Source organism: Lynx canadensis, chromosome A1, assembly GCF_007474595.2.
Source record: "Lynx canadensis isolate LIC74 chromosome A1, mLynCan4.pri.v2, whole genome shotgun sequence".
Lineage (NCBI taxonomy): Eukaryota > Metazoa > Chordata > Mammalia > Carnivora > Felidae > Lynx > Lynx canadensis.
This window is the reverse complement of record NC_044303.2, coordinates 235,173,738-235,315,504: the sequence shown is the minus strand read 5'-3', so window position 1 is coordinate 235,315,504 and position 141,767 is coordinate 235,173,738. Positions and strand designations below refer to the sequence as shown.

The 141,767-nt window shown below is 51.7% G+C and overlaps 3 protein-coding genes across 6 annotated transcripts; 2 read left to right on the top strand and 1 right to left on the bottom strand.

Annotated features, from left to right (window-relative positions):
* The first annotated feature begins 27,673 nt into the window (after positions 1-27,673).
* UBE2QL1 (ubiquitin conjugating enzyme E2 Q family like 1) lies at positions 27,674-66,942 on the top strand. The gene is made up of 2 exons (XM_030332840.1): positions 27,674-28,526; positions 65,578-66,942. The coding sequence occupies exons 1-2, from the start codon at positions 27,711-27,713 to the stop codon at positions 65,707-65,709; spliced, it is 948 nt and encodes a 315-aa protein (XP_030188700.1). The 5' UTR covers positions 27,674-27,710; the 3' UTR covers positions 65,710-66,942.
* A 16,972-nt stretch (positions 66,943-83,914) lies between these two features.
* NSUN2 (NOP2/Sun RNA methyltransferase 2) lies at positions 83,915-112,333 on the bottom strand. Its single transcript, XM_030332827.1, has 19 exons — positions 112,223-112,333; positions 111,948-112,105; positions 111,241-111,345; positions 106,045-106,150; positions 103,679-103,750; positions 102,854-102,938; positions 101,561-101,753; positions 99,382-99,456; positions 98,182-98,312; positions 96,033-96,106; positions 95,324-95,454; positions 94,355-94,451; positions 91,383-91,534; positions 91,037-91,129; positions 90,147-90,282; positions 89,386-89,466; positions 88,985-89,123; positions 87,847-87,886; positions 83,915-84,684 (listed from the first exon to the last, which is right to left on the bottom strand). Exons 1-19 carry the CDS (start codon positions 112,310-112,312, stop codon positions 84,393-84,395), a joined length of 2,250 nt encoding a protein of 749 aa, XP_030188687.1. The 5' UTR covers positions 112,313-112,333; the 3' UTR covers positions 83,915-84,392.
* A 359-nt stretch (positions 112,334-112,692) lies between these two features.
* SRD5A1 (steroid 5 alpha-reductase 1) lies at positions 112,693-137,493 on the top strand. 4 transcript variants are annotated; one of them, XM_032594700.1, is made up of 5 exons: positions 112,693-113,106; positions 124,302-124,357; positions 128,093-128,194; positions 129,664-129,814; positions 134,725-135,253. In XM_032594700.1, exons 1-5 carry the CDS (start codon positions 112,826-112,828, stop codon positions 134,834-134,836), a joined length of 702 nt encoding a protein of 233 aa, XP_032450591.1. In that variant the 5' UTR covers positions 112,693-112,825; the 3' UTR covers positions 134,837-135,253. The 4 variants fall into 4 exon arrangements, with proteins under 4 accessions (XP_032450591.1, XP_032450580.1, XP_032450589.1 ...); XM_032594689.1 differs by having other exon boundaries at positions 112,698-113,106; positions 124,302-124,468; XM_032594698.1 differs by lacking the exon at positions 134,725-135,253 and adding an exon at positions 133,074-133,260 and having other exon boundaries at positions 112,701-113,106; positions 124,302-124,468.
* Positions 137,494-141,767: the final 4,274 nt, after the last annotated feature.

Here is a 141,767-nt window from a genome sequence, read left to right as displayed (position 1 = left end):
AAACCCTTGGGAAGGAGCCAGTGGTCATGCGGAAGAAGGGCGAGTGTTTTCAGGTGGCGGAATCAATAAAATCCAGAGCACAGATTTCCCAGCCAGCTCGGCCCTGCACCCTCCCGCCCCCCCCCCCCCCCCCCCCCGGGCTGCTGCCTTTCTGCTCCGTCTCCCGGACAAAGGTCACGGTCACGGAGGTGGGAGGGAAGAAGGCTACACCCCCGCTCCCCCATAAAACGGGAAAAGAGAGTAATGAGGTCCCGAGGATGAAATAAGTAAGCCCCTCTGCCCCTGGACTCTAACCTCAGACATTGGGCAGATGCGTTTCTTCTCGCCATCAGGGTGGCCCCTTTGAGGGTTTCACGTGACCACATCCCAGTGGGACTTCTCTCAATATTCCAATTCCAGAGCAGGCTGACTTGAAAAAACAATATTAGCCCAGACTGGCAGTGTGGATCCAGCAGGAGGGAACAGACGCACCGTGTCGGTCTCTTTAGGGTTATATGATGACAGAATGTCCAAATGTCGCCAGCCCCCAAGGAGCATCGAGGCACAAACCCTCCCTCCTGACCTCAGGACATCACAGCCTTGCGACAAACAGGGACAAGAGCAAATGGCAGCTCAGTGCTGGGAGGACTCTCCCAAGAAAGTACCCGCCTTGCTTCCTTTTCCCCTGCGAGACGCCCCGCAGGACCCCGTAAAGGTACAAAGTGCTTCGTCTCCTCCCCAGAGGCTCAACAGGAAGTAAAGATCACAAGAAAAGGCCGCTCCATCAAGAGATCTTAAGTCAGAGTAACAAAGTCCTAAGCTCCCAGGGCAGAGCTCAGTTTATAACTTCTGGACCCTGGCCCGGGTTTTGATAGCACCGTCGATATTCCCGTGCGAAAACTTAACAGGAAAAAAATGCACTGAGAAGGTTGGGTTTTCGATGCAATTGCTCCCAACGTGCGTGACCGAAACAATTGATAAAGACGTCGAGTGAGTTTGGATGGTCACCCGCACGCACCCAGGACCTGGACAGCCCTTGAGAGACATAGGCTCTGTTCATAAAGAGCACTCAAGGGTTAAGACATAATAAACGATCTGCGCAAGCAGTCATTTGAAAGTGACAACCGAGACCTAAGAGGAGCTTAACAATATGTGTGTGACAGATAAGTTTGAATATGCAGGATTGGAAAGATAATGTTTCTCATGTGCTTCTTTAATTATAGCTTTGGAAGAGAAGGTTGTCAGTTACGCCTTCCTGGAGGAAACTGTCTTGCGATGTCTCCGTGAATTACGGCTGTCTGTGTATTGTTGAGAAGGTTCCCAGTCCCCCGGCCTTGTGGTAGGTAGGTCCCTGGCTGGGGCACTTTATCCACAGGTTGGTCAGTGCAGTTCTCCAAAAAGGGGTGACGTCAACAGGCCATCCACTTGGACTCACGAATCCCCTGCTAGCCTCCACGAGAAGCCCCATCAGCATAAGCGCCACGTCACCTCCACGGCACTGGCCCCCTGGACACCGATACCAAAGTCCATCGTGGTCATTAATCTTATTGATGGAGAGCTGTGTGAGTCACCGATGACTTTGTCATCTGTCGTTTGCAAAGGGGTAAGTTCAGGGAACAGTTGGACTCACATGTCAGAAAGGCCCTGACTAGGTAGAATTTCAAATGATATGCATAAATACTTCCCCCTCCAGCCGGTGAGCTTACCACCACCCTTATCCCCCTGGAGTGTGGGCTTGACCTCGTGACTCACTTCCAAAAGACAGAGGATAGAAAGGAGTGAGTAACGTGACATCGGACCCTCCACCGGAACCAAACGGTCAAAGTGATCGCACGCAGTGACGTCACGTGCGCATCGTGTGCCCCTGATACGACGCCATCCAAGGGAACTTCACCTTCCTGGTATTCTTTCCAAAAAGTCCCTGAGCCCCTGTGTCAACATGAGAAAAGTCTCAGAGAAGCCACATTGTGGGGCATTCTACAACACTGAATAACACTCCTCAAAACCATCAAAAATGACAAAGACTGAGAAACCATCACAGACCAGAGGAACCTGGGGAGGCAGGATGCTACGTGCAGTGTGCTTCCCGGGATAGGGTCCTGGACCACAAAAAGGTCACGCGTGGGGGAACTTGGGAAATCCAAACAAGGGCTGGTGTCCGGTCGACAGCAATGCAGTGCCGTGAATCTCCGACACACCACGGCCATGCAGGATGGCATCAGGGCGGACCGGGTGAGGAGGACACAGGAATGGGGCGGGGACCAGGCGCAGGTGAGAGAGGCATCTGGATGTAAATTTATGGAGGCGCTCGCTCTCAGGACGTTGCACTTGCTGGCCCTGCGTGACCCTGGGTGGGGACTCTGTGCTACATTTGCAGCTTTTCTGTGAATCTAAAATTATGCCAAAATCAAACATTTATGAAAGAGAAAGATTCTGGTTGGAATCTTGCAATATCCTCATTAGCGTACAGAACTTCGGTGTTCCTGGCAAGGAAAAGGGAGAGTCTGGCACGAGCAGGAAGGGGCCGTGACCATGGGGGTCAGCCTATCATACCTGCTCTCCAGGTGCGTGTGGATCTGCCACGTTAGGTGTAACACAGACAGACAGTGTCGTTAGGCAACCCCAGCAAACCAGCCGGGGTGTAATAGTCAAGCAGGAGCACCCCAGGTAAGGTCCCCATGTGTAACAAACCCAGAAGGACTCCTTAACTCGGGACCTTAGAAACCCAATCAAGGTACCTGTGAAGGATGTTGGCCCACATATCGATGGGCTATACTCACTGCTTACACCAAATGGGGATGATACAGAATGGATGCTGGTAAGACTCCCTAAAGCACCGGGATGCCCAGGTGGCTCAGTCAGTGAAGCGTCTGACTTCAGCTCAGGTCATGATCTCACCATTTGTGGGTTCGAGCCCCGTGTTGGGCTCTGTGCTGACAGCTCAGAACCTGAAGCCTGCTTCAGATTCTGTGTCTCCCACTCTCCCTGCCCCTCCCCCACCCACACACTGTCTCTGTCTCTCTCTCTCTCTCTCTCTCTCTGCCCCTCCCCTGCTCACACACACTCTCTCTCTCTTAAAAAAAATAAACATTAAAAAAAAAGAATCCTCAAAGCACTGACAAGAGCCCCCAAATCAAGGTGGATAGCGTCTCATTGGGTCTTGACGGGAGTGAGAACCGTATTACGTGGTCTGGACTGGTTGGAAGGACATTACTGCCCAGTAGCCCCACGCCTATTGGCCACGGAGGCTCTCAGCCTTCACTTGAGAACCTCAGGAAGGAGCCACGTGATGTTACAAATCTCTCTCCTACCCCGGGCATTCTATGTCTGCGGTCGCCTTGAAAGATGAACATTCCCACTGGCTATGCCCTTGACAGATTGCAACAAGACACGGGGCACAGGATGGAGGGAGGGCGCGAGGAGATTTCGGGAGAAGAGTCACCTCCTACTTGAATCGAGAGCTAAAATAAGTTTCCCCATTTGTGCAGCAGCACGTAACTTCCGGTGTAATGCCATGAAACACCCCCGCTCAGAACACTCAGATGCCTGTTCTTCCTCCACTGGCCGGTGCCTGGGCACAGCCGAGGGGAGCCAACTAGCCCTGGAAACAGCCAGTGCCGAGGGAGATGGGGACATAACAACGAACAAAGAGGCTTTTTTTTTTTTTTAATTGACAAGGTGAAAAAAAAGTTTTAAGATTGGGGACTCGTGCCTGAGGAACAGCTGAATGTCAGTGATGAAAAAGAACACGGAATAAACCCAAAATATGTTCTAAGGAAACCCCAAAATGTCTTCTGCATAATATTATCTCCCTGGGCTAGAATGCCAATTTTGAGTTTCTCACTATTTTTATTTTCTTGAGAAATAATCATTTTTATAAATAGCTTTTTAAATGTCAAACTAACCAGCTGAGTAATTTATCTCTACTTATCCTGAGTAACTTAACCCTTGCTTAATTTTCCCGGCATGTCTAAAGGGGTGGGGTGGGAGATGGGGAGTTGACATCAGCCATAAACATCCAGAGTAAGTCATACTGGCTTTGAAAGGCTTGACTTTCTCTCATACTGGCCGTGCCTGTTCCAATGGCTGGAAGGTGGTCGTCTGGCTGACATCCTGTTGGTTCTGGCCACTCATCAGTCACAGCCCACGGCTGATGTCAGATAAGACAGATTGAAACCACTGAGGAGCCACTAACCAGGGTCCAGAGGTGGCCATACATCCACCCAGTCTGAGGTACTGTGGACACCTGCCCACTTGGATGGTTATGGGCTCCTTGGTCGGGGCCAATCAGAACCAGCTCAAAGCCGGGCTGAAGAGACCAGGAGGTCTAGCTTGACCCAGAACTTAGTTCTCCAAGGTCATGCAACGGCATCCGAGGCATCTGGGGATTCACTAGAAATGCACATTCTTGCCCCTCCCCCAGACTCAGAGACCTGGAACTCAGGAGTGGGGACAGTGACAATGACCTGATCAAGTTCAAGAATCCCTAGTCTACAACCTTGGTCCTCAAATGGGCTGTCTGTTAAAAAACAAAAACAAAAACACATTTTACCACCAGAGGTTATAATTCCGTTAATATGGGATATGGCTCGGACACTGGGATTTTCAACACTCCTCCAGGTGACTGTGAAGGGTGACAACAATCCAGAAGCTCTGAGCCTCGGTCTTTCTTCGACTCCGTGCACTAGGGGAACACTCTGTCTTCCAGGTCCAAAACACTCGTTGGTCTCTGAGCATCAGTCTAGAGCAGGGTTCGCTGCTCTGCCTGCACACTGAATCATTTAGTGAGGTCTCCAAGATTCTTGCTAAATTGCTTTTTAATTTTACTATTATTATTATTATTATTATTACTATTATTATTATTATTATTTCTCAGGTAATTCTAATGTGCAACCCAAGTGAAGAATCAAGGGGTAAGAAGCCACACTCCATTCTCATTTGGGCAGGGCTGCTCTCCAACAAAGCATTGAATGATCTCACAGATGGGATTGGGGTGGGGTGATACTGTAATTTTTATAACAGGAAATAAGTTTTTGGTCTTTTCTCTTTTCCTGGCATAGAGCTCCTAAAACCCTTGGAATTTCCTGAAAGGCGGAGAGCAATTAAGGTGTCTTTTGTTATGTTAATGATGTGCCTTCTGGAAAGCACCAGAGGGATGGGGCCCCGGTGGTCAATAGAGCCAACCCTATGATTCTAGGGTTGGAACTTTCAGTCTCATCCCCTGACCTCTGGGGAGGGGAAAGAGGCTGGAGACCAAGTTCAATCACCAGCGGCCAATGATCTAATCAATCCTGCCTGTGCACTGAAGCCTCCGTAAAAACCCAAAAGGATGGGGTTCAGGGGGTTTCTGGATTGGTGAACACGTGGAGGTCTAGAGAGAGGGGAGCATCTGGAGAGGGCAGGGAAGCTCTCCGTCCTTTCCCTTCACCTGTCCTCTGCATCTCTTAAGCATAGCTGGCTGTTCCAGAGTTAGGTGTTTTTTATAATAAACCAGTCGTCTAGTAAGAAAAATGTTTCTCTGAGTTCTGCGAGCCTCTCTGGCAGGGGAACCCAAGGAGGCAGTCGTGGGAGTCTGCAATCCTCAGCGGGGCCATCAGAAGCCCAGGAGACAATTTCCCCTTGTGATTGGTGTCTCCAGGTCAACAGTGTCAGAACTGAGTTGCAGGACATCCAGCTGGTGTCCCAGATTGCTTGGTGGTGGGGAACCTTCACACATTGGAATTGGTGACCAGAATTGTCAGCTGGGAATTCAGTCCAGGGTTAAAGGTGAGTTCACTCTTCCCAGTACTTTGGGATGGCTTGGTTCTTTGCCGTGCACAGACCACCCTTCCAGAATGACCCTTCTTACACCTCTCCTGGGACTTTGGGTCACAGCAAACCAAAGACCCCTGTGAACAACGCCTTCCCGATGTCAGCCGCTGGCTCGACCTTTCTGCAAAGCTCATTCCGTGGTGGTATCGTGCTTCTATAAAGAGGAGAAGTATCATCTTTTCCCTTTTAATGTTCCCTGTTTGTATTCAGGGGCATTCATAATTAGGGCAATTTTATTAAATCTTTAAAATAAATAATCCCAAATTACATTTTACTGTAGCCTGTTTCACTGTAATTAAAATGGCCTGGTAAATATGAATCACCCAGAGGAAATCAAGGCCTCCATTTACATTTCTAAAGCAAGTGTGCAAAATCTTACTTAAAAGGATCTCAGCTCAACTGTGTCCCTTCCTCCAGGAAGCCCTCTGTGACCTCCCCCAAGGGAAACGAAACCCCTGGTCAAGGGCCTTCTGGCTCCATAGAACTTGTCTCCTTGTCACTCAAGAGTCTGCAGCCATTGACTCCTGAGCGATTTAGTTCCTCTCTGTCCGGTGAGGACTCAGCCAGCGAAGTGGCCCCCTCTTGTACCCCCAGGGCTTGGCCCAACGGCTGACAGAGGCCTCGAATGAGCAGTGATTTCCTCCTACTGCAAAGAGCAGAGCGTGTGTCCCTTCTCTGGCCTTCGCAGCCTTCTCCGGAAAGGTGGGCAATTCGACACCCACAGGCACTGGAAGGGGTGCTGCTTTTCAGGAGCGCTGGCTGCACAGCACGCGTGGGGCTAGTCGAGCCTGGTTTGTTCCATTTTGGATTCCTTTTGCTCCAGAGGGTCGAACACAAAGCAGGGAACGTGCCGCAGTTGAAGGGGTCGGAAATCCCCCAACGAGATCTTAATAAATGCTACCATGGTGGGGAGGGGGGTTAGAAGGAGCAGACCTTCTTTAAAGAGGGTGGGGCTCTTTCCCCTGATTGCCTGTGGTTGATTGCATCTCGGAAATTTTCTGGACAGAATTACAATCTTAGCATTTGGTATGGACTGAGTTGTGTCTCCCCAAATTCATATGTTGCCGCCCTAATCCCCAGCGTGACTGCATTTGGAGATGGGGCTTTCGCGGAGGTGATTAAGGTTACATGAGGTCGTAAGGGTGCGAGCCGAATCCAATAAGACTGGTGTCCTTACAGGAGGAGGAAGAGACCCCAGAGCTCTCTCCCCGCACACGGAGGCAAGGCCACGTGAGGACACAGCAGGACAGCGGCCGTCCGCAAGCTGAGGAAAGAGGGCTCTGCAGAAACCAGCCTGGACCTCAGACTTTCAGCCTCCAGAACAGCGAGAACATAAACCTTTGTGGCTGACCCTGGCCTTGTCTGTGAAACTGTTAGGGCGTCCTGAGCAGACCGACTCAGCATTCATATCTGCCTTATCAACAGCCATGTGTCTGATTTTATCCAGTAAACCTGGGACAATCAGCAAGAGGGCTGACTTGGGAGAGCGGGACTACCCAGGCACGTTGGTTTGCCTGGCCCTCTGGCTCTGGGTGTTAGGATTTCACTCACTCTGGACCTCAATGCCTTGTTTTTGTACAATCCTTTATCCCCTCCCTATAACCAGGGGTTCTCAACCGGGGGCAACCTTGTCCCCTACGAAGCAAGGGTCACTTGGCAATACCTGGTTGTCCCAACCAAGGGCACGTCGCTGCTGGCTTCCGGTGGATGGGGACAGGGATGCCGCTAGACACACAGGACAGTCCCCTCAGCCCAGGTCCACGCACAGTGACTCTGCCCCCAAGAATAGGCCGAGAAACCGGCTCTCATTCCACAGGTTCAGGTTCTGCATAGTCACAATGTTTTCAAACCCCAGATTCGCTCAACTAAACCCATCATTAGCTGAAGCCTGTGAATAATTATATTACAGACACCAGAAGAGAGTCATGGAAGAAAATGGGAAGGAAGGAAGGAATCATTAAGTTTCCAGTGAGCTTTATTAAAACCAAACAATTAATCTTACCACATCCTAATGCAAATAAAACATTAGCTACCAGATAAGATGATGTTCTTTTCGATGCCAGCTTGTCACCTAGGCATGTTTCCCGACGGGTCTCACATTACGGTGATGGCAGGAGAGAGCCCCCGCGACATTCTGTCTGTAAACACAGTGTCAGTCATCGGAGAGGCTTGTGGTTACGGCCGCAGGAGACCAAGCTTCCCAAGCCCATGCTTTTCCTGCTCCGCCTTTTACAATTTAATAATATCTCGTATAATTATACACTGTTACAGGCTGTGATGTCAGAGATGCGTTCAGAACGCTTCTTTGGGGGGTGGGGCCCCTTGGCTAAGCTGCACCCAGACGCTTTCCCAATCTTCAAGATGTTCTAGTCTTTTTATAGATCTAATAGAGAAATAACAAGGCAGCTGCGAAAAAGCGCCCCTTTGCGTGGACCGCCCCTGCCTTCAGTGGGGCTCGAGGACCGTGGCGTTCAGGGAAGTGACGCTTGGCTTGCGCGGGGCACCATGTGGCTCCAGCCGGGGAAACAGCCCGCGTCTTCATAACGGGGGCCAAATCCGCGCCCCCTTCCCTGCTTTCTCCGGCCCCTGTGCGTTCGTCTCCTGGGGCTGCCACCGCAGAGTGTCAGCAACTGGGAAGCTGAGACGGCAGAAACACACTGCTCCCGCCTCTGCAGGTCATTAGTCCGAGGTCAAGGTGTCGGCAGGGCCATGCTCCCATCGGAGGCGCTAGGGAAGAGTCTGGTCCAGGCTTCTCCCCATGGCGTGTCCCTCTGTGCCTGACCAGGTGTCCACGTTTCCCCCTTTTATGAGGACAAGTGTACTGGATCAGAGCCTGCCCCCTCCCACAAACTCCTAGGTTACAGACGAAACCCTCACCGATGATGTGAGGAGGTGAGGCCTCCGGAGATGCTTCAGTCATGAGGCTGCGGCACAGTTGTTTGTACACACACTCCGACGTAATCTCTCCGCAGCCAAATAACAGGCTGAATTTCCTCCCACTTGGAGGAAGTAGCGGACAGGACATTTAAACCAGCGGCTCACACAGCGGGGTGCTGGGGGTCTGACCCGGTCCCAAGGCCACACACTTTCCCAGGCCGGCCTGCGGCCTCCAGTGGCCTCTCCTTATCCTTGTAATTAAAGTAAATGGGCGTTCATTTAGCTCTTCTATCTAAGAGCCCTACCGCTACGCCAGAGGAAACCAGAAAGCCCTGGCATGTCACAAACGTGTCATTGGGAAACTGGCTTCCACGATTTTGTGTTGTCGACTTAGGGGACAAGCGCGGCCCGTCGGCTCCGTAGTGATTTTTCTGAGTCTCGTTAATTATGCTCTTGGAGATCCTGTATCTGATTGCTTTCCTTTTTTTTTTCTAAATAAGGGACTTCTTGCCTTTGAAGCGAGCAGTGACTCTGCACAACTCCTGCGGGCAAACTCACTCTGTCATCTCGGTGATGACAACTGTCAGGGCAAGAGCAACGTCACACGAACCTCAGGGGAACGGGCTTCCGCAGGACCGCACGCGGCCCAGACTCTGACTCGGGAGCATGTGGCTGAGTCAGAACTCCAGATGAAGTCATCTCTCTTTCTCTCTCTCTCATCATTTTGGCTTGCTCACCTTGACCCTTTCCCACTTCCCAGTCTCGCCAAAACTCCACTTGGAAGACGGACTGTGTGCTTTGCCCCACAAATCAGGACACGCATATTCTGTCCATTTTAATTATGTCCATGACTTCATGGCATACTGACAAGTGGAAAACCACTCTCATGGGAATCGGACTGTATTTCATGGGACAGAAATGGCACACGGGGAGGCTGGTGATTGCCAGCGAGTTAACAGAACAGAGGCCCCTCGTGGTCGCCCAAGACCGTGCTCACCATCAGTACCATCCTCTCTTACGGTTTCATTCAGGGTTTGACACCTTCCATACAAGCGTGCCATTTTTATTCTCTCACCTGTTACAGGTTGAATTGTGCCCCCAAAAGATACACTAAAACCTTGGTTTGCGAGCATAATTCATTCCGGAAGCATGCTTGTAATCCAAAGCATTTGTATATCAAAGTGAATTTCCCCATAAGAAATAATGGAAACTCAGATAATCCATTCCACAACCCCAAACTAGTCACATAAAAATGACTACAATGCTGTCATATAATACAAAATAAACAAAATACAAAATATAAAGAAAAACGTTTTGACCGGCACTTACCTTTGAGAACCGTCGTGAGTGCTGTGCGGGAGACAAGAGAGAGGAGGGTTACTGTGTAGGACGACTTTCACTATCACTGGGGCACCTGGGTGGCTCAGTCGGTTGAGCATCCAACTTCAGCTCAGGTCACGATCTTACAGTCTACGGGTTCGAGCCCTGTGTTGGGCTTTGTGCTGACAGCTCAGGGCCTGGAGCCTGCTTCGGATTCTGTGTCTCCCTCTCTCTCTGCCCCTCCCCTGCTCACGGTCTGTCACTCTCACTCTTAAAAGTAAATAAACATTTAAAAAAATGTTAAATATCCTTGAGAACAGGAATTATGTTTTCCTTCTTCCTAACATGTGCCGGTGCTGTGCCTAATGCCCTTCTACTGCGGAACATATGCCTAGAACATCTTATGCTAATTGTGTCACTTGCGACAACATATTCATGTATGGATGTATGTGATATATAAATTATATTGTGTGATATACATCATATTTTCATATTATAACTGCACTAAAATGGAATTTTTTATTCTAATTATTATATTATATAATCAATTGTATTTATAACCACATAAATATAAATCTTTAAAAGCATATTATAGGGGCGCCTAGGTGGCTCAGTCGGTTAAGCGTCCGAATTTGGCTCAGGTCTTGTGGTTCGTGAGTTCAGGCCCCGCGTCGGACTCTGTGCTGACAGCTCGGAGTCTGGAGCCTGCTTCGGATTCTGTGTCTCCCTCTCTCTCTGCCCCTCCCCTGCTCTCTCTCTCTCTCATAAATAAATAAATAAACATTAAAAAAATTTTATATATTATATTGGAGACCCTAAAATCTCTCTGAACCTAAGACACAATTAGCCTTTTGTCTTTTTAGATAGCTTGCCCCTAAAGGTCCTTGACAGACAGACGAATGCATGGATGGAGGGAGGGATTTATTGATATACAGGCCTCTATCTTGAATCAAATGACATTTTAATATAGAAGTTTTTGCCCCCAGGGGACATCTGGCAACATCCAGAGACCTTTCTCATTCTCACAACCGAGTCATGAGGATGCCACGAGCAGCTGGTGGGCAGAGGCCAGGGATGCCGCTCGACTCCCCAGAACGCACAGGATGACCCCCTGATGAAGAGTGATTTGACCCAGAAAGTTAATCGTATCACAGTTGAAAAACCCTGGGTTGAATCAATGACGCCTGAGACACCCGAAATGAAAATAAAGCTAACGGGGAACTTTACCAATGTCCTTCGGATCACTCCGGGAGGGCCACAGATACTTACTGTGTGCCTGATACGTGCCAGCCGTTTGGGAAAATTTGTTACATCTAATACCCATGGCAGTCACTGGGGGGCAGGGAGCTGCCCTGATTCTATTGAAGAGGAAAGTTAAGTTTCACAGAAGTTAAATAATGTGCCCTAAATTATGATGGTGCCCATAGATCCAACCCAACAGATGACCCACCAAAACACTTCTGCTTATCAAACCAAAAGGCCTTCCCAAAGCATGAAAGATGCAAGTTTAAGGCCGAAAGGAGGGATGGCCTCACACGGTCAGAAGTAAATATACAGAATTCAATACTCACAAAATTTAGTACAAGCTAAGAGTAAATATAGCTCCAGAAGATGCTGTACAAATGCATTCATAACATTATTAATGGCATTCTTTTTGTTAATATAATTTATTATCAAATAAGCTTATATAACACCCAGTGCTCACCCCAACAAGTGCCCTCATGGGAAAGCAGGCTGTTGGTGGTTTCTGAAACTGACATTAGAAAGGACATTCCTGGGGCACCTGGGTGGCTTAGTCAGTTAAACTTCTGACTTTGGCCCAGGTCATGATCTCACAGTTTGTGGGTTCGAGCCCCGCGTCGGGCTCTGGGCTGACAGCTCAGAGCCTGGAGCCTGCTTCAGATTCTGTGTCTCCCTCTTTCTCTGCCCCTCTCCTGCTTGTGCTCTCTTTCTCACTCAAAGATAAATAAGCATTAAAAAAATTATTTTAAAAAGAAAGGAGAGTACTATCTTTCTAGAAACAACCTTAAGACTAGGCCTAATCCTGTGTCTCTTGCTCAATAATCACTTGTCAAATTAATCTGAAATCCTTGTTGCTCTGGTCAAAGACAAAATTCAACCGAATGGGTCAAAATTACAATTTGTAAATTTAGATGTTCTTAGCTAAGAGAAAGAAAGAGAGGAAGGAGGGAGGAAGGGAGGCAAGAGAGGGTAGGGGCAAGGGGGGGAGATAGGAAGGGGTGGGGGAAGGAGGGGGGAAGGAAGGAAGGAGAGGGAGAGGAGAGAGGGGAGGGAGAAGGAGAGAGGGGGGAGGGAGAAGGAGAGAGGGGAGGGAGAAGGAGAGGAGAAGGAGGGGGGGAGGGAGAAGGAGAGAGGGGGGGGGGAGAAGGAGAGAGGGGGAGGGGAGGAGAGGGGGGGGGAGAGGAGAGAGGGGCGGAAAGAGAGGGGGGGAGGAAAGGAAAGGGGAGGAGAAGGAGAGGGGGGGGAGCCTGCAGAAGGGCGAGGGGAGTCCCCGCGGGGAGGAGAAGGAGAGAGGGGAGGAGAAGGAGAGAGAGGGGAGGGAGAAGGAGAGAGGGGGGAGGGAGAAGGAGAGAGGGGGGAGGGAGAAGGAGAGAGGGGGGAGGGAGAAGGAGAGAGGGGGGAGGGGGATGGATTGAACCCATAGTAGATGAAGCTAGCTCAGGAAGGGACAGGACTTTGGGTGGTTACATTAAGAACACATCAACACACCTATTAAAAAAAAATGGGGCGCCTGGGTGGCTCAGTCGGTTGAGTGTCCGACTTCGGCTCAGGTCAGGATCTCAGTTTGTGAGTTCGAGCCCCACATCGGGCTCTGTGCTTACAGCCTGGAGCCTGGAGCCTGGAGCCTGTTTCGGATTCTGTGTCTCCTTCTCTCTCTGCCCGCACCCCCCCCCCCACTTGTGCTCTGTCTCTCTCTACCAAAAATAAATAGAATATAAAAAAAAAATTTAAGAACACATCAACACACCTCAACCACCAGTTCAGGGAAATCTCCTTGAAGATGGGATAATGTATTCAGGCATAGTTTCCAGATTTCTCCACTCCTGTATTTCTATTTTAACGCAATTTTCAAATCTGGATGTATTAATACTAGTTCCAAATCTGAATATTTTTAAATTTTGCTCTTTTACAAAATTCGGCAGATCTTCGACCTTTAAATAAGTAGCTTTCACGCGTCTTCCTGACCTCAGACTTTGTGACGTCCGCGTATCGTCAGGAGACGGGTCACATTTTCCGCTTTGCACGCGGACTAGTTCTATGTCACAGGCACAGCTTTTGTGTATTACTTTTAAAAATAGCCCCCTCTGGTCGCGTGCCAGCGCTGGCTCCTCGTTTCCTTCTGCATTGGCTTGGAGAGGTTCCCAGGCTGGAGGGTCTGCGGAGATGTGTGGAAGCCGGGGCGGGGGGGGGGGGGGGGACGGCGGGGGGGGGGGGCGCAGCTAACCAGAGGCCCACCGGATGGCTTTTGTTCCCACCTCCAAAGCCTTTCCAAGAGGCCTTGCCATTTAGGAGGCTGTCTCTGAAATCGGGGGTTGGACTAGATGTGTCTCCGGGGCTCATCCAGCAAGGAGCCCCATACATGCCAGCCTGTCCACCCTGACAGGTGCCCGCAGGCTCAGCTGGGCCACGTCCTCCCCACTTCCTTCCCTGACAGAGCCCTCGGGGCCTGGCCCTTGCACCTCTCAACAGCAGTGTGAAGGGACAAGGGAGAAACAAAAATTCTTTGATCTCACTGGATGCATTGCCTGTATTCGGGAGAGAAGGGAGGGAGGGCAAAGGAGGGGCATGGAGGGAAGGGCAGGGAAGGGAGGGGAAGGAAGGTCTCTGCCCCTCACACTTTCCACTAAGGACACAGCCTCTCCCAGCACAATCCCGAGGTCCTTCGTGAGCCGCTATGGTTCCGGGTGCTCTGCTGGGTGTTGAGGGCTATAGAAGAGGTGGGGTCCCCGCTCCCGGGCACTTCTTAACCCAGTTGGAGAAAAGAATAAGCAAATCCACCTATTAAAATGATGTGCTTTCAAACAGAGCGATGAAGGACTCGGCTCCCCTCTCCTGCCCCTTCTGTCCCAGGTCCCTTGGAGTCTCACCCAGAACTCCAGCACCACGTCCTGCGTGGGACAAGCGAAGGGGAAGTTACCCGTGGTACCAGCAGAACAAACAGCAAGCAAGCCCTCTGGGGGTGGAGGTTAAGTGCGTGTGTGCATGCGTGCGAGCGTGTGTCTGCCTGAGGGATCCTGAGATACAGCCCAGAATGAGTGGCCAGGAAATCACTCCATATGCACACGTCTCAAAGGCCGCTGGGCACCTACTCGCTGTGCATGATAGTGTTTTAAGGACAGCTCCAGTCTGTGCTCTAGCCGACTGAAAAGCAAGCCTTGACGACACAGCGCTTCCCAAACTGGCCGGAGACGAAGGTGGAAAGTAGAAGGCAGAGCCACGCAGACTAGACAAGGGACCCGTACGCAACGATGCCTCCCCGTGCACCGCACAGACGCGGGCTCATCCGGGTGGGCTCCTTCAGCAGGCCGTGCTGGTTCACTAGACCTGCCGTAACAAAGTGCCGTCTTCTCACAGTTCCAGAGGATAGAAGTCCAAGATGGAGATGTCAGCAGGGTTGATTTCTTCTGAGGCTTCTCTCTTCGGCTTGTAGACGGCCGTAGTCTTCTCTTTTGTCTTCCCGGGGTCTTCCCTCGGTGGGTGGGGTCTGAGTCCTAATCTCCTCTTCTGGTAAGGGCACCGTTGTGCTGGATGAGGACCCACCCGAATGACCTCATTTTACCTTAATTCCCTCTATAAAGGCCCCAGCTCCAAATACAGTCACCTTCTGAGGTCCTGGGGGTTCGTTAGCGCTTCAACCTGTGAATTTGGGAGGGGAGGACACGGTTTATTTATCCAAGTACAGGGGAAATCTGTGAATGTGTGTCTCGGGGTGAGGAGGGACATGGCCTTCGCTCTCCGCCGACCCACACTCACGTACACGTGGCTGAGTAATTCAAATAACTAGCACTCCTACGGGGCCACAGGTAACTGAGGAAGGGGAGCTAAGGGCATCTCAGGGAGGAACGAGCCTCTCGGAGAGAAGGGGAGGTCATTTTCCAGCATAGAGAACATAAGTGGGCGGTGGGGGGTGAGTTAGAGAGGAGCAGGGGGTGATGGGGAGACGGACGAAGGCGAGTACGTAGAGGAATTCTGCAGGAGGGCGGGGGCGCTGGGGGCCACAGGTGGACGCCGGGGCTGGCCCCCGCCTGCCTCTCCGTTAGCCCAGGACTGGCCCCGTGGTCGTCGGACGAGGCAGGTAGTTCACCACGTACATCTGACGTGAATAAAATGATACCCGTGGAACAGGGTCCACACCTCAGCTTGAGCGCTTCCTCAGAAAATACAAGTATATTCACAGAAATGCCCTGCCCTTCAAGACAACATTCTACATTCTTCTGTCCCCAAACCACAATGTTGTTTACATAATGAGTTTGAAAACAAAAGGGAAATATTAGACGGCGTCCTTCATGAATTCTGATAAGGGTATTATTCTGTTCAGAGGCATCCTAATTATAAAGCAACACAATAAGCCTCCATTCCAACAGAGTTATTCTTCTCTATCAGGCAGATGGTAATTGCTTTTTAAAATAATACATATATATGTGTACAACTCGTGGCTTATCTGTTTAAGTTATCTGTTTGGGGGAAGTAATATCTATCTTCTTAAATTGCCTAATTTTTTATTCTGCAGAGGCTAACTCTGACTAAAATCTCTTTTCGAGAAACATATTAGCGCTTAATGAAAAAGCAGCGCTAGGAGAACAGGATATAGTCTCAGAAATGATGAGATTGCAGAGCGATGGCTTCGGAGGGAGGGGGTGCAGGTCTCTGCCCGCCGCCACCTGTGAACGCAGAGGGCAGCAGTGATTGTTTTGGCTCTTCTGCCCAAGGCACGCCAGGCAGGTTGGGAAGGAGGTGGCCTCCAGGCTCGGCCTCGTCCCAGGAGGAGGCAGGGAGGCAGGGGAGACTTCCAGCCATCTTCGGGATAGCCAAGTATTGGTTACGCCCAAGGACTTCCAGAATCATTCCCTTTCTTTAAAAGATGGCTTCACATCGAGGGCCCCAGCCATAGCCCAGAATAATGCTTTCCTGCCAATGAAACGTTCCGTGGAGACAAATATTGTGGTGGAGAGCGGGGGTTGCCTTTCGTTAGCGGAGGACGATGTAGGGCAGAATTTTAACACTGTAGGTCAAAGCTGATTAGATAGAAGTGAAGTCAATTTAGCATTTGCTGAAAAATGAAAAGGAGAGACTAGATTAGACCAGATGCACGTAGGGCTTGTACCGAGGGCAAGCGCTATTTGGTAAGCCTTTAACGCTTCCAGAGTTAAATGCCAATTCCATCTGGGTGTACCCTCACCGGTCACCCACCCTCTGGGCACGAAGGGTTAGCTGTCCCGGAGCCATCCAGGCCCAAACCAAAGGCGTTGGAAGGCATGGAAGGCCACTTAGACGCGGCGCCCACGCTCACGCGGAAAAGCCCGGCTACCTGGGCTTGCTCGCTCGCCTGTCCCCAGAACACTGAACGGGCTGGTCTTGCCTTGTCTGTTGACTCAGGAGCTGGTTTAGTCTGAGGCGAAGAGAACAGGGTCGTCCCAAGATCATCGTGCGCTGAAATCCACCACCCTCCTTCCAAACACGAACATGGGACATTGTAGACATTTCTTAACAGGGTCCACCTGCTTCTAACGGATTCCTATAGATTTGTCTGTCAGTGTGCCCGGCTACGTTACAGCCCACCCACGTATCCCCTGTGTCCAAAACACATGCATTTCCTGCAGAAATGTTTATAATTAAAATTTCCATTTTTAACAAGATGAAGGACAAAAGGAAATCCAAACACGGGTTTAGCCGCGTAGAGGCAGCTCAGAGTCAGCAGCAGAAATCCAAAATTATCATTTGCTCCCGAAATAAATGTACGAAGTCTCGAACCACCAGCACCATCCCCCCGGATGTCTTGCTTTCATCCGGCTAAAAACACTCTTGCACTTTGGGATCGTAGTGGGATCAGGATTCTAGAATCACGATGGGACAGCAATCGCCACATGCCTTAGTCACAGCCTCTTGTCTTCCACCAAAGCCGCCTTGACGCTGGACGCTGGCTTTTCCCGTCTCTTTGTCCCTCGTTCACACTTGGTCTGAATTAAGTTAGAACCTAGTGTGTTGCTCTCCACCCTCAGCCCTTTCCCCGAGGTGGAAAGACTTCCCTGCCAGGGCCGTCAGTCAGCCGATGTGTCTGTCACCGGCTCTTGTCACACACTACAGATACAACCATTCCCCTAAACCTGCCAGGGATTCCGGGAGCAGATCTGAGCCCGGTGATCCCGTGGCCTTGCCTTGGTCTTGGCTGTTCAACAGCAATCGCGACGATGCATTCCAGCAACAAGGCGTTCCAGTGCGGTGGAATCAGGTGACAGTTTGTGAAGTCACACCCCTCCAAGCAAGGTGAGGGCTCTCAGAGGCTGGCCGCCCACGGAACCCCACTGAAAATCAATCCCCTTGCTTTTAAAAAGCAAATACAACGGACAGTGGGGGGGGGGCATGTATCATTATGACAACAACCATTAAAAGGCATCTCAAGGGGGACCCTCACCCCTCCCTGCCCCTAGGGCCTGGGTTTCTATACAAGGAAAGCTGCAAAAATACGTTTCCGGTGAGGCAGCGTCACCTGTGGGGATTGCTGTGATCCGGACACAGGCTTTTCTCTTTAAATACTCATTCCTGGATTAATTCGTCCACACACATACCAGTCATTGAGCAAGAGTGCATTCAGAAAGGCTACCCACTGAAAGAGAGCACACTAAATTTTATCTCACACTGCTTTTGAGGATACTCGTTGCATATATTAAAATCTCCGGGTTTGCTCTTTGAGCATTGTTTCAGATGTCCGTTCTTTGTTTAGGGTTGCTTTCTCTCAAACCTTTGGTGGTGTTCTATTCACTGTGAATATGCGTCTGCTCAGGAATTCCTGCCCGAGCCCTGGGGGAGGCTGACTCTGCATTTCTTGTCTGCCATGACTGAGGGTGAGGAGTAACCTCCAGAAGGAGTGAACTGGTCCTGGTCGTCCAGGTGAGCAGTTTCCCACCAGTCGTGGGGTCTCTAGCTATATCCACACTTTGTCCTACGTTTGCACACATCTTCCAACGTCGCCTGCTGGTGACACAGCCGGGATCAGCTTGGTGACTACCAGAATCCGCTTCCTGTCCTGTGTCTCCGCTCACTCGGAAACAGCTCCGGCCTTGGTGGAAGGGTTTCTGTGCTGTGGATTCTCTGCTCTATTTTCTCCCACAATCTGCTCCAATCCGCTGTCGTCTTTCAAGGGCTCCCCCAAATGTCACGTCCACAGATGAGCCTCTTTCTTGTTTTCTGGCAGTTACACAGGCGGGAGTGTTAAGTGGTACAGTCATCTTGGGAAAACGTTCAGAGGATTCTTGTGAAGTTAAACACATGCCTAGCCTTTGACGCGGCCATTCCGTTCTTGTCACAGTCCGGGAAGAAGTGAAAATACGTGCCCCAAAAGACGTGTACGTGAGTGTGCTTGGAAGCTATACGCACCATACTCAAAACTGGAAACAACCGAAATGTCCTTCCACAGGAAGACAGACAGAGAGACTGTGGTATATTCACACAATGAGTATCAATAAAACAAACTATCACTACCCACCAATAAAAAGAGACTACCAACCCCAGCAATGGCACTACTAGGTATTTATCCAAGGGATACAAGTGTGCTGTTTCGAAGGGGCACATGCACCCCCATGTTCATAGCAGCACCATCAACAATACCAAATTATGGAAAGAGCCCAGATGTTCATCGATGGATGAATGGATAAAGAAGATGTGGAATATATATACAATGGAGTATTACTCGGCAATCAAAAAGAATGAGATCTTGCCATTTGTAACCCCATGGATGCAACCAGAGGGTATTATGCTAAGTGAAATTAGTCAGAGAAAGACAAATATCGTATGACTTCACTCACATGAGGTCTGTAAGACACAGAACAGATGAACACAAGGGAAGGGAAGCAGAAATAATATAAAAACAGGGAGGGGGACAGAACATAAGAGACTCTTCAATATGGAAAGCAAACAGAGGGTTCCTGGAGGGGTTGTGGGAGGGGGGATGGGCTAAAAGGGGAAGGGGCATTAAGGAATCTACTCCTGAAATCATTGTGGCACTAGATGCTACCTAACTTGGATGTAAATTAAAAAAAAAAAAAAAAAAAGAATCTGGGAAAAAAAAAAAACCAACAGACTACCAACACACACACACCACATGGACGAATCTCACCATGAGATCATATATTGATTTTACATTCATTTACAGAAGCCAGATATAAAGGGTGCATACTGTATAATTCCATTTATGTGAAGTTAAAAAGCAAGTAAAACTGCTTTATGGTGATTAAAAAAAAAACAAGCACAAGAGAGGGTGCCTCTGGTGGAGGGGTGGGGTGGACTTGACCAGAAAGGAACTTTCTGGAGGGACGGAATGATTCCAGGTCTTGACTGGCGTGTAAGTTACACAGGTGCATACGTTTTTCAAAACCTGCCGAGTTGTGCGGTTAAGATCCGTGCCCTTCACTGTATGTAAATCAATCTTCCATTTAAAATAATTTTCAGGGGCGCCTGGGTGGCTCAGTTGGTTAATCGTCTGACTTTGGCTCAGGTCATGATCTCACGGTCCGTGAGTTCGAGCCCCACATCAGGCTCTGTGCTGACAGCTCGGGGCCTGGAACCTCCTTCGGATTCTGTGTCTCCCTCTCTCTCTGTTCCTCCCCCGCTCATGCTCTGTCTCTCTCTCTCTCTCTCTCTCCTTCAAAAATAAATTAAAACATTTAAACAAATTTAAAAGAATAAAGAAAAAATAAAATAAAATAATTTTCAAAATAAGACGCTATTTTCGAGCATGAAACATGCAAGGTTTATTTTTAATCGTATTTTTTTAAAGCTGACAGGAGGCAAGAAGACATTTACTTGCTGTCTCACACCGCCGGTAAGATAAACAGTAAAGAGGTTCAAAAGATCCCATTACATCCTATTGCTTCGAAAACGCATAAGATAAATATAATACATGTTCTCCGTTTCAGCTAATTATAATATTTCACTCCCCACCCCTCAGCTGTGCCAGGAAACAGCACTGACTTTCCTTTCTGAGAATACTATATTCGGACCTATATTTAGACCTAATATTTAAGGTAACATTGAATAGAGACGCCACCTTGACACGCAACACCAGCTGCCATCTCACGCGTGCACACAGCCAGAAAGTAACTGCCTTTGCCTCGAGTGAAGATGAAAAGGACGGGAGAAATGAGATTATTATCTCTGGAAATCTCTTCACCACGAAGCCGCTTCCTCTTCAGAAAAGAGTGCGTGGCTCATGTCGCCACTCAAGCATTCCTTCAAGGGCCAGGGAGAGGAATCTACATTTGGTAATTACAAACCCTCCCTCGGACCCTCCCTCCCCTGCCCAGGAAGCCGAGCACAGCCCGGGAGGAGCCCTGCAGAGATCGGCACGGTGATGGCACTGACGGGTCCTCCAGGTGATGCGCCCACTGACCGCCTTTGGGCCAGACCACCTGATGTTGGGAGATCCCGAATTAACCCAGGGGTTGGGGTGTTGCGCTAGCCCCCCACCCCTCTGCAGTGACAGCAGAGGCCGAGCAGCTGTGGCCCGAGAGCCCTGGTTGGGGGCGAGGTGGGGGGGCGCCTCTGTACCAGCAGAGGCTTCACTCGGGGCCCCTGCGTTCCTGCTCCGGGAGGCGAGCGGCTGACACCTTAGGGTAATCCCCCTGTCTCTTTTGGCTCCTTCGGCACCCCCTTTCTTCTTTTGTTTCCCAAACACTTCAGCACCCCTGTCACTGATTGTCTAGATTGACCCTCTTGCATGGAAACACACAGTGTGGCTCTGTGTTCCTGATCAAAGCCCGATTAGTACACGGCTGAGGACCAGAAGCAGGTTCGAAGACTGGGCAGACCATCAGCGGCTTTGGGCTTGAGCACAGGGACGGGCTCGACGCCGTGGAAATTGGCAAACTGGTCGCTATGCAGAGAGGCGGGATCACAGTTCTGTAATCGCACCCCGCGTGGCCTGGGACGAAGGGCACGCTGAGAAGGAAGCCAGCAAGCTGGTGTGCGCTTGGCCATCGGGGCAGGAACGCAGACGTGGTGGGGGCGCGGGACGGCTGCGCCTGACTGCCTGGGAAAGGTCCTACAAGGAAAACAGCAAGCTCGGGGATCGGAACTCTGAGGTCGAGAAGAGTCAGAGCGGGCAGGACACTCCACGATGGCCCTCGAGGGCTACCGGAAGTCTCACGGCCGCAAGACTGGTACCAAAAATCAATCCCCAAATTTCTTCGGGGAGTTGCAGAGTTACCTAGTACTTTGAACCCACAGCCTTGCCAGTCCTCTGATGTGAGAGTTAGGGCATCGACTGGGGGGTGACGAGCACCCCGAGCACTGAAATGTGCCCACTGGGGTTGACTCGGAAAGCTTCGAGAAGCTCCAGGTCTTGAGGACGCCTTGCCAGACGTGGTGTCTCCTCACCTGGTTGAGAACATCAGCTTCCCTTGGCCCAAAGACCCATTATAGTCTTGCCCCAGGAAGTTGCCTTATGAGAGAGTTTGTCCTCAACACTCACCCCCCACTTCCTGCTGCTACCAAACCGAGCCCGGCTCACGCCAAGGGGACAGATACCATGTCGGATCCAAGAGGGTTGCAGGCACGTGTGATCCGAAATCTCCATTCTACAGTTTCACTCTCCAAAAACTGAGCTGTTAAAAATCCAACTAGGAAGGTGCCTGTGGTTCAAGACTTCGAAGTGGCTCCCAGAGTTCAGACCTCCCCGTCTCCTTCCAGTGCGTGGAAGTCAGGTGGCAGGTGGGCTACGCGTGAGGGCGGTGTATCTAACCTCCAGGACCTTTAATGACAGTCACTTCCAGAGCCAGGGAAAGGCAGCAACTGAAGCCACCAAGGAAGCCGCGTCCCATTGCATGCAAAAGAAATAAGCTTCTTATTTGAGCCTCTGGATTACTTTTTGTCACAGCAACTTCAACCAGTGTTCTAATGCAAGACATATTCTTTTAAAATATAAATACTCTTAGGGAACTATACGTGACTTAACATTTCACATGAATGCGTTTAACCAAGGTGTTTTCTTCCAGAGCCCTTGTAGTTGAGTCTGACAGCCTGGTACTTGGAATACCGCCCGCCCGGCACTTAACGGCAGACGACCTCTATTGATGACCGTGCTCTCTGAGCCCAACTCGAGTCCTCACCATAGCACTGCTGGCAGCTTCTACCAACTGATCCAAGTTGGCGAGGACATAAAACCCACTCGCCGTCCTGACTTAGGTTTGGATGGGAAACAGCAGACTGGGTTGGTCATTGAAGAGAGGCCCCATGAGTCTAGGACAGTAAATCGTAAAGAATGCTCACGGAACATGTGCTCTGTGGGGACACACCCCCAAGCAAGGGCGGTCACCGTCGGATACAAGCGCGCAAGTCAGAGTCCTTGCTTAGCAACAGGAGAGTTGATCAACCAGAAAGGAGTGTGCAGATGTCACGCGAAGAGTCTCCAGGATGGTCAGGAATTTGTTTTGGAGGCTACAGAGCCTGAGTGACCCCCAACTTAAATCACTGAACCATCCCAAGGGGGACCCTTCTCCTCCAGCCAACGTACAACCATGAAAATGGAGCCATCGATTCTGAGCTCCGAAGCCCCCCAGGAGTGGCTGCTGCCCTCTCTGAAGGTTGGACGGCTCCCCACCCCTCCCCGAGATGAACCCTCCTCGGTCTCCACCTTCTAACCCCCAGTTCTGCTGTTATGTCAGATGGGCTGACATCTTCATTCGTCTATGCCTCAGGTTACTCATCTATAGTGAAGATAATTGTAGCACCTACTTAGGAGGTACCAACTTAATGAAAATTAAGTAAATGTATATAGTGCTTGGGTGGCACCTGAGACGTGGCAAGTGCCATCAAAGTGTTAGCTTTGACGCTCAATAAATGAACTGCATAACTTGTCGCATGACGTGGTGACATCAGAGGTCCCCGCTATGCCGACTTAGGGTGAATTCGTCTGGCAGGAAATTGTTTTGAATTTTGATAGTAATCTTAACAGCTTCACTCGAGAGAATGAATAACATGTATGAGTTGGGGGCAGGTACTTTGAGGTGGTCTGGTTGAAACCTTGGTGACTGCAAGATTGGAGCTCCTGAAGAAATTGGACCAACTAGAAAAACTGGGATGTAGTCATCTGAGGCAGAGGATAAACGAGCAAACCCCACTTCCGCATCTTTATAAAATCTGCGACTGGAGACCGCTGGCCTCTAGGACCGTTGATTCCAATGCTCATGGGAGAGTCGATGGCAGGTCGAGTGCAGTTCCCAGACGATCGAGGACTATGATAACCAGCTTCCCTCCCTCCCTCCCCTTCCTTTCAGGGTAGATTGGCAAGGCTCTCTCTGCAGACATTCCCTAACCAGCCGCCTCCCCACCCCATCACTACTTGAGGACAGAGGACCAAGACACCATGTTTTCCTTAGTTTTTTTTTTTTTTTTTAATTCCTAGAGAGAGAAAAAGAGAGAGAGCAGGGGAGAAGTACAGAGGGAGGGAGAGAGAGAATCTTATGCAGGCTCCACGCGCAGTGTGGAGCCTGATGTGGGGCTCGATCCCATGACACTGGGATCGTGACCTGAGCTGAAATCAAGAGTCAGATGCTCAACAGACTGAGCCACCTGGGCGCTCCTGTCCTTAGAGATTATTTTATTTCACCAAATGCTCTCAATGCAACTGTCCCAATGTAAACTTAATCTTTAATCAGCTAATTTTTAAATTTGCTGACCATTTATTTTCACTATAGCTGCAATAGAGTCCTTTTCAGAATATTCGAAAATCAAATTTAAAAAAAGAAAAACTATGTCAATGAAAGGTAACCTCTCTATATTGCGGGGCTCGGTAGGTATCCATTTGTTTCTCTGGGGACGTAGAACTTTCTAGAATCTTCTGGGATGAAAGAATGAGGGAGGTTTACAGACCACACGGGTCTTTCTTCTCACTTCTGCCCCTACCTTCCTGTCGCCGACGTGAATGTTTGGATCCATGGACTGGAGGACCCAGGATACAAGAAGTTGAGAATACCTACCTCTGCTAACATCATAATTGTTACCATTAAAATTATTTTTCTCCGTCGTGTCTTTTTTCCTACACATAGTTTTACGTAGTTGTAGCTACAGCGTGGATATAATTTTGGATTCTGCTTTCTCGCTTACAACTATTACGTAGATCACAAGTATTTTCATTTTGCTATATAATCCGCATAGCAAGTGTTATCGCTGCCCAATACACCCTCAAGTGGATTAGGTATAACTTACTTACCAAGTCCCCTCTTATTGTAAATCTAAATTGCTTCCATTTTTTCACCAACATTTGACTTTAGCGCTTTCAAGAGTGGATCAGAGGGGCGCCTGGGTGGCGCAGTCGGTTAAGCGTCCGACTTCAGCCAGGTCACGATCTCGCGGACCGTGAGTTCGAGCCCCGCGTCGGGCTCTGGGCTGACGGCTCGGAGCCTGGAGCCTGTTTCCGATTCTGTGTCTCCCTCTCTCTCTGCCCCTCGCCCGTTCATGCTCTGTCTCTCTCTGTCCCAAAAATAAATAAACGTTGAAAAAAAAAATTAAAAAAAAAAAAAGAGTGGATCAGAGACGTGGTAAGTCTGTGGGAGAGGTCATAAGTAAGATGACTTCCACCTTGCGTGTCTCTGGGTTCTTCACGGGCCCTCTTGTCCCAGCAACACACTCTCAAAAAGTATCTGCAGCCAGACAATAAGTCATGTGACCACCCCAGTAATAATTCCACCTGAAAACAGTTTTACAATAGGTACCTGGGATTTCAGCTACATCATTCCCAAATCACACTGGATGACCTCCTTGCTTCAGGGAGAACTGGTCACTATTGCTGCCACCGAGATTTCTCCGAGGCCACACCCAAGGCCAGGTGGCTGTGGCACTGACGGTCACACCCCTCCTGGTGGGGGTTGGGGCTGATACCGAACCCAGAGTCCTGACAGTGCACTGTGCTGTCAGGGGCAGCTGGTCAACCCACAGCTTGGGGCTGGGAGGCACAGGACCCGGGGGTAGGTCAGAGCACAGGACTGAGCCTCTTTGAAAGTCCGTTTCTTCAGCAGCACCAGGGGTCAGGTAAAACCTGAGAGGGCTCAGAAGCCACAAAACGATAAAACCTGTAATGCCTGCCCATCCCCACCAACGTTACCACCCAGCGTGTACCCCTCGAGTGTAGATGAAGTGAACACACGGTACTTTACAAACAGACGTCGTCATCCTGCTTTTCGGCCTATCCTTACAAAACACAGCTGGACAAAACGAGGTCAGCAGAAAAGCCCATGAGACCCGGACCAACGGACCCTCCATCAGCTCTGGCTGACGTTTGGTCACCATCACTGGTCTCGCCTGGGCCACACTGCACTGTCCTCAGTTCCACCCACCTGAACACAGCCTCCCGGAAATGCACTTTCGTATCGTCACCTCTCCGGGGTGGGGGTCTGTGCCCCAGGGAGCAGGTGTCCACTGCTCACTGCCACAAACTGGTGAGGACCACGCTAACACCTCCCTTTCCCCGGAGAAGACCCCGGAAAGCCCAACCCCACACCCATTCAGTCTCAACTAGTCTCCGCAGGTGGCCTGAGGCCTGAAGAGTTCTTTCATGCCATGAAAACCTTTAATGATTTGGAAATGAAAAAATGAAATGAGAATGATAAAGATGCTTTAAAAAACAAAACAATACTGTGGCACCAGAATGAACGCGCCCTGCTGATGAACTTAGAGACGCCCCAAGTTGAAAGTCACGTCGGGAAAAGAGGTGAGGTTTAGAGTTCTTGGCCACTGATTGAGGTTTAGGGGGTAATTTCTCCCCCATTGCAAGGAGATGGGCGCGCCTCTCACCACTGCGCAGTCCGGCCGCACACCCTGGAACGCGAGCGGCAGCGCGCTCCCTGCAAATCTCCAGGCTTCCCGGGCTCTCGGGCTCTTCCAGCTTCTGGAGCACCGAACAAGCTTTTTGCTTGAAATTTCACCCGATAAAAATTATAAGTTTCAGTGGGTGAAAGGCAGAAAGGGAAAAGAGGGATGGAGGTGTCCAGGTTGAAGGAGGATCCCCTTCCCTTCCGCGGGCGGACCTGAGGTCCGCGGCGGGTACCAGGGACTCCGGGGCGGCGGAGCGGAGAGGGGCGCGCCGTGCGTCTCCAGCACCCGCGGGCGCGGCGCTGGATGCCTCCCCCACCCCCGCCCAGTTTGGGGGACGACTCGAAAGGCAGTGCTCGGCAGTCCCCTCCTCCTCCTTTCTGAACTCAGAACCCTCTGGAGTGGCGGACAGGAGGGAGGCCAGGCCGGCCGGTGGGGGTGACTCTGCGAAACGTTCACCCTTTAAAGTCGTGACTCGGGGCGCGGGGGAGGGGAGGGGCTAGTCTTTAGGGGGGTTGCGGCGGGCACGCTTCCCGCATCGTCCCCGCCAGGCCCCGATCCTTCATTCGGTCAGTCTTCATGAAAGCGTCCCCGCCGCCTGTCCCCCAGTCTCCGCCTCCGCCGGCCGGGGACTGCTGTGTGGGACACTGGGCTCCATCTGGTCCGAGGCGACCAAGAAAACAGGTTGCTTTCTACCCTTCCCCGACACCCCTTCCCCTCCGGACTGCGCTAACGAGGTTAAGCGAGGTCGGAGGCTCGCGCCCGGGGGGCGGCGGCGAGCCCGCATCCCGGGCCGAAGGCCCCTGAGCCCCCGCCCCCGCGACCCCCGCGACCCCCGCGGGCGCGCGCGCGCCCCCTCTCCCGCCGCTGTCCGCCGTCGCCCGGCTTCCGCGGGCCGCTCGGCCCCGCGCCGCTGCCCCGTCCGCCCGGCGCCCGGCCATCCCGTCCGCGCGCCGCTGTCTCCCCCCAGCGGCCGTGGCGTGTCGCCGCGGGAGCCGGGCGGCGGGCGGGCGGGCGGCGGGGGCGGCTCGGCGCAGGCAAGCCCGCGGCTCCGCCCCGCGCGCCCCCCCCCCCCCGGCCGGCAGGGCCGCCCCCTCCGCGCCGCGCTCGGCTCAGACGGAGCAGCCGCCTCTGCAATGTCAGCAGCCGCAGCGGCGGCGGCGACGCGAGCGGCAGCGGCCGGGGCCCCGCGGTAGCCGCCAGCGCGGCACGGTCCGGCGGGCGCGCACGGCGCGAGCCCGCGGCCACCTAGCTGCCTCCGGGGCGCTGCGGACGGCTCTGCGCGCCCCGGCGCGGCGCTCGGACTCCAGGCCGGTCCGGCCGCGGCCGCGCACAAAGGACCGCGGACGCCGGGCTCCCGGGGGCTGCGCCCAGGGACCGGCCGGGGAAGGGGGCGGGGGGGACGACCAGCCGCTGCCGCGTCCCCTCCACGCCTCCCCTCGCCTGGCGGCCGGAGCCCGAGCCGGAGCGGGCCCCGTCATATGACAGCGGCGACACCGCGGCCGGCGAGCGCGCGTGCTGCCCACTCGGCTGCGCCACGGCCGCCGGCGCCGGGGGTGGCCCGCGCCGCGCCCCGCTGAGCGCTCGTCCGTCGCCGCCGCCCCGCGCCCCCCGCGCCCCGACTCTCGGGCCCCGGGGGCAGGAGCCGAGGGGAGCCCCCCGCCGGCGCCGAGCCTAAAATGGCCACGCTGCTCCGCAAAATCGGGCTCATCCGCCTGCACAACCGGGACACCGAGGACCCCAAGCACCACCACAACCACCGCGGCGGCGGCGGCGGCCAGCAGAGCGCGTCGCTGCGCGGCAAGGGCGGCGCCAAGAGCGGCGGCCACAAGCAGCAGCAGCAGCAGCAGCAGCAGCAGCAGCAGCAGCCCGGGGGCGCGGGCGACGCGAGCCCCGGGCCCGGCAAGGGCAAGGGCAAGCGCGCGGCGGAGCCGGCCCCGCGCGACAAGCCGCCGCAGCCGGCCGCGGGGGCGGCGGGGGCGGCGGGCGCCGGGGGCCCCCGGGAGCGGGCGGCGGGCGCCAGGGCGGGGCCGGGCCCGGCGGCGGCGGCGGCGGCGGCGGCGGCGGCGACGACGGCGGGCGGCAGCCTGGTGCCCGCGGCGCGCCAGCAGCACTGCACGCAGGTGCGCAGCCGGCGGCTCATGAAGGAGCTGCAGGACATCGCGCGCCTCAGCGACCGCTTCATCTCGGTGGAGCTGGTGGACGAGAGCCTCTTCGACTGGAACGTGAAGCTGCACCAGGTGGACAAGGACTCGGTGCTGTGGCAGGACATGAAGGAGACCAACACCGAGTTCATCCTGCTCAACCTCACCTTCCCCGACAACTTCCCCTTCTCGCCGCCCTTCATGCGGGTGCTCAGCCCGCGCCTGGAGAACGGCTACGTGCTGGACGGCGGCGCCATCTGCATGGAGCTGCTCACGCCGCGCGGCTGGTCCAGCGCCTACACCGTGGAGGCCGTCATGCGCCAGTTCGCCGCCAGCCTGGTCAAGGGCCAGGTAAGTCGGGCGGGCCGGCGGGGAGGGCGGGGGCGCGGGGCGCCGGGCGGCCGCTTCCAGACCCGCCTCCGACGGGGCGACGCTGCGGGGGCCCCAGCGCCGTCCCTCCGGGTCTCCGGTCTCCGCGGGCGCTCGCGCGCGCTCGCTCGCTCGCTCGCTCTGCGCCTCTCGCCACCACCGTTCGTCCTGTGTCCCGCTTCCCCACCCCCGCCCCCGTGCCCGGGGCTCGGCTCCCTTTCTTCCTCCACCCCCCACCCCGTTCCTGCTGCGCCTCACCCCTCCCCGTCTCCCCTCGCGCCCCACCCCTCCACCCCCTGCCCTCGGTGGCCTTCTCCACTCCGCATCCACCTCTCTCCTGCCCCCTTTGCCCCGGGGCAGATGCATAGGCCGCATCTCCTACTCCTTCTCCCCCTTTCCTCCTTCCCAGCCCCCCTCCATCTCCCTGACCCCTCTCATTCCCTCCCCCCGATCCGTTTCTCCCCTTCTCGGAAACCCCATAATCTCCTGAAGGTGGAACTTTAGGGGTACCTCACGACCCGAACGCCCTGCTCTGCCCCCAACACACACACACACACACACACACACACACACACACACACACACACAAGGATCTTCTCAGCAACATCTCAGGTGGGTGCCCCGCAGGGGTGTGGGGTGCCCTGCGGAGGGCTGGCCTGCTGGTGAACCTATAGCCCTGCTCTGCCGGCTGCTTCTGACAGGCATCTAGAGCAGAGGTGAAAATACTGCTCTTGAGAAATTTCACTGGAGCAGCCGAGGTGTGGTTTGAGTGGTTCCTTAAGTGTCAAGGCCAGACTCTGTCAAGGAAATGCCTGGCGCCTACCTGCCCCCTTCCGGAACCATCACCTCTGGGGCGGGTGTTCAAGGTCCGGGTCTCTCCGAGACCTGTTTCTTCCCTGGGTTTCCTCGTGCCTCTGCAAGTTAAATCCTTTCTCAGGGCTAAAGATTTTTAACTGAGTAGTGAACTCCCCCAGGGGGTATAGGGGCGGGCAGCTCCACGCCTGAGGACCCCAGAGCAAAGAATGAATGCGTCTTCTCTGAACTGTGTTCCCACCTGGCTCCAGACAGGGGCATGATGGTTTTATCTTGCCACACTGCATGCTCTTGATGATGCTCGAGTTGATTGATATTTTCCCGAATCAATATGAAGCAGTTGATAAGACCGTATTTTTGTATGGGCAGTTGTAGATTATGGAGAATCGTTGTTTCGTTTAGAAGACCCTGAATGACCTCGATTTGCTCATTCTACAGCCAGCATATCAGAAACCATCAGTCCTCTGTCACCTGCCTCTGTCCCTTTCACGGCAGGATCTTTTCACACTAATCAAATAATGCTTGTTCACTGCCAAGTTCACCAGAGGTAGAGCCCCTGGGATTCTACTCAAATAGCGTCCTGGCTCCAGTGGAGGAGCACTTCCTGCTTGCCCCTAGTCTGTTGTTACAAAGTAACCATCCTGCCGGTCTGTCTTTTCTGGGATTCGTTCGGTTCCACTTATTTCTTGAGTTAGGAAAAGGATGCATATGACAGCTCTGGAGAGACATCTTTAACTGAGAGAGGTGTAATGCTTTTGTGTCAGAGGTTCATGCTGACTCCTTTCCGTTCAGTGCTGGCTCTGATGTAAGGTGCCTGAGATTTAAATACAAGCCACAGGAGTGGGGCGGGTGGGGGGAGGGGTCACCTTAGTTTATTTTTCCAACAGGATTTGTACAAATGATGTGGAAGAATATTCTGCAAAAAAAAAAAAAAAAAGGCCTTTGTTATCTGTTTCTTAAATCATTGTGAATCAGAACTTTCTGGAAGTCTTTACTTTCATTCTCCACGGTGAGATGACTTTGGGGATCAGGGGAAGAGGAACGTCATCTTATAGAGCCACAGAATCATGACATTTTAGGTTTGGAAGAGATCCTAGAGGTCCCTTGGGCCACAGCCTGCATTTTGAAAGGTGCAGGAAAATAAAGATTTCAAATGGGAAGTGAGGACGTTTCTTAAAAAGAGATACATCTTTGTAAATTAAGTGGTTTCCACGTTTAAATTAATGTTGTGCATAATAATTGCATCGATGCCCGTGCACTTCTCTTAAAGTTCCTTGGGTATACGTTCCTTCCCTTCGTGACCAAATTGAGCCTTACACACAGTTTGCAAGTTGCAAGATTATTGCTTTCATTGTTGAAAATAATTGTCAACATTTTTACTGATTAATTTCAAACCTCACTTAATTGAACTCAGGGCCCTCCACCAAACCTGTTGTATTCCTATCCGTTCTAAATTCTAGTGTGTAAAATACCTGAACTAAAGGCAAGAACAGGGCAATGTATCAAATCACCAGCTCAACACCTTTGCCTTGTCAGTGCTGGCTTCAACACCCGAAAGGACACCAAAGGGGGATTCAACGTCAACTATTCAGAATGCAACATACAAATAGGAGAAATGAAGCCATGATGTTTCAAGATCCTGTGCGCAAAAGGATTCTAACAGTGTTTCAGGGACCTGAACATTAGTGTGCCTTTCCGTTTCGAGGTCCCTGCTTACAGACTGCTCGGTGCAAATACTCTTTTCGTGGTGAAAGGTAACAGGCTTTGGCAAAGCCATCAAAACACCTGATGAGGTATTCGAAGACAGTCGGGACGGCCGAACCAATAATTAGTTTAGAGGAAAGAACCGTTCTACTCTAGTTAAATTCCCCTCTCTGTTGCCGTTCCTTTTTTGGATTCGTGTGTCTTAAGAGACAAAGTTAAGAAAGGCTTTTTTCCCACTTGCATAACTGCTCAGCTTAACTTTCCAAATCGAGGGTGTACTAAGTTGACTTTGTTTCTGCACCTTCGGAGAAACCGTAAGACACTTTTAAAGGTTCCATCGGGAGTGTGAAGAAAAGGTTTGCTGAACAGTTTTGTGCATAAAATAAAAAGCTCGGGGTTATCGCAGGATACGATAAATTGAGTCGTGTCACGAGACCTCTACCTAGTGGGCCCGCGTTATCCGATGTCTTGCGTGCTGCTTTATGGATTCTGGTGGTTTTAAGGGAAATCGATGTGCATTTCTTGTAGGATGTGTTCTTTGTAGACACAGTGAGACACATGCCCTGCTTGCTTATTGTGTATAACTAAGCCTTGTTCTGACCAAATGGAGACATTCTCAGTAATTCTTTTGGTTTTCCGCAATGAAGTGGAAAATTTCCAAACTTTTAAAGTGAACGGATGAAAATGTTGGATCGTAATTTATACCCTTTATCATTTACCGAACCAAAAGACACGCTCCCTGGCTCCAGGGTAGGATTTGCGACCTTCAGAAGCTGTAAGACGGTCCGGAAGTTCATTGCAGCGTGAGACCTAGCAGGTGGCCTCACACACAAGACTCCCCTTGCCAAGCTTTCCGAGTACAGACTCTGGAGACCTAGGCTCACTAGCACCAGCGTTGGAGGGCCCTGGTCGGGAAGCGACTCGCAGTTCCCTGGCTCACACACCAGGTTTGGAGCCTGGGATCACTGAATGATCGATAGAGACCCTCTCCTGGCAGTCCTTGGAGCAGAAGGGTCCCCAAAAGCCGTTTGAGGAAGCTCCAACTCAGCTTTCTGCTTGCACATCACTTTGCCTCCCGAGTGTCCCCTTTTCCAATCACTTAGACATTGCCAGGGGCAGGGAACCAGATGGCACTTGAAAGACTGTTCCTTACTCCTCCTCTGTTTTCCCAGAGCCAACCACACAGCTCAGCCCAACGTGCAGGCGATGTTCAGGATAATAGCAGCAGCTAACCTCACGGGGTGCTCTGTGCTAAGCCCCGGGCCAGCTCACACTTAGGCTGCGTCACCTCAGTTGGCACTAGTGTTTCCATGGTCCCCGTACAGGTGAGGAGACCATGGCTCAGCACAGTCGGGGGAAGTCGGTACCTCCTGTTCCAGTTCTCGCGATGACTGGCAAAGCTCTGGAAACCGAGGATCCTCGGTAGTGAAGGCTGTCACGACTGGCAGAGTCCGACCGGGGGCCGTCTAAGCACCTGGCCGTCTCCTCCAGGCAGCGGTCTGCTGGGTGTGACCCGCGTGATAATCGTTTGTGGCCGCAGAGAACAGAATACCCAGGCAGGCGTCCGCAGAAGAACGAGAACAGCGGGACTGACACGGCCTCAGATCTTCGTGTTTGAACCACAAGCTGGGAAGCGATTCCAGGACAGTGATGTTTTGCCTAACAGAGTTAGTTTCTGGGCTCTTTGAACAAAGGAAGCTGGCAGGTGTCTCCACTTGTCGCAACGTGGTGAAAAAAGTAAAGCGCCCTGCAATTCAGCGGTTTGATAATCCAGGGCATCTCTGAGCTCGACCTTAGGACTTAAAGCTCTCTGCATCGTGCCACTGCGAATTGTGTGTGCGCACGCACACACGCGCACAAATACAGCCTTCTTCAGAACTTCTTCTGAAGTGCGAAGTCTTGGAATAGCATTTGACGTATGGCCGCAAAATCTCCAGGTCTTCTCAGAAAGAGCGATGAAGATCAACCACCGTTTCTTTGGGTCCTAAAGTGCTGTGGTTTCTAAGCTGGTGTAATCAACACACGGGGTTTGAAGCCCTATACCGTTGGCCAGGCAGCTGTCAGGAAGCACCGTGGACTGCGGGGGGCGGGGGGGGGGGGCGGGGTGGGGCTGAACAACAGACATTGGCCGTTCTGGAAGGCAGACATCTGAAATCAGGTGTCAGCAGGGTGGGGTTCTCCTGGGGCTGCGTGGGAGAATTTCCAGGCTGCTCTCTGTGGCTCTCGGACTTCTCCCTATGTCTTCACGTGCTCCTCCCACCGTGCACATCTGTGTCCTCGTTTCGTAAGGACACCGATCACATTGGCTGAGAGCCCACCCTAACGACATCAGATGGACTTGATTGCCTCCAAACACAGTCACATTCCGAGGTGCCGGGGATTAGGACTCAGTATGGGAATTGTGTAGGGTCACGGTAGCAAACCAGAACAAGCTCAAATGGGGATTTTATAACCCGTTCAACCTCGTGTGTCTAGAGGCTTTTACTGGTTTGCAGAGTAATGTAGGTGAGGCCGATTCCTGTGAACGCAAGGCCACACTGAGGAGGGCCCGGGAGGGCCACCTTGGGATAGAGCCAGTAGCCCTTATAGGGGGAAGTAGTGGGGGCTGGAGGGGGGTATGTATGTAGAGTATAAACAGTGATAACCAGGGGGCGGGTAAAGCCACGGGTTCACGAGCAGCATGGATTGGTGGGGAGTGCTAATGAGTCACTCTGTCTTTTTGTCCTGTGCCGAGTGTAGGTGACGGAGATAATTGCCCACCCAGGATGACTCTGCAGCTTGAGGTAGCCATGTGCTTGGCCGTTTGAAGAAAAAATAGCTTGTTCCGATATCAAGTAGGACGGGCAGGAGGACACAGACGGGACTCTGTATCCTAAAAATAGCCCTATGCCAAGTTGGCGGGCTCCCATAGCTGGATCCCTGGCGAGTGCGCAGCGCCGTGGCTGATGGTGCAGTTAAGAATAGTAGTGACTCACTTTACCCTGAGTTGTGGACTTTTGAGAATCTGAATTTGCAGGAAGAGAATGTAAATGCGTTTCTGTGCATGCTTCTGACTTGTGGAAAGGGATGTGACAGGTCTGTGTTTCTCGTTAAGGGATAGGGTAATTTTGGGGGGTTTCGTTCGTTGATGGAAAATGCCAACAAGTAACAACAATTCGAAGTTTGTTTTGAAGCCGGAGGCCCACAACCCAGAGCTCTGCCCTTTTTCATCCCTAGGGACAGGCGTGTGAGAGTCCACGCTTAGACTCTCTGTGAGAGAGTCTTACGCTTAGAAATAAGACGGCCTCGATAGCAGTATGTTGGGGACAGCTAACAAACCCTCCGAGAGGGCTTCCATGTTTTGTTTGGTTTTTAAAGCAGCCACTAGGAGTGGGTCCTTTGAGCCACATTTCCGATCTCGTGAACCTGAGATCTTTGCCAGGTTGATAAGGTAATGGGGAGGCGAGAAGGAGGGAGGGGGGCAGGTGGGGCTTCATTCTTCTCTGCCAGTGGTTCTCAGCTCCCTTGGTAAATTGGATGCCCTGGGAGGCTTTCAAGGATTCTGGTGCCGGAGACCTCCCCTCAGGATCAGGCCCTGGGGACGGCTTGGAAAAACTCCAAGGTGATTCTAATGTGTGGCCAGGATTGAAAAAGCCACCCTGGGCCACGAGTTGCTCACCTTGTCCACGTGCATTTCCTCACCAGTGGCCACAGCAGGAGTGTCCGTGGCCGTGGAGGTAACTGTCTTACCTTCTCCCCTCCTGCCTTGTTGGACTCACTGTCCTGTGTCCGCCCTGGCTGAGCCCCCTGGGAGCCCTCCTCCTGTAGAGGAGGTCGTCATAAAACCACGTCCTTCCTCCCTAAACCGAGGGGAGCATGGCCCCTGGAAAAGGGAGTGTGCTCGAGAGAGTTCACTGACCCATTAGACGCAGCCGTGAGGGCTCAGGCACTCAGACTACCCAGAAGTAACTAGTAGGAATCAACCAGTTCCCATGACACAGGTATTGAGTGTCTACTATGTACTAGACAGTTACCGGGCATACAGTGGTGCCTAAGACACGCGTCGAGTGCCTGCCACGGAGAAGTACCCAGTGGGGACAATGGCAAACCCGTCCACGTTGGCCTTTGGTGTGTCAGGCAGCCCCACAGTCATACCTTGGTTGCTGTTTGGATAAGCGCCCCTTTGTTGGGTATCCGTGGGCCTGACCTCTGGCAGTGGCCCATGTGTGCCCTGGGGATGTGGGAGAGGTGGGGTCCTGGGGTCAGTGGGATCTTCGAACCTTCTGTGTGATGTTCTCAGAAGGAGCATTGTCCCCTACAGGTGGGTGGGACTCTAACGCTCAGGCTCGCTGCTTTCCCGAATGCTGTTTCATTGCCCGTAAATGGGACAATCAGGCATTCCCAAAACACACAAAGGAGTCGTTGTAACGGCAGAAATGTTTCCAGTAACATCTACGCTTCCCTACCCAGTAAGTCAGCAAACTAAAAGGATTGTTTGCTCATTTTTCATCATCATACGTCATTCATTTGTTCACTCAGCACCCACCTACTGAGGGTCTACCTTGACTTGGCCATGGCAGCTATGTCACTCTTGGTGTCCCCAAGGCTTCCCTTCCCCATTCTTCATGCCATCCCTGGTCCTCCTCCTGGCCGGCCACTTTGGTGAGTCTGGGAGGGAGAAAGCAGTGTCGGGGGACCCAGGACCCCAGATTGAGAAAGTCGGGGGAAGAAACAGATTTGGGACCTGACAGGTGGCAAAGGATGGGAAATGGAGAGCAGGGCGTGGCTGTGGGAGCCGAGAAGTCACCTGACGAGCCCCTTCCCCAGCCGGCAGGCTTGGGCGTGGGCGGGGAGGAGAGAGCTGGGACTCCGCCTTTCGTGTTTTGCCGCCCGCCTTTTCTTCTCCGCCCTGCGCTCCTGCCTCATTAGATGCTTATCATCTCCTGCTTGGACCCCTGCAATGCCCCGTCCAGCCTCTCTGTCCCCGTCCTTCCTCCCTGCTGCCGCCTCCCTGGCTCCCCCGAGACGTAGGCCTGGCTCCCACACCTTTCATGACGCCCCTTATGGAATACCCCTCAAACCCTCCCCACCTGCTGTGGCCTCCTAGAGGTCCGTCCTCCACCAGTCTCTCCCAGCCCCAGCTGCTGGTCCTATACATCCTTGCTTGGCTCCCGGGCCGGCCCCCCCCCCGGCCCCCGACATTCACCAGGTGAGGTCCAGCCGACCCCGATGCTCCAATTCCTCTGCAAAAAACCCTCTTCCGAAGCACTCACACTTTCTGGAAGGCACTCATTTCTGTTCTTATCCTGCTAGACTGCATTTATGTATTACTCCCATCGCACAATACCAGACACATCGTGCGCACCAAATAAATCGTTCGTCACGCAACGTGCTTATCTCAGCAGACACCACAGTCCTTTTGCTTTGCCCCTGTTTGCAACACAACAGGAGGTGAACGTGTGTTGGCTGCTTACCATGGACAGGCTGCCGTGCAGATGCCTTATGTTGGCCATTGGATTAAATCCTTGCAACAGCCTATGAGTCAGGTGCTATTTGTTCTTCCCATTTTACAGAGGAGGAGACTGAGGCTCGCTGAGGTTGAACCTGTGCCTAAGGCAGATGGCGAGTGAAGGGGAAAGCCGAGTTGGCATCAGGTAGTCCAGTGCCAGAACGGTTTCAGTGAGCTGTTGAGTTGGCAAGTGGAAGCCATCCCGGCCAAGTGACATGTGCAGTTTGGTCGTCCCCCACGGGTCCCTGTGCACCTTTTAGAGACGCTTCTGCAATGATGCCAAGCTTCGTTTTGCTACAACGCTCAGAATTGATCCACGAGGGAGGGATAACGTATCCAATCTACTGAATTACCAGCAAAGTTGGTCCAAATACGCTCATGGTACGAATTGTCTGAAATAGGAGAATGTTTTACATCTTTCAAAACTGTAGGAGAAAGACCATCATTGTTGCCTTCCTTCTACACAGAAAAAGGAAAGGCATTTTAAGATTTCTGAAAAACCCGAGAAAGAAATGCTTTTGGAACATAATTGCTACTCCGGTTTAAAAAATTACCACTTTAAAAATAAGTTCTGGAAAACACCATTTCTCCATCACAATATTTGGCAAGCAGTCCCAAGATGTTTTTTTAATTAAAAGTTCTTTGATGAGAGAGGTAAGGAAATACTATCTTATAATGGATTCGACTGCACTTTGGATTGAAATGTGTTCAACTTACTTGGAAATCGAAGCAAACATTTCCAGAAAAATATCAAGGTGGCGCTTTCTGTCTTTTGATCTTGAAGATCATACATTTCCAGAAATCAGAATGTGGAGTAACAGAATTGATTATTTGTGGGTTATAATAAAAAGCAGCCTTTACCATTTTACAAATTGGGACATTTTGCGCACGTAATTATTAAAACAATTATTTTTACCTTGTTGACACATATGAATTAGGGTGAATTTTGAGTGTCAGGCTGGGTGCCCATTTTGCTCCCCAGGAGACACCAGTCAGGAATTGGATGTAAATGTACAAAATAAATATTAATTGCTGCAAGGAGTGATCTGGGTTGAGGTCTTTCACAATAATGACATCCACTAATTCACTCTGTTTCCAGGCCAGGGAAAAGGAGAAATATTATGGAAGAAACTGGGAACTGAATCTTGTTACAAGCTTAAATTAATTGTAACTAGTGGAATATTACAAGCCTTTAAAATGTAAAACTTTTTAAAAAGTTATCAAACTACTAAATTAATCATTTCTTTAATCTCACTTTGTGCAAGGGGGCTGTTTCTCGGGGAAGCTTCTTCGCATGCAGAGAACATGTCCCTGGGCTGAGAGCCCCCTCCAGTCCTCCCGGGGGAGGGGTGGGGGTGGGGGGTGGGAAGCATATCACACAGGTTAGGGTCCTGGGGAAGTGGCCTCCACCAGCCCAGAAGGAAGCCGCCCAGAGTGGCCGCAGAGATCCCCCGGCTCACAGATCTGCTCGTTTATTCTCTGATCACGTGTGCAGTGTATATTAGGAAACATCATAATCTGAGCTCTTCGAAAACAGTTTGTCCAACTGTAGGATCAACCAGTAAAATTATTTAAAGCTTAAAGGAAATTATTATAATTCATAAATCAAACTAGTCTAAAAAAAAAACGTGAGTTTGAACTCTGCTGGATTGAATTAGGATAATTTTTTATTAAGTTATTTTATTTAAAGGGGGATCCTGGCATCTGCCTTTCTGTGGTTAGGAGAGATTGGTTATTCTCCCAGATCCATCGGAGAAGAACTGGAGCCCCCAGGAGCCCTTTCTGCCACCTCTGACCCTGACAAGGCCACCTTGAGGACTGCACGGTCCCTTGGCATCTGGGGAGGCCTGTGGACCCCTCCTCCGGGCAATTTTTTTAATGCACAAAAGAAAATTCCTAGGATTTCAAAGGAAATCAATTACATTTAAGTACAATTACCACATTTTTAAAAGTGATGGACTAAAATAGAAATTAAGAAGCACCTCTTTATGAACATGTTTAATATGGAAATCTAAAGACAGATCTGATGACTCCTCTAATTGGAGGTAGTAAGTAACAGCATTTCAAGATATCTATTCCAAAGGTAACGTGATTTTGTTTTTTTATCTCAATTTCTGTTGGTGACAGAGTCAAGGCTGTGGTTTGTTACCTCCCATCCTAATTAAACGATGTCCTGAATTGCAGTTAGGAGGTAGTGAAAATAAAGGCGTGTTTTCCATCCAAGCTTCTGTACCCTTGTACCCTCAGGGATACGTGGCCCCAGTTAAGAACTCCAGGTAGTTCGTGGCTGTCAATGTTGACGGCTGTCTTGGGAAAGCTCTACAAACGTATCATGCAGCTCGTGGCCAGAACCACTGGGAATGAGGCTTAGAAGTCCCAACATATAGTCAGCTCTCCCATCGTCCTGTTGGGATAGAGCCGTGGACATCAAGGTGAAGGAAAGGCTCTGATACCATCCTTCCCTGCTGGGCAGGTGGCCACCTCCTTGGGCCTCAGGGACCTCACCTGAAGATGGAAAGTGTAATCCCATTCCACAGGTGAATCGTGACGCCCAAAGGAAGTGATGTTCCAAGTGCCACGCACAGAGGGGGCCATCAGTAGATGTTCCTTCTTTTGAGGAAGTAGAGTGGGCAGTGAAATAAACACACAAGGAAACTGTCACCAAAGACCCAGAACTGACTCACGTTTAAATCCATTATACGAAGGGATAAGCTTTCACAGCTGTTAGCATTTCAGGGCTATGTTGACATCCAGCTGGCTCGAATTTTTTCATATCTCACCACGATTTTACAAATACTCACAAAAGTCTCAGGGTAGCCTGTCTTTTTTCCCCTCTCGGAGCCGCTGCCTCTTACTGTGTCACTGCCTCTGTTGGCTTTGCGTTGTCAAGTGCTTGTACTTTGCCAGGATCTGGTTTCTGACAGTAACCGTGACTGTGTATAGTCCAGCCACAGATCAGAGGCTATTTTTCACCTTTACAACTTTGCTCTCTCAGGAATCCTATTTGTTAGCGTATCTTTACATTAGCTTAATTTTCTTTGCTGCTGCTAAGTCAGAAAATTACGTGTGAGAATATTGTTACTGAATACGTTTGCTTTTATCCTATCTCCGCGCACGCCAAATGGCTTTGTTAGCCATTAACTATGGCTGAGATGCTTTGATTCGTTATGGAATATGATAACTGGGACACTTTGGGGTTACCATTTTCTTTCAAGATGAAGACCTGGCTTAGAAACCAAATAATCACCCGGATTGCCTCAGTCCAGTGTCAAGAGAATTTCACTGTGGTCGGGTATTGCCTTTCTAGTACCTCCAGGAAAGTCCTTTCCTTGAGCGGAATTCAAGGGAGATCTAGTTGAAAGCTCCAACCTGTAGGACTTCCTGCATTGTCTCAGGAACACCTGGGAGCTGACACGTGACGTTGTGACAGTTGGAGGTTAATCAGAGTGAACACCAGCGCCTGCCTCACATTTCCATTAGGACCCTGAGCTCAGGCCCCGCGCCTAGGGCCGGTCTTCCTGCGTTCGCTTGGAGAGTGCCTGGATGCCTCCAGGATCCGTGCAAATCCTAAGACTCGGGTGGGTAGGAGCAACATTCCCACGAGGAGAGGGGGTGGTCTAAAGTTCACTGATCTTCCGGGGTGTATAGGCTGAATGGTGATTTTCCCACAGTTGAGCCATACTGAAATCTGAAACTCAAGCTCTGAGGTCACGAGAGGCTCAAGCATCCTCTGTCCTCGTGTTTCTCAGCCCGTTGGGCCCAGCAGCCTAGGGAGGGGTGTTCTCTTGTACGTGAAGTTGGAGTCTGTAACATCTAAATCGGTTGACGGGCCTCAGTGGCTGGGGCCATAGCTGCGTCTTCCAGTGGGTGATGTTTTCAGCATCATAGCCAGCAAATGGAAACCGTTCTGGGGCGTCTGGGTGGCTCAGTTGGTTAAGCGTCCGACTTCAGCTCAGGTCATGATCTCACCGTTTGTGGGTTCGAGCTCTGCATGGGGCTCTGTGCTGACAGCTCAGAGCCTGGAGCCTGCTTTGGATTCTGTGTCTCCCTCTCTCTCTGCCCCTCCCTCACTCTCTCTCTGTCTCTCAAAAATATACAAAAATATTAGAAAAGAAACAGTTCTACTCACCGTTGCTCAGACTGAGTTTTCACATTTGAGTCTCTTTTTCTCTCCTGCAGACTATCTAGCTGTCATCAGATCTTTTGGTTGACATCATTTCAGTCACCCTAGCCTAAGAAAAATATTAAAGGACTTCAGTCTGCACCTTGACCCTGACCGCACAGCCCTGAGTCTCTGGGGCTTGCTGGTCCCCTGTTAAGATAAGCCTTGGGCTCTGCAGGCTTCGCTGGGAAGGTCGAGCCCAGCGGGCTGTGCACCTGCTGTCAGGCAGCCTTCGACGTCATCGCCCTTGACGAGGCCATAAACGGCACAAGGGCAGGCCACACTGTTGAACTTTTAAGGCCTGTGGACGAAGGGATCCATGGTGCCACCTCAGAAGTGGGTGTGCGTCAGCACCCAATCAGGAGAGACCCTCAAACCCAGACGCGGGAGGAGGTACACGAAGGGTGCAGCCGTCTCTACGAGGCACGAGTGCAGGAGGAGGGCGGGAGGGCACCAGCAGGTGCCGGCCAATGCAGGGTGGGCCGGTGGGGGCCAGGCACCCCCAGCCCAGAGCGTGGTTTGCACGTGGCTTTGCCACGTCAGAGCACATTCACGTGCGTGCTTTTCGGAGGTCCAAGACAGGCAGGGCTTCGGGCGCGAGGAGCACAATGGGCTCGGCTGGCAGCCAGCAGAGGCGAGGCGGGTGTCTGTTTTCTGGGGCGCCCGTCCGTGACGGGATTGAACCAGACCGCTGCTTCTCCAGCGGGAACTAGGGACTTCAAATTCCTAGGTGCATCTTCTTCCCTCCGTGTGGTCTCATTTTGTAGCATCATCATGTAGGACTTGTCAAAGATCCGGGTGTGAGAGGCCACTAATTAGAGAGAAGACGGTCCGGCACAAAGCAGTGGCTGTAGGACTTGAGGGACAAAGGACTGTGCCCTCACTCAGCATGCACTCAGGACACAATGGGCCTCCTCCCGGTGGGCCCGGCCCCGTAGATTCAGTGGAAACTTCCATACTGGACTATTAAATTAAGTTGCCCAAAGGGTTGAGGAAAATTCGGGCTCCTACATCTACCTGGAAAGGCTATTATTTTCTAATGCGTTTGGTCTTAAGAAAAATAATTCAGTAATGCTACCTGGTCTGATAAGGCAGGTATAGTTTGAGTGAGTGATAAGAAAGGAGAATTTTTCTTCTTTAAAATTTTTTTAAAGTTATGTATTTATTTATTTTGAGAGACAGAGAGCATGAGCAGGGGTGGGGCAGAGAGAGAAAGAACGAGAGAGAGGGAATCCCAAGCAGGCTCCACACTGTCATTGCAGAGCCCGCTGACGTGGGGCTCGAACTCACAAACCATGAGATCATGACCAGAGCTGAAATCAACAGACACTTAACTGACTAAGCCACCCAGGTGCCCCGAAGGGATAATTTTTCGTAAGCGATCTTTGCTTTCAGACATAGGATTCTCTGAATCAGCCGGTCAGTCGTCGGCCAGTGAGTATCTTCCTTTCCTGTTCCCCGTTATGTTGTCCCCATGAATATCGCTACTTTGTATCCCATCTTCTTCTCTCCCATCTCCTGCCAGACCACCTGCATCTCGCTAGTTTCTGCGGTTCTTCGAAGCCAGTAAGTCACAACACTTGCGGGTAGGTAGCATCGTAGAAAATATTTCAGAATATTCTAGAAGGCATCGCTGAGGTTGGAGGAGTAAAACCTTTTAAAACCCATTTCTTGCAAACCTGACGCACGTACCATATGTTAAATTTATCACACGGTAATGTGAAGAAAGTCTGGGCAAAGAATGCGGGTTTGGGAATGACTGCAGAGAAAAGAAAGCCACTTGGATGAAGAGGAGTGTGGGGTTTGCTCGGCGCGGGGCCCCGTCCCTATCTCCTTGCTGGTGCACGTTGTAAAGCTTGTGGGCTTGTGGTGTGGCCACTACCCCCTCCCACAGTCCGTGGGCTTCAGGCCTTAGGCCACAAGGGGCCAGGAGCTGGGCCTTGATCCACAGGTTTCCCAAAGCCCAGGCTTACGCATAGCATTTGTGCTGTGATTTTACACTGACTCTCTTTCCAGAATAGTCTAAGGTATTTTTTTTTCTATTCGTTGAGTCACATAATTAAGCAGGGTTGGGAAAAGTAGACGTAGTGAATGAGCCCACCAAGAGGTCAGTGACGTTTCTTGAGCTTTGATAACATTGGCATTTCTTTGCCATTTAAAGCAAATTCTCTTCGCATGTATTATGGTTTTAAATTCCTCGGTGGGAACAACAAAGCTACAGGAGATTGAAAATCCTGCACCAGACAAAATTCCAAAAGTCCAAGGTCAGAGGCGTGAGTTGTTTTCCCGTCAATGGAAAAAGATGAGAAATAGCTTCCAGCCCATTCCCATAGAACTTTCCAGCACACGTACTCGCTGTCTGTCTGTCTGTTCGTAGAGTCCTCATTGGAAGCACCCGATTTCACTGTTGCATCCGCAAACGTGTGGTTCTCGCCACCCTTCTCGGGTAGAGCTGGGCCAGGGCCACTGTGTGCAGGTCCCCGGGAAAGAGGCAGGCCCAGCCTGCCCGCGCTCGCCCGCCGAGCTCAGAGTGGGCACCCTCCTGGCAGCCGCGGGTCCGGAAAGGCCGCCTCCGGCCCGGGCTCTCTGGCGGGCTGCACAGCACTGCACCAGGTGCACACAGAGGCGTCAGGTGTCCCCCCCGCCTTCGGATGTCAAGTGCCTCAATGACATTTGGGACGTTGATTATTTGGACTGGAGGGCGGCTGTTGCCTGTGCTGGATATTTTTACGTGGTGCAGCCGGAAGCATTCGGAGCTCTGAGGGCCACCTGTGCTGGTGCCCTGAGGAGAAGCCACCCCTCCGAGGGATCAATGACATCATCCTCACGCAGGACCCATGAGGGGCAGTGCCAGAATCCGGCACTCAGTAAACGTGATGGCCTTCTTAGTTTTCTTAGACTCGTAACAAAGACACTGAAATTTCAGAGCAAAGCGGAGTAGAAGACAGTACTTAGGTTCTGTCTAAATAAGAGTGGATATTTTAACGTCATAGCAGAAAACCGGGAAATTAGCAAGATATAACTCACCAAATTGCTGTCCCGTGACCGGGTGTCAGCCTTGGCCGCCACTGTCCAGGAGGAGAAGGTGCTAGGGAAGCCCATGGGAGACCCTGCACCCCCTACAGTCCCGCTCTGTGGGGCGCTCTGTGATGCTTCTCCGTGCCCACCCCCCGCCCTGCTCAAGGACCCAGGACACAGCGGCTCAGAGTCAGGTCAGAGTCAGAGGTGGGGGGTGGGGGGTGGGGGCACAGCCGGAGGACAGGAGCCAGCTCACTTCCTGCTTGGGGGTCAGCGTGGGGGGGCAAGACCCGGTCTCCCAACACCAGCTCCCAGCGCACCATGGGCCACCTACACATGCTTCCAGAGTTAGCCCGTACCGGGCGTCAGAGGAAACGGAGTCTCCACTCATCATGTCCTGTTTTCAAACTCTCTTGTTTCTCCTGTGCGGAACATTTATCTAACGCGCCTTTTGTGTTGCCACCTCCCCACTCACTACCGCTGGCCTCCCTCTGCAGTTCAGGCCCTAGCGTAGCCCTCCCTCCACTCCCCTGTCCTCCCCACTACCCCCTGCCCTCCCCTCCGCTCCCCTGTCTTCCCTCTGCTCCCCACCTGCTCAGGCCCCGGGACAGCAGGGAGGCCGGAGGGCGGCGAGCACCTGACTCTAGGGAGACTGGGCTCAGCGTCTCAGCAGCGGGTCTGCGGGTCCCTTCAGCCCCCCACCCCCTCCTCACTCGCTGGAACAGGGGTCCATTCGGCATCCCTGGGAGGACTCAGCGAGCTGCCCCGGGAGGAGCTGCCTTGCCCCTTAGCACCCCAAGGCCAAGTGCCCCATGGGAATCCCAGCATCCATGCAGGCCCCCCGCTGCCTCACCTCCTCCTCGCAGCCTCTGCTCTCCCCCTGCCCCGCACTCTGGCTGAGCAGCTCCCTTCCCTGCGCAAGCCCAGAGCTTCCGGCTCCCAGCTCATGGGGCACATGCTTCCTCGCGGGTCCCTGCTGTCTCCTGGCCTGGAGAACCATGTGATCCCCACAGGGGGAGCTCCTCCCCATAAAGGGAGCGCCTCCCCTCAGGGGGACCGTCTCCCCATAAAGGGAGCGCCTCCCCACAGGGGGACCGTCTCCCCATAAAGGGAGCGCCTCCCCACAGGGGGACCGTCTCCCCATAAAGGGAGCGCCTCCCCACAGGGGGACCGTCTCCCCATAAAGGGAGCGCCTCCCCTCAGGGGGACCGTCTCCCCATAAAGGGAGCGCCTCCCCACAGGGGGACCGTCTCCCCATAAAGGGAGCGCCTCCCCACAGGGGGACCGTCTCCCCATAAAGGGAGCGCCTCCCCACAGGGGGAGCACCTCCCCACAGGAGGAGCACTTTGGTGGGGCTCCGTGGGGGCACGTGGGGCCCACGAAGGTAGCCCTGCCCTCGCAGCTGGCTGTCAGCCCGCAACTGTGGCAGAATAACTGAGGCGGTGACCTTGGGGTGCTGCAGGATCCTGAATCATCAAAGAGACTACAGGTGTCGAGTGCTCTGTAAATGTCGGGACGGTGGACGTTTTTAGCAACAAAACAAACGACACTCGATCAAAAAGGCGATTGCCGGTTGACAGTAGGCACCCAAATAATTTCACCCCCAGCACCGTGTGGATCCCACATGACTTGTGTTTTCTTTTTTTCTCTAAACACGAAATCTACCGGTCACGGTGTTTTAGCAAACGAGAACTACATTTATTGTTTTTGTTTTTAATCATGTGCCCTTGAAATGTCACCCTCCTACTTGCCAGAAAGCACGAGGCAGACGCCTGACGGAGGCCGAATCTGGGCTCCAGGAGACGGTGAGGGAGGGACCCTGTTCCACTTCCCCAGCAGACTGATGGTGTCCCGGTTTGGGGTTCATTTTTTACACAGTTTTAGTGTGAAGGGTGTGATTTGAATACTTGTCCGCAAACACCTTTTCCTTCATTTCTTCGTGGCCATGTCCCTGGTGGAAGTTTCTGAGCCACTGTAAATTCACTCCCTCTCTCTCCCTCTCTCTCCTCTCCCCCTCTCCTCTCCCTCTCTCTCCTTCCCTCTCTCCCCCAGCACTCCTCTTCCTCTCTCCCTCCCTCCCTCTCTCTCTTCTTTCCCTCTCTCATTCCCTTCCCCTCTTTCCTCTCCCTCTCTGTCCTTCCCTGTCTCTCCTTCCCTCTCTCTCCCTCTCTCTCCTCTCCCCCTCCTCCTCTCCTCCCTCTCTCCTTCCCTCCCTCTCTCCCTCTCTCTCCTCTCCCCCTCTCTCCTCTCCTCTCTCTCCTTCCCTCTCTCTCCCTGTCTCTCCTCTCCCCAGTCTCTCCTCTCCCTCTCTCCCTCCCTCCCTCCCTCTCTCTCCTTCCCCCTCTCTCCCTCTCTCTCCTCTCCCCCGTCTCTCCTCTCCCTCTCTCCCTCCCTCCCTCTCTGTCCTTCCCTGTCTCCCTCCTCTCTCCCCCTTCCTCCTTTCTCCCTCCCTCCCTCCCTCTCTGCTTTCTCTCCCTCTCTCCTTCCCTTCTCCTCTCTTTTCTCTCTCCCTCCCTCTCTCCTCTCCCCGCTCCCTTCCATTCAGCTGTGACTTTTCTGGTTGGAGCTGTATTCGGCTATATTATTATTCAGAGGGTGCTGGGATCACAAGGCACCACAGACAGGTGGCTTAAACAGCAGACATTTATTTCCTCACAGTTTGGGAGGCCGGACCTCTGAGCTCTAGGTGTGGGCGAGTTTGGTTCCCCTGAGGCCTCTCCTAGACCGTCAAAGCCCTCTTCTCCCCGTGTCCTCACATGGGCGTCCCTCTGTGCGGTCTGTGTCCTGATCTCTTCTTACAAGGACACCTGTCACCTTGGACGAGGGCCCACCCGGATGCCTTCATTTTACCTTAATCGCTTCGGGAAAGATTCCGTCTCCAAATGCAGTCAGATTCGGAGCTCCTGGGGGTGAGAACATCAACATAAATATTGGGGACACGGTTGAGCCCCAAACGGAGCCTTTCTTTCAAAGCAGGTGTCGGTGTGGACTATGCTATGGACTTCCAGCCCCGGAACGTGCATTTGCCTGGGGCCGCAGAGAGAGAGGACACCGGGTATGCAGGGGCTGGCATCGGTGGTGTGGCTAATCCAGGAGGACCAGACCGTTGATGGTTTTTTTCCAACACCCGCTGGAGGGTCGGTGGTCCTAGAACTCAGCAGTAGTGGACAGCCTAAGGTCGAAAGGGTAGTGAATATGTTTTAACCCAATTGGTTTTTATGGCGAAACACCCGAGTCGATGCATTTTTTAAGATCGAAAGTTACTTTTGGGGCACCTGGGTGGCTCAGACAGCTAGGTGTCAGACTCGTGGTTTCGGCTCAGGTCATGATCTCATGGTTCATGAGTTCAAGCCCCACATTGTACTCTGTGCTGACAACGTGGAGCCTGCTTGGGATTCTCTCTCTCCTTCTGTCCCTCTCTCTCTCCCTCTCTGTCTCTTCCCCTCCCCTGCTCATGCTCTCCTCTCCCTCTCTCAAAATAAACTTTAAAAAAAGAAGTTATGGGGCACCTGGGTGGGTCAGTCGGTTGAACATCCGACTTCGGCTCAGGTCATGGTCCCACGGTTTGTGGGTTCGAGCCCCGCGTCGGGCTCTGGGCTGACAGCTCGGAGCCTGGAGCCCGCTTCGGATTCTGCGTCTCCCCCTCTCTCTGCCCCTCCCCCACTCGCACTCTGTCTCTCTCTCTTTCAAAAATAAACAGATAAATAAATAAGTAAACATTAAAGAAAATTTTAAGTTGCTTTTGTCATTTTAGATATCCTCATCAAATTTAGATGCAGGATGCTTTCCAAAAACCCTGTTTCACTTGCACGGTAATTTGACTCATTCAATTTACAGTTCCGTCAGAAAACAAGTCTTAGTTGTAAATTATATCGATCACTGGTGGAAACCAGCGCACCGCGGGTTTTGGTGGTCCACCACATCCGTCACGGAGTTTTGGGGGAGGGCCGTTTGCACTTTGCAGAGCAGAGGAATCCATTAAAATAGGCCCAAATGCCTCCAGTTGTCTGTGTCCAGGACGCTGGAACGGGCAGGGGTCCCCCCCCACAGGAAGGCTCCTGGCAGAGATAACGGACTTGACGTGTAGAGACGTGGCCTCTCCTCTTGTGCAGCTACGGTCCGCCCTTAACCCCTCCTGCCTCGTCTTCCCAGAAGTGTAGACTCTGGAGCAAACAGCCTGGCTGGGTCACCAGCACTGACAGAGGGTGGCAGTGTGGTCCGAGCCTTCCCTGCGGCTCCCCGGTCATGAGCACCTTATGTCCGTGCGTCCAGACTCTAAGCTGGCACTGGCTTTCGGCATCTTGCCCACGCCCGACCACAGATGCCCACCCACCCCGGAGGTCCCGTGATGAGAGGGCTTTTCCGTAAACTTCACAAACATCAGGGCCCCCCAAAGTACCAAAAGACTAGGTGCTTTATTATATGTATTCCAAGGGTTTTTATAAAAGAAAAAGGCATATTCAAAGTGTTTATATAATTTTCTAATTCACACACTGTACCCTTAGATGTTCACGTTTTAATTTCGGGAGGCTATCTCTGACTCTCACGGTATTGTAATTAAAATGGTCTGTAGGGTTTTTTCTTCCACTACGTGCATTTGATGGGGAAAAAAAAGCAATTAAATGAAAAAGAAACTGATTTTCTCTGTGTCTGTCGACTTTGATCTGCCTTTTCGATTATAATGATTTTTTAGGGAAGTAGATTGCTCTAATGCGGTTCAATTAAGCAGCATTTATTGAGTAGGAGTCAAATGCCCTTCGGCAGCGAAAGTGAACACGAGAGACGTCGCACGTGGACGTTCCAGTGATCCCTGCATTGGTCAGTGGCCATCGTAGGACAGTAGCACCAGTGAGGAGCGAGCTGTCCTGGTTGGGGACTGAGTTATAGGTCTGCTTCTGTGCACCAGCACTGCTTGGGTGGCCAAAGCAGGCACCACAGCCCGGGCGGCTTCAGCAATGTATTTTCTGGGGCGCCTGGGTGGCTCATTCGGTCAAGCGTCTGACTTCGGCTCAGGTCATGATCTCGCGGCTCGTGAGTTCGAGCCCCGCGTCGGGCTCTGCGCCGACAGCTCGGAGCCTGGAGCCTGCTTCGGAGTCCGTGTCTCCCTCTCTCTGGCCCTCCCCTGCTCACATTCTGTCTCTCTCAAAAATAAATAAACATTAAAAAAATTATTTAAAAAAAAAAAAAACAATGTATTTTCTCACAGCTCTGGAGTCTGTTCCTCTTCCTAGAAGGACGTGAGTCGTCCCGGCTTGGGGACCCACCCTAGTGACCTCGTTAAAGCTTCCTCGCCTCCTTGCAGACCCCGTCTCCAAATACAATCACAACAGAGACGAAGACTTCAATGTACGGATTGGAGGGGAATGAAATTCAGTTCGTAACACATCTTTCACGTGATCTTTTTCTTTGCCGTTTGAATTTTTTACTCTGTCCTTTGCTCATTTGTACTTGGATTGCAATCTGCCTTATTTTCCTTAGGAACTTGGCCGTCAAACTGAGTCCTAGCAATCTTTGTCAGGGGTCTATTGCTACCTAACAAATCAACCCAAGATTTGGTGGCCTGAGACAACAAGCGCGTGCTTGTCTCACTGTTTCTGTGGTCGGGCGCGTCTGGCTCTGGTCTCCCCTCGAGCGGCTGCCAAAAGGTGGCGGAGCTCAGCTTCCAAGGTCTTTCGTGTGGTGCTGCCAGGGTTGGGTTCCTTGATGGCAGTTGACCGGAGGCCTTTTCCTGGGGCAGCTCGCAATATGGCGGCTCGTGAGAGAAGGAGAGGGGCCCAGACCGAAGACGCATCCCGGCACTTCACCCTACACTGTTCCTTAGACGTAAGTCACAGGTCCCGTCCACACTCGAGGGAAAGGACGTGGACGCCAGGGATGGGGACCTTGGTGGCATTGGTAGAGGCAGCCCGCCCCAGGGTCATGGAGTATTTGCTGATAGTGTCAACGGGCCTTGCTTTCCTCACGTTTTCTAACCTGTTACTATCGATAGATGGGAAAACGATCAAACTCTTGTACGTACGTATATATTCACATAGGTACGTGAACTCCTACCTCATCTGTATTGACTTTCCTTTTGTCTCAGATGCAGAGAGGTGGGTTCCCCACAGCCCCCCAGTCTGTGGAAACCCCTCGGCTTTTAGTAGATGTTCTTTAAGATGCTTGGATCCTTGTAAAGTGTGTAACGTTCTGGGCGTATGTGTGTTTTCGGTGGTTTAGTGAGCCGTCGATGTAACCCTTTATATTTTTCCTCATTGCTCTCACGCCTGTATTTGCTGCTGAGCACATTGTGTGCACAGTGTGATCGACCGCTTTTACTCATCCCCTCTCGGGGGAAGACCCCAGGCTTCTCTCTGGCTCTTATCCTCATGTAAATGCTGCAGTTCACCTCCTCAGACTGGCCGTCTTAGGAATGAGTGTTCAGATTCTCCTGGGAGCTGTGCCCAGGCGTGTCTTGTTGGCATAAAACCTAAGCATTCTTTTTCTGGGTATTGCCAGAATCTTCCAGAATGGCTTCCCTGACCAGTCCATGCACCTGCTCAAACACCCTCAGCAATATCCTCCATCCTGAGTTTTGGGTGGTTCCTTATCTCTGTTTTAAAGTACAGTTCTTGGGGCGCCTGGGCGGCTCAGTCCGTTAAACATCCAACTTCAGCTCAGGTCATGATCTCGCGTTTCCACGTCAGGCTCTGTGCTGACAGCTCGGAGCCTGGAGCCTGCTTTGGATTCTGTGTCTCCTTCTCTCTCTGCCCCTCCCCTGTTCACACTCTGTCTCTCTCTCTCTCAAAAATAAACATTAAAAAAAAATAATGATAAAGTACAGTCCTCGCTAACTAATACATTTGGACATTGCCTCCTGAACTCGTCAGCCGTTCAGATTTTTTCTTCGAATAACCTCTTCATATTTTTTCCCTACCCTTCTCTGGGCTTTCCGGTTACCTGGCTTTTTCTTGTCAACTTACAGGAATTCTCTCTGTTTTCCGTAGAAGTCCACCTTCGTTCCCCTCCGCGTCATGAACATGTTTCCTTGGCCCCATCTACTGACCCACCTGGCCCTCTTCTGCTGCCTTTTATTATTCCTTTTATCCTGCAACAGGTCCCCGTGTAAATATGACTCACTTATCTTCCTGCTCCTGTGTAGGTACTATAGTATCTTTACGAACCGCCTCCTACTCTAATATCAGAGAGGACAAGACCTCTTCGTTACTCGTCTTTGCTCTTGGTGAATCATTAACGTCCCATGTAAGATTTTTCAGTGATTTGTCAAGAGTTTTTGTCATCGTGGTGATTTACTTTCTGCAACAGAGCATCCCCTGAAATCTCACCATGACACAGTGAACGCGCATTTCCTGCACATGGTCTCGGGTGGCTTGGCCCCCCCCCCTTTCTTGTAGTGTGTCCGTCTAGAGCATGTGGCCCCAGAGGTCACGGGGACAGGGGGCGAGTATGGGCCAGCACATCAGCTCCTAACTGCCCCCACCTGGAAGGACACGCTTTACCTCTCCTCCCGGTCCACTGGCCGGCACTGGCCACAGGGTCGCGGGCTGGTGGTGGGAGCTGGGAAGCACACTTGTGCTTGTAAAGCACTGACCTGTCTAAGACATCAGGTTCATCAAAAACAGCCGCATCCGAAACCCACCAAGTTGTGCACGTTAAATATGTATGGCTTTTTGTATGTCAATCATACGTCAATAAAGTGGTTTAAAAAAACAGCTAAGCCTTTAGGATTTTCTATGTAGGCTGTTGTATCATCTACAAATAAGGAGGTCAGCAGAACAGTGCATCCTGGTGGCACAGAAAAACTTAACAATATCGTGAGAGCAGACAGACAAAACCAGAGCAAAACTATTATTTTTACCACCTCAAATACGAAGATGCGATAAGCTTGATATTTGTATATTTAGATCTTAACACCAGCCAATGTAAATCCCAAATAACAAATCCGGGAAAATTCAGTTGAAAAAATCGTCCTTCTGCCATTTGAAACATCACTGCGAACATGCCTGGGGTCAACGTTGTGTCGCGGGGAAAGGGCGCGTCGATGGTTTGCTCCGAACTCCCCTGACATCTAGTTAGCGTGCTCCGTGACAGGCCCCCACGAAAGTTTTGACCGCAAACAGGACAACGTGTTGCAAGGGGTGTTTTCAGTGAACATGAGAGACTTTACCTTGAGATTCCAGTTTTCTGAACACATTCACCTTATTAAAGACATTTACTGGACAGCTGTGATGGAAGTTGAGTGCTCACTGACGTTTCTAGCCACCACCCACCGCCACAGTCTGTGACTTCGTGAAGGTCACCTGTCCAGCACAGAGCACTGGTTCTTGGGCTGTTCTTAATGACTAGTGTGGGCGAGGGGTGGTGTGGTGGGAACGGGGTATCCACGTCAGGTAAGGTTGGCATGTCCTGGCTTACGCGGGGTTATTACAATCCTTGGAGCCGACCGGATGCTGGTATGTCTTGGGAATATCCAGTCATAGTTTACAGAGCGCACCATTTCCCAAAATTTCGCATCGTGGGGTTCTAACTCTAATTCCAGAAATAGTCTGGCCTTGTTGGGGGACCCTGTCATTTAGTGCAGCTACTGCCACGGAGAAGTCCTTTGCCCCTTCGTTCTCCACCCGACTGCTTGCAAAGTTGGAACAAGGGCACCTCCTGGGTGAGGCGGAGATGAGCTAACGTGTATAAAATACTGAGTGGGACACGTTTTGGGGAAATGGCGACACGTGTGTACTACCTTCGCTTTGGAATTCTAGCTGGGACACAAAGCAGCCTCGAGGTCGATGTCGGTAATTCCGCATGCTTGGTCGTTCGCTCCTCTGGAAGCGTGCGTGAGCACCCACGGGGTGCTGGGTGCATAGCGGCGCGACCCTGCGGATGAGGACGCAGGCACCCGACATGACGGGGGAGCTGCGACAGCCTCGGGTCTTCGTCATGACCCGTAGCGTCTGGGAAGCTGCTGCTTCACGTGTTGGACGATGCGGAAGGGGTGTGTAGGAACCATCGTGTCCCGGCACTTGTGGGGTGGGGTGACCATGCTCCCCGACCCCGCCCCAGCCAGCATGTCTCCGCTCCCGTGTCAGGGAAGGCGACACAGGAAGGCTTACTCTGCCTGCCTCACCATGGGGCCAGATGCAGAGGAGAAGAAAGGTCATTTGAAAATGACGTAGAGACTGTTGCAGGCTTTGCAGGGACGGCCCTCGGGCCGTAAGCAGAATTGCCTCGCCTGGCACCGTAGGGTAGAAGCAACCGCGGGTGCTGCCCGGGTGAGCCTGGCGATTCCGCCTCCGTTGCAACCCCTGCCGCTGGTGCTTTAAGGAGCTCGTTCCGCAGCAAGGATGCGTTGCGTCCTCTGTGGCTGCTCGTCTCAGCATTCCTGTGGGTTTTGATTAAAGACAAGACCTACCAACCCCCACGCGGTGAGTTCACGTCTTCACGGAAGGGTCTGTCTCTTTCTTCCCCAACGCTCAGTGCCCTGGTACAGAGGAAGAAAATTTGGGGAAAAGAGGAAATGAGGCAAACGTAATCCCAATTGGGTGGGGCTTGGGGTGGATCTAAGAAAGGCCTTGATAGTCCGGTGTAGATAAATAACGTGACTTTGTTTTTCCAAAAGGGAAAACGGATATATTGCCTAAAAATCTATTTAGTATTTAAATACGATTATGAAATGCTCAGCTGCACCAATATCGTGCAAACCTATGCACGATCTGGGCACGTTTGGGGTGTGGGCTGCTTCAGGGGGCACCCCGTATTTATATTTCCGTCACCTATTGTTGCTGTCTTTGGCAGAGAGGCTAGGAGCATGGACACTGGGGGACCAACCTTGGGAGTTCAAGTTCCTGTTTCACCACCTACCTGCTGTGTGCCCTTGGCAGTTGAACTCTGCCTCGGTTTCCCCACCATAAGGGAAGCCCTCGCAGTTCCCCTCTAGCGAGGACTGAGTGAGTTTATACACGTAAAGCCCTCAGAACAGTGGCTGGCACAAACTTTACCTATATTGTAGTACGAAGTACGTAGGGGCACCCAGGCGGCTCGGTCGGGTAAGCGTCTGACTCTTGGTTTACGCCGAGGTCGTGATCTACCGGTTCATGGGTTCAAGTCCCGCGTTGGGCTCTCTGCTCTCAGCACAGAGCCCGCTTCAGATTCTCTATCTCCCTCTCTCTGCCCCTCCTCCGCCATGTGCACACTCTCTCTCTTTCTCTTCCTCTCTCTCCCAAAATAAACATTAAAAAAAATAATAAAGTATGTACTGTTTGAAGATCCCCAGGGATGTACGGTATATAAAAATCACAGATTGAATTCTTTACTCATTGTAACTTTTACTTTATCAGAAAGAGAAGATCCTGTGGCAACACCACTATACAAATAAAAGTGGAAATCAGAACATCCCCAAAGTAATGACCTAAAAGTAATAATAGCCATCCCAGTTGCTTATAGAGCATCACTTTTTAATTTTTATTAGGTCAACCAAAACCAGTCCCTCCATTTTCTACGCGGTTGAGTCAGAGCCTAGAAATTGGAATTTAGGACCAACTTCCGTTCTTGATTGCAGGCTTGAGACTATTTTATGATAACGGAACACTGCATTTTCCAGAAAGATCCCTACTCCTTGCTTTCTCAACGCTAAGGTATTTTATGCCATATCTTTGCCCTGTGTTTTCCTGCAAACAGAAAACGTGTGTGTTGGGTCTCATCTACACTGGGGCCATCGCCTGCATAACACCGGCAAGTCAGGGAAGGTGGGACAATGGTGTGCAGGCCTGGAATGGTTGGAATCCTTCTGTCCAGTTCTGCGTCGCACCCTGCCAGCGGACTCTGAATGCTGAGCGCGCTGAACTGAACGAGAGACCGGTGGAAGGTGGGGGGTAGGAAGGCAGGGTCAGGTAATGAGGGGTGGGAGCCGGCGGGGAGCCTCAGGAGGCCAGGGGTGGGGGAGAGACTGGAATACAGGGAACAGTAGAGTCCAGCCGTGGGGACAGAGTGCTGACGTGTGCCGGGTTTGTGTCCACGGCGTGGGAAATGCACAGGCTTTCCGGAGCCTGCCTCTGGTCTGGGTGCTGGATTTCACCAAGCCCCTCCAAAAAGTGTGGTTGATGAAAATACTCTTCGTTTTTGAAGTAAGTGCATGAGGACTGCTTGAGTTAGGGGATGAGTTCATCACCCGCCGTCGATTGGCAGTGGTCGGACCACCCCAGGGGCCTGGAGTCAGGCTGTTCAGGTGGTGGCTGAGCGTCTGGAGATCTCAGGGGGGCCGGTCTCCCTCACCCTCCTCTTCTCTCCAGCAGCAGGTTGTCTAATAATGGCGGTGGGAAGGGAGCACCTCATTAGCGCCTCATTAACAACCGGTGCACAAAACAATCAAAATTGTGTTCTCAGGGCAAATGTAGCAAGTCTGGTTCAAGCCTACTCTAAGGTGTGTGGATGTTAAAAGTCCTCCAGCACTTTGGGGCGTCTGGGTGGCTCCGTGGGTTGCACATCTGACTTCGCCTCAGGTCATGATCTCGAGGTTCATGAGTTCGAGCCCCGCGTCGGACGCACTGCTGTCAGCCTGTCGGCGCAGAGCCCGCTTCGGATCCTCTGTCCCCTTCTCCCTGCCCCTGCCCTGCCTGCGCTCTCCCAAAGAGAAATGAGTATTTTTAAAAGAAGGTCTTCAGCCCTTGGAGGGCCGACATTCCCACAGGGGAAAGCAGCCCATTTTAAGACGACATCAGGGATCCTTCTGGGTCTCCGAGATGCCCAGCGGGCATGGCTGTCGTAGGGCCCCCTGCGTGCGGGGCCTCGATGCGCTGGGTCGTCATGGTGGTCCCATGAGACAGGGACTCTGGGGGGCGGGCAGCCTGAGTCACGGAGGCCAAACCCGCTCCCACATCAGCAATACCTATGTGCCAGCTATTTCCCCGGCAGGAAAACGTACTTTGGATTCTAAAGGCAAACCACAGCTGTCTTCACTGCCTGCTGGTCGCCCCCGGTGAGGACGTGCCATTCGTAGGGCAGGAGTGGCCCCCGCTAGGGACAGGTAGCAAGTCCCTTCCCCCGCAGTCCAGTGACCCCAGCTCCGGGGACTCGGAAATGCCCGCCGCCCCCGCCCATCCTCACGGACAGTTTAGAGAATCGGAGCCCAAGTCATGGCACTTGCACACTTTAAGTTTTCCAGAAACTATATCTCAAGATTCCCAATGATTTCAAAGTCTCGTTGGCTTTATCTAGTCCACGTGGCAGAATTTCCTTCCGAGCTGGGAAGGTCCCGCGGCGCCTGTGTTGTGGGGCAGGAGCGGTCTCTGCCCTTACAAGCTATGCTGCCTGGGGGGGTGGTGAGGCTGTGACGTGCCACCATAAACCGCAGACAGACACGTGCCTCCTGAAGCCGGAGACCGTCTCCCGAGTCAAAGCCTTGGTTGCCGGTGACAGCCTTGGGTTACTTCTTGACGTCATTTGTCCAGAAGAGCCCAGTTTGGGTGGTTTTGTGAGACTCACGGAGCCCCTGCCAGCAGGTGCAGATTGCGGAGCACGGCCGCCCCCTGTTTTGACAGGTCGGTCCCCAGTGATAGTTCCTGTCACGTTTTTCCAGTGACGTTCTCGGGCTCCTCCGTGTCTTTGGAGTCCCTGTCGGTGGCGTCGCCGTTGTTATCGTCCGTGCTAAGACAGAACTCTTCACGCGACCCTGATCGATGGGGGCGGGTGGGGGGTGGAGCTGGTTGCGGAGGGTCATAACATCAGGCAGACCCCTGGCCAGAGGCGGGTGAGTGACCCTTGCCAGCAGACCCTCCTTCTGTGGGTCAGAGGGCACAAGGCGGGCAGATGGGGCACCTCGCCACGCTGGCAGCCGTCGTCTGGTTCCCGAATGCCCACGGGCCCCGCCTCCCTGGAGAAGAGGATGACCCGGCCTCTCCCACCAAGCGCCCCCCACCCCCACGTCGTACAGCAGCAGAGAAGCTCCGTGTGCCCAGCACGCAGTCCTTAAATCAGGGCCGTGGGGCAGACAGAAGCAGCCTCGGGCATCGGGGCGCGTGCACTGGGTGGGTGGCCCCAAGTCGCAGTGAGTGGAGTCCCAGCCCCGGAACGGAGGGCTGCAGCGAGGATCGAGCCACCGGGAACGAGCAGATAGACGAAAGCACCGGTGGGCACTGTGGGCGAGAACCTCGACCCTCATCCTCTTTAAATGTGTCTCCAAGAGGAAGGGCAAATACGGTGCCCTAAGGAAGGCCCAGTGTGTAGGGATGATGGGCACCGGGATTCCGGCGCAAGAGGTCAAGTTGCGCAGGAAAATGCCACCTTTCCTGCCAGCCAGTCACTCAGCACAGAACGGATGCGGCGCAAGAAGGTGGCCGAGGCTAATGAAGTTAACACGCACCTGTTCGTCCCAGTGGAGCCGGGTCCCAGGGAGGGAGGTTTCCGTGAACCGAGATAGGCCAGTGTGTGGAGATCCAGGGAGTCTGACCCTGATACCAGAGACAGAGATGTGCCGTGGGGCTGGCCCAGAGCCCCACACGTAGGCAGCTGGGTTTAGCTCGTAAGTAGAAGACGCCGACGGAGCGGCTGCAAACGGAACACGGGGTCCTCGGCTTGGCCTGTCCACGGGCTCCGTTTGCATTCTGTGTCCAGGAGCAGCGGACGCTACGGTGGCCAGTCGTCTTGAGGAGCAGGAACTGTGAGTACGCAGGTGTCTCACGAAGGAAGACCTGCCTGCTCGGGTCACACACAGACCGGAGTCGAGGAGGGCGCCAGGGTCCACAGCGCTGTGGCCGGAAGACCAGACGGGTCCAGGTCACTGGCCAGCTCAGGGCTTAGAAGTCTGATAGATGCGACATGGCAGATGTGGAGCCCCACGCGACAGAGAGGGTGCAGGGCGGTGGCGGGCGTTCAGTGACCTCGGCGCGTCCTGAGTCCCACGGGAGAAGGCCAGGCTGGGCGGCGTTTCGTGGAGTAGATGGTCAGTGTCGTGTTTCCTTTCTCCTGTATCTGCAACCCTCCTCCGTGTGCCTGCGGGCCGGCCTGGCCTTGGGCTTCAGAGCGTGGCCTCCAGCACGGCCCTGGAATCTTCTGTGACTCTGACCGCATTACGTGACCTCGCCGTGTCTGCTTAGTCATCTGTAAATCAGAGTTGATTATAGCGAAGCCTACCTGGTGGGCTTTCGGGGAGGGTTTGATGCGTGCGTTCAGACCCCATCCCGAGAAGGATGCCGGGCACACAGCCGCCGTGACCGCCTTCAATAAGTATGTCGAGCTGTCACTTCCTGTGTTCTAGCGCGGCTAATGAAACCCACGGGGACCCGGCTGCTTAAGCAGAAGTATCAGCATTCGTGGAATTGCCAAAAAAAAAAAATTTTTTTGAAATGATTATCTGAAATAATTTAAATTTTTAGGAAAAAAAATTATTTTTCTCTGCTTGCTTCTTCCAGGAAAATACCATCTGTCTCAAAAAAGAAAAAAGATTCAATAATTGCTAGAACTTTCTTTAAAGTGTAGAGGATGTAGAGATGCTTGTGTTTTGCAAGCTGTGCCTTCGGTGCTGCCAGTGGCTTGAGGATGTTTTATGATAACGTTAAATAAGGTAGCTTCAGTTTCATTGCTACTGAATGTCACCCAAGTTTATATAAAAGCCGCCTGGCTTTGATATCCTGAGGTGTTCACAAATTTAAGAGAAGATATCTGAGGACATTTGCTACCTAGCCATTGGGAAAATAGCTTAGAAACTGTAATAGAGCATACGTTACCTGAGCTTTCTCAGTGGAAAATTCTAGAATGTTCCACGAAGTAAACAGTCCTTCTTGAGTGAAGTGGCTTTGTATCCTGGGCGGTGTTCTCAAACTTGGCCCCGGTGAGAGTCAATTCCGCAGGAAAGCTAGTCAGTGGTCCTGGCTGTGCCCGCCAGGCTCCTGGGTTAAGCCCCACGCCTCTCGCTCACCTGGCCTCGCCTGGGATCTTCAGCAACCTGCATGAGATCTGTTGGTGGGGGGGCGGGGGGGGGACAGGCACTTAACAAATCTTTGCGAAATACAGGTTGCTTTCTTGGAACTTCTTTTATAGCTGAGCTGTCCTCAACAACCAGGCTCGTTGGGTTTTCGTGTGCAGAGATTGCTAAAGCATGAGGCCGAAAGGAGTTTTTCAAGCTCCGATCTGATGACAAGCCAAGGAAGCATCTCACACACTGCGGGTGCTCTCCCGGCGCTCACCTGCCGCCTGAGCGCCAGCCGTGGCTTCCCGATGCCCCCTTGCCTGACGCCCGCCCCCTCCCCACTCCCTTCCCAAGACGGGGCCACCGGCTCTGCCCTCACCGTGCCCCAGTCGCCGCCAGACATCTTGCCACTGCACAAGGACCAGTTCCCCTTTATCCTTCCCCAAAGGCTCGCTCACCCCCGTGGCAGGTGTCCCTGTGCGTGGGACTCGGGTGCGGAGGCTGAGGCGCAGGGAGGGCAGTTCACTCAAGAGCCAGTGACTGTGTCCCCTCCCTCCTCTCTCCCCGCCGTGGACGCTCCCCATGTCTGTGATTTGGAGCCCGCGATGTGAGAGCCCCACGCGCCACAGCCGACGGCCCCCTTCGGCCCTGCGTGGCTGCATTTCTGGTGCGTGTCCCGAACCCGCCGACTCAGAGGACTGGAGACCCGTTTCCTCCCGGGTCGGAAGCCTGAAACGCCCTGGGCCTCCTCCGCCACCATAACCATCCTTCCCCAAGCCCTGCTGTCCTGTCCTTTGCTGGACTTAACCGCTCTCCCCCACCCACACTGCCTCCGCCCCAGACCAGACTCCCCTCCCTGCCTTGGCTGGCGCTGGGCAGACTCCCCGACAGGCGGGGGTCTCCCACTATAAACTGACCACCCTCCGGACTGGCTCAGGCGGCCTGGGGCTTCCCCAGCTCAGCCAGGAGGCTTCCCTCAGGGCTGCTGTCGGTCCCCTTGGTGGTCATTTCACTGCAGGGACCCACACATCCCTCCGTGCAGCTTGACCGTCACACGCAGCCGCACACACAAATGCACACGCGCTCAGGAGACGCCACATACGGGAGAACCTGTGTGCGTGCTCGTGCACACATACACACGTGCGCCCGTGCACACGTGTGCACTCGGGCACGCGCACACGCACACACACTCTCAGACCCGTGGAAAGTGCTGCAGAACCACATCAGCGTGTCCCCGCTCCCAGCTGCTGTTTGCCGCCTCGCTGGACCAGATCCAGCTCAAGTCCCCCCCCTCGCTGGTCAGCGGCTTGGCGTAACTGTTTCGATTTGAAAACGTGTCGGTGAAGCTGCCTCGTCTGTTGTAGGGTCCTATCTGCGCTCTGGAACTCTGTGAGTTGAACCGCTTTGCACGTTAGACCTCAAAGAGCGGCGGACTCGTGGCTGCCTTCCAGGGTGGACCTCCTTCCAAAGATCTGGGGAGCGTGTCTTCCCCCCACCCATGGGTTGGAAACCCGCGCCGGAGGGGTTAGGGGTTGTGAGCGCTCTCAGACTAACAATTACACGTTCAAAGACTTTGAAAACAAGTGGCCACTCTGTAATTCAGCCCAGGAAATGAGTGAAAGAACCTCAAAACTTCACATGAGGAGTCTGGAAACTCTATTTTTAAAAGAGCGGAAGCCTGTAATTCACGGGCAAATGAAACACAGGAATACCACGAAAGTAGGTTTGTGAAGAAAAATAAAGCGGTAAGAAGAAAAACCTAATCAAGGGAGAGATGCAGAATGAGTGTATTTATCTCATGCACCGTCATGAGACAACGGTGTTAAAACAGACAATATTGAGAAAGCTGGGAAATCAGCCACATCAGCAGACGTTCCGTGACAGAAGAAACCAAGTCGTGATGTCCATATGGAAGACAGAAATTTGTGTGTTCTTTTGTTTTTTAATTTTTTTTTAAGTTTACTTACTTAGAGAGAGAGAGCATGCACATGAGCAGGGGAGGGGCAGAGAGTGAGAGAGAGAGAGAGAGAGAGAATGAGAATGCCAAGCAGGCTCCACACTGTCAGCACAGAGCCCGATTGCGGGGCTTGAACTCACAAACTGTGAGATCGTGACCTGAGTCCAAATCAAGGGGCCGGCGCTTAACCGACTGAGTCACCCAGGCGCCCCTGTGTGTGTCTTGTTTTTCCAAGAGGCCAGAAGGAAACTAATTGTCAAGGGGTAAGATCCTCTGTGATAGGTCCCAAAATCAAAAGCCCCGTTTGTTGTGGCCCCCTGTGCCTGGCACTGTGCCAAGCATTTCACGTGTTTCAACGTAGGAAACCCCTATAAAAATCCAATGTCCTGTAACACTATTCATATGCTTATTTTACAGGTGAGGAAACTCAGATTCAGAGAGGTTAAGTAAGTCGCCCAGGGTTACACAGCCAGGCAGTGTTGGAGCAGGGATTTGAAGCCAGGTCTGTTGAATTGTGTACCCTCACCCCAGCACGCACGCACACACACACACACACACACACACACACACACAGACTCACTCACTCCATGCCCCAGACTCACCAAGTGTCTTTCCATGGTTCTCTGAATACAGCAGGCTGTTTCAGCTTCTGCTGTGGGACCCCTTATTCTCGCCACCATGGCCTGGAAAACACCTGCCACCCATATGTCAGCTCGAGTGTCGTCAGACACAGAAGTCTTTCTCGAGGCACAGACAAGCGGCACTACCCCCCTCTCCCCTCCGCCCCGCCCCCCGCCCCCACCCGGTCCCCTACGAGGACCAGAATCGTTTCTACCTTAGAAAGCCGTGCGATCCCAGTGACCAGCAGTTGCTGACCTGGGGAGAACTTGTAGCAATCCTTGGCTAAACAGATAGAAAATGAACAGACTCCTTGGTCCGGGCTGTCTTTATTCTGTACTCCAGCTGTGCTCAAAGGGTGTGATTCTACCTCTGAGGGGACATTTGGCAGTGACTGGAGACGATTCGCTTGTCATCTGCTTGGGGGCCACTGCTGCATCCACCTGCAACGCAGCTAAACTAAACATCCTACAGTGCACAGGGCCACCCCCAGCAGAATGATCTGGCCCCTGATGCCGGTGGTACTGAGGCTGGGAGCCCTGACGTGTGCCTCTGTCTCAGCAGCTACAGCACACCCCCGTTATCTCCCCATAATGGGCTCTAAGCCCCTACATGCAGGGGCCATACCACTTTGTCTTTTCAGGCCCTGCACCCAACATAATGAAGGAATAAACGCAGAAGTGACAGGGACGCCTGGGTGGCTCAGTTGGGCATCCACTTCAGCTCAGGTCATGATCTCACGGTTCGGGCTCTGTGCCGACAGCTCAGAGCCTGGAGCCTGCTTTGGATTCTGTCTCTCCCTCTCTCTCTGTCTGCCCCTTTCCCTCTGTCTCTCTCTCTCTCTCTCTCTCTCAAAAACAAGCAAAAAAAAAATTTAAAAACCAAATCAAATTAATAAAATTAGAAAAAAGAAGCGAGAAAGCCACACTGAAATTCAATGTGCTCATTGGGGTAATGGAAACCATGTAGGATCAGGGGATTGAACTGAGGACCCGAGTTTGGAGTTGCTTATTAGCTACATAGAAATGTGTAGCCGTATAGAATTTTTCACGTTGAATTATTGTGATTGTGATAGCCCAAAAGCTACGCGGCCAAAAGAAAAAAAAAAAAGTCCAACCAAAGTATCAACTCATAGTTTTGTTTGACACACGCAGTCCCAGAGAACTGTATACTCAGCACTGCTCGATATCCGTGTTATGGTGAGATTTTTAAGGCAGTTGGGGGGAAATCCTACGGTTGCTTATAATTGCATTTACCGTCTGTGGCTCAGGAGAGAGAGGGAGGTTACGTACCTAAGCTCTTAATGATGGCGCAAAGCTATCACACTGGGTTGCGTAAACTCCCGTCCAGGTCTTTTTGCCCTAAACACACGTCGAGGTATTTTAGGAGAAACAACAATTATTCAGGGAAACTCTCCAGAAGGGACTCTTTGGTCATCAGGCAAATGGAAACAGACAAGGGAGAAATGTGAATGTTGTAACAATAAGAAAAACAGCTCTTAAGTAATGGTAAGACACAATTTACATTTTTCTGAAGTGCTTCCGAATGCAGTATCTTCTCTGACATTCGTAATGATGCTGTGTGGCGAATATTGTTCCCACTTTATCGAGGAAAATACAGAGGGTCAGAGCGGTTGAGCTGAAGGTTTTCCCACAGTCCACCCTCTAGGAGATGGTACCTGGGGTGGGGGGAGTGGAAAATGGAAGGCGGGTCCACATCAGAATGTCGGGGGCCCAGGCATATGGAATGTCCCCCCTTCTCGATCCACGAGGCATCGCAGGGGCATCTCAGCAAAACAGCTCAGCCACCCTGACAGGGCCAGGCAACGTAAGTGGTGTTTCTCAAGCTCGGTATCTCGCTGGGTGATATGTAAACAGCCAATCAGAAGGGGACAGGCCATCTATGAGAAGAGATCTGTTAACTGTAAACTAAGATGTGAGAAACAGCGGACCAGGGGAGAGGTCTCCGTTGAGGGCAGCGAAGGTCCGGAAACCTCCGGCTGGCCGACAACAGACTCTGTTTCCTGGTTGCTGAATTGACTGAGTGCTGGGGCTCTATGTTCATAATATTTCCTGGGAAGAAAAGGAAACAAAGAGCGGTCTGTTCATTTGGGGTTTTGTCTGTTGTTTTTTGTAACAGTTGGGACTTTTCACAGGGAATAGACAAAGTCTATGTTCGTGCCAAGAGTGACAGAATATTCCAAGATATTCGAGAGCTTGTATTTGGCTGTTTTGGGTTCAGAATTCTCAAACCTTGCCATGGGCTTCTGGTGTTATAGACAAGAATGATAGGAGATGGCTAGAATCTGCATGTTGTGCAAAAGAATACAGCCTGATGTTTGCTCCCACTCCATGTAGAAATTGATGCTGACATTCCTGCAAAGGTGCATTTGCTTGTGTTTAATGAAACAACCTTGGACTTTGATCTCAACCCATCATGATGATGATTATAAATGTATTAGCTTTTCACAGTCCCTTTTTATCAGCTATAACTATGCCACATAGGAAAAGTGGGAAGTTCCAAAATTAAAACCAGGAGCCACATCCCGGAGAGGCATGGGGAACTTTCAGGAAGTCAGTCAGTGGCAATTTCCTGCCTTCTTCTCCTCCTGTCCTCCTCTGCCCTTTCAGCAGCTTGTGTGATGGGAACCAAGCAGCAGATTGGATGAGGTGGCCTTGCCCTTGGTGGGCATACGGACAAGTTCTGCCAGAGAGGTGTCCAGAGGGAGCAGAGCCCAGCTGTACCCGGATTTCTGGCTCCTTCCCTGGGCTTCGGTTTCCATCTCCACCGTTGGAAAGACAGATGTTGAACCGTATGCTCTGAATTTAAGTGCACAGAACAGTCTTCCATTCCCAGCGGCTGGTGATTGGGTGCCATTTTCCCTGTGAATTACGAGGCCGGTGCAGCCGTCTTCCCACCAGAATGATTAGTGGGTTAAGACAGCTAAGATTGGGTGGACCTGACCTGCCTGTGGCCACACGGGCCAGGGTGGCTGCCGCCCTGGATGCCTCGTCCGAGGGTCCACTCAGAGGGGCTTGTTAGTAAAGGTTTATAAACATCAGGAGATTGTTGGAAATAGTGTGCATGCTCTTGTTGGTGGGTAAAACTCAACCAGGTCTTTCCGAGGTATCTCTTCCACCCCACCTGCAAAATGTGTGCACGCAACGCTTAGGAAGACACGTAGATCTTCCAGGAGGGGCTCAGGGGGGTTCCTGCTGGCCACGAGGCGTAAAGGGGGACAGCGCAGCTGGACAAGAGCCCCGACAGGCCTTGCTGACCGACGCTCTGTTGCCCAGGCTCCTCTTTCCCTTCAGTATTCCCCGTGATGCCAGGCACACCTCTCTCCCAGGGCTCTCTGGAAAGGAGGGGACCACCTGAGAGGTGGTCACATCAGCAGTGCCTTTGGGTTCCTTCTGCCTCATGATCCAGAGCCTTCTGTGCCCATTCTAAGGTAGATCAGACCTTCTTGTCCACTGCAGATGCCAACGCCCCACCTTTCCGGCCAGAACACACCTGGTCCCCGTGAGGGGTCGGGCCTCTCCCTGGGATTGTGTAAAGGGGCACCTACCTCTCATCGTTCCTCCTCTCGGGGCTCAAGGACAGCCTTCCTCTTCCTGGAAAATGGCTCTGCCGTCCTGTCCTGAAATGGCTCCCAAGAGACATGAATTACAAGAAATTCACTCGTTCCTGGGCTTGACTTTTAAGAGTCAGAGTTTTTTTTCATTTATTTTATTTTATTTTTTTAAATTTTTTCTAATGTTTATTTATTTTTGAGAGAGAGAGACAGAGTGCAAGTTGGGGAGGGGCAGGAGAGAGAGAGAGAGAGAGAGAGAGGAAGACACAGAATCCGAAGCAGGTTCCAGGCTCTGAGCTGTCAGCACAGAGCCCGACACGGGGCTTGAACTCACAATCCGCAATATCATGACCTGAGCCAAAGTCAGATGCTTAATTGACTGAGCCACCCAGGTGCCCCTTAAAGTCAGAGTTTTAAAATGTGTGTGTGAATACGTACACATCCAAATACGAGTCTGTTACAGGAGAGGCTGGAAGTCACAGGGAACATGTCCTCGGTGGGAGGCAGAGGCCACGGGAGCTGCCTTTCGCCCGAGGGACAAGCCAAGGCTTCTGCAGATGCTCGTCTGGTGCAGGCCGGGGCCTCCCGGGCCACGGGGAGCCGGGCGGAGAGGAGCCAGCAGGTGCTTTCCGGGCCTGGAAATGAGGCATCAGGGGGAGCTGGGCGGCGCCCCTCCTTCCCTGCAAGCCCGGCACCCCGCTTGCTTGGCACCCGTCTGGGGGTCCCACAGATGAAGGCAGCAGAAGTTAACCCCTGTGGGATCAGAGCAGGGGTTCTAACCTGGTTTCCCTTTCCCTCTCCTGCAGGGACGGATCTGTAGAAAGGCCGGCAAATCAAAAAAGTCCTTCAGCCGCAAGGAAGCCGAAGCTACCTTTAAAAGTTTGGTGAAGACGCATGAAAAGTACGGCTGGGTCACCCCGCCCGTGTCCGACGGCTGATGTCCCCGGCGACGTGCGGTAGACTCTTCAGCCACCTGTCCACACACACACACGAATTCCCGACATCTCCTCCTCAACGCCGAGCATCCCCCATCCTTTTCTACTCTGCAGCCGGAACTGAATCCTGAATGCCAAGGAGACGTTTAAGTTATTTATGAACAGATGTGTTTACAGGGAGAACGAGGGAGCGAACGCTGTTCGGGATTAGGTTTCGATTGTAAATGAGCGGCCATCTCGAAGTCACTTTAGAACACATGTTGAGATGGTGCCATCCCCCAGCCCGCCTGCCCCTGTGCCTGCCCCTCGCACTGCCCTTAGCTTCTTCCCAGACAGTGGCCCCGAAGAGCAGGCAGGAGAGCCAGTGCCTGCTGCTCGCCCACTTCCATGTACGTGGTACCGTTCTTGTTTCCTAGGAACGCCCCGCATCGCTGTGCTCTGTGTCTGTTTCTCTCCCCGGCAGGTCAGCATAACTTGGAGACGTGTCTTTCTGTGGCCCCGTGTGACGACATGTAGACCTCATTTGTGCTATGACCTTCGGCTCCTGAAAACACGAACTTAATATCGCCAAGTTCTAGAGATGGAAAATGACAGACGCCCCCCGGGGAGAATGTGCTTTCTCTGCCTCCGCGGTGGTGGGCACCTGTCCACAGATAACCAGCACCCCGAGACGAGAGGCAGGGGTGCTGTGGCCACCGTGGGCGCACAACGGTTCAGATGCCGGGTGCACGCTCCCCGGGGCTCCGACGTTGGGACAGCCTCTTCAGTATTCTGGAACGTTCCTCCGACGCTGCATCGTGCTCCTATCTTCTCTCAGCTCGTCAACCCACCACCAAAAGCAAAAGACAGTTTCCCATTCACTGAAGTCATCTGACTCATTTTATTATCTGTGCTAGTGACAGGGAATCCGAGAACCGCCAAGGGTACCAAGTGACCATACGAGGACTTGCATGACCGGGTCTGTTTCCTCACCTTCAAGTCACTTGTGTGTCCCGGGGAGGGGAGGGGGGGGCCGGGCTGCGTGATGCGCGAGCACCCTCGCTGTGATATCAACTTCCTGTTATTTAATCTCCCACAGTTCATTTTTCTCTTCTGTTAAGTTCCTTAGAACTTTCTAAGAAGTTCCATGAAATGAGGAAATACTGTTTATAACAATACGTGGGAAGAGGTTAAAATGTTCATTCCAGGTGGAAAAATCTTATTGGACACATTTTAAATAAAATCATGCATACCTGATGCCCTGCCTCAAGAATCCAATCATTGGGGGCTGTCCTTCCACTTAAAATATTTGATCTGTTTTTAAAATTTAATATTTGAAATGCCACGATGGCATTCTACGGTGAGGTTAAAAAAAAAAAAAAAATGAGTCTTAGGGACCCACGGTCTTTGCAAAGGAGAAGCAGTTAGAAGCTAACAGGAGGCATTAAGGGTTGATTTGACCAAACTCGAGTGTTGGCCAGTGTGAAGGACAAGAAATCTTTGCCGATTAGGTTAAAATTCTGTGGGCAGTTTTGGCTAACCCGGGGACCTGTTCACTTGTCCAGGGTTGTCAGGGGTCTGAAAGACCTGGCCTCAGAGGACGGGGGTCAGCTTCCGGCACGACTGGCCGTTCACCAAATCCGCCCCCTTTTTGCTGCTCTTAGTTTTGTTTAAGCCACTTCCTCCTATGCCCGTATTTCACATGTGGCGCCCTCTGTCCGGCCAAGATGGTACTGTGTTGAGCATGCGTGGCTGCCTGCTCATGTTCCCTCTGAGTAGTAATAAATAGTCACAAAACGTGATGGCAAAGATCCGAAGCTGTTCTTCCGTCGGATCCTCTCCAGGGAATTCTCCGTCCTGGAAACCTGACATTTAGCGCACAGCCTTGAGCCTTTGGGCTCCTGTGTAATGGGATTACCCTGTGGATACCACAGATGCGGGACAGAAGCGGCTTGCCAGGGAAAGCGCCCGCACTTTCTTTCCAGATGTTTTCCTCTTCTGATGTAACATGGACGGTAACTTTCTTTTAAGACCTTGTGTATATATATTTGGATATACATAGAGTATAATGTGTATATACTACACACAGTATATGTAATGTGTGTCTATGCAGTATGTAACCTATATCTATCTAGAGCCTGTCACTTCCGTGCTGTTTGCTAACGGACTGAAGAACGGGTCCACAGCGTTTCAGGGTATATACCGCAGCCGAGTGCGGTCAGGAGGCTGGTTCCCACCCGAGGGTGGCCTCAGTCACTGCCAATAGCGACCAGGGCCAGGGGGCGGTGGGGGGTGGAGACACTTGGCCCAACGTCTATCCCTCCGCACACCCTGAATTTTATTTCCTTTGCATGTTATTTCCTTTGGGTGTGTTAGAAACTGGAAGCTATGGAAGAAATACTCTTTAGTGAAAGAAATGCCATTTTTCACTTAAACTGGTAAGACTTTGTGGTTTGAAAGCAGTGGAGAGTCACTGAAAACATGACTATTGCTTTCACTCTTCGTTGGAAGAACTCCCTTTGCAGTGGCTGGGGCATCGTAGGCAGACAAGGCAGCGTTGGCCAGACGGGGGAGCCTGGCCGTGCCCCGCTGACCCCGCATGAGGGTCCTGCCTGCCACCACCAGGCTGCCTCCCCCCTCTGAACTTGATGCCTGTCTCCAGGTCCCAGGTGGGAGGAAGGCTCTCTTGAGACTCAGCGAGCGGCTGGCTGGGGTCACCCTTCCGCATAGGCCAAGAAATCCCTCTTCAGACAGACAGCAGGGAGATGATTGGACAGATGTACAGACATTCATGTCCCCCGGAGGCCACAGAGCCAGAGAAAGAAAAAGTATGAGCTCACACGTACGTCTCCTCCCGCCCAGCCAGCGGTTTTCCTGGGCTGACTGCCGTTCGCCTTGGGGGTCCCCTGCACCACAGGCCACGGGCTGTGGATTAGACCTGCACACGGTTTACTGGCTGTTTACAACAAGAATTACTTATGCCTCAGGAAGTTCCATGTGAGCAGCAAGGTCATTGCCCTGGTTCCACACACACACACACACACACACACACACACAGAGAGACGCACGTGCACACATACCCCAGAAGACTCAGTCTCTAAAATCCATTGCTCAGGGAAAAAACAGGGTTTAGACCCCAATTTTTAGCTCCCCGAGTTCACTCTGTCTACCAAAATTCAACCTTATTTTTTGAGAGGGAAATCTAAGGACTATGAGAAACACCCGGAACAGAAGGGCAGAGGCCCCCGTGTCGGTGTGACTGATGCTGGCAGATAATCCCACCCGCTGGAGCCTCAGTTTCCTGGGCTGTAAACTCCGATGGGGTCACTGTGAGGACTGACCTAAGCCATGAGGGAAGGTGTTTGGAAAAACCAGAAACTGTCACCTGAACTTTGTGTATCGCTTCGATAGTATGGGGAAATTGGTGTTAAACAACTGGGTTTAATTAGAACATACTTGGATAAAAGCTCAGATTGAACAATTACAATGATTCAAATAGAATTCACTTGTAACTATATCTGGTTTTCTGTCCCCAATCTCCTACTGGAAGTCAATCAACCAAAATTACTGGCCATCTCTCCACTCACTCAGATGTAGTAGGCAAGGGACAGGTTTTAGACGTGTCTCCTTCCCTAGAGGAACTCATAAGACAAGAAAAACATGCAGAACTCACCAACAAATGAGTAGAGACCAGACACAGCTACACGCTACACTGCCTTTCAGAAGTTGTAGATGGGCCCAGAAGTTTCCAGGGAAGACTCCACAGAGAAGTCAGGGGTGAGTGATGGCTGGGTAAGAGGGAAGAAGGACAGGTGTAAGAGTTGGGGAGGGCTGAACATGCCCTTGTAGAGGACATGATGTTCTTCCACACTGGCCCTGGAGGGGTCCTCTCTATAGATCTGATTTCAAGAAGCAAGATGTAGACTAAACTTATAGCCTAACATGGCATGGGGGGCTGGCCCCTTCCCTAAGAATTGTATTTCGGTGAGTTTTAAATTTAGTTTTAGTTTTTTAATTTATTTGAAGAGAGAGAGAAATGCAGGAGGGGAAGAGAGAAAGGGAGAGAGAATCCCAAGCAAGCATTGCACAGTCAGTGCAGAGCCCAACGCAGGGCTTGAACTCGTGAACCATGAGGTCATGACCTGAGCTGAAGCCAAGACTCAGACACTTAACCAACTGAGCCACCCAGGCGCCCCATACATTAATTCAGTGTTTTATCTGAACATTTCTAACCCCATGCAAAATATTAATGGAATTCGTTTCTAGAGGGACACTACTTGCTTCCCAGCTGCAATGAGGATTCAGCCATTGAATCTGGGATGCCACCTAGTCTAGCTTAGGACTCTCTGCAGTGGAGGAAACAGGCCCAGAGAGGTTGTGTGGCTCTTCCAAAGTCAGCTAGAGGACTGAAGCCAAGGCCGCCATATTTCTGGTGCTTTCTGATTCTCCATGATGCCTCCCGTGGACCACGAGGCAATTCGCATGGCCCACATTCAAGCCACACTTTTTAGCTTGCTGTTGGCTCAGCAGAGCCACAGGCCTTCCAGGTTGGCTGGGAAACACCCAGAATGATCCATTACACGATTAAAGCAAGTTGGTGAGAAGGCAGTTTGCCCTCATGAGTGCTCTGGGGAGCTCTGGCTTGGCACTCAGCCGGTGTGATCATAATCAATACTTTTTCTCTCCAGAGACATTAGTGTAATATACAGCTCCACTCCTTAGCTTTATGTCAAGTTCCACCTTATCTTTCTGATTTTTACAGCCTCCAGTTTACATACTATTGAGGATTACTCAACCCCAGGGCCCATCTGACCTACAGGATGTGGCCAACAAGCTGGAAAAGCCAATCAAACATTGTTGACATCCAGGAAGGCAATAAGCAATGTTACCTTGGTTCCAGAAAAAACACAGGAGCAAAGTGTGCTGCCCAGAGAGAGAAAATCAAGGCAGAGTACTTGAATAGAGTGTAGATATGAAGGGAAGGAAGGTTTGATTTCAAGGCAGGATTCACTGGGAAGAGTCAGGTTCCAAGGTCATCCTCTTGGGTCAGTAAGGCAGTTATGTGTTAAGAGAATAAATACTTGCACTGCTTCCCACTGCATACTAAGCCTGTTTCTCCTACAGAGTTAAAAAAAAAATACTGGGGCGCCTGGGTGGCGCAGTCGGTTAAGCGTCCGACTTCAGCCAGGTCACGATCTCGCGGTCCGTGAGTTCGAGCCCCGCGTCGGGCTCTGGGCTGACGGCTCAGAGCCTGGAGCCTGTTTCCCATTCTGTGTCTCCCTCTCTCTCTGCCCCTCCCCCGTTCATGCTCTGTCTCTCTCTGTCCCAAAAATAAATAAACGTTGAAAAAAAAAATACTACTACTACTAACAATAACAACAGTAAAGGAGAGTGCTTCCTCATTTCTCCTACTGGAGGTAAGTTAAGTGGCTGTCTGGTTTGTAGACATATAATCACTTTGTATCTCTAGATCTTGGGCAATCGCTGGTGATGTCAGTAAATGAGCAAAAATAGAACCACTGTAGCTGGATGTGCTTGGTTTACTCCTGCTTGACTGTTCCACCAAACTGACTTTGTTTCCTGCACATTGTCTCCGTTTTGACCATGGTAGGATTCTGATCTACACATCTTGGTCTCCTGCAAACTTTCAGACTGTCCTCATGCTTCACACTGAGCCATTGGTGAATACTCTTTCTAAAAAAGTTGTCCAATTCTGTGGTCCTCAAAAGGAGGGGGAGGAAACAGGAAGTAGGAAAGAAATGTTGGCTTTTGGAAAAGGGTGAAGGTATGAGTCAAATAATCTAGAGGCACTGGTCTAATGGGAAAAACAATGACTCAGGAAAGCAAGACCCTAAAACCAATAAATGTCTTTGCATGGAATGTTGGTTGAGTCCTTGCGTGGTCTACCTGTGTTCAGTATTTCTTGCGGTTTCTCTGGGATTCCGTATGCATTGTCCAATGTGGCCCATTGCAGATGGCTTCCTGTCATGTGGTGGCCTCTGATCTTTTGTGCTTTGCTAAATCAAAACTCTGAAACATGTCACGAGCATTCTCTATAAAAATCAATGAAATGTAACTGAACCAAATCTGATTAAGCCTCACTGTGGTTTAAATTTCTCCTTCAGCTTCCATTTGCATTATGAAGATTGTTGAACATGTTTGCCAAAGAGTCCCATTAAAGTTGAAATTGTGTACTTAGCACAATACTGTGGCCTAAACTAATACTGAATTGCAGAGCTACGTCTCTGGAAAACTGTTATAGAGTAGCAATTCTAGAAAGTGACGATTTTCACACACCCTAAGTTCAATCTATTTAAAAGGGACTATAGATAATGTTTCACACTAGTATGTAAATTGGCTTTCGGTTTTTATTTTAAGCTATTTATCAGAGGAATTTCCCAGGACTTGTGTCAATATTTGAAATCATTTTTCAACCGAGAGCACGTATTTCTATTAAAACCTGAAAATGTTATCGTTTTAGTGTTGGGTAGGTAGTAGGCGAGGGCTGTGGAATCAGACGGCCCTGAATCCTCCCCATGTTCTTCCGTACGGATGAGCATCGTAGCCTCCTGGACACTTAGTCTCCGCTTTCTTTCTTTTTTTAATTTATATTTATTTATTTTTGAGAGACAGAGTGAGACAAAGTGAGAGTGGAGGGGGGGGGCAGAGAGAGAGGGAGACACAGGATTGGAAACAGGCTCCAGGCTCTGAGCTGTCAGCACAGAGCCCGACGCGGGGCTCGAACCCACAGACTGTGAGATCATGACCTGAGCCGAAGTCGGACGCTCAACCGACTGAGCCACCCAGGCGCCCCTCAGTCTCCACTTTCTTAACTAAGCCTGGGACGTTACTATGTCCCGTTGAGGGTGGCTATGACAAGGCAGGTGATAACATGGGAAGCATGAAGTCCATGGCTGGCCTGGAAGTTTCATCCTTTTGGGCGAAGGCGTGGAAGATCCATCCTCCACAGGGCGATGGCTCTGAATATCTCCGGGGCAAGGGAGGTGAGTGTCGGACAGATTACACACTGTCCCTGCACCGTACTCGGGCCCAGCTGGGTAGGAGAGTTGACTGCAGCAGATTGGGTGGTCTGTGTTCCGGGACATAGTTTTCTTAAGGCACAAGTTGAAGACCCAACAGGATTGCACCTGGACCTTGACGCTAAGAATTTAAGGTGTGGGCTCTGAGTCAGTAGGTAGGGGCGTGGCCAAGAGGCACAAGATGCGTGCACTGGACCTCGGCTTTGTTCGTCTGTTGTTTGTCTTAAAGAGCTCTCTGTTCCTGCCAGAATGAACGCGACATGTTAACGGAAACAAGTTATTTTGCCTTAGACACGGGGACATGAAGGAGACCGTGAGGTGGATGTACACACAGTCTGTTTGTCAAACGGCTGGAGCTTGGTCTGTTCAGCCTACAGGTGTAGGGACAGCCATGCAGGCACTGGCCAGCGGAGAGGCAACGGGGTCAGGATACAGTGCATTTTGAAGCTACAATTTTTTTTTTTTTTGGTTTAAATGTATCCCAGAGCATTTTTTAAAATGTTTATTCATTTTTGAGAGAGAGAGAGAGAGAAAGTGCAAGTAGGGGAGGGGCAGAGAGAGAGGGAGACACAGAATCCAAAGGAGGCTCCAGGCTCTGAGCCATCAGCACAGAGCCCGATGAGGGGCTTGAACCCATGAACTGTGAGATCGTGACCTGAGCTGAAGTCGGACGCTTAACTGACTGAGCCACCCAGGCACCCCTATCCCAGAGCATTTTTTAAAGATTTTGGGGAGGGTCATGAAAGGTTTTCTAATAAATAATTTTGAAGCTTAAATCCAATTAAATAATTCTAAACAATAATAAACTTCTCCGTAGGAAACTATTCCTTTTTTTTTTCTATGTCTACATTTGCAAAGCTTTTAATTTCTCAAAGACCTTTTAGAACTATGTTCTCACATCCTCTCCATAGGGAACGCTGTGAGATAGATTTAACAGCCTTTCTGCGCCAGGCTTGGAGACAGGAAACAGGCGTGAAAAGTGTAATTGATTTTTCTAATCTGATTTCACTTAAACATGGTCAATTAGTTTCCTGTGTCACTAAAACATTACATGAAGTCAATCCTAAACCAACTTTTAGATCTCTACCTCCAGGGAATATTTCTAGCTACAACTTTCCAAAGTTTACCCCTTTTAACACTCTTAACTAGACTGTCGTTCTTAACTACTACCAAATTCACGTGCATGCATACACACACACACGCCTGATTCATGCAGCCTTATTCTCATTGTTTCGAGGGTTTTCTTTCCACTTTACTGTAGTTTCTACATTTTATGCTATTACTTTCCCACAAAACATATTAACTTCCGAAACAAGATACAGTTCCAGGCAAAGCTGCCTCCCTCCCTCTTCCGTGAATAGAGTCTCCCTGGGGGTCCCTACTGTCACCTACTGAGCTTGTGTCCTTGGTCCCTGGTCCCCAGACCCCTGGACTCCACGGCATCCAGGGTCAGACCTTCCCACCACGTTCAAACGGTGGGAATAAAGGCTGTTTCTAGTAAATGACAGCTTGGAGTTGGCTAAGTTGACTGGAGAAAGTGTTGGCAATAAAACCAAAGGCCCCACTCCCAATTTTCATGCCAAAGGTTTATTTAATAAATGAACTGGAAAGGGCCTCCCTGGAAAGAACTCTGTCATTTACTTTGGTTGCGTCTGTCCCAGGCTGGGTCCTCAGCTCAGAGCTTGTTCAAACATTTCCCAGCACACAGACGGTTTCAAACAAGGTGACTCAGAAGACTTCAAATGGTGAAAGGATTCTTTATAACCCAGAGATCTCCTTTTTCAGGAGGTGTTTTAAAGCTCAGGAAGTTACATCCAGACTCCAGGGTCCTCATCCAGTATCTTGTAAGTCTGGGACCAGAAATGGGGGCCTTATTACCTCTAGTCATGTTGCCTTATGAGTGTAAAATGTATCTACATATGCACATGGTACGTAATGCATCCAATAACTAGGACCACCTTAGAATGTGAAGGAAAAAATTTTATATATATATATATATATATATATATATATATATATAGTAGTGGGTTGAATAGTGGCCCCCCCCAAAATCTGTCCAAGTCCTAAGCCCAGAAACTGTGAACTCGACCTTATTTGAAAAACAAAAAGTCTTTGCAGATGTAATTTAGGCCAGGATCCTAAGATGAGATCGTCCTGGATTTAGGCTGGTCCCCAAATCCAATGACAGGTATCCTTACAGGAGAAAGGCACAGGGAGATTGAAACACAGAGATACAGGGAAAGTGATGTGAATAGGGAGGCAGAGATTGGAGGGATGAGTCTACGCCAGGGAGCACCAAGGATAGACAGAAACACCAGACCCTGGGAGGGAGGCATATGATGGATTGTCCCTCAGAGCCTCCAGATGGAAGTTTGCCTGATCTGGGACTTGTGAGTTGGCAGGTGATTTGATGCTCTCCCACCAGAGGCTCTCCCTTTGAACTTCTCTCTGAATCTCCAAAAATGTTTGAGTACCAAGATTTTAGTGACATTTGGTAGTTTCTATTTTTTGAAGTTTATTTATTTTGAGAGAGACGGACAGTGCGAGTCGGGGAGGGGCAGAGAGCGAGGAGAGAGAGAATCCCAAGCAGTCTCCTCACTGCCCAGTGCAGGGCTTGAACCCACGAAGCTGTGAGATCCTGACCTCATAGAGTCAGACACTTAACCGACACTTACTAAGAGCACCCAGGCACCCCTATTTTTTTAAGTAGACTTAGTAGACTTCACACCCAGTGCGGAGCCCAACACGGGGCCTGAACTCGCAACCCTGAGATCAAGGCCTGAGCGGAGATCAAGAGCCAGATGCTTAACCAACTGAGCCACCCAGGCGCCCCGACATTGGTACTTTCTTGAGTAAGGAGCAAAGGTCACAACGGTGTCATAGTGGACTCCAGGAGCAGAAGGAAGAGAACTTGAAAAAGTTGAAGGCTTACAGAGAGCAGCCCCAGGAATAAAGATGCCCCAGGGGAGTCAGCCACACCTGAAAGTGACCCTCGAATGAGTCACACTCTCGTACGATCCCCTTTCCATCATGGGGGCAGGCCGATGGAATATGGAAGGATAATGGGATATGGCCTCTGATTATGTCATGTTGAAGGGCAAGAGGGAGATGAGTCTAGACCTGCCCTGAAAAGAGAGATTCTCCTGTTGGCCTTAAAGAACTAAGCTGCCAAGTCACGGGGGCCACGCAGGTTGGCACAAGGGTCTCTGGGAGCCTAGAGAGGCCCCCAGCCAACACCAATAAGAAACGGGCCAGTCCTACGGGTGCAAGGGACTAAATTCTGCCAATAACTTCCTGAGCCCGGAGGACGACCCCAGCCTCCAGAAAGGCAGGCAGCCCAGCTGGCATGTTGACAACAAACTGGTGAGACCCTGAGCAGGGGACCCCGCTGCCCGGAGCCTGGACTCCTGACCCACGGGAGTTGAGAGACAACACGTGTGTTGCTATTTTAACTGCTGAAAGTCACACAGCAATAAAAAACGAATATGCCAGTCAGATGCTTTGCCCCCACCCGGAGACGTGGAACTCTGTGGTGACGAGAAGGTTCCGGTAGAGGAGGGTGGGCCTTGCCCTGATGTGGAGTTGTGGGTCCTTTTGGGCACTTGGCCATTGCATTTGTTTCCTGGGGCTGCCCCAAAGGATCCCCACAAACTGGGTGGACTAAAACCGCAGAAATTTAACCCTTCGTGTTCTCGAGGCCGCAAGTCCAAAGTCATGATGCTGCCAGGGCCACGCTCCCTCTGAGGGCCCTAGGGGAGATCTCTCTTGCCTCTTCCAGCTTCCAGGAGCTCCTGGCGTGCCTTGGCTTGTAGCTGCGACCTCGAATCCCTGCCTCCTTCTGTGTCAAGTCTTCCCCTGCCTTTCCTTAGACCACTGGGCATTGCACGTAGGGCTCACCTTGATAATCCAAGATGATGTCCTCAGCCCAAGATTCTTAATTACGCCTGCAAACTACGCTTCCACATAAGGTCACGTTCCCAGGTATGAGGGGGTAGGCCATGCACATGTCTTTTTGGGGGGCCACCATTCAACCCACTCCAGATGTCACTGTCAACGTGGAAATTTGCACTCACGCCGATATGCTGGCTCTGCTGGCCTTTGGCTCTGGGGCCAAGCCCGCCCCACTCTGTGACCTGCAGATCACCTTCCCCAGAGACTGCTGTCCGTGCCTTGTCCCCATATGCATCACGCCTCCGCAGTGGAAGGTCAGGCTCGTGTCCACCTCAGGGCATCCGGGCGCTGCTGGGAGCTGAGGAGCAGACCTGGCCGTGACCTACCCCGTTTAGCACGTCAGTTCACCCACGGACGGCCCTGCCATAGGAAGGACACGTGGGCCCGCAGCTCCTGGAATGGAGACTCTGGGGAGAAAGGGGGAGGAAAGACCAATGTTGTTCCGCTCGCTCTAAGCATCCGCCGAAGGCGATTCGAGGTCAGCTCATCTCACTAGAGAGCCCCACATCGACTCCTTCGGGGGAGTGAATCACCAGCTGTCTCAGGGTGCCTTTCCTTTAACTGGCTTTTCCTCCACCAAATCAAAGTGCTCTGAGTCATGCAGACCCGTAGGGAGGTGTTCACTGAGTCACCAGCCTATGGCACCCGTTCCGCCATGCGGTCCTGCGGATGCCTCCCCACAGTCCCGGCCGGTCGCCTCCGCTGCTCACCACCCACCTGGCTGTGAACAGACGACAACGTGGGGACATTACAGCATCGGGAGAAAGAGAAACGGGAGATTCATTTTGCTATAAAAAGGTAAATCTCCTCCAGGAAGAAAAACGGCCGACTCTATAAATTCATCACCAACACCTGCTGGGAAACGCTGCTGCGCTCTGAGAAGCAAATTTGCCCGAAAGCCCCTTGAGCTCCCTGCAAGCCCACCCACCGCTCGGGCCTCAACGCATTGGGACCCCCAAAGGCGGCACTGCCCGAAGCCCAGAGAGAAAGTCCCCTCCTTTCCCTCGCATTCTCCTGGTCACCTTCTCTCCGCCAGCAGAAAACTCTCACTTGTCCCAGGATGAACCCACACGGATGCGCCCCCACACTGAATAGCCTCATGTTCATTATCCTGATGGCCGTCATCCGGCGTCCCCTGCCTGCCTCGTGCACGGTCGGGGCTGTGAGGCCTGGCGAAGGGTTAATGAGAGAGACAGAACATTTTATAATTAGAGGGAGGTCAGGAATAGAGACTAGGGGAAGAGAGAGGCTCAGAAACCCCCTCCCCTGTGGCTGGCAGTTTCTGAACGGCATGTGTGAACGTGTGGGTGGTTCTAGGCGATGTTAATGACTTGTCTTCCCAAAGCTGATCCAGCCGGGGCTTAAATGAGACACTGAGACCGTGGTCGGATCGCGTTCTCTCACTGAGATAAGGAGGGAACAACAGCGCCTCCCAAGTTAGAGGCAGGTTCTGACAGGTTCCCCTGGAGCCAGCGGTCTCAGGGGCCATGCCCTGGTCTCAGGGTCTCAGGGGCCATGCCCCTCGGCGGGGGGGGGGGGGGGGGGGGGGGGGGGCAGGGGTGCACTTGGCACAAAGGCCTCGTGACCCAGTGGTGTCTGCTGGGGACACCGGCCCACGGGAGGCCACCGCCTCTCGACTGCAAGCCTGACGCGGAAGGCTGGCCTTTCCCGACCACACACTGGACACGAAGCAGCCACGGAAGCAGGGCCCGTGCGGAAATAGCCGTCCAGAGTCCCCCTGCAATTCCTTGCTCTCTCGTGTGGAGAACTGTATTTTCTTTCTCTCGAAAGCTTCCTTTCCTTCCCCGTGACTCTAAGTGCTGGACAGAAGCAGGAGGTGCACGGGGAAAAGCTTCCCGCCCTTGCTGGGGGTGCCTGGCACTGGTCCAGAGGGGCCGTCGGAACCCGGGCCCTGGCGGGGAGCGAGGCTGCGTGGGCCTGGAAGCCGTAGGTTCCTGCGGGACGGGCCCCCACTGCCCACCTGAGTTTCCTAATGTTCTATTCGTGTGGGTTCTTTTTATTTTTTTTTCCCCATTTCAGTAAGGGGAAAAGCCATAGATTTCCTGTAAATTGTCACTAAAGGCAAAAAAAAAAAAAAATGGTGAGAGAGGAGACACAGACAGGAAACTATGTGGCCAGGACACCATGAGGGCGTCTGGGTGAGCAAGGAGGGTAAGGAAGACCTTCCGTGTATTTAAGGCGCTGTGGCTGAACCACGCAAATAAAGGGGAGCAAGGATGGGAGACCCCCGGCCCCCCGAGACTCATCCAGGAGAGCCCCTGCCTCACACAGGTGTGGGGTTAACCACCTGAAGGCCCAGGCCAGCCATGTGTCAGCTGGCCCAAGAGACGCATCCTAAGCGATGAGGAAGCGTGTAAGGACACGGCTTACAGCCTGTGGTCAGCGCTGGGACGGGGCGGGGGATGGGGGCACACCCATACTACGGGGCCGTCCTAACCCCTCAAATCCGTTACCCTGAGAATTTTCATGGCGAAAGCAACTTTTCAGGTGTGATCCGGTGAAGATAGATTATCCCGGATTATCCGGGTGGATCCAGTGTGATCAAAGTGTGGTTTTATGAGAGGGGGCGGGAGTGTCACAGAGGAGATGTGATGACAGGGTCGTAAGCAGGAGTGACACAGGAAAGGGCCATGGGTGGAGAAGGGCAGGTGACCTCCAGAACCCGGGAAAGGCAAGAAGTGGGCTCCCCCTAGAGCCTCTAGAAGTAACAGTCCTGCCACGGCCAGACTTCAGGACTGCTGATTCCCAGAACAAGGGGGTGTTGTTTGTATCCGCTGGTTGTGGTATTGTTCCAGCAGAAAACCACACGCCGCGCCCCCCCCCCCCCGGGTCCACCAGAGCGAGGGGGTAAGCGGCAGGTGCCCGCAGGTGTCCCGGGCAGTGTTGACAGCTCAAGGAAGGGCCCAGACGTTTGCAAGCCCGGCCCAGGCATGGAGTGGTCCCCAGGCCAGGCGTGTTGGGATAATCTTGTCCTCCAGCCGGGCTCCCAGGAAACAGGGATGTGCAGGGGAGACTGATCCCAGGAGAGATTCAGGGCAAGGGGTAGGAGAGCCCAAGGACAGTTCCGGGACCTGGGTCGAGGGACACCTGAGCTGTTAGTGCGCAGGCCCAAGCGTGGGGGAGCAGGTTGGATACAGGGGTCGCCATGGACGGCATGACCTCCTTGTGAGGTGCCCACGCCCCCAGGACACGCCCTGCAAAGCCTTGGATCAAACCTCATCTGCCCAGCGAGGCCCTTCTCAGCCCTTGTCTGTAGCCACAACCCACCTCCACCCCAGCCTCACCCTGGCCCCCTCTCAGCTGCTGTGCTCCTCACCACATGCACTGGGGTTCTAGAATGGGGGTGTGCCCACAGTGCGCTCCAAGCGCCCAGAGCAGGGCCCAGCGTGGAGGAATACCTCCCTAAGCTTCACCTCTTCTCTGACTGCCTCTTTACCTGCGTGGCCAGGGTCTTCCTGGTTTTCTGCTACCATAAACGATGTCGCAGCAAATGGCACTGGGGTCGCATGTTGCACATTTGCCGTCCTTTTTTAGGAAATTTCTTTTATTCGTCTCAATAGGGATTCCAAAGTTCAAAGGGCACAGAAGGTCTTCAGTGAAAAATCTGCCCTCCAGCCCACCTGCAAGGAAAGCGATCCCCTGGCCCGTGGGTCCATCCAGAGGCGTCCCAGGCCTGTGCAACCTGGCGGTCCAGGGACGGGAGCCCTTCTTCAGCCCCATCTGCCACCTGCAATGCCTTCTTCGGGAGAAGCCGTGCTGCCACGCTGTCGATTAAAATTGCAGGAAAAACCTTCAGTGTAATTGTTCATGTCAGCAACACCTTTTTTTTTTAAAGGGTCTCATCAGGCTCCGTCCAGCTTATTTTTCAGTAACGGGGATTTTAAATTAAAAAAAAATGTTTTTAATGTTTATTTATTTTAGAGAGAGAGAAAGAGAGAGAGAGAGAGAGAGAGAGAGAATGAGCAGGGGAGGGGCAGAGAGAGAGGGAGACACAGAATCCAGAGCAAGCTGCAGGCTGCAGGCTCCAGGCTCCGAGCTGTCAGCACAGAGCCTGATGCAGGGCTTGAACTCATGAACCACGAGATCGTAACCTGAGCTGAAGTCGGACGCTTAACCGACTGAGCCACCCAGGCGCCCCTAAGTAACAGGGATTTTTAAAAACGTTCCTGCTCCCTGCACGTCTGTGCCTCTTCCTAGCTGCTTTTCCCTGTTTGCTCTGATCCCCATATTCGGTGCCAGCAGCTGCTGCCGGGTGTCCCCGATCCCGGCCGTCTGCCCCTGATGAAGAGGGGGGCTCCGTGCCATCCGGGATGAGCAGCACTGAGTTGGAACAACCCGTCCTCTCTGCGGGGACGTGACAGGCTGTACCTTGAGAGATGCGGCAGGGAGGCCACTATCTTTAGGTCTTTTCTCTGGAGCTGGACAGGTTCCAGAACGGCGTCTTCCAATGATGTCAGCTGGGAAAGCGAGGTTCTGGCTGCCCGAAGCATGCTGGGAGTCGAGGGAAGAGGGGCGTGCAGACAGCCGCTCGCCCCCTGGCCAGCAGTGCGGAGGAGGGACCCCCGGAACCGGCCGCTCGCAAACCCGGCCGGGTCTGACACTTAGAACTCTGTGGGATGCAGGACCGCCTCTCTGGGGCTCTGCCCTTGCTTCTGCGGAACCGCCTGCCCATCTGCTTGCCAGCTTCCCGAACCACACCGTGCCGCACTCCCCTCCCCTGCGTTTAATTCCGTTCGTGTAGTTGTCCTCAGGTTTGGGAAGCAGCAAAATTATACGTGTGGATTCGATTCACATCTCAACCCAGACAGACCCTAATTATTCTGTGCTTTGATGAAAGTGAAGTTTACATGCGACCAAAAAAAACTTACAGATTTTAAATAGCCTTAATTAAAAAACAAAACAAAACCATACATATATAAATACGACACCTGTCCCTCTGCAGATTCCTTCATTTCTGGCAATTTCGAAAAGAGGCTAAAATCCTGAAAGTCACGACAGCGTGGCTGCTGCACTGCAGACGGCCCGTTAAAAGGGATGTAATTCAAGGCAGAGGCCCCCACGTACAGACCCAACTGGCTCTACTTCTGCTGGTCAAGACTTCTTTAAAAACTGCACTCCTGTCTTTTGTCACTTCTCCTGTGACATTACTGCTTCAGTTTTCTTACCTGTAAGTAAGGTTAGTCACACCCCTCCACCTCTGTTAGGTTGTTGGATTAAATGAGCCACGAATTAGTAATCACTTTGGGTCTCCGGGCTCTACGCCAGTCACTGCCCTCCATCCAAAGGTCTGCGCCCTTGAAATGCTCTTTGCCAGCTGGCCCCGCGCTGCACTGGGTCTGTAGGGGGCACCAGAGAGACACCGCAGGAAGCTGGCCTTGTGTCTCTGGGCTGTGGGGCCCTGGGTCCCCGGGCTACTCCACTGGGAGCGAGGCACTCAGACAGTAGAAGCCCGGGGGGTGGGGCTGACATCTGCTGTACTGGTGTGACGTGTGTGCGTTTGTATGCGTGCAGGGCGTGTGTCCACAGACACATTTAATTCCTAGTTCTGTGTGGTTCGTGAGAAACGACCCCTCGTGGGGCGCCTGGGAGGCTCTCCGTCAGTTGAGCATCTGACTCCGGCTCAGGTCACAGTCTGTGAGTTCAAGCCCCACATCAGGCTCGGTGCTGACGGCTCAGAACCTGGAGGCTGCTTCGGATTCCGTCTTCCCCTCTCTCTGCTCCTCTCCCCCTCGCTCTCTGTCTCTCTCTCAAAAACAAGTAGACATTAAAAAAAAAAATTTTTTTTTAAATAAAAAAGAAATGACGTCTCAGTAGCTACGGACACACCTACCTCCAGATCTTGGTTTCCAACCACCGTGCTCCGTGAAAGCGGGGGCTCCCCAGGGGTGACTCCAGGACCTGGCATCTCACCGTATGAGAGAGCAGCATGACGGGTGCGTGTGCAAGGCCAGGGGGACCAAGTGGAAGCGGCTCCCAGCAGCCATTTCAGGGACAAGGTGGGCAACAACATCAGGGATATACATAAATGAACGTGAAGTGACCGGAGGAGGAGGAGGAGGAACAAGGAACACTGAGGACAAACCAGTAACGTGGCAGAGCGGTGGGGGACAGACCGCCCGAAGACGCTGCAGTGGGAAGCCTGGTACGGAACAGGTGCACGCAGTCCTGCGGCGTCTCCCGGCAGAGTGCGGGACCTTCTCGTGGGGACACGAGGCCAGCACACGCCACGCGAACCACGGGAAACCACGGGCAACCTACCAGGAGGCGGACAAGTCCACGAGGGCCTCGTCCCACGTCCCAGTGAGCGAGCAGAGCTCCTCTGCGGTATTCTTGCTGAACACAGGACACAGACCAAAACCGAAGCAGTCCACAAGGCAACTGACCTGTGACCCCCGAAGATGTCACGATCAGGGAGGACAGACAGCCGCTCCGCATCGGAAGGGACTCGAAAGGCGGGACAGCTGGACCGGGCCGACAGGCGGGATGGGGGCCCAGGACTGAGGGTCATCTGACGTCAACGTCAACGCTAACATTTATGCTGCAACCACCTACCAGGTGCCGCAGGAGGACGCGGGGTCATTTGCCACAGAGAAAAAAGGTCCTCATCTTGGAGTTGTGATTCAAAGAGGTGGGTGGGGGAGGGGAATCAGCGGGCGCTCTGATATACTAAGATGGTAACAACTGGGCCAGCGAGGGGGCAGGGGCCTGACGGTTCTCCACACCGCACTCTCCTTTCTCACAACCATCACACTTCTGGAAAACCCTCGCCACCAGCCCCAGGACCTTGCCCGGCACGTGGCAGGAACTCAGGAAGCAACTGAGAGAAAGGGCCCCCTGCAGCGCCTGCCTGAAGTGTATCACCTGCAGGCTGGGAACCACGGTGCCCCAGGGGCCCAGGTGAGCCCCCAGCCAAGCCCACACCTCCTGTGACCCGACCGACTGGACCCACAGGAACGCTTTGTGACACCTTCACGCTAAAAGTCCTTTGACCAGCTAAGAATGCGTGAATTCTACCATTTCCATTTGCCCAAAAGGAAGTTTAGTCCTTCCGCCTCCTGAAGACCGAAACGGGTCATTCGCACATACACATCGTCATCAACAATTTATTTAAACGTTCCAAGGATCCCAACCCCATTTAAAGACTAAACCCGCAACATCCCCCATTCAATAAAAGCACACAAAACTCTCAGAGTTAGTACCACAGCCCACGAGACAGCTCTTCCTCTGAGAAAAGTTTATTTGACTTTTATTACGAAGGCACACGAGTCATCTGAGGCTTCAGATATTAGCCCACCGCATGTGAACGTCACACTGTTAACGTGCAACTTCACAGCTATTAAGGTTTACAAAACGGTCTTCCGACGATTCAGGAGTTAGATTCTTTCTATAAATAATAATTAAAACAATAATTAAGCCCAACAGAGGCGTAACAAAAGGGACCTGAAAATTCCTTCAAGGGCAGTTTTGTTTCTCGATGGAAGTTTAAGACCTTAACGGTGAGAGTCTACGACTGCCTGAAACACGCACCACGGACCAGCTTTGCCAAAGAAACCGTAAACGGGCTAAAAAAGTATCGTGAAAGCAGCACTGAGGTCATTTACAGACTGTTCTATCATTTCCACCAGTTTTCAAAAATATGCACTTTGTGGGTCAGAAGCTCCGGGTTTGGCTCTGGGCACCAAGGTGGAGGCCCCCTCACCGGGGCAGGGCGCCCTCGGCCGGGTTGGGGCCCGGGGCCGCGTCCACGCTGGCGCTGGCGGCCGGCTCCACGCCGTGTTCGGCCCCCGCCTCCTCGGCCTCCGGGGGCCCCGAGCCGCCCTCGCTCTCAGGCGCCAGGACGGCCCCTTCCTTCTTCTTCTCCGCCAGCACCTCCAGCCCCATCATCCTGAGATAATGAAGCCGTTCGTTCTTGGGCACGAAAGTCCGAATGGAGGCCTTTCCCCGCCATCCACATAACACGATGGGACACTGGAGGGTGTCCGGTTTCCTACGAACAAGATGGCTGTGCGTGAGCGTTAAGCGTCCTCCCTTCATCTAGAGAGGGGAACACGCAACCTCTCCAGAAACAACATGCCCAAACCCCGGGGGCGCATTTTAGTCTGTGATCCTACGGAAGGTTTTCTCAAAGGCCTATCAGCAACTTCCTCACGTCCTAAATATCCTCGACATCCTCGCGTTGGCCGGTTTTTCTTTCTACAAGCTCCCAGTGGAATAAGCCCCAAATCCAGAGTTCACACACACTTCCGATGCCAGAATCTAGATTCTTCCAGCTGCTCAAATGCGAACACGGGTCGCACCTCACACCACCGACAGGCGCGGCTGCCCGGGGCCTCCCCGCCCATCGTCGGAGACGAGGCTCCTTGCAGGTTGCAGAGCCGGGCCTGGAGCCACACAGCCCTTCCTCGCCACCCTCAGTGCTTCCCCTACCTCGGTCCAGGTGACCCCGAGTCTCCTTGGCCCCCCCCACCCCGCGGAGCAGCGCGGGGGCCCCCACGCACCTTGCTCACTTTTCCCAGCCCGCTGGGTCACCGCCTCCCGCAGTCCGGGGATCCGCCTCAGACCCCTGCCCACCCGCTGGCCTTTCCTCGGCTGACGTGGCAGTGACTGTCCCGCCCCCGTGTCCCTGACGAGCACTACGCAATCATCACTGCCTTTCAAACGAGACTCTGGTCTGGTTTTGGGGCTCCTAAAGCCCCGCTCCATTAACCCCACGTCCCACCGCCGTGCGATGCCAGGCATCAGTGACGTGGGCGGAGAGAGGAACACACTCTAGGTTAAAAAAGCAAACAGGGAGGCTCCTGGGTGGCTCGATCCGTTGAGCGTCCAACTTGGGCTCAGGTCATGATCTCGCGGTCCGTGAGTTCAAACCCCGCGTCGGGTTCTGGGCTGACAGCTCAGAGCCTGGAGCCTGTTTCGGATTCTGTGTCTCCCTCCCTCTCTGCCCCTCCCCTGCTCGCTCACTCTCTCTCTCTCTCTCAAAAATAAATATTGGGCGCCTGGGTGGCTTAGTCGATTAAGCATCCGACTTCAGCTCAGGTCATGATCTCACAGCTCTCGTGAATTCAAGCCACGTCAGGCCCTGTGCTGACAGCTCAAGAGCCTGGAGCCTGCTTCGGATTCTGTGTCTCCCTCTCTCTCTGCCCCTCCCCTGCTTGTGCTCTCTCTTTCTCTCTCAAAGACTAAATAAACATTAAAACAAAAAAATTTTAGGGGCGCCTGGGTGGCTCAGCCAGTTAAGCATCTGACTTCAGCTCAGGTCATGGTCTCACTGCTCATAGGTTCGAGCCCCACGTCAGGCTCTGCGCTGACAGCTCAGAGCCTGGAGCCTGCTTCGGATTCTGTGTCTCCCTCCCTCTCTGCCCCTCCCCTGCAAGTGCTCTCTCAAAAATTAACAATGAAAAATAAATAAAAACAAACAAACAGAAAAAGGGGCTGAACCAACACGAGAAACAAGCCACTACCAAGAGAGGGAAGGACACCCGTGTCTGTCTCTCCAGGGGGTGGCGGGGGGGGGGGGGGGGGGGGGAAACGTGGACAGCACGTTGGTAAGAAGGATGAGAGGAATCGACCGGAATTCCGAAACTCCCACTTGCTTTTTCTGCGCTTTCTCCCCAGTAATCCCTGCAGCTGTCTTTCCGCTCATATAACAGGTCAGCACGGGAGAAGCACCTGGCATCACTATTGCTAAAGACCACATCCGGGTCCTTGTCTGAGCAGTTCTGCGAAACCGCCCCCTGTTCCCGACACCACTGGCCCTTCCTTTTTCCTTTCCGTGGACCTTCCGGGGGTCTGGGAGCGGGCGAGGCGTCTCCCACCTAAACCACCTCCTGGCCCGGCTGCGCCAGGAAAGCCCGTCTCCGTCGTACACAGAAGGCACCTGGCAAGTCAGGTCGACACAGGCGCTCCGCGGCTCGGCGTGTGCCTGGGTCTCCTCTGTCCTGCTTTGTTCCCCTCCCTTTTGTGCCCGTTTCACAGATGCGGACCTCGGATGCTGGCCCAAGAGCCGGCGAACCCTGGTTCCCGTCTACACCGCCCTCCGGAGCTCCGGCACCGTGCTTGTGGCGGACGCGGCATCAACACGCTCGGGCCCCGAAGGTCCACACCTGGGACTCCGAGTCCCCTCGCTTCCCAAAGCGTGTGAGCGGCGGCCTGCCAGCGTCTCCAGCACGTTCCGACCCAGCAGGTGAGCTCTGCCCTCACTTCCCCCTTCATCAGACGACACCTGCCCAGTCAAAAGCCAGAAGCCGACCCATGAGCTCCCGTGCCTTCGCCCCCACAATCCACCTTATCTGCACCAGCCCCAGACGCACCAACCCTTGGTCCCCGTCTCCCGCCTCCCACTCCCCTGCTGCCCGATGCCGCACAGCTTGGGCCACCGTCTTCACAGCAGCCGGAGGCCGTGGAGACCGTGCAGGGTGCTGGGGCCTGCCCCACCTCCGCAAGCTCCACCCAGGCTGCCTTCCGGCCCGTTCCATCCCCCGGACGGGTGCTTCTCAGCTTCCTCGTCACCACCCAGAGTCAGGCCAAACACACCTCCCCGAACGCGGCCCGTGGCCCCACCTAAGCTCTCCTGCAAACCCCTCTCCAGCCCCGTGTTCTTCCTCCTCCTGGAAGAGGGGTTTTACTTGAGAAAGCGGCCCTGGGTGCAAATCCTCACTCCCCTCTACCTAGCGGGGTGCACTGGCCACGCCCCCTGGGCTCCTCGCCCCACTTCCAGCAAGTGCTGCCCATGGGACCTAGTGTCCGCGGGCACGCGAGGGCCACCAAGGAACAGCGGTCAGTGAGTGAGCTGTCTGCTTCAGCGAAACCCCACACCCTGCCTTCGAACAACGCTGCCTGACGCGTGACAAGAAGCCCACGGACACTGGCCGACCCCTCGGTAGAGACAGGACTCCACGTCTCCTGACTGTTCAACCTGTATGCTCCTTCTGTGGGAGACAGAAATCAGAGCTAGATTTCCCAGGCACAGGGAGAAAGTTCTATACGTTTAATTCTCTAGGTAGAAGCTGAACGTTCTAGGAGAAGATGACGTACCGGAACGCTTGTCCTCAAGTTCCCACAAGGCCGTCTTCAGGAGCACGTTCCCGACAGGCCCCACGGCCACCCACAGACCCCCCCACCCTCCGCTGGCAGGAGCGCCCGCACTTACGTGGGGTCCGGCTCGTACTTCAGGACGATGCTCCCCTTGGCTGGAAAAGAGACAGACAAGCGTGGGCCAGGCTGCCGGTCAACGGACGCCGTCTGCGTGTCCGGCACTGTGGACGGCCAGCAACACACAGCCTGCACTCCTGGCCTCGAGGACCTCCGTGTGGAGATGGGGACTCTTTGTACCCGGACACACAGAGCCTCTGGCAAGCCCGGCACCGAGTGGGGGGTCCACGCAGCCTGGCGGAGGACGGGTGGGACCCTCAGGCATTTCTGGGAAGCCCCTCCGTCACTCTCAGCAGCAGGGGGATGGGGAAAACTACGGGTGAATCCTCAAAATTTGAGACGAAACACGCAACTGCTCCAACTTCCAGAAACAGCATGACACACACGTGAAAACCGTCAACAACGAGACTGCCACCACCCCCCTGCAGGATGAAGACGAAGAAGAAAACAAGACGGTGCCCTCGTCCCTGCGATCGCGTCTACTTCAGGTGCGGCTCCTACCCGAGACCACGGGACACCGCGTCCACCCAGCACGTTTTACGCCCTTCCGTTCCGAACAGAAAACACAGAACCACAGAACCACAGTAACTTCGTGGGTGCAGTGTGTGTGTGCAAATTGAGCCAGAAACAGTGAACACGTAATAAACAACAAGAATGAAAAGAAAACTTAGCACCTCTGGTGGGATTATTTTTATTCTTAGGTGAAAACGTCACCAGAATAACTTGGAAGTGGAAAGTTTATGAAATACCCAAACAACATGACCAACAACCTTTTTTGGCGGGCTAGGGAAGCAGCCTGCTTCAAGCTGGCTGATTCAATGCCAAACGAACCTGACGGCCTGTGCTGGTGAGTGCCCTGTGCCTCCGCACAGGACGGCCAGGCCCCAGCACCCACAGAGCACCCCCCCTCCCCCCACGAAGGCCTGGGGAAGCAGGGCAATGTAACGGATGCCTCTGACCCTCAGCGTGCTAAGACACCAATCCCATTTCCACGAAGCCCTCTGGAAAATGACAGTAAAAAGAAAGCCACGCTGTATTAAACGTAAGACGGAAGAAGATCTAAGCAGCCTGAACACCGACATCCTCACTGTCTTTATAAGAGCAAATTATGCTTCTATGCAAGTTAAACTGCTTACCCAAGTCCTTGGCTTGGCTGTAGGTCTCACTGCTAAGTTTTCTAAAAAATGGGTTTTCCTGGGTTAACAGAATTTTAACATCTTCCATTGACACAGTGATAATTCTTGAATTAATAAATGGATACAACGTGTATATTCCCTGCGGGGAATAAAGAGACGCCACCATTATGAACGGTAACAATCACCCACTGTCCCCAGGGCCTTTCCACATGCCACGCCCAACCCTCCCCTCACCACAGCCCCTGGAGAATGTGTAAGCGAACGCGCCCAGGGGAGTCAAAGGAGCCGGCAGGGCTCTATTCGCCCGGACCCATCGGACTAGCTCAGCAACAGCCGTCTGCCGCAGAGCACAGCAGGTCAGCTCACGGCTGCTGCTACCCCAAGTCTCTTTCCCAAATTACCTCCTGCGCTAACCGAAAAGCACAATCAAACTCTTCGCCACTGTTATTCCGACACCAGACTTTTATCCCAGTGTTTATAACCTGTCGGTGAAGACACAAGACGAAACACGTATGACCAAAAGGCAAACAGTCGATTAAAATACTCCCTTCCACCACAAGGCAGAGCCGCGAGGACGTGCTGACAGAGAAGAGACGGCAAAGCTGTGGAAGTCGTGGGATCGGAGCAGAGGTTCTCCTAGCCTGACGCTCTCAAATGGCGTTGGTTTTAGGTGGCTTAGATCGACTAACAATCACCACAACAGACATTAAAACCAGGAAAGCTCTGAAAACGCAGGGACACGACACGCACGTTCCATGGGCCGTCAAGAGCAAGGAGGCCGTCGCCCTGGAAAACACCAGGGGACACCCAAGCGAGCAGAGCAGAAGGGGCGGAAATGAGGTCTCAGCACTGGTTCGGAAACAATTTAGATGTCGTGCACCTCCAGACCACACCTGGAGATCTGCCAGGGAGGAAGGAGGTGGGAAAAGAGCAGAGCAATGAAGGCAGGGCCTAGGGGCAGAGACACGAAGGGGAACAGAAGGGCCCGAAACAGCAAGAGCGTCCAGGAACAGCAGCCCGCGCTGTGGACGCCCCGTTCCGTCCTCCCGGACACGCCCGCCGAGCGCAGCCCGCACCTGCTGGGCGGGGCTCAGGGCCCCTGCGCGAGCCACCCCGGAAGCGCACCCAGCCGGGCCGTCCGGCAGTCCCACGCACGGCGTACCTTCACCCTCTCGCTGTTATTCAGCAGGACGTTCCTCAGCTCCTTGGAGACCATGTAGAGTTGCCTCTTCTTCCCTTCTGTGGTTCGAGTCAACAAATTCATCTTTGGGAACGAAGGATCCAATGCGTAAAATTTCCTACGCACAAGACAGAGCTGCTGACGAGCTCGGTTCAAGTGTGACAGACGGTCTCCAAGCAGGACGCTCCTCCCCGACAGAATCCGGTTTCAAGACTGTGGCTTACGGCACTCGCTCTGCTGTGCGGTCCCGTCTCCTAAGCTCGATCGAGTTCACCCAAAACCCCAGGCAAGTTTTACTTGCGGCACAACTAGACCAGGGACGTGGGCAGACAAGTGCGAGGCCTCTCCGTCACCTGCTGCTCCGGTGACCAGGACCTGAGAGAACACCTCTGCTACTTGAGAAACGCCCTAAGGGGCAGACCCGAGAGAAGGACCAGTCACCCTCATGCAGCACAAGTGCCCACCGTGGGAAATGTATACTGACGGGAAGATGAACGGCGGGAGCTGTTTACCCTCAACCTTTCCTCTCTGTTCCACTTGGAGGTTTCCAATCAGGGTCCCCAACCTCCCACCCAGACCCACTCTTCTCCCCTTCCCACACGGGGGCCCAGGCAGGCAGCCCCCCGATCTGGAAGCTCAGCTGGGTCACGGACATTTGGGGCCACAGTGCCCCCCACCCCCCGGCCCCAGGCACTTCTCGGTCGCTGGCCGCTTACACTGAAGTGCGTGAACACTCCCTAGGATTTCACCCGGCTCTAGCGTGCAGTTACGTGGAAGGAGATACTACACACGACTAAATACAAGGCACGATGAAATGCGATCAGTTACACATTTATGACGAGAATTTAGAATTATTCTGAATTAATTCTTACTGGATCGGTGGAAATAACGGGTCGTCTTCAGGAATAAACACGAACGGGTCTTCTTTAAACCCAAACAACTTCATCTTCTTGGATGGAGGAGGGCTGAAGACAGAGGCAGGAGAAACACCGCCAGGTCGGAGGGGAGCTTCGGACGCCAGCAGCCCACTCTCCACCCCCCGCCCAGCCCTCCTCCTCGGCCTGCGCAGCACGGGCCCCCCGCACACAGGCTCTGCAGGGACCGCACCCCGTCCAGCACAGCGGAGCCCACACTGCACCACCGCCAGGAGGCCACGTTGAGCCAAGGGGCCGGGAAGACACGAGGACGTCAGGGACCAGACGGATGCCCTCTTCTTACCCACACACTCCGTCTTTCTTACTTCCGTTGTTCTCTACGTTCTCAGCTCTTTCCGTGATCTCTGTGTCGTCAATTCCACCGACCGGTTTACTCTCCAGCTCGGCGGGGTCCGTGGGGCCCGACCGCACAGGCTCTCTGGGCTCGCCCTGCAGCTGCAACAGGAACAAGTGTGTTTACGCTCCGAGAGCAAGCCACTCTGCACTGCCACAGGAAAATTAACACTCGGCACCCGAGGTCCATCCTGTTTTTCTACAGCATTTTATATGTAAAAGACAAGAGAATGTTTACAACTATCTGAAATCTATTTGCTATGATGAACAGAATTCACGGGCATGGTTTCCTTCGAAGTTCTGACTTGGGCTCAGGTCGTGATCTCATGGTTTGTGGGTTCAAACCCTGCATCAGGCTCTATGCTGACAGTGGGGAGCCTGGAGCCTGCTTCGGATTGTGTCTCCCTCTCTCTGTCCCTCCTCTGCTCGCACTCTCTCTTGCTGTCTCTCAAAAATAAACAAAAACATTAAAAAAAATAATTTAAAAAACACGCCCCCCAAATTCACGAAGCTCTAAAGCAGACGAGCTGGTGGGGACTCATGCTGTGCAACACTGCCTCCCAGAAAATGTTCAATTTAAAAGTAAAAAACAAGGGCGCCCAGATAGCTCAGTCGGTTAAGCATCTGACTTCAGCTCAGGTCATTATCTCACAGTTCGTGGGTTCAAACCCCGCGTCGGGCTCTGTGCTGACTGCTCGGAGCCTGGAGCCCGCTTCGGATTCTGTGTCTCCCTCTCTCTCTGCCCCTCCCCCACTCATGCTCTGTCTCGCTCTGTCAAAAATAAATAAACGTTAAAAAAAATAAAAAATAAAAAAAGTAAAAAAACTGCCACCGAAACCCCCTGCCCAGGCTGCCTATGCCCTGCCCACCCCTGTTGGGCTCCTGGAAATGCGGCCCTGCCCTTCACAGCCTGTCTCAAGTGCCCTTCCCCACGGGCCACCTCTGCATACTGTCAACGCTCGAGTCGAGCCTCACTTGGCCAGCACACCTGCCCTGGCTGGGATTCCAGCCGTGTTAACGGGCCTCACTTCTACACCAGGGCGTCCTGAGGACGAGGCACCGGAGTCCTCAGCACGGCCCCAGCAGCGCTGAGCTGTGCTCGTGTGCAGGGCAGGTGACCGAAACACAGCGACTCAATGAAAAGGAAAAAGGAACTGAAAAAACAACAGAAAAGGAAGACGGCAGTAACGCTAAACGAGCAAATGACGCCACGCTGTTCTAAACGACAAGACGCCACGCCGGAGCAGGCGGATTGGAGGCAAGTTCGACGCCCATCCACGCAGGCTGCGCCGGGACAAGAGCGTCCACGCGGCCCGTGGTGAGGCGATGTACCGTGTCACACGACAGGCCCTGCACCTGCACAGCGCCGCGGCCGTGGGCCACGCGCACTTTCTCACCACTTCAGAGGTGACCAGGGCAGGGAAGAGGCATCTCAGAGTGTAAGTTCACACGGTTTTAGAAACCGCACAAAAGCATGTAAAATAACTCATTCATAGTTTGTTGTACGATTACCACAGAGTGAACCTTTATGCTGGGATAAATAAAATATTACTAAAATTACTTTCGCTTTGGTTTTTGCACGTCTCAAAGCGGCTGCAAGAATGTGGAAGTTACACGTGTAGCTGGCGCTCCAGGTCTGAGAGGGCAGTGCTCAGAGCTCCCGCCCCGGGACTCGGGGGGCCTGGAGTCCAGAAGACGAGCTCCACGAGCATTGCCCTCGAGCCCCTAACTCGGGCAGCACAGTGGCGCCCAGAGGTGCGGGCTCCCCCCCGTGCCGGGCTCTGCGTGCACACGGTCATCTGGATCAGCACGACCCAGGGACGGTCGGTCTCCTCTCTGCTTCTCCGAAGGCTAAGCATCATTCGTCCACGTCTGTAAGCTCTGATCTGAAGGAAATGCTGACCTTCGGACTGTGATTCCCGCCACGTCCTGACACGACGCAGGCTGAGGCACGCGCTAACGGAGAGAGGTCATGTCGATACAGAGAAGAGCGGACGCCACGCGGCAAGACTCGAAAGGCCGCCCTCTCACCGACCTCCCTGCTTCGGGGCCTCCTACAGCATCCAGGAGGCAGGGGACTGAGGAAGACAGGCCGGGCCTACTCGATCTCCTTTTCAGCCAGGCCTGGACAAAGTCTCACGGCCACCGTTGAAGACAGGCCGGCTTGAGGCTGGCAGAGCTCTATCAACCTGCAACAGGCTGAACGGAAGCAACCTCTGGGGACACTGCACCGCAGCCAGCTCGGGGGGCTCGGATTCTCGGGGGACACTGCACCGCAGCCAGCTCGGGGGGCTCGGATCCTCGGGGGACACTGCACCGCAGCCAGCTCGGGGGGCTCGGATCCTCGGGGGACACAGCACCGCAGCCAGCTCGGGGGGCTCGGATTCTCGGGGGACACAGCACCGCAGCCAGCTCGGGGGGCTCGGATCCTCGGGGGACACAGCACCGCAGCCAGCTCGGGGGGCTCGGATCCTCGGGGGACACAGCACCGCAGCCAGCTCGGGGGGCTCGGATCCTCGGGGGACACAGCACCGCAGCCAGCTCGGGGGGCTCGGATCCTCGGGGGACACAGCACCGCAGCCAGCTCGGGGGGCTCGGATTCTCGGGGGACACTGCACCGCAGCCAGCTCGGGGGGCTCGCACTCTGAACCACAGAGCAGTCATGGTGTCTTTTCGATCTGCATTTGAGATGCAGAAGGAGCGTATTCGCCCAACTCTGCCTCCTCCAGGGACCTATCCCTTTATGACGCTGCCGCTCTTCTGCAAAGTAAAAATTTAGATGAATCCCTGCCCCTGCCACACACACGCTCATGGACAGCTGCTCTCCACACCCAAAAACTATCCCAGTGACCATGGTCAGCGTCTGCCTTGAACACACGAAAAGAGCTCGTAATATGCTGTGTCACCTCAGAGGACACTTACCTTCGGTGGACGCTTATTCCATGGCATTGAAGATTTTTTCACCAATACTGCCACAAAGAACCCGCCGGTATTCTGATGATGTGGTAATATTCTAAGACTAAAAAAAAAAAAAAAAAAAAAAAACAGTGCAAACTTTTTAACTGAAAATACATTCTCTTAGGGGCACCTGGGTGGCTCAGTCGGTTGTGCGTCCGACTTCGGCTCAAGTCACGATCTCATAGTTTGTGAGTTCGAGCCCCACATCTGGCTCTGTGCTGACAGCTCGGAGCCTGAAGCCTGCTGCAGAGTCTTTGTCTCCCTCTCTCTCTGCTCCTCCCCCACTCACGCTCTGTCTCTCAAAGATGAATAAATGTTAAAAAAAAAAAATTAAAAAGGGGCGCCTGGGTGGCGCAGTCGGTTGAGCGTCCGACTTCAGCCAGGTCACGATCTCACGGTCCGGGAGTTCGAGCCCCGCGTCAGGCTCTGGGCTGATGGCTCAGAGCCTGGAGCCTGTTTCCGATTCTGTGTCTCCCTCTCTCTCTGCCCCTCCCCCGTTCATGCTCTGTCTCTCTCTGTCCCAAAAATAAATAAACGTTGAAAAAAAAAATTTAAAAAAATAAAAAAATTAAAAAAAAAAAAATTAAAAAAAGAAAATACATTCTTCTAGTACTAAGACAAAAGCTGCAAAGGTGATCTGTGACAGAGAAGTCACGTCTCCCTGCAAATATTCACACCCCCCTCACATGTGGAACGGCCAGCGTGTAACGTGTAGAAAGTTCGTGCGGTTTGCGGAGCACAACCGTGTAAGTTCTTTCCGCTTCCGTTATTTATAAATGCTCAATGCCGGCAGCCAATAGGAAATGAGAACTTCTTTCTTGCTGGGAAGTTCACGTGCCTGGGGTCAGCCACGGGCATAGCCCAGGCCTCGCAGGAATGCCAGGGGCCCGAAGTCCCCACCTCCCCAAGCCTCTGAGAGCCCCACAAACCCACCACCGCTCCAGATGCATCGCCTGTAACCGCTCCGGGTCCTTTGGTGGGAACATGGTGGGCCGGATCTGGGTGTGTCTGCCGTGAGGAACAGCCTCCCACTCTGAAAACCACTGTCCATCTTTTGTCATCACCTATGAACACGATGGCGGAATTCTGCATTACCAGCACTATCCAACAGTAAGAAATCACACGGTGCTAATGTAAATGCTGTCCACACGATAAATGGCGAGTCTCATTTCTCTCCGAAGCTGAGACTGTGTGTGCACGTAAAAATGCGATAATCTCGTGTTCCGTAAAACACGATGATCATTTTATAAAACAGCATTTTCCGTGTAGATTTTTTTTTTTTAACAAGCCTCAGAGTGTTTCTGGTTTAAAACTGAAAAGTGAATTGTTTCATATTGGAAATGAAGCTTGAACCCCAGCCAATAATAAAAATAAAGCACAGCTACACTTACAGGGATAAGAATAAATAGCTGATTTCTAACTGCAGAATAAAGACGGAAACTTTTCCACTGCCAGAGAAAAATACTTGTATAATCGTGTACCATTTGTCATTATATCTAGTTTTGAAGTTAATTCTACATCAAAACTGACCGCGTAACTAAAAGCAGCGTTTATGGAAGTCACCCAAATACGGACGCTCTCAAAGCGCCTGCTTGCTCAGCGGTACGTGCTCCCACAACCAGGCTCTTCCCAGAAACATCACCTTCCACTGTGTGATTCCAGGCATCCATTTCAGTCCCGGCAGCTCGGAAGACACGTCAGCGAGCTCCAAGGCACCTGGGGACCAAAAATAAAACCTTTTCACCTTATACCCAAAGAAGCCGGACGCACGAGATCACACACCGTGATTTATTTCTACAAAATGCCCAGGGAGGGCAATTCCATACACACAGCACCTCAGTGGGTCGGGGGTGCGGGCCGCATAGGCAGTGACCACACGCGGGCAGCTCTCCGTGGGGGGGGGGCAGGGGACCGAAACGGCCGGGGACCGGACTGCAGGGAGGACTATGCGCGTGTGAGGTCACTAGTCGTACCCTTACAACGGGGGACGCTGAGGCGTGTGCATCACAGCAAAACGGAGCTTCAGAAACGAGGCGGTGGCAGGGTCCCGCCCGTGTCCCAGGGGAGCCCACGGCAACCGTGCCCGCTCCACCCCCAGCTTCTAGACACACACACGCCAGTTAGAGGACACGGTCTTTGTGCCCTCGTGTCTAACACACACCCCAGAACCAGAAAGCAACATATAAAGGGAACTGTGAACATCTGTAAACGTTCTGTGTCAGGCCCAAGCCAGTTTCCTAAAAATGCCCAGCAGGGCATCGGCCCAGCTTTGAGGACATCGTGTCTACGGTAACGTTACAAGAGGTTGTAAGATGGGGCCATTCCGGGGATCCTTTCAAATAAACCTCCATCCACAGATCGTGGATACAGATTGGACAGCCTCACAGAAAGGGAACGTCCAACAAAGCTCCACGGGAGCTGTGAAAACGCACATGATCGTAAAAACGAAGCAAAAGAATCCTCAAGGCCGAGGTGGAACGGTACGAAACCCCCCACAAAAGCACGGCCCTGACTTCTACTACGCTATCTGAATATTCTTACTTTGTTAAAAGCAAACACCAAATTCTAGTGCAGGTTTGAGGAAACCAAACATAACACACAAAATTCCAGTCGAGAGGACTCCGAAGGGGTGAACGACTAAGGGCAGACCCCACGGCACGGGTCAACCAGGCACTGAGAACAAGGTAACTGGAAGCCTAGACAGTTGGCTTTCAGTGAGGTTTCAAGCTACTTCATACACGTGCATGTGGTAAGTTTGGAAGTGTCTTATTCTGGATCGTAGTTAGTTTGAAACTCCTCGTTATTTCCTTTAAGGACAAGATGACGGGAAAAGCTAACATTTCAGTAAAAGCTTACACAAAGGAAGAAATATTTTACGACAAAACGTTGTGAAAACTGGTTTAAAAACATTTTAGGCACCTGTCCAGTTTGTCCGTATCCAGCAGTGTGGTAAGACCTCACACCCGTTAGGACGCCTACCGCCACAAACACGGAAAATAACAAGGGCTGGTGAGGACGTGGAGAAGTCAGGATCTGTGCACCGTCGGCGGGAATGCCCTCCAAACTGAGCAGTGAATCATCATCATCCAGCAATTCCAGAAGATACTCACCAAGAAAACTGAAAGCAGGGTCCTGAGCTGCATGTACAGCTGGGGTCACAGACGCACTATTCCCAACAGCTAAACCGAGGAAGCAACTCGCGTCCATGGACAGATGAATGGGGTCAACAAAATGTGGTGTAGGCCTGACGTGGGAGATGTTCAGCCTTGAAGGCTGAAGGAAGGGAATTCTGTCACCTGCTACAGCGTGGATGAACCCCGAGGACAGTGTGCTGGGTGAGATACGCGTCACAGATACAGCATGATCCCACAGGGAGATCCCTAGCGATCCCTAGACAGACTCGAGACAGCAAACAGGAAAGTGGGGACTGGTTTCACGGGTCCATAATTCCAGTTTTGCAAGACCAAGAGCTCTGGAGACCGGCTACGCGACAACGTGTTCCTAACGTGACGGAAACGTAGGCTTTAAAACAGTTAAGGTGGTAAAACTTCAAGTTGCGAGTGTTTTACCACAACTACAATTCTTTCAAAAAAACCACCGTGGTAAGGACGGACATCGTCTTTCAAACTCGAGAGATAACGAAACATATGAAACAGATAATCCTCGAAATTCATTAACTACGACACATCCGCCACATAAGCGTGTTTTTAAGTCAGGGCACCTCACCGTAGGGTTTAGAGTCTAATTTAGCAAATGCCCAGGGAAAGGTCCACGAGAATATAGACTCTTACCTTCACTTTTCTCCAGCAAAGACGCTATGACCGCCTCGTCTTCGATGGGGTTCAGCGAGCACGTGGAGTACACCATGCGACCGCCCTCCACCAGCTGCTCAGCACCGCGCGTGGCGATCCGCAGCTGTAAGCTAAGGGTGGACACCAGGTCACCCTGGGACCGAACGTGTCCGTGCGGCCCACAGAGCACAGGCACCTGTCATGCCACGTGTTCGTTACACGTTGTCATGACAGACTTACAACAAATTACGAAACAACCCCCAGGAAAAGAACTATTGAAGGCTGCAAATGAAGTTAGAGTAAACCCACAGGAGGTGGTTCATGTTCACCAAATCAGCATGTGTCCGTATAAACAACACGTTTGCTATTCTGTTAGCCTTTCCCAACATGCCAATGAGCAAAGCACGAAGCTAATGACTGAAAGCAATGTATTACGGGTGTTTCACTATGAAGAGGCCTCCGTACCTGTGCAGATATGCAACTTTTCTTTCTACGAACAACTCATATCCCTTAGCACTTTCTAATCCTAATACCTACTTCACAAAAGCGATAAAGTATTTAACAGAGAAAAACATCTCCCGCCGGCATTATTTATGGTGAATACTCATTAGGACACTGCAGACCGCCCACAAGTCTACAATTACGAATGTGTAATTTTAATGTTAAAAGGAAAAAAAGACATAGTCCTGTAGACAATATAATCCAAACTGGTGTGGCTAACATCCCTACGCACAGAAAAACCACTGAAAGGCGTTAGACATTACAGAAGTTATCTTTGACTTATGAGATGTTCTTTTTCCTTCTACTTTTAAGGATTTTCCAAATTTTCTTTAAAGACAGTCAATAAACATTTGAGATCAAAATGTTAAGCAAAATAATTCAACACAAAAGAACAGAAAGCAGAGAGAAGATGAGTGAGACACTAAGGTAAAAGGTTATTTTGTGGAAAACAGAGGTTTGAAATGTTACAGGAAATGGTCTCAAAAAGCATTTTAAACAAATGTGTACCTGAAATGCATATGATCTTCAGTTTACTACTCCGAAAATGTTCCAAAAACAACCGCTTCTGATACGTAAGCAAACTCTCTCAAAGATGACCGTTAATTGCCCTTAGAGTCCGGTGAACTCAAGATCCGCGCACCGAGTTACGAAACTGGGCGATAACCCTTCCCGACCCTGCCTGTGGGATGCCGGACTCACCCGTGCAGCTGCAAGCTGTTCAAGGTCGTCCACTTTTTCCAAACATCAATGTTTTTTCTCATAGTGCCATCCCCACTGGAAAGGAAGGTATTTAAGAACTTACAGCTCTGTTCAGGTAGACGATTCGAATTTATCAATTATGTCCTATTCCAGCTAAATTACAAAACAGGTTATTGTTATTACAAACACCAACAGAACAGCTAAATAATATACAGTTATTATATATATAACTGTATATATATGTATATATATATATATGTGTATATATACGTACACGTACATATATGTGTGTGTGTGTGTGTATATATATATATAAAATAATAGCTAAATAATAAAGTTATTATAAACACCAACAGAACAACTAAACTCTCACAGACTACAATCAACTTTCTATTTCTGCTTTCGGGGCCACTCGAAATACATTAAACTTTTAAGTTATACTTGAATTTGCAATTAAGTAAGGAAATAACAGATTTGAACAGAAAACCTCATTCAAAACTTAAAGAGGTAAACATACGTTTCCATGTGACAGAAATACTAGCAAAACTAATTTTGAGACCAGGACATGGAACCGTGAATATACAGAAGACGTGTGGATCCTGTTACTTAACAATTCGGTGAATCAACGGTGGCATTTTAATCAGATTTACATGAATAACAACAAACTTACACTCACAGGGATTTTCCACAGTGGATTCAATTATGCCAATGGAACTTCTTTATCAAGAGCTTTCTGCGTAGCAGTTAAATATTTTTGATTTTCTACTTCTATTTAATGGAAATTACTTCTATGTTAATTTTACAATACAGACCTGATGAATTAATCTTTCTGTCCACATCTAACTTTATCTACCCATTTTTTCCCAGGGTAATTCCTGGAGCTGCTGGCTTTCTGTGTAAAGTTGAATCTCCCTTGGACATCTAGGTATCTGTCTTGAGGGGAAGGGGCTGCGGGGAGAAAACATCCCGAGAGAGCTAATGGCTTTCAAATGACATCCCTTCCTGCACAGTGGTGGCTTCAAATTCTGCCGTAATGTTTAGAGATTTCTTCAACTTACGCCTCAGTGCTCAGGTTACCACATTCTCCTAAGATGACACGAGACAGGAATTCTAGGTTTCTTTTCTTTCTCTCTTTTTTTAATGTTTATTTATTATTAACAAACAGAGAGTGAACAGGGGAGGGGCAGAGAGAGAGGGAGACAAAGAATCCGAAGCAGGCTCCAGGCTCCATGCTGTCAGCACAGAGCCCGACACGGGGCTCGAACTCAGAGACCGCAAGATCATGACCTGAGCCAAAGTTGGACGCTTAACTGACTGAGCCACCCAGGTGCCCCAAGGAATTCTAGGTGTCTGATCAGAAGAGCACAGGGATGGGAAAACACTGACCCAAAGGAAAATCAGACAACTGTGGCTCGTGACCCATGTTAAATTTCCCTTCACAGGGGCATCCTTTCCGGGATTTGAAAGCGCACTCACACTCAGTATGCCCAACCACAGCTTTCACAACGAGCTCTGCCACAGGCAGGCAGTCTGCCGCGGTTTAAAGGAGAGAGTTTGAGATCGGCCATTGTACTCAAAACACTGTGTTCTGGGCCGACGGGGTTTTCCGACAGACAAATCCACGTGTTCAGAGTCTTAAACACCTACGTCACTGCCTCTGGGAACTTAAAAGATGGCTTCAGTGCACAAACACAACTGTACACACGCAATTACAGTAAGTTTCTCCAAGGCGTCAACTCCTGAATTGCAGCGTGCCGAAGGACGTAAGACTTGCCACAAAAACCCAACCTGATTAGGTATGGCTCCTCAACGAACTGCTTTACATAGTCACCGCTCGTGCGAAGAGGAGTGACGGGGTCAAACAAATCATTCCTGACATCCACCACAGCGAGAGTCACTGCTGTCATTCTCTTGGGGAGTTTAACTCTTGAGAAGACTGTACAACCGTCCCGCCTTGTACCTCCTTGTTTGGGACCCTATCTCTGCTGTGCTGTCCATCACTAAAACCATGAGGATACGGTCCAGGGCCACAGAGTCTCTGTCCTCCTCCCAGCTGCCCTGAGAACGGCGCCTACAATTGTGTGTGTGTGTGCACGCGTGTCCAAGTTAATCTAGGCCACACCTCATGTGATCTCCTTAGCGGATTTCTGGCTTTCTGGCCTCTTAATAACACAAATACCTGCAAGGGACATCACACAGAATGCGATCATAGAAGAGAATCTCTTTCTTCCCGTTCACATCTATCGTGAGCCGAGGTATGCTGGACGCGTCGTGGTTCACCACCATGATGCAGGGGCTGCTCAGCCTTTTGGCCTGATGCACGAGCAGATAGCAACGCTTGTTGTCCACATCATTTGCAATGACAAACCCCTCTGAGAACATGAAATGATAGCGTCAGGCGAAATGTAGCACCCGCAGGATAATTTTCTACAATACCCAACCTCCTGGTTGGCCGGTGAGAAGCGGCAATCCACCAAAACGTAACACCCAAGCTTAAGATTTGCCAGAATTATCTGAGCAGTCCAAAACGGTGGCTCAGTGTAGATTTTTACAGTCACCTAGGATTCCCAAACCGCAAGATTTATTTTTCCGATTATTCAACAACTATTCATTTTGTACCAGTTATCATGCCAAAAGCATCTTTTCCATTATCTTCACTAACAACTAAAATGGAGGCTGAGGGGAGAGACAAAGCTGTAGAAAACAAAAGAATCACCCGACAAGTGTTCAAAATACTGCACCTGTATGCTGGGTCCCCACTCCAGACCCTGTGAATCGGAAGCCCTTTTAGCAAAGCGATTAGTCAGAGAAGAGAACGCCTAGGACAAAGCTAAGCAAGCAGGCCCACTAGAACAGAGCAGGAGCAGGGGGCTTGCACGAAAGGGGGAAGGCCGGGAGGGAGGGACGTAAAACGGCACGAGAGTAACGACAGCATTCTTCAGCCGCGGGGAAGGAGCCCCAGCAACGCTACAATGGCCTGAGCACTCCGAGGGCTCAGAACAGCCACGAGTCTGGGCCTGACGCCCACGTGACGCGTGAGGGCTAACACTGTCACCTATGCCGCGGGGGGCGGGGGGAGCTCAGGCAGCTGATAGCAGCTCCTAACTACGCTCTACAGCCTCTCGTGCAGCCGGGGAGTCATCACAAAACCCACCGAAACAAAAACCCAACGTGATAATGTTACCACCGGAAACTCAAACTGCAATCTACCTACTACTGAGTTAATGGAGAAACGCCACCTGCTTTCACAGAGGACACACAGAATTCTCAAGTGAAGCCACCGTCCCACCCCCACATATGAGCACGGTGGCTTGGGAACTGGTCACAGCGGCGTGCAAAATGTTTCAGAGACAGAGAGCCATCAGCTTGTCACAGGAGGCTTCAGGACCCCACCCACAAGTGACGTCACCACTCTACCTCACCTACCCTAGCACAGGAGCACAATGACCCTCTGGGGCAGCCCAGCGCGTACCTGGGAAAGGGACGTTCATGTCAGCGTGTAACATCTCAATGAGCTGTGTGGTCTTTGATCCCGGCGCTGCACACATATCTAAGATCTATGAAAAAGCAAGAAATGGCTGATGTCTTTAAGATATCAAATACTCTACACTCATTTTAAAACAATCTTATGAGTCATTCTAGTATTTTAATTTCTAAGATCTAAATACGTTTCTTTATAGAATGAATCTACAATGTGATATACTGAACCTCCGGGGATCACAGGCACAGAACGGCACTAGAAACCAGTGGGAGCAATAAATTCAGGGGTGAACGGACGAGGCCACAAAGTGCAAGCAGCACTTCTGTTGCCAGCCTGCTAAGGGACAGAACTACCCGGCCTCAAATCTCTGCCTGGCCCCTTCTGGCCCCAGGACCCTGAGCTAATTGCTTCGGTTTTCCTTTGCCTCCTTCCCCTCATCTGGAAAAACAGGACAGTGACAGCATCTACCCTCACAGGGACGTGCAGATAACAAAATGAATTAATCCACAAGAAGAGCGCAGAGCAGCGCTTGGCCTGTAACAAGTTCTCAGTACGTGCCCATTACGATCTTCAAGCTGATGGACTCAGTCAAGGCCACTGAAGATAAACAGTGCAGTAAGTAAATGAGGGAGCAAATCTTAAAACAGAAGAAAAGTTATGGGTTGTAAATTTTAAATATGACAAAAATGCAAAAACAGAACCTGAAACAAAATACACAGCATTCTCTATCAAAAGTAAACGGGAAAAATCCAAAGATTATATGAAGAAAAAAAAAGCGTCAATAAACAAAGGCGCTTTCTATCTAATCCACAATACCTTATGGTGAGGGTGAGCATTAAGTAACAACGGTGGAATCATGCTAACGGCTTCTTGACGACTGATATTTCCCTTAGAAAATTAAAAAAAACCAAAAATCAGAATGTTTAAAAAGGCAGAAAAATTTCAATATTGGGCATTATTTCATACGTAACAGAATAAGACCATTTATTCACCATACGTGAAACAAAACAGCTAACACTATCACACAGCACATGATATAATTAGGACATATTTTCATACTAGTGGGTAAATGGTTGCTATTTCAAGGCCAAAGAAGGGCCGTTTATGGCAAAACTTACCGTTAGGACATCAGAAAGGCAGGTGTAATACTCAATTTTATAAAGAATGAGGATCTAAGCTGACATGGTCCCAACGCGCCATCAAGAATGGAAGCTGGGGGTAGCAACTCTCAAAGGTGGACAATGGCCCTAAGGCACCCGCAGCAACAGAGAGAGCGATCCCTGCGAGCACAGGACAGAGAGCCACCCAGCAGGGCCTTCCCTCTCAGCTAAACCTGTACCTTCCATTTTAGTCCTCATCTGGTTTTAGGAACAGCCCGTGTCTGCCTTCTACTCCTGAGAAATGCCCCTCAAAAAGATGGACACACCGACCGGCGCTCCCATCTCCCCGCCTCGAAGATACACGGGATCTACCATTCTCCCGACGCCAACGGTCCTCTAGGTCTTTGCTGGTGGCTCAGGGGACCTGTGACGACCCCTCCACGTTCGGACAAACGTTCACGATGGAGTCCAGCACTCGCCTCAATCACCACTCTATTTTAACAGCCTGAAGACTGAACGCCTCGCAGATAGCAGTACTTTAAGAAGCAGTGAAACTTCGGCTGCCGGGAGACTTCGGCTCCATTACAACCTGGGTCTTCTGTACCGGAACAGCCATCCAGGCAGCCTTCACTTACCCCACACTTAGCATCTGTCCGAACCTAAATACAGACTCACATCCAAACCCGATCTTCTGGCCAGCAAGGGGTCTCTGAAGACGATCTGACTCCCCTTTGACTCGCAAGGCACGCGGACTCCCGGCTCCAGGTTATACGTACGATACTGATAAGCCTGCCCTGTCCTCATCCAAGTCTTCGTTCAAAGCATCTGAGTAGTATGGGGACACGCAGTCCCCGACCAGACAGCCTGCCAGTCACTCACTTCTTCCATACACGTTTGGAAGCGGTTTGCGGGCAGCTCTGAACACCCCAGCACAATCTCACCCTACGGACTCCCGGCCCAAAATCCATACTGGGTCCCTACGGTCCGTATACGCCACCCACACTCGACACCCACCTCCCCACAAACCCTCTGCTCTGCTGACGTTCACACTGGAACTGCTCTGAGTTTCTGCCCACCTGACGTTCCACCTAGGTCGAAAGTAGAGCCAGAAGGTCCCTGCTTGTACCCACGCAGGGAAAGAGCCAAGAATGTGGCAGCACCTGTTTTTTTCCCTTACGGGGGTGGGGGGAAAGCCTGGCCAACACAAGCCTGGGCAGCGGGTTACCTCCTCGGACAGAGTGCCAGGGTGGCCGTTAAGAGCTGCAGGTGGAGCAGAGGTCAGGACTGGGCAAGGTGCAGAGCTTCTAGACTGATCACGGCTTCAAGGGGAGACACGTGGGAAGCACAGGGGTCCTGCCAGTGTTCCCAGAAGCTCAGAGTGAACAAAACTAAACGTCATGTGGGGAAACACAGAGGGTTCCTTGGCTAGAGAAAGCAGACTAGAGGACAGGAAGGGGGAACCCTGGTTTCAAACAGGAGAGTAACGATTCCCAAAAACCAAGATGGAAGCAGCTCGTCTTACAACAGCCAAACCCAGGGGTGTCTGTTTAATCATGTGGGGCAGGAGGGGCACAGCTAGATGCTGAGGGTGAGTCCACACACTGACCCACGATCGAGGGACTCGGGATGGCAAAGAGACCGGGCGAGGGCACGGTACCACACAGGAGAACCTGAGTCGTCAAATTCAGGTCCTGTTTTTTTGGGCAAAGGTGGGGTACACACAGGAGCAAGGAAGGAACAGAGATGATACACCGAGAGCAGACTGACAGCTGTCTCCAGAAGGACACCTTACTGCGCGGAGGGCCGAGCTCCGTCCGCTTGGGTGGCAGCCAAAACCCCAGAGAGGCAGGAAGACAGGACGCCCAGCGGACAAGCGTCCCTGACGTCCTCCCTAACGTCCTCCCTACGTTCCACCGGGAGCAGCTGTGTGGATCACTGGAAACGAACAGCAACAAACACGCTTCTCCGTGTGCCCCATCTACCTCATCGCTCCCAGGAACGCGTGCGGAGAAAACATACCCGTGACAGTCACGTGCGGCTAAGGCTTTAAGGAAACCAACAGATGTAAAGAAATCTACTCACAGATTCGGTTTCGCTAACCAGGAACTGGTGAAACTTTTCCAACTGTGGAGACTTTCTCAAGATTTTTCGACTTAAGTTTGTGTGCCAGGCCAGTTCTTCTGGATACCTGACCAAACAAAAAGAAGGAAAAGCAAGCGTTTACGCCTTAAATCTATCAAAGTGCTCTCTTGACAACCCCTTGCTCACACAGATCCTGCAACCAGAGACACCCAGTTCTGCTCGGTTCCTCGCTTCGGTGGTCTTCGCAGGCTGCCAGCGAGCACGGCACGGGGCCCCCTAGGCCACAGGGAGCCCGGCTGTAACCTTATCATGGCCCAGGCAGGAACAGCAGAGCTGACGGTTTTGAGAGAGATGCGTACAACATCACCATGGACCCACGATGACGAACGTGCAAGAGGAAATGACAAAGAGCTGCTCTGCTCTCCACCACCGATGTTAACGACGGTAGAGAGGCCGTCGGAAGAGACGTAACGAATTGAAGAAACGCACATCACACCGTCAAAGAATGCAGTCGAGGACCCATCAGAAGGCCTGGCGAACATGTAATTGCAACCTTTCCCGCTGTATCTCTCACCACGTCTAAAACAAAACAGCCCGATAACGTACTCAACTGTCTTACACGCCAGAAAACCTTAGCACCACCGTGTTGACTAGCACGGCCAGGCTGTTATTTACACACACCCGAGAATGAAGAAACTTCTCCTGCCGTTTCCGTACACGCGTTTAAACTTTCTGTGATGATGACATTGCTGATTAATAGGTCTCTTTTTTAACGTTTATTTTTTAGCGCGCGCGCGCGAGAGAGAGAGGGAGACACCGTGTGCATGCATGCAATCGGGGGAGGGACAGAGAGAAGGAGATATAGAATCCAAAGCAGACTCCAGGCTCTGAGCTGTCAGCACAGAGCCCAACGCGGGGCTTGAACCCACGAACTGCGAGATCACGACCTGAGCCGCAGTCAGACGCTTAACCGACTGGGCCATCCAGGCGCCCCAGGACACAGACCTCTTCAAACGTGGCTCAGCCCTGATCACTGAGCTCCAGCGGCTCCGGGAGGCACACTGCTGTGACACAGAGCCTTGCTCCAAGGACCCAGGCCCAAGCTATGCACAACATGGTACTCGGTGGTCTCACTGCGGTCTTAGTACTTACAGCTCAGTCTCAAGGGAACAACCAGCTCAATTTAACAATGCAGGATGACAATATTTCCACGTGTCAGTTGCAGCTAAGGTGACAGCCATGAAATTGAAATGAGAACACTGGCAAAACAATACATCTGACTCCCATGAAGCAGAGTGATTACTTGAAAGAAACTCAGGCCTTGAGATTTTAAGACACGACCCAACCGTCAGACTACGGGACGTGTCTTGAGAAGTACTTTCCACCAGGTAATAAAGATTAAACTGGCTGAATCTCTCTGTGGCCACCCCCCAAATGTCTCAGCACCTTGTCTCTATTTCCTATGCCTGCTTCCTTCTTCAGTATTTAACCTGCTTCAAAAATCTAAAACCAAAACACAATCATACTTACTCGGCAATTAAAGCATTTAGTCTGAACTCTTCCCTTTGGCCTCCTTGGAGGTGAAGCGCGGAACACATTCAAATGTGCCTTCCCCTGCAGGGTCTGCAAAATCTGCTGTTTCAACGCAACCCTTCCAAGACTGGAAAGCCAGACACTTCGTTTTATATAATTTCTTGCAACCCTGAACTGCCTGCTATCAGAGACAGTGAATTTTGCAAGGGACCGCCGTAGTAAATCACCAACACATCATAAATTTGAATGCCACACGCCATAATTATTCGTCAATAGCTGAATTTTCATTTTCAAATATAGGTCAACAGTCCAGATATAGCCAGAGCAAACATTTCCTTACGTGCCTTTTAGACTGAATTTCCAAGAGTTAAAAAACGTTAAGTTTACTAAGGTCAAAATTCTTCTCCAAGTGGTTAAGGTCGTGAAAGCTACTAATGTCACAAAAAAAATACATAAGGGGCACCAGGGTGGCTCAGTCGGTTAAGCGTCTGACTTCGGCTCAGGTCATGATCTCACAGTTCATGGGTCCAAGCCCTGCATCCGGCTCTGTGCTGACAGCCTGGACCCTGGAGCTGCTTCGGATTCTCTGTCTCCCTCTCTCTCTGCAACCTCTCCCGCACACTATCAAAAACAAATAAAAGATCAAAAAAAAAAAAAAAAAAAAAAAAACCTCTGTAGATTTTAACATCAAATAAAATATCTCTAAAGAACGAATTAGTTTTTAGTTAACGCAATTTGACTGTAACTCCTCAGTCTTTAAAGTCCTATTTGGAAATTTGTTGTGTCTTCTGAGGATAAAGTAAAAGCACCACTATCATCTTTATGCCTCGTGAATTCTTACAGGGGAAAAGTAACATTTACGAGAAGTCATCTTCAATCCAGACACTGAAAAGGACACAAACAGAATGACAATAAGGTGTATTCTCAACAACTGATCATCAAAAAGAGGCTTTTATAAAAATACTTTGGGATAATTCCTTACAGTTCTGAGTCTACAAAAAGGTAAAAAAGAAATCAGTCCGAGCTATGCGTCCTATACTTAATATTCCTTCAAGAAAAACATGGCTCCCTTGGGGTGCCTGGTGGTTCAGTTGGTCAAGCGTCCCGACTCTTGGGTTTCGGCTCAGGTCACGATCTCATGGTTTGTGAGTCCAAACCCTAAGCTGGGCTCTGCGCTGACGGTGTGGAGCCTGTTTGGGATTCTCTCCTCCCTCTCTCTGACCGTCCTGTGTCTCTTTCTCTCTCAAATAAATTTGTTAATAAATCATTTAAAATATCATGGCTCCCCGGGGCGCCTGGGTGGCTCAGTTGGTCAGGCGTCCAACTTCAGCTCAGGTCATGATCTCGTGGTCCATGACTTCGAGCCCTGCATTGGGCTCTGTCTGACAGCTCAGAGCCTGGAGCCTGCTTCCGACTCTGTGTCTCCCTCTCTCTGACCCTCCCCTGCTCACTCTGTCTCACTCTTTCTCTCAAAAATAAACATTAAAAAAATTTTTTAATAAAAAAAATAAAAAATAAAATATCATGACTCCCCAAAATGCTTTCCTAAATTTAATTCTACCATATACCAAAAAATTTAGACTATTTTACGACTTATTTGTTTTTCGAACCATACAGAAAACCACTAGAAGTGTCTTCTTTGCTTGCTTGCTGAGAGATCTATGGGTAGCCTACACCTGACGAGTGACTGTGACTGAACGTTTGTACAGTACAACTTGTCATGTAACTGTCATAGATCATGGAAAAGCTGACCATTAGGAACCCACATAGGGCAGTATTTGAGTTGTTTACACCCTTTAGCTGTGTGCTCAGATGAAAGTGGAGAATGACTGGTAGTTACTAGAATCACTCCCATTCATCCTTCAACCAAACAACCCACAGGGCCTTTCTTAGATGTTGGAGAACTGCCTTTTCAGGTACTCATCGCCATTCTTCAACAATCAAGATGGAAAAGTGTCTGTCAAATGTTAAAAGGGCAGGGCGACTGGGGTGGCTCAGGACACGATCTCATGGTCTGAGTTCGAGCCTCGCATCTGTGCTGAGAGCTCAGAACCTGGGATCCTGTTTCGGATTCTGTGTCTCCCTCTCTCTCTGCTCCACTTCTGTTTGCACTCTGTCTCTCAAAAATGAATACGCGTTAAAAAAAAAATGTTAAAAGGGCTAATCAAACAAAATTTTAACTGTAGTTTCCAGTGAACAATAAAAACAGCAAGACTAATTCTCATAGATCTTTTGGAACCTGCAGAAGAGAAGTCCCACAATGACCCACCCAGAAGCACTTCTTCCCTTACAGGATGCACGCTTTTCAGCTCCTCCTATGGGCCAGACTTGCTCTTCCAAAAAACTTCATTTCTAAATATAAGGCTGAAGGAACAAATGTTTTCAGGTGATTATGTGAAGCAGTCAACACATGCAGAACTATTAGAAACGTACACAAACACAACCTTAAACCCACTTCTGAAAATATCAGATGGCCCCTGCTACAAACACCAGTAACATCAGTCCAATCTCCAAACCAAGGCACTGGGGGGAGTTAAGTCTGTAACCTGGTTACTAAGACAGCAGAGGAAGCTGGATTATGCGAAGGCGAGGTGACCCAGCAATGTCACAGGTACAGCAGTTGGAAAAACATTCCTTTTCTAATGACCTCAGTACAGGGGTCCATGCATCTAGTAACCACTCAAGTCATTTCCTGCATTAGAACATTTGAGCTTTTAAAATCTTCGTACAAAATCCATCATGGTATTTTTTTGGCTTAAAACTGTAGATTTATTTTCATATCCAAGAAGTGCATTCTATAATGGTGTATCTGCTCTTGAGCTTGGCTGAATGCAGACTTAAACGTTTGGCCAGTCTGCATTCACTCCAACTGTGTGTGCTGCACACATCTGTGATATGGCCACTGGAAAACCCGTATGACCCCTGGAAGAGAAAATTCAGCTTTTTACAGCAATCATTTAAAATCATCGCTTTGGGAGGACTCACAATGCCTCAAAGTTGATAATCCGAAATGTGGAACTCTAACAATTCAATGACTTTTATGTTTACAGATTACCCTGGGCTTGGGCTTGGCGCCTCTGGAGTCTGTGCATGAATACTCCAGGCGCCTTCCAAGACTTTTGGGACTGCCTTCACTTCACTGAGACCTGAACTAGGCCATGAGGAGCAAATAATCCACAGGATACTTCCAGGGCAAGTAAAGAAAGGGTCAGCACGGAGGGCAGGAGTCCCCACCAGCGCTGGACACAGTGGAAATCCACAATCAGCTGGACTGGTCCGTGGCGACCCTGGTCAGGTGGACTGTATCCTTCTGCTGAAGGTAGAAACCACACAGCAGCAGTTCTGATGTGAGAAAACAAGGGGTGCAGGTGAAAATAGGTAGAAGTGTCCATCATGGAAGGACAGAGGCTGATGCACTTGGAAAAATTAACTGAACTGAATGACTCCGGGACAGCTGCAAATCACGCGTGAAAAACTATATACTCCAGTATAAAGTAACACAGATAAAAAGTACCGCGTAAAAAGAACACGAGGGTGTCTATAAAATACATTCAGGTTCTCGCACGCTCCTAACAAACACGTTGCCCAGAAAACACGCTGCCAAACGACAAAGACTAAAATCCCAAAGAAACATCCAACAGGATGAAGACTTGTTTTACCTACCAACTCAGGGGCTGGGGAACTTCAACTTTCTGACCGTCCACCTCCAGGTCCTCCAGTTCCTTGAAATACTTGTTCTTTAAGCAATGGAGAATCTCTTTTGCATGGCTATTTAAAAAAAAAAAAAAAAAGTAAGTTTCAAACCCATCGGAAAGACTACTATGAATGAATCTAAGATGACGAGTGTTTTAAAACAAAAACCATCTTAGCGCCGAACGAAGACATTCTTGCATCCTGGCCTTTTCCTCTTCCTTCAGACTTTAAACAATCCGAGCTGCTCCTTGGCTAACCGATAAGCTAAAGGGACTACTACCTGCATTCCTTCCCTCCTAAACATTCCCACAGGTTCTCATTTGCTTGCAACTCCTCTCGGAAAGATGCAACGGACAGAGACGCGGAGTTTCACAGGAAACTCTGGAAGCCACTAACGTTCACGCCTTGCAAAGGGGGAGGCGTCCTCAGCTCACGATTCCCTCTCGGATCGCACTTTCACGTCTGATCCTAGCCTCCCACCTTGCAACACCTCCTCGGCCTGCTCCCTCCGACCCTCGTGCTCCCTCCTCCGTGCTATGTTTGCAGACCCTCGAGTCCACAGCGCCGACGAGCAGCAGCTCTCCAGCACCGCAGCACTTATCGGGGTGACGGGGGCGCCCGCGTCTCTAACCAGCCCCAACTCCCCCGGCACAGGAAGGCTGGGCGCGGCCCCTTACCTCTTGTAGCCAGTAATTCGTAGGGTGGCGGGGAGGGGCTCCCTGAGCGCTTCCATGAACTGGTCCCACTCTCCCTCGGGCACGATCTTGAGCTCCTGGTAGTAGTGCTCGAAGAGCTTGTTCTCCTTGACGATCTCGGGGTACCCGCCTTCCCAGCCCTGAGGAACGAAAGAGGGGTCTACCCAGGGCCGGAGGAGCCGCCCCGCGCCGTCCCGCAGGCCTCGGGGGCCGGGCGGCGGACGGGGGACCCGGCCCGCCCTCGCCCCGACTCCTACCGCCTCACGGCGCTTCCCGCCGCCCTCGGCGCCGTCCTCCGCTCCCTGCGGCCGCTGCTGGAGCCGCCGGCCCCGCGCCCGCCGCCCCATGGCCCACGCGGCCGCGCACGCCGCCCGCACACAGCGCCCCGCCACCGTCGGCCGCGCGGACTTCCGGGCTGGGGCGCGAGGACCCCGGCTCCGCGCCTGCGCCGCCCCCGGGCCTGCGGGGGCCTGCGGGGCCGAAGCGCAAAGCGCCGGGCCCCGGGTTCCCGGAGAGCCGCGAGCTAGGGGGAGGGGGAGGCGCCTCCGAACCGCAGCCCCCAGGGTGCCAGTCCCGGCTCCGGCAGCTCCGCGGACAGCCCGCGGTCGCGCGTGCGCAGAGCGGCGAGGGGCGGGGAGCCGGCCGCGGGGGCGGGGCCCGTCGGGCGCGGCGCGTCGAGTCCCACCCGCCCGAGCGGGGCGCCTGCCCTCGGGGCCGCGGGGGGCGGAGGTGGGGCTCGGCGCCCGGCGTCTGCGGCCCGCGCCGGCCTCAGGTAGCCGCACCTCCCGCCCCCTCGCCGCCGCCCTATAAGTTGCCCGGCGCGGACGCCGGGCCATGGGGCGCGCCCGTTGTCCCCCGCGATGGAGCCGGCCGAGGGCTCCCACCTGGACGCGCTCGCCTACCTGGAGTGCGCGATGGGCTTGCTGGGCTCCGTGCTGCTGAAGCTGGTGCGCTCGGCCTACGGGCGCTACGCGTCTCCGCGCCCCGCCTGCCGCGTGCCGGCGCGGGCCGCCTGGGCGCTGCAGGAGCTGCCCTCGCTGGCCGTGCCGCTCTGGGTGTGCGCCCGCACGGCTGCCGAGCGCCTCCGCCACGCGCCCAACCGCGTCCTCCTGGCCATGTTCCTCGTCCACTACGCGCAACGGTAACCGCGGGCCGGCCCGCGCCCCGGCGCCCTCTCCCGGGGTCCCCTCCTCACTGGTCCCCGTCCCTTCCTTCCTCCGCCCGGTGCCTCCTTCCCCGACCCTCCCTGCCGCACCTCTCCGCTCGCCCTCCCGTGCTGTCTCCCTGCCGTCCCCTCCCTGGTGTCCTCTCGGGCGCCTGGACCCCCTCTCCGTCCCTGCTGCCCTCGCCCTCTACCCCGCATCTTGCAGCTCCTTCCCCGGTGCGTGCGGACGGTTCCTTTAGCGCTGTTAGTCTGGGAGAGTGGGGGAGACGGGTAGAGAGGACTGGAAAGGGAAGAGGACTGGAAAGAAGAGAAGGGCTTTTTTGGTTTTGCAAAACTGGTCGAGAAATGGGTGTGTTACACGGTAAGACTGGTCCGTGTTCTCTTCTGTGAAGACGAGATTCTCTGACCCAAAGGTGAATGCAGATGACCTCAAATTATCTTAGGCAATGGTTTTTGGCTCCTTTTTGTGCTTTTTCCATTTTGGTCTCATTGTAGTGGGTGGAGCTGTTTTTATCTAGCCAAGTGATCACCTGCAAGATGGAAGCCTAGTTTTCTAGAACTGCATGCTTGGTGATACCCCCTTTACCATACATGGACTGCATGCACTTGAAGGCATCATGTGCAGAGACCTTCACCCCTATATTGTGCAAGGGGTCCCAAGACTGTGGGAGTAGCTTTCCAGCCAATGACCTTAAAGACATAAAATCTGTAAGGAGATTTCCAAATGTTTTGGTAATTTAAAATGGCTGTGCCTGAAATCTTCAGGTCTTCCAGTAAGTTGGGGCTCTCTCCAGCTCTTAAGTGTTGACTTTTACACAACTAAAAGAAATGGCTGAACAAAAGTTTCAACTCAAAATTTAAAATTTTTCATTCAGGGGCACCTGGGTGTCTCGGTTGAGCGTCCAACTTCGGCTCAGGTCATGATCACGGTCCATGAGTTCGAGCCCCACATTGGTGTCTGTGCTGACAGCTCAGAGCCTGGAGCCTGCTTCGGATTCCGTGTCTCCCCCTCTCCCTATCCGTCCCCTACTCACGATCTCGCGATATCCCTCCAAAATAAACATTATTTTTTTTTAATTTTCATTCAGAGTTCAAACAGCTGCATAGTTTAAAAGGACGTTTTCGGCATCTGAGAGAGCTGGGTTCACTTACTCTGTAACTGGGGGCAGTTGACTTGACCTCTCTCATTTTGGGTCCCACCTCACAACACCTACTTGATAAATAGGAAAAAGGAAGCATCCACGTGTGCCCATCTTCTGGACTATTCTCGCTTCAGGAGTCCTTGGTTCAGTGTGTTCCCCATCTGCGTTTATGCAGGTGCTTTAAACAGGCAGAGTCAAATGTTCAACAGAGGCTTTCTGAGTCCTGTGTTCCTGACTCTCCACGATTATTCCCATAAGCAGAATTGTTGTCCGACTGCTAGTTTTCTTTTGTAACATGTTTGAGCATTATTGCAATTTGAACGTCGGTACAGTTCTCATGTCTGCCTACATTTCTCCATAAACATGCTCCATTTTTCTAATGGCCAAAAGCAAGTTCTGGGGTCAGACTGCTATGTGGTCGGGTCAGATCCCAACCACATCACCGGGGGACATGGGTTAAGTTACAAAGCTGTTCTGCATCAGGTTTCCCATCAATGAAATGGGCACAGTGATGGTGCCAGCCCGCGGGACCGGCATGCATTTAAATAAAGACAACTCCATAAAATGCCTGCACAGTGCTGGCAAATCTAAATGCTCAGTAGACAGCAACCCCGTTCCATATGACTGTGCAGATGGGCACATGTACTCCAGATATTGTTCGTGGATGCCTGTGGCCAGTCTCAAGTACCAACAAGAAGTTTCTGAAGACGTGACACTGAAAATGTGTAAAGGGAACACTTTACAAAACTTTGAAAGCCTGTGTTGAGCTTTTTAACTTAAAACATTATGTTCAATTGTTTCTGAACTCACTGTAGTGGGAAACTGGTTGAATGCAGCGTCCCCCCTGGGCCAGAGTCACCTTGAGCATGACAGAGCTTGACTAGACCATTCACATAGGGGAGGCCACTGAGACTCAGAATTTGGGTGTTTTACCAGAGGCTATTGGACAAGAGGGTGTTGAGACTAAGCCCTGATTCCAAAAACAGTGGTTTTAAAAACGACTCCAGAGAATTTGCTAGGTCAGGCATGGGTTTTTAACCGGCTGGGCTATTTCTTTTTCTTTTTTTCTTTTCTTTCTAAAGTTCATTTATTTTTGAGAGAAAGAGACAGACAGAGCATGAACAGGGGAGGGGCAGAGAGAGAAGGAAACACAGAATCCTAAGCAGGCTCCAGGCTCTGAGCTGTCAGTACAGAGCCCGATGCGGGACTCGAACTCATGAGCAGTGAGATCATGACCTGAGCTGAAGTCAGATGCTTAACTGACTGAGCCTCCTGGGCACACCCCGACCCCCCCACCCCCCGACTTTGTTTTTATGTTTATTTGAGAGAGAGAGAGAGAGCGAGCACGAGCCGGGGAAGGGCAGAGAGAGGGAGACACAGAATCTGAAGCAGGCTCCAGGCTCTGAGCTGTCAGCACAGAGCCCATATTTTCAAGTCCTACATGTTATAGTACATCTATAGCCTGTGGGTTTTGGGACATTTGTTTTCGAATAGGGAAGATCGACATTTTCCATTCTACTCAAGCAACTAATTTATTAAACGGTCATTTGACCTAAGCGAGAGCTCGGAACAGAAACGCAAACAGCATTTAGCACTTGTTGTAAAGCATCCGGCCAACCCAGCCAGCATTTGTGCAACCCCGCCATTTGCACGGGGCCCTGCCCAGGACACAGGACTGAGGAAGACCAGACACTGTGAGCTGCGGAGGCCCTATGCTGAGCTCTGAGATCACCCAGGAGTGAGGCAGGGCCCTGCCCCAGGGAAGTTTTAGCCACCTGAAGGAGTGGGGAGGACCAAAGGCAGGTGCAGAGGCTTTCCCACCGTCAATGGGAAAGGGGGTGTTTGCTTACAGGAGAGGGGCAGCCCATGTGTCTTCATGCATTTATTCGGCACACGTTTCTGAAGATTGATTAACATACCTGGCACTATACTCGTTACTGGGGATGTAGAGACAAGAGACTTCCTTAAGGAGTGCAGGAACGCAAGACAGAAGAATCTACAGGATCTTCTTGGCAGAAGAGTCAGAGAAGGAGGGGAAGAGGGGATAGGTGTGGGAAACAACGTCCCGGGGCCCTGAGCACTTCCCCCATGGGCAGGAAAGGACATTTGTAGGCGCATTTTTAATCCATGGCAGACAGCGGTTACAGTGTGCACCTGAGTCCCGTCTGCACTGAGCTCCCACGCTGATCACAGGGCTTCTGGGTCCTTGAGGGCTCGGGTGGTATCTTCTCACACCACCCTTGGTTTTGCTGTGCGTGGAGCGGTGCCTGGGGTCCTGCAGGCAAGCGCGCGCTGGCCATTGGCAGTGGTTCCCTGCGGGCACTCACCAAGCATCCGTGCGTCTGCAGAGTCCCTGGGTACGGCCCTCGGCCCTCCTGTTCTGCTGCTCTCTCTCCTGCCAAGCAGGTTTTTTCAGTATTCACTGAGCCAAGGCTGCCCTTGCTCATGAACTTCTGCTTCCCACGAGGCAGTGAGTTAGTGAATGAGGGAGTTGCTGGATTTATTCATTCGCTTGCCCGTTTAACCGTTGTCAGGAAGTCCCACTTGAGCACATGGCTCTGGTTACCGCCGAGGCCCCAGTGACCACCTTTACCCTGAGGCAGAGGGAGAGAGCTGGATGGCCCCCGGAGGGCAGACTTTCAGATGCCCACAAGGCCCTCGTCATCCTAACACCCTCCCCCGAGGTCTGTGCCCAGCCAGATCTGTGACCTTGCAGGACCTCGATTCTGTTGTTAACCCCTGATTGTGATCCCCAAAGAATCTCCCCTACATCGACTCATCCTTTCTCCTGTTCTGTTCTGCTGGTGGCCCCCTGGGGAGAGCCAGGCCCTAGCCTCACTTTTAAATGTGGCATATGCTGGGGCGCCTGGGTGATTCAGTCGGTTAAGCATCCAGCTCCGGCTCAGGTCATGATCTTATGGTTTGTGGGTTCGAGCCCCGCGTCGGGCTCTGTGCCGACAGCTCAGAGCCTGGAGCCTGCTTCAGATTCTGTGTCTCCCTCTCTCTCCCTGCCCTCCCCAGCTGGCACTCTGTCTCTCTTTCTTTCTCAAAAATAAATACACATTTAAAAAATAAGTAAATAAAAGTGGCATATGGCGTGTGTGATGTTGGAAGATGTCAGGAAACACTGGAGGTGGGGGATACACCGAACCCCCGGCCCTTGCCTTGTGGACGCCAATAATTTGAGAGAAAAAAACCTTTTATACAAAAGTATAGAATTACAGGTAGTGAAATATTCATCGTGTCTGTAACCTTGCCTTAAAAGCGCACAGAGCTTAATTAAGTACGTGGCCTTATAGGGATCTGTGCAGTTCGTTGCAAAAGAGTGTTACAGAGGGAAAAAAAAAAAAAAAAACCCCAAACAGGAACAGATCCACATCCTGGAGGTGCTGTAGAATTCAGTGACGTCGAATTGTTGAGAAAAAAAAGTGGTGACAGCCTGTTATTAAAATTAACAACCATTCTCAGTTTTAAACGTCTAAAATGATTAAGTCGACCGTTACCTAAATGGCTGCCAAATCACCAAAAGAAGGGGTGTTTTATTGTACCTGGGACATGATGTCCAATTGCTTTTATTTCGAGAGTCAAATCACTTGCTGGATGAACATGCTGTTTCTCTTTGCAAAAATAACTACATGTTGTTATTCTAGTTTGCTGGGAAAACATTTCAGGAGATAATTCTCACAGTTCAGTTTGTGAATTACGTGGTCCCACAGCTCATATCTGGATTCGGAAACCTGAAAATCGGGGCGCCCCGGTGGCTCCATCGGTTAAGCGTCTGACTCTTGATTTTGGCTCGGGTCATGATCTCAAGTTTTGTGGGTTCGAGACCCCCGTCGGGCTCCCGGCTGGCAGCACGGAGTCTGCTTGGGATTCTCTCTCTCTACAAATGAACAAATCAATAAAACTTTAAAACTATTAAAATAGTAAATAACTATGTCTGAAAAGAAACATTTAACATTTTAGAAACCTGAAAATCGTACCTTAAAAGTTTAAAGGATCGTGATTCCAAGTTGTTGCCCAAGTGTTGACGTCTGATGGGGATGCTTTCCCTCAGGTATTTCTCCCTCCGAGCAGACCACACCTAGCACACGGGCGTGGAGTTACTGACCAGTGAGTTGGGTTTCGTACGGCATCAGTCTCTCTGGCTCGTAGCCCAAGAAAACACTCCATGCAGCACAGGGCTTGAGAGGGCAAGGAGCACGGAGCTCTGGTCACCACTGTGCAGCAAGCACAGTGACACAGGCTAGCTTTGGTGACCTTTGTCCTTGTTGGTAATCCATTTCCCTTCCCAGGTGTTTACAGAATACTTTCTGTTTTCCTTAACATCCGGGAACTTACCTGCAGACACTCTGCGTGTCTACTTGTAGTTAATTTTGCCCGATCCTCCCCGAGCTCTTCCGATGGCGATCACAGACCTTCAGCCTGGGAAGCCTCATTTCTCTCCCTCTGACTCCTCTGGTCTGTTCCAAACGTATGAGGGGCCAGGACTTGCAATCCATGCTGGTATCACATGCAAATAAACCTGCACTCGAAGTATGTGCTCCTTGTAGAAGACTTAGAATCGAAGGAAGCAATTAAAAACGACTTGAAATTGCATCACTTAAAACGCTGACAGAAGTCTAGTGTATCCTTTTCCCCCGTCTGCCATTGTCTTTAGGAGGTTTGGGGTTGTCTTTTCAAAGCAGTAAGGATGTATACAGGCATAAACACACAATCTTGTTACCCCCTCCCTTTGTCAGTCAGTATAATAACGGCAGTGTCCTTCTGGCTCAGTAGAAACACTTAACGAAAACGACCATGTCATGTGCCGCGGGGTGGCCAGGCAAGGACGGCCCTGGCACCCCGGTCCTGCTTCTCAGTGTGTCCTGTGGATGCAGTAGATAGAACACCTGGGAAGGTGACATTGCCTGAGTGGGTCTGTCACTGAAGTCACCGTGCTCCTCTGAGCCCCCCGGGTCCCGATCTGTTAAATAGGGTAATAGTAACAGGTTTGAAGTGTTAAAAAAAAAAAGCATGTTGTATAGGATTAGGAGTTATTAGGAACATTTCACCGGGAACAGTGAGAAACACGTACATCATGCTCTGTGCCCAAGCCTGTAAACGCGCCCAAGTGGGGGACAGTCAGGAGCCCCATAGAGATTCTGAAAGCTCCCTGTCCAGCCCCCTCGTCAGACGTGTCCCACAGCCCTGGTGGCCCGACAGCCACAGAGATGTGCACGTTTCCGGGGCTAAACACAACTTGATGGAAAGTAAGTACTGTTTCTTTACGCGGGACAGAAAGAAAGAAAATAAATAGGATATTGTTACATGGTGGATGGAGAACAAAGCATCAGATTCAGTCCCACACTCCATCTGACGAGTTGGAAAACAGAATCTCTTTGTAGCTCCCTGGGACCTTACCGTTTCATATCCTTTAGCTCATTGTCAGAACCGAACGAGGATTTGTGTAACACATCACCGAAATAAAGTATTTTTAAGTCTGAGCACGCCACAGTTTGTCTTGCAGATGATTTCGGTGTTCAGGGATTTTCAATTTCTGACTTCATACCTCTTCTCGAAGAGGGGTAGTGTTCATTCCCCACGGTTCCTGCGGAAGGGTGCTTGTGCACGCAGATGAGACACCACGTGAGGGCTGTTGACACGCGGGCCTGTCATCACCGAGGTGGCCTGGGCTCCAGAGCACCGGCTCGCGACAAGTGCCGTGTGGCTCCACAGGTGTCCACCTTCCTCACTGAGCCCGGCCCCACATCTTAAAAGAGATCCTACGCCATGATAAGCCACCTGGGGTCCACTGCAACCCTTGGTTTGCCCTTGTCCGTCTAGAGACTAGATGAAGGTTCGGATAAAATTCATGCCCAGAAGCCCCCGCACCCTCCCACCATTTTGGTTCCTAGTGGGCCCAATTCAAAGAAACCCTTTAGGGGCCCCTGGGTGGCTCAGTCGGCTAAGCGTCTGACTTTGGCTCAGGTCATGATCTCGAGGTTCATGAGTTCGAGTCCTACATCGGACCCTGTGCTGACAGTGCAGAGCCTGCTTCAGATCCTTTGCTCCCCGTTTCAAAAATGAATAAACATTTATTTAAAACAAAAACAAAGGAAACCCTTCCTGACATGCTGCATGGACTTCCAAGGCAAAAGAAGTAAAGCTGAAAGGAATAGCCTAAAAGGAGAAAGACAATCCAAAAACTACCAAGATCGAGCAGAGTGGTCTGCCTGGGAAGGTGTGTTGCATCTGAAGACCTCAGGGCCAGGAGCACTTGACCCACGCTGGTGCACGGAGCCTTTCGGAAGGCGGCGGGGGGAGGAAGATGTTATCTCCCCGCTTGAGGTCTGAAGGCATAGGCCGCATCGCCTGAGCCAACGTGTTCTCCTGACCTCGGTGGTTTTATGGCCAGGCCTGTGGACGTCCGGGTCACTGCTGTCCCCTCAAGGGCAGAGATAAGAGAAACAGGAGAGGTCTGTGTCGACCTTTCTGAGGCCCTATTTCCAGTCCTTGCCACTTTTCTGAAATTCACCTTCTTTGAGACTAGAGAGAAGTGAATCCTCTCCCTGGGTCCTTTACGCACGTCCTTTCTGGGCTCCCCCAGGACACTCTCTGGAGCAGATCGGTGCGACTCTCTCTCCCAATGCGTAGCTGAGGACACAGGCGTGCTGTCCCCACCTCGTGGCCCAGACGGACCCCAGACCCAAGGGGCTGGCTGCCTGCAACCTGAGTCCTGGGGTGTGGAGGAAGCGAGCTTTCTGAGGAAGGCAAAATGACGTTTCCAGAGTGTAACTCCTATTTTCATTTCAGTTGGAGGTCAAAACTGCTTTTTCAGAAAGGGCCAGATAGTGCTTTTTCTAAGCTTTATGGACCAAGGGACAAAGTAAGGGATATTGAGAAAGAGATATTTCACAAGACGTATACTTGTAAAATTCACGCTCTGTTACCTTAGTGTAATTTTTGTAACACAGGTGTGATGGGAAGCATGGAATTCTTTATTTGGTGGGGGGGGAGGGGTCACATTCCCTTTTTTGGCCTCAGAGTCAGTGTGCATGCTTCCCAATACCCACAGTAAGCATTCACCCCTTACTGCTGATGGGCAATGAGACTTTAGCTTTGAAAATGTCTTCACGTGTGTGGGTTCTACCAAATATTAATTTCAGTCCACAAGTTTCTCACTTTATTTATTTAGAGAGTGAGTGCACACGAGCAGGGGGGAGAGGGGCATAGAGAGAGGGAGGGGGAGAATCTTAAGCAGGTTCCACGCTCAGCATGGAGCCCGACACGGGACTCGATCCCATGACCATGAGATCCTGACCTGAGACAAAATCAAGAGGCGAAATAACACTTACCTGACTGAGCCACCCAGGCGCCCCGACAAGTTTCTGATTTTAATTTAATGTATTCAGATTGCTCGAAAGGCATCTCTGGAATTCTAGACTCTTCTGCCGAGGGTTGTCCTTCCGAATTCTAGATTCTTCTGCTGAGGTTTGCCCTTCCATGCGTCATTACATCGTAGATGAGTCTCTTCCACTTGGCTGGTGGAAGCTCCTCAATTATACAGTGAAATAGGTTTTGAAATGTTCAAAACACACTGGATTTCTAAGCTCTGGTTTGAGCTGAGAAATCACATCCATTTCAAGTTTCTGTGAGAATGGAGATCTCGCTGCCGGTTTTGATTTCAACGGCACAGAAAGTAGTCTGGCATGACCTGTGGTTCAGACAACGTCCGTTTTTGCTGAAGTGACTAACATAGCATAGGTTTTGCACAAAAGTGATATTTTGCCTTGTAATTTTAGGTCGAATTCCCTGAGGAACACTATCAACTCTGCAGCAAAAAAGGCTAATTTCCAGAGCCCTTCGAAACGCAGTAATAGTGGTCGAGGGCCATTTTTCTCATAAAGAAAACGTTCAGTCTTGGCTCTGAACTGAAAATGGTGGTTAGGTCCAGGGAGGGACCATCAGATTCACTGCTGACACTGTTAATTCAGTCACACGCAATAGAGTTTGCCGGGAGGCGGGGGGGGGGGGGGGGGGGGGGGGGGCAAAGTACCTGATGATCCAGAGGGTGGCTTTCAACACCTGACATTGGCACGGGCTGTGTAAGTCTGCCAAGTTCGTTTCCACCCCCAGCAGCTACAACACCCTAGCAGATCCCACCACGGGTTGTACCGAGTCAGTGTTTCCTCAATGGCGGAGACACTGTCACCATCAGTTGCTGCTCGAGGACCATTTAGAGCCAACTCGGCCCCGGCCCCCACCGCTCAGCGGTACGGGCGACACCCGGGACCAGGAAGACGGCTCGCCCAAACGTTGGCCTTGATTTTGGACGGTTTGCTGAACTTCACTCCTGGCGTCCAGACTCCCGGAGCAGCCGTCCTCACCGAAGGGCGATCCCACGCTGCACGCCGTTCTGCCATCTGAACGTGCTTCTTGGCCGCAGGCGGCGAGCTCGGGGCTGGCACGCGGCTTTCCTCGGCTAACCGAAGGGGCACCGGGCAGCTTCGGTGCTTGCGGCCTCATTTGCATTTCTTCTGTAAAATTGTGTCACGCGTTTCTGTTTCCAGTTCTCCGTTTTTTTCTGACCATCGCTTTCCCGTGTGTCGGGGACAACGCGGCGGTGACCTCTTAGTCCCGTCGTGCCAACCTCTGGCGTGGTCTCCCGGAGGAGCCCAGGCGTCATTGTGAACCACACCCGCTTTGCTGTCCGGAGCAGTAATAAACTTAGCCACACTCCACCATACCTCCCGAGCACGAAGAGCCCGCTTCCTGTCTGTGCGGGACACGTGTGCGCCGGTAAGAGAATAAGGTGCGCGGTACAGGGACACAGGCGGCACTCAGAATGCCGCCACACGGTGGTCTGCGGCGCTCCGAGCAGGGACACGGACAGGTGAGGCTTGAGACGCCGCACCACAGACCGCGTGCCCCCCACCCCCTCCCCCCGTTCCCGGGTCTGCAGGCCTAGCTGGTGAGCAGCCCCAGGCACCCAAGCAAGTGACCGTGGCCGTGTTGTGGTTTGGTCAATTTTGAGGATTGTAGAGCGCGTGTAATCATCACCACGTTCAAGATACAGAACGGCTGCGTTCCCGTCAACGTCCCTGTGCCTTTCCGAAGCCATCCCCCTCCCCTGACTCCAGTTGTGCCTGTTAGAACTTCCTAAGTCTGCTTCCGTTTCTTTCCTTAAGAGATGGCTATTCAGCCTGTCGATTTCTCCTTGGGTCAGCTTTGGTCGCCTGTGTCTTTTAAGGATTTTGTGTATGCTGTCCAGATTGTCACATTTATTGGCATAAAGTTGTAGATGATAGTTCTTTACTATCCTCTTAAGGCCCATGGGATGTGTAGTGACGGCCCCTTTCGGTGTATTACGTATTGATGTTACAGAAGGAATTCACACTCCAGTATCGCCTCCTCTTTTCTTCACAAGGGTCACTTTCTTGTCCTTACGTTTTCTCTCCCTAAACTTTCAGTAGTGTGCTGGAACAGAGGAATGTGGCCTTTGAGTTACCTGGGTTTACACTTGAGCTCTGTGACCTCGGACCGATTGCTTAACCGCTGTGAGTCCGTTCTATCTCCCTACCCTCCCCCCACCCCCACCAAGAAGGTGTAATGGTGTTTCCTGTGCGGGTGTCTCTGAGTGCTGTGAGTGAGGTGGTGAGTGCTCAGTGAATACAGCCACTGTGCTGACTGATGACATGATGGTGTCCCCACATCCCACTGCTCAGACTAGAGCAAGGGAGGATCGTGCACATTCCGAGAGCCTCTGGAAGCCTTTGGTTCTCTCTCAGCGTGTCTGTTTCCCATTCTGTATCATTAGAATCCTGAGTTTGCGCACCGTGATGAGCATTACTGGAACATGGTGAATTCTTGATTGAGGAATTCTGCTTTGAACATAGTAAATGAGGACCAGTAGTACTGACGATGACTTGTGTACAAGGAAGGAAGCAAGATGAAAAACCCAAGACTTTAAAGAGAATTGTGGAAATGATGTTCTGGACCATCGGTCTGTGTTTTATTTAAATTTGTTTCTGTTTCATGTTTCCTAAGGTCCTTGATTTTCCCGTTTCTCATCCGAGGAGGAAAGCCGATGCCCCTGTACACGTGTACGTTGGCGTTCATGTTCTGTGTCTATAACGGCTACTTGCAGAGCAGATATTTGAGTCAGTATGCGGTGTATGCGGATGACTGGGTCACTGATCCCCGATTTCTAGTAGGTGAGTGTCGCCCCGGTGACGCATTCTGTCGTTCGAGTCATAACTCGGATTGTAACGTCCCGGTGGCTCCTAGATAGAAAGCCCACGCTTGTGGAGTGAGAGAAAAGTCTGTGACGGTCCATGACCTGGCGGCAGGGAGGCCGAGCGCCGGAGGGAGAGTCAGGCGGTCCCAGCAGCAGCATGTGACACAAATGCCTGGTACCATCGCCCTCTCGGCACTAAAAGCACAGATACCTGTCCCTAAAGCGAGCCTGAAAATAGCAGCGGGCAACAGGCTCCAGCAGAGAGAACAGCAGACTACGACTGTGGGGCGTGGACGCTAACTGGCCATGTCATCCAACAGAGTCGTCAAATCAAGCCTCCCACGGTTTCCTCCAGAACACGAGAAGTCAGACCGGGTCGCCTTCCAACGAGGCAGGAAGAGTTTTCTGATTATACTAACTTGAATAAACTCTTAGGTTTGTGAAGTTTTCAATTTTTTACCGTCCTCATCGGTGAATGTAAATTACCGTACATTTTCAAGTCCTAATTATAACCTCGTAAGTTCTGAGCCAAAAGGAAAATAAAACAGCAGCAAAAAGATTGGCAAGCGTGTGAAAGAATACGTCCTCTCGAGGCTCTTGTGTATAAGGAGATTGCTTCTAAGTTTCAGAGCGCCCCGTGGCTCCCGGCTCCAGCCCCGTGACACGGCCTTCCCCTGTCCGCTGGCCTCTGTCTGCGTGAATGTCTGATCACGGAGAGCCTCACGCTGGGGCGCTGCTTTGTTGATGACGAGGCGTGTTTATGTTTCTCAATCGTATTTTTTTCTGTGAGTTGAAATTCTTGCTCATCATGCCTGGGCATCATGGCCGTGGGCGTGTGCCCCCCCCCCCAACCCCGCCAGATGAAGGATGGGCAAGAGAGTCCCCAAGGGGCTCGGCAGCTCCACAAGCCTGTGCCTCCACGAAATGCCAGACCCAGGTTATTTTGTGGGTGCAGTGCCCCCAGATGCTTGCTCTCCTCACCCACCGTTTGACTACCTGATTTCCTTCTGCCCAACCAGCAAGAGAAGGAGGAAGAATGGGCTGTGGTCGCTGTGGTCGCCCTGTGGAGAAGATCCTGTTCTCTGCCAGGAGCCACACACATGCTTCCCGCCGCCCCACGTTCCTGAAAGGGCAGAGATTAGGGTCCTTTCACATGCGCAGGGACGATCCGATGGCTAAACACGTGCTCAAGATCTAAACTGAGGAAATAGCGGAGCCCGGGGTTCCACCATTTCACTGTCCTGGTGCCCCCAGAGCAGGCGGTGAGGGACAAGGGAAGGGAGGTTTTAACGAAGGGATACTCAAACATTTATTTGAGTTTCTCCCGCAAATCATTTCTGTGATGAGTTGTTTGGCTACTTTTGATGAACCACGGCAAAGCAAAGAATCCTCTTGGTATGTGAATTTCAGTGTCGTTTGCAATAGCAGGGCAGACAGACCCCGTCACCTGCAGGTGTCGCCGAAGCTGGTCTAAAATTAAAGACTCCACTAAATTGTCTGCAAACCTCTCAGCTTCTCTACCGTTGAACAGAAGGAATCAGAAATGAAAAAAATATATATACCGGTTGGGAAACAAACAGGGCTACTTTTTTGGTGTTATATTTATTTCATAGAGTTTATAGTTTTTGTAAGGAGATAAACATGAAATGACGTGAATATTTAGCAGCATTTATGATTCTTACCATGAAGAACTAAGCAAATAGCAATAATAGTAATATCCTAACAAAAAGTTTTTCAGAGCAGTGAAAGTGGTTAACGTAAAAGATTACATACCAAGACTTTACGATTCCTAAAAACAGTTCAATGTGTAGCTTAGATGAGCGCAAATACTAGCTTTCTTTACCAACCTGGGTGATAAAGGGAGCTTATCTCCGAGAAGAGAAATAAAGTCAAACATGGAATTGTGAGAACATAATTCTTTCTGGAACCACAAACTGCGGGACAGGTCACCTGGAGGTGACATACTGAAATGCAAGACAGGTATCGAATCGACTACAAATTTATGGATCTAGTAAGTGACTTATAATACATATTGCAAAGTTTGGTATGAACTCTGTAGAAAAACCTGCCTACAATTGGTGAAATCGGAAGGAAGACGTTTTCCAGAAAATTCCAGAAATGTTCTGGTCCTGGCTGTGGACCAGAATGTGTCACGTGTCCCTGTTGTAACTGACAGATGATTCCATGCCACTGGGATGACTGGGGACTCATTACTGACCAGGCTACTCCAGTTGTATGTTTCCTTGACAATGACTTGAACTCCACCGATAAGCACCGTCCCACCTTCGCATTTCTCTAGTGTCAGAGGGTGATCAAACTAAGTCAAGTTATTCCTTTTCTAAAACACTGTTGGGCATTTTACCTCTTCTTGTTGGAATGAAGACACATGATACTAATAAATCTCCTTTTTTTTAAATTGTTTTTAATGTTTTTATTTTATTTTCGAGAGACAGAGAGAGACAGCATGAGTCGGGGAGCGGCAGAGAGAGAGAGGGAGACACAGAATCTGCAGCAGGCTCCAGGCTCCGAGCTGTCAGCTCAGAGCGCCGGATACGGAGCTCGAACCCACGGACCGCGAGATCGTGACCTGAGCTGAACTCAGATGCCTAACCGACTGAGCCACCCAGGCGCCCCAATGAATCTCCTTTTTAAGTGATGAACAACCTCTGAAGGCTTTTCAGAGCCAGCGAGGAAACATCCAGGATGCTACTGGATGTCCAGGGAGAGCCGTGGAGCCAGCAGCAGAGGATGCGGTGGGGAGCTGGGGGTGTGACTGGCGAGTGGGCAGGTGGGTGGCGGGCGAGGCCGTGGATGTGCAGGAACCTGTTCCAACAGGGCTATAGAGAAAGAAAAGCGGAGTGCTGGAAATGAGCTACCAGGTACCACCACCCCGGGAGCCCGCGTGCAGCTAGCCCGTCGGGGGCGGGGGCAGCGCGTGCCACACGAGGAGGCCGGCCACACCGCGCGTGTTTTCCGCGAGGACTGAGTGAATCTTGTGGGCCGCCCCACGGATGGTGACGCTACCTCTCCCTGGAAAGGAGCCCTGTGCCGGGGTCCTAGGTCATGTCCAAGCATGCCAGCCCTCAGACGTGGGCCACGAGGTCCACGTGTTTAGGGCAGGTTCGATTACACAGTAGTGGTATTAGAAAAACAGAGCTCTAGGGGCACCTGGGTGGCTCCGTCGGTTGAGGGTCCGACCTCGGCTCAGGTCATGATCTCGAGGTTCGTGAGTTCGAGCCCCGCGTTCGAGCTCTGTGCTGGCAGCTCAGAGCCCGGAGCCTGCTTCGGATTCTGTGTCTCCCTCTCTCTCTGCCCCTTCCCAACTCTTGCTCTCTCTCTGTCTCTCATAAATAAATGTTAAAAAAAATTTTTTTAATGAAAAACAGAACTCTATTTAGCAGACCTAACAGCAGTGCTGTATAAATTATTTTTCTAAATGAAACATCCTATTAATTATAATGATTTTTACTGTCATTTGTGGCTAACGTGGTTTGCTAATAATGAATAGAACAGATTATAGTAACACCGTTCATTCAGGCTTGGTTTTGTGAATTTCGTAGTTTATTGATCATAATACTCTTGTGTATTTTCTTATCTTTAGGTTTCTGCTTATGGTTAATAGGCATGCTCATAAACATCCATTCCGACCATATCCTGAGGAATCTCCGGAAACCAGGGGAGACTGGATATAAGATACCAAGAGGTACGTACTGAAAAATGGAGAAGTGATTCTCAAGTCATTTCACACGATGCCTCGCTGTTGCAGTTTTGTCAGGATCCAATAACTAAAGCATAGTGTTGGCCGCAGGTTTTTGACATGAGTCACAAGTATTGATGGCAATCACTGTGACCATTGTTTTATCAGATTCTGGCTAACTGAACGGTTATTAAGGAAAAAGGAAACTAGTCCTATCTGTGCGACAGCATAGACTAGACAACCAGTCCTCTCTCCGCAAACAATTAAAATCATTGGGTAAAGGTGTTTTTTTTTCATCTTTTAAAATGCATCCACATGGTAGGATGGTAGAAAGGAAGTAATAATCATCGAGAGGGCAAAACCTGGGTGAATGTCGGAGGCCAGGGCACGTCTCGTGAGAGTCCATAACCACCAGCGGCCCCCACGTAGGTTTGTGGCCCAAACGTGCACCTCAAGCCGTGAATTAGGACCCACGTGACCCTAGGGAGGTGGTGCCTCATGCACGTAGCCTGTACAAGCCCAGATCCCTGAGGGGACCTGCCTTTAACCCAGGCCTCAGGGAGCCCGATGGACCACATGCCACACAGTAAGGGCCACACTCAAAAGTGGCAGAACCCACGAGAACATGTGCTACCACAAGATCTTAGAGTTAATAGAAACAGATCATAAAGTGATTACCTAATTGTTTAATAACTAAGAGGGATTGAACTTATGAGAAAAGGAGTAATATACGATAGAAAGAACTAAGTAGATACGAAACAGAAAGCAAGACAGCTTCTGAAACTGAAAAACGTTAAATACTCAGGAGGTAAAACTAAAATGCCAAGGGCCCATGACCAGGACTGTCTCCACCCCCAGTCTGACTTCTGGCCCCTCTCACCCGCTCTGGTCCTCCTCACGGCCCACCTCCTGCTGTATGCCACGCTTTCCTTGTGCATCACGTTGGGGTTTAATGTTCTAGAACGGGAGGCAGGGTCTTGTCCCGGTTCACCCCGAGCGCCTAGAGCAGGGCCTGGTCTGTGATGTAGACTGAAGGGTCTGTGAACATTGAGGAGGGAATGAATGAAGGAACGGAAGGAAGGAGTCTGCCCTTGAAAATTATTATTTTCTTCCACTTTGGGTCCAGGGCCCTGTACAGGTCCGTCTTCTTAAGCGGGTCCGTTAATTGTTATCCTGTGTTCTCTGTGTTTACTTGGGTGTTACCAGTGTGATTCATGAACTAGTGAAGGGATTTTAAAAGGGTAGTTTTTTATATTCAGATAAATGCATAGCTATTCATACAGGTTTATGCCACCAGAAAGTGTGGTATGAGACAGTAAAACTAGTAATGTTGGGTGTTTCATTCACTCAAATTCTCTGAGTTGTTTTTCCCGGAGTTGGATTTATGTTCTCCAGGTACGTATCCACTGCTGCCTCGTAGGTCAGTAACATATCACGTTGTCGGAAACGCCCCACTTGCCTGTGTGTCTTTGCAGGAGGCTTATTTGAATACGTAACAGCAGCCAACTACTTTGGGGAGGTGGTCGAGTGGTGTGGCTACGCCCTGGCCAGCTGGTCCATTCAAGGCGGGGCCTTCGCGGCCTTTACCTTCTGTATTTTAGTCTCCCGAGCACAGCAGCACCACCAGTAAGTTCTAAAACACTCTTGGCACATTGCGTCTGTTCTCGGGCCTCATTCTAACAATTTTCAGTTCCATCTTTGAAATGTTAACGTGCGTTTGAATTGCCAAAGCCTAGTGTATACCGTGGGTTAGCCGACCAAGCGCGAAACCACGCACACGTCCCAAGAATAACCTGTTCCGAGGGACCGACAGGTACACGTCGGCATCATTATTTGCCCCGCCCCTACTCTGAGCCTCCTCGAATTTTTGCCGCTGGGCCTCATAGTCAAGTGAAATGTCAGGCAGGGGACCCGTGGTCTGACTGGGAACCCGCGGTTTACGGTGGAGAATGCTGACCGCCAGGGACAGGGCGCAGAGGAGTGCCGTGCTCAGGAAGCCTGACTTGGCCATGCACCCGGCTCCTTCATGCAAGCGTCCTGTGCCCTGTAGCCCCGCGGTCCCTGTCAGGCTCCCGGGCTCTGTGCACCCTCGAAATCACGTTGTTTTCCAAAGTGCAGGGCCATAACCTCTATCCAGTCCCCAGAAGGGCCTGTCACCATTTGACCAACAGGAATGCATATAAAACAGTCCAAGGCTGTTAAAGCTGATGTGAACTTAGGGAGCGCCTTGCCCATCCAACACGTGAAGAGATGAGGCTCCGTGAACGAAGCCTCAGGCTTCTTGGAAGGGAGACATCTCGGGGGGCGCCTGGTTGGCTCAGTTGGTTGAGCATCCGACTCTTGATTTCAGGTCAGGATCCCAGGGTCATGGGATTGAGCCCCATGTCCGGCTCTGCACTGAGTGTGGAGCCTGCTTGAGGTTCTCTCTGTCTCTGTCTCTCTCTCTCTCTCTCTCTCTCCCCCTCTCTCTCTCTCTCCCCCCCCCCTTTGCCCCTCTTCTCTGTTCATGCTCTCTCTCTCTCAACAAAACAAAACAAAAGATTAGAAGGGAGAGATCTCGGGCCTTCCCCTGATGCCACAGCGATGATGGAAATATGGCACAGGCACTCACCCTGGTGCCCACGTCGATCGCTCGTGCCCTCCGAGCTAGACAGGGCGCTGCCCTGCTTCCCTGGCTTCATTCACCCAAAAACATTTCCTGGAGGCCTTTGATGCTGGCAGTCATCCGTAGAGATGCAATGTTGTCTTCCTTCATGGCGTTTGTCACCGCTTGGGAATGAGGAAGAAGGAAAAAGCCAACAGAAGAATAGATTGGTATCATGGCATAGTGGAAAACACACAGACTTTTTAGAGCCAGAATTCCCAGGTTTCTTTCCAGGCTCACCACGTATTTAAAGATGCAGAGGATTATTACCGGAGACACTGACGAGAACGGGCAGAACCGGACTGTCGGTTTAGCTAATATTTGTGGACATTACCCCAGAAGCATGCGAGTTGAGATCGTAGGAGCACTACCCCACGTGGCCAGGTGCTCCGTTGTGCCCCATACCGACAGCAGGGACCTGGGCCCAGGACCCGTCTTCATCCAGAGCTGCTGAGAAGGACGGGGGCAGAGAAGAGCCCCCACCATGGAGGGCTCAGGAGGGGGACGCACTGTGAAAAGTGGCCAAAAACAGGATGATTTGCTATGATGGCTTGAGTTGTGTGTCCCCCTCCCCGAAATAGGTTGCCATCCTGACCCACGAGAGTGACCTTATTTGGCAATAGGGGTCGTCACAGATGTACTTCATTAAGGGGAGGTCACACTGGAGTAGGACTGGTGACTTTACCAGGAGGGAAGTCAGGACACGCACACAGGTCACGTGAAGACATGTGGACGGCCGTGGGGGAGTGCAGGCAGGGGATGCCCTGACACCACGAACTGAGGCTGCCAGAAGCCGGAAGCTGGAAGAGGCAGAGCTTGGGAGGGAGGACAGTCCTGCCCACCGCTCCACCTCAGACTTCTGGCCTCCGGACCGGGAGAGAATACATTCCTGTTGCTTGAAGCCCCCCAGGGTGTGGTCCTTTGTTACAGAAGCCCCAGGAAATGGGACACCAGCCTTTCAGCCATTTAAAATCAATTGGGCCAGAACTGAAGGCAACACGTGTGAGTTCTGAAGCCCTCCTTCCTCCTCTGCAGACGATGCCACACCAGGATGCCTTCAGATCTCGTGCTGATGCAGAATGCGTCTTTCGTAGAAAGCATTTCGTAGAAAAATAACAGTGACCACAACAGTCAGTGGATCTTGGCCCAGCCTGATGGTCCTGTGTTGCTGGGGACCTCTCCTCCCCTCCTCCCCTCCTCCCCTCCTTGTTCCTCCTCTTCCCCCCTCCTCTCCTCCTTCCTCCTCCTCTTCCCTTCCTCCTCCTCTCCCTCCTTCTCTTCCTCCTCCCTCCTCCCCCCTCCTCCTATCCCTCCTCCCCACTCTGCTCCCCCTTCTCCTCCACTCCTTCCCCTCCTCCTCCTCCCACTCCTCCTCCTCCCGCTCCTCCTCCTCCCTTCCTCCTCCTCCCCCCCTTCTCCCCCTCCTCCCCTCCCTCCTTCTCCCCTGGCAGGGGCCCGAGACCACCTTCTCATGAGCAGCATCACCTCTGGAGGAAGATGCTATTCTTGAATGTTTGTTACATTAGACAGTAAGAAGCAAATATTGGCTAGTTTCTAATAGTAGAAGCACATGAGATAATACTGATATTTTAAGAAATTGGATCAGAGGAAGATTGAACAAAGAGCATGCCAAGTCAGTTGTAAAGATGTTTTCTCAAATGAAAACAGGAAAATCTCTCTTCAACATTTGAATAGGAAACATATAGAAACAGAAATAAATCATTTCATTTTCCAAATGAAAGTCTAGGGTACTAAAAACCCAAATGTATTCTTGGCGGAAAGCTTCATGAGTTGAAAGGGCTCTTTTTCATTCATTCGCTACTTACATTGATGTCAGTGCAAACCCGATTTTAATTGCTGAAAAACTAATGAATTCAGCTTAGTGGCAGTATGTTCAGAAATGTTGGATTTATAAGCTGAGGACAAAATAAAAGCTATCCTTTTTTTTCCTTTAATAATCCAATGAACCCAGCTAATTAAACTAAAAGAAAACAATCCATGGGGCCCTTCCGAGCACTGTATTTGATTTATTATAATGTTCTCAAAGCAGTATTTTACTAAACGAATTTATTTCTATAATTAGATGTGAGGGATTTAAATTCACAGATAATTTACCGATAATTAAGCTCTAGGTCGGAAACATCGGGTCAGCTGTGCCGAGTTGCTAGCAAACTGTTTTGAGGGCAAAATGTCAAGGAATTAGAAAGACGGCTGTTTTCATACCGTTCTCTTCCCCGCCAGCCCCTAGCAGCCGTGCTCATTAGTGGAGCGACGTTCTTGGTGCCCAAGCTTCTGCCGCGTCCTGCCAAGTGTGCTAGCCTGTGTGCAGATGTTTGCTTGTTCACACCAAAGTCCTGCAAGTTGGAGGCCAGCCGTCGAGGGCAGCCTTGGAGAAGGGACTCTGTTGAAATAAAATAAATATGCAGTGTTTCCCCAATAAGTTTTTTTTTTTAATGTTTATTTATTTTTGAGAGAGAGAGAGAGAGACAGACTGCAAACAGGGGAGGGACAGAGAGACAGGGAGACACAGAATCCAAAGCAGGCTCCAGGCTCCGAGCTGTCAGCACAGAGCCCAACTCAGGGCTCAAACCCACGAGCTGTGAAATCATGACCTGAGTCGAAGTTGGACTTTGAGCCGCCCAGGTGCCCTCATCCCATTAAACTTAATGTCACTTAGAAAAATGAAGTCAGCACGTCTTCAAGACACTATGACAGACGGCATAATGACCTAAACATATAAGGACACACCAGAATATGTTTATGAAAGACTTCCTCTCTCCCAGCTCCCATCACCAGACTTTAACAGAAGCCATGACTTGTGAGCACTTGGAGGACGCTCCCTGTCTTGTCAGTGGCCTATGTCCACCAGGGGAAGACTTGTTCGAGAGGAGCTTGGGGACACTTTGGCTGTTTGTGAGCCGGAAAAACAGTCAATGCTTTAAAGAATAAACTTAGTAGACGCCAAATGTGATGCAGTGGGCATCCGTTCGTCAGGGGCATCTCACTTTCCACCCTAGTTCGGGCTCAGCGAGAATAAAATCAAGACAAAAAATTCATGTCGGTGTCACCTAAGCGACACCTTCGATTCTAGGGACAGAACAACAAGGGAGAAAAAGAGTAGAAATGGTGCTTCCCTCCCTTTAAAAAGACTGATACATACGCACGTCTATGTATCTTAAGATACAGTCTCTCGAGGTGGATTTAAGATCCCAGGGATGTACGCGAATGAGAGAAGCTGAATCATTTTAACAAAGTAAATTTTATTTCTATATGATGGTTTCTGTGAGATGAATTTAACACATTTGACAAACCCGTCCTCATCGGGGGAGAAAAGTCTGACGCAGTCCGACGTCATACGGAGCTCAGCCGTTCATGCGACAATCCCGTGGGCGTGCGTGGGCCTCGCTGCCCTGGTTTGGCGGATTTTGAGCTGCCCTTTGCTCCCGTGCGCAGTGCGTGGCGCTGCTGAAGGTCCCGGGTCCTAGCAGGCCTGGTCCGTTCGGCTTCTAAATAACGTAGATTTCTCGCAGATCTAGAGGCCAGAGGTCTGGGGTCAGGGGCCAGGATGGTGGAGTTCTGGTGAAGGCCACTCTGGGTTGCGGAGGGTACCCTCTCTCTGTGCCCTCACGTGATGGGGGTGGGGGGTGGGGGGGGACCGGAGGACAGGATCCCATTCCTGAAGGCTCCACCTCCCAAAGGCCCCACCCCCTAATACTGCCACAACAGGCACTGGGTGTTTAACATATGAATTTGAGGGGGCGGGGGACATGTGCAAACGGTGGCACAGGCCCGCAAGAACCTCTGTAACCAGAGAGCATGCGGCACCTTTTCCCGTACTTGGCGTTGCAGTCGTGAGCGTCCCACGCTGAGGGGCAGGCGCCCTTGTCTCCAGGCAGGTCACTGATGTGGAAGAGAAGGGCTGTGACCGTGGCCTCGCGACAGAAGTGACGCCTGCTCCAGAGTCCACCCACCAGCTTCCCACTCGGTGGCTTTCCGGCCGTTGAAAGCGCACCCAGCAGGCAGACACGCTGGGGCTCCCCGTTTGCAGACTGAGTGTGAAACTTACCTGAAACCGGCAGATTTTGCCGATTCCCTGGCCACTGGCTGTTGCCACCTGTTTCTGCCCTGTAAACAAATAGTCGCTTTCCACCATGAGTTTATCTGTTGTGCTTATGGAAACTCCTTCTCTTCTGCCCATTTCTCCATCTCCTCAAGTTACTTGAGGTTTTCACTCCATCCACTTAGCCGCCACCCTCCCCAGCCAGCCAGCACCGCGGAACCAACGGGCGTCAGCCTGGTTGGTGTCATTCATACCAAAGCTGAAAATACCTGTTTGTTCCGAGTGCAGGGTCCCGTTGCGTTCTCCCAGCTTTGTCTGAGAGCCCCCGGGCGCGTGGCTGGGCGCACATCTCCCCCACCCCGGTCTGGAGGCACGGTCCTCTCCTGGGGAGACTTCCTGCGGGAATCTGAGTCACCACAAGTGCCGGTCCTCTGCCCCAGTCTGCATGCTCCTGGGGTCTGCAGACCTTGCCCCCCCTCCCCCCCCGCTGCATTGATCGGCACCCTCACACGCCAGTAACCTTCGTGGCCAGCATGAATCCTGCTTTCGCGACACAGGCAGAATCAAACTGTGCACCTGAAATGCTGAACTTTTTATTACTACTTTTAAAAATCTCTGTACTCCTGCATAATGAAAAGTGACAAAATCATTTCCTTTTCTTAGTGTGTTTTTTTTTTTTGTGTCTGATTTTAGGTGGTACCTTGAGAGATTTGAAGATTATCCAAAGTTCAGGAAAATTATAATCCCGTTTTTGTTGTAAATTTGTTGTCAGTGGATGGTCTCCGACTTGCCACGTTTCAGTGATGTTTCTCTAGGGATCGTGTAAATGAATTGCTTTCTGTCATTTTCCTGTTCCTTCATCTGTTTCAAGATTTGCTCTAGGAATGTGTTCCTAGTAAGTGCGTAAGCTGCCTAACACCAAGCTAATGAGACTGAAATGCAGGCTGGAGTAGCGGGTTGCACGCCAGCTCGAGAATCTGCAGCTCTGGGTCATTCCCGCTGACCACTTCTCGGATTTTGGAGTCTCCTCTTTTGGCTGCATACAGCTAAGTGAGCACAAGACCAGGATTACGAGCCATTTCTGACGGCCTCCGTGGACTGAAACATGTCACTGCCCCTGTACTACCCATTCCAACCATCAGTTCAAGGCCGGAGGTGATGTCACCCCCTCCCCTGATAAAGGCAGAACTGTCTCCATGGTCCCGCTCACCCCGCTGGGTCAGCGAGGCCAGGGGGCACCCAGAGTGGTCCCAGCCCCAGGGAAACGTCCAGGCTCTCACTGGGGTGCTGTGCAGCAGAGAACTCGGGGGCAGAGAGAGGAGACACGGGGCCAGCTGAGGCCTGGACAAGAGGCCTCTGGCACCTGCGGCGTCCTGGCTCCCCGGGCGACTAGACTACAGGGCAGGGGGCTGTGTGCACTCATGTAAGGGGTAAGGCGCTCTGTCCCCCACTGAGAGGACTTCTTAGAGGCCCTGGTGGGAGCAGGGAGCCCCCTTGTGCTGATCACCACAGGCACCAGCAGTCTCTGGTTTAAGATGATTTTTCTTCCTTCCAGGTAGAACTAGCAAGTTTTAAAGCACTTTTTTCTCAGTACCCTCAGTATCCCAAAACAGTATCTTGAAACAGAATGTCTTACTCTAGATGCCCTTGCGAGGTCCGCGGAGGTAAATCATAGGAATAAAATGGACCACATACTGCCTGATATGCAAAAGATACCTCAGAAGGCTGAGAATCTGTAAAAGAAATCTAACAGAAGGCTACTAAATCTCTGGGCCGCTCTGTGAAGCTCTGATGGGACACGTGGCGGAGGTCCCCTCCTGGCTGTGGCAGCAGTGCCTCAGTGGCCGCCACCGCGTCTGTGGAGCCAGAAGCTGCAGGAGCAGGGGAGGAAGGAGGAGACTGTTCACGCTGATCCGCTGACCTGCTAGGTGGGTGGCTGGGGGCGTCCAGAGCATGCGCGGCCCCAGAGCCCCCCCATGGGCTCCCCGACCCCTCTCCTGGCTGACCTTCCCAGCCACGGTCTCGCCCCTCTCGAGGTTTTATGTAGGAGCCATGTTCTCGGTGTTAGTGATTTGTGGAGTCTTCGTTTGATTTCAGAATTACGCAGCCAACGTCTCCGATGGAACTATGCTTCGTTGTAACCGGGGACAGAACGTTTTTGAAGAGAAATTTTGGTATTCAATGCACATCGTTCCTTTTTCTGAGCCTTTTCCAATTACTTGAGAACACGAAGCAATAAATATTTTGGATCTCCTCGGGAAAACTCCAAAGTCCAAGCAAGTCACGATGGATTTGGGCTGCTGTGCTCTGGAAGGCGCACGTGGCCGGGAGAAGGACGCTAGTCTGAGAGCCAGAGAAGCTCGCTGTGATGTTTTTCTCCTTTTGTGAACGGCCCGAGCGAAGGAATGCTTGGGTTGACTCAGGCTTTGATGTGTGGTTCATGCTTTCACCCGCCCGCACTGGGTGGACGATTGATAGGAACAAATCTTCCATCTTGTCTCTCCGCCCTCCCTCCATTTCCTAAAAACTGCCACTTAGCAAATTGTCATCAATTACCGTGTTAATCATAACAAGGAGATTAATAAAATTACTTCACGCCCAGTCGTTTTGTGTTCAGGGTTACTCCAGTGTCTCGCACGTCTTCACTCCACAAACTCACGCCGTACCGTTGTGCTGAGCCCGGACACCTGCTTCTCCTCGATGTCCCCATTCCATCATGTCAGACACGATGACGCGTCTCTGGTCCTCGGCGGAGCTGAGGGACACTCTGTAAATGCCGTGCCTGCCTGTTCAGGTAGTTCTTCGGTATCTGACGGTTTGCTCATTGTGGATGACAGTGCGTCCCCAAGCACGTTTTGTTTTGTTTTGTTTTGATTTTTTTAAATTTTTTTTTTCAACGTTTATTTATTTTTGGGACAGAGAGAGACAGAGCATGAACGGGGGAGGGGCAGAGAGAGAGGGAGACACAGAATCGGAAACAGGCTCCAGGCTCTGAGCCATCAGCCCAGAGCCCGACGCGGGGCTCGAACTCACGGACCGCGAGATCGTGACCCGGCTGAAGTCGGACGCTTAACCGACTGCGCCACCCAGGCGCCCCCCCAAGCACGTTTTGTAACGAGGGTAAATGAGCACCATCGGTGTTCACGTGTTTGTCCTGCCAGCCCAGCCTCTGGGGGCATTTTGTGCATCCCTGCCATTCTCTCCGGTTGAGCTCCGGTTCTGGAGCGTCACCGTCCCACCATCCGCAAACCTGTCACGTTCTTGTTTAGCAGTACTTGAGGCTGTTGTTTCTGCTGTCGCTTGCTTCCTATAGTAACAAGAAATTCGAGAACAATGCTGAATAGTAAAGGGGATTGTCAGGATTCTTGTGCGATTTTAACAGCAGTGCCTTTCTGTGAGATTACGGTTTGGAACGTTTCTTTTATTTTCTTACTTGGTCATTGGTCTGTTTTCTACTGGAGCCAATGGAATTGTTTCTTTGCTTTAAAAAAAAAATCTGCAATATTTCTCTTGAGATTTTCAAGGGGACTGCATACACATCAGAAATGAGAAACAGGGGGCGCCTGGGTGGCGCAGTCGGTTAAGCGTCCGACTTCAGCCAGGTCACGATCTCGCGGTCCGTGAGTTCGAGCCCCGCGTCGGGCTCTGGGCTGACGGCTCGGAGCCTGGAGCCTGTTTCCGATTCTGTGTCTCCCTCTCTCTCTGCCCCTCCCCCGTTCATGCTCTGTCTCTCTCTGTCCCAAAAATAAATAAAAAACGTTTTTAAAAAAAATTAAAAAAAAAAAAAAAGAAATGAGAAACAGGGCTTTCCGTCAGGTGCAGAGGGGGAGGGCGAACTGAGAACACACCCACACGGGACGCTGATCTTGTGGGGTTTCTTCATTAAATGTTCTCTGCGTGTCCTTTATGATGGTGATTTCCTCCTCTGTGTCTCCTGACTTCCTATTTGCTTATCTTCACTGTTCTAATTTAGGGGAAATCTTTTCATCGTGCTCGTAACTGCTCGGGAGGACCACCTCCGTCATCTGTTTGCCTAGCAGGTGTATTTGTAGCTTTTAAGGCTGTGTGTTTCTGCTCCATGACACTTCCTAAGGTTTTGCAGGCTTTTTTTTTTTTTTAGACACATTAAATTACTTTTGAGAGAGGGAGAGACACAGAATCTGAAGCTGGCTCCCAGTTCCGAGCTGTCAGCACAGAGCCCGAGACGGGGCCCGAACTCACAAACATGAGATCATGACTTGAGCCAAAGTCGTTTGCTTAACCCACTGAGCCCCCCAGGCGCCCCTGCACTTCCTAGAGTTTAATGACCTTCCTATAATTATGACCCTAAATAGTCTCCAGCTGTACTTGTTAGGTTTGTCTCAATCTCACTATTTCTAGGAAATTCATTTTGGTTTGAAAGGGTGCTTTTTTTCTTCTCAACCGTTTGAGAGATTTCATTGAAACGTTTTTCTTCTTTTTCACACATGTGGATACAATAGAGATCATTTTCTGTGAAATCTCTCCCGCGCAGATTTTGAGTTTTCCTTCTGTGGCCTCAAGCTCTTAATAACAAGGCCGTTCTCCAAAGCTGATGCTGTTTGTTCTGTCGTGTGTTAATTCAGAGATATTGACCCCACTGTTAAACTTGTCTGCAACCTTATTTCTCCTCCAGGTCAGATTTCCCTTGTGTGTCTAATAGTTTTTGCTTTGTGTTTTGCTGCTGGCATTCTGCAAAACTTTTCACCCACCCTGTAATCGATGTGAGATAATCTTCCCTCTGAGTGCTGCTCTCCTGGGATCCGGCTTTGCTCCGAATACTGCCATGCTACGGCCTTCGTTGGCACTTTCACCCGGCGTTTCCCGGCCCTTCCAAGCACTCAGATTTGTTTCGTTTTCTTTAACAACACGAGAAACAGACTTGGCCGCGGAATAAGCTGGCTCAGATTCTCTCATTAACTGCGATATTGAAATGTCCTTTTATCGTGTTTTCTATTTTTAGTATTTGTAACTTCCTTTTTTAAAAAATTTTCTATGGTGACTTAGGGAAATATTTCCTTTAAAGAGGCACCCGTGTCTGACTCTTGATTTCGGCTCAGGTCACCATCTCACGGTTAACAAGTTCCAGTCTCGCATCGGGCTCCACGCTGACAGTTCTGAGCCTGCTTGGGATTCTGTCTCTCTCCCTCACTCTCTGCCCCTCCCCCTGCTTGTCTGTGCACGTGCATTCTCTCTCTCTCTCTCTCTCTCTCTCTGTCTCTCAAATACACTTTAAAAAAGGCAACATTAGGAATGGTTTTTATATTTTCAGGAGTACATTTAAACTCTCTCAATTCGGGGCGCCTGGGTGGCGCAGTCGGTTAAGCGTCCGACTTCAGCCAGGTCACGATCTCGTGGTCCGTGAGTTCGAGCCCCGCGTCGGGCTCTGGGCTGATGGCTCGGAGCCTGGAGCCTGTTTCCAATTCTGTGTCTCCCTCTCTCTCTGCCCCTCCCCCGTTCATGCTCTGTCTCTCTCTGTCCCAAAAATAAATAAACGTTGAAAAAAAAAAGAATTTTTAAACTCTCTCAATTCAAAATGATGAACTGAACACGTGCCTTTCCTCCCCCTCCCGGTCCTGAGCCGTTACAATCGCTGTGAAGGAATCTAAGGGCCCACAGCTGGGACTGATAAAGCAGGGCAGGGGGCCGTGGCGCTGGAGAGCCCACGGTGTGCCCTGCTGAGACGGCAGGACAGAGGGGGAGGTGAGATGTGCCCCTGGAAGTGAGGCCGTGCACCTGGGCTCTGGACTCAGAGCTGACAACAGTGCCCTCTCCATTCTTGCTCCCCACAAACAGCACATAAGCCCCAGGAGCTCTGCACCCATTTCTGGGGAAAATGCAGTGGGAGCAGGGTTGGGGAAGGAGCTAAGTAAAAACTAGCTATCTGGGTACAGCCAGAGTTAGCAGATGTTGGCATCCCAGAAAAAAATAAATCCACATTTTGGTTCTTAGGGACCCACCAGTGTAGTAGCCGGCCACCTTCTGCCTCGTGTTGCAGGAGAGCCCCAGGAGGCGTGGTCCCCGCAATCACAGGCTCCCACTCAGCTCTTCTGGAACTTTTTCAGAAATGTGCACTGAGGTCAGGGATCGCCAGATAGTTAGAAAAGGTTACATCGTGGAAGAAAAGCAAATGCCTCTGAAGAAAACATCATTCCAGAAGCAAAAGGGAAATGTTTTAGAAACAAATTGTAACATCAGGGGATGCTGGGCCTCGGCAGGTGAGTGGCCAGAGGGACGCGGTGCCCTGGAACGTGACCCAGCAATGTTCAGGAATGGACTGCTGGTGTGACTGACAAATCGCGTGTCCGATAAGAGTTCTGCATCCAAATCCACAAAGAACTCTCAAATTTCAACAATGAAAACTTCAGAACAATCTTTACCACGGGCAAAAGATTTGAACAGACTCTTCATCAAAGAATACATACAGGCGGCAGGCCAGTAAGTAGGTGCAAAGACGCTTACCACCTCTAGTCATTAGGGAAACGCCAATCACACCACACTCCCATCCCTTAGAATAACTGAAATCGAAGAAAACGACCAACGAAGGCTTGGTGACGAAGCAGAGACTCTGAAACTCATACACACTCGCTGGTGGGAATGTGAGATGGTGAAAACACTCTGGCAGTTTCTTTAAAAGTTAGACATACACTTGCTATATGACCCAAGTATTTCACTCCTAGGTAATTGCCCAAGAGAAATGAAAGCGTAGAATGTATACAGAGGCATTTACGTGAATGATCATAGCAGCTTTATTTGCAACAGCCCCAAACTGGAAACAACCCAATTGTCCATAGGCAGGTGAATGACTAACTGTATTGTGGTATATCCATATGATGGAATACTGTGCAGGAAGAGAG

Excerpts from the sequence above, each read along its gene's own strand:
- NSUN2 (XM_030332827.1), bottom strand. The coding sequence starts at position 112,312 with ATGGGGCGGCGGGCGCGGGGCCGGCGGCTCCAGCAGCGGCCGCAGGGA. Across the intron at positions 98,313-99,381 it reads AACAGCTTGCAGCTGCACGG|CTTACAGCTGCGGATCGCCA; the intron begins GTGAGTCCGGCA and ends GTCCACCCTTAG. Across the intron at positions 90,283-91,036 it reads CCGTTATTTCCACCGATCCA|GAAATTTTACGCATTGGATC; the intron begins GTAAGAATTAAT and ends TCTTGTGCGTAG.
- SRD5A1 (XM_032594689.1), top strand. The coding sequence starts at position 112,826 with ATGGAGCCGGCCGAGGGCTCCCACCTGGACGCGCTCGCCTACCTGGAG. Across the intron at positions 124,469-128,092 it reads TGATCCCCGATTTCTAGTAG|GTTTCTGCTTATGGTTAATA; the intron begins GTGAGTGTCGCC and ends TCTTATCTTTAG. Across the intron at positions 129,815-134,724 it reads CGAGCACAGCAGCACCACCA|GCAGGTCACTGATGTGGAAG; the intron begins GTAAGTTCTAAA and ends CCTTGTCTCCAG.
- UBE2QL1 (XM_030332840.1), top strand. The coding sequence starts at position 27,711 with ATGGCCACGCTGCTCCGCAAAATCGGGCTCATCCGCCTGCACAACCGG. Across the intron at positions 28,527-65,577 it reads CCAGCCTGGTCAAGGGCCAG|GGACGGATCTGTAGAAAGGC; the intron begins GTAAGTCGGGCG and ends CCTCTCCTGCAG.